At 38.7% G+C, this 144,179-nt stretch overlaps 1 protein-coding gene, 3 long non-coding RNA genes and 1 pseudogene across 7 annotated transcripts; 2 read left to right on the top strand and 3 right to left on the bottom strand.

The window, feature by feature from the left end:
* Nucleotides 1–3,516: 3,516 nt before the first annotated feature.
* Nucleotides 3,517–7,704, bottom strand: LOC124221332 (uncharacterized). The gene is made up of 4 exons (XR_006883794.2): nucleotides 7,550–7,704; nucleotides 6,939–7,385; nucleotides 6,710–6,841; nucleotides 3,517–3,886 (listed from the first exon to the last, which is right to left on the bottom strand). It is a non-coding gene; the product is annotated as an uncharacterized lncRNA (long non-coding RNA).
* Nucleotides 7,705–19,420: 11,716 nt separating this feature from the next.
* LOC138191192 (uncharacterized) lies at nucleotides 19,421–21,631 on the bottom strand. Its single transcript, XR_011177523.1, has 3 exons — nucleotides 21,490–21,631; nucleotides 21,036–21,234; nucleotides 19,421–19,512 (listed from the first exon to the last, which is right to left on the bottom strand). It is a non-coding gene; the product is annotated as an uncharacterized lncRNA (long non-coding RNA).
* A 28,971-nt stretch (nucleotides 21,632–50,602) lies between these two features.
* LOC124221350 (mitochondrial genome maintenance exonuclease 1) lies at nucleotides 50,603–103,099 on the top strand. Of its 3 annotated transcripts, none has more exons than XM_046631273.1 (5): nucleotides 50,603–50,735; nucleotides 50,901–51,636; nucleotides 55,441–55,648; nucleotides 77,724–77,856; nucleotides 77,946–78,473. In XM_046631273.1, the coding sequence occupies exons 2-5, from the start codon at nucleotides 50,922–50,924 to the stop codon at nucleotides 78,120–78,122; spliced, it is 1,233 nt and encodes a 410-aa protein (XP_046487229.1). In that variant the 5' UTR covers nucleotides 50,603–50,735; nucleotides 50,901–50,921; the 3' UTR covers nucleotides 78,123–78,473. The 3 variants fall into 3 exon arrangements, with proteins under 3 accessions (XP_046487229.1, XP_046487230.1, XP_068993072.1); XM_046631274.2 differs by having other exon boundaries at nucleotides 50,642–50,825; XM_069136971.1 differs by lacking the exons at nucleotides 50,603–50,735; nucleotides 50,901–51,636; nucleotides 77,724–77,856; nucleotides 77,946–78,473 and adding exons at nucleotides 51,661–53,867; nucleotides 101,255–103,099.
* On the top strand, nucleotides 58,022–63,046 carry LOC138191085 (uncharacterized). Of its 2 annotated transcripts, none has more exons than XR_011177373.1 (3): nucleotides 58,022–58,214; nucleotides 58,297–58,631; nucleotides 58,862–63,046. It is a non-coding gene; the product is annotated as an uncharacterized lncRNA (long non-coding RNA). The 2 variants fall into 2 exon arrangements; XR_011177374.1 differs by having other exon boundaries at nucleotides 58,294–58,631.
* Nucleotides 67,860–68,823, bottom strand: LOC138191122 (uncharacterized; annotated as a pseudogene).
* Nucleotides 103,100–144,179: the final 41,080 nt, after the last annotated feature.

Below are 144,179 nucleotides of genomic sequence, written 5' to 3'. Positions count from 1 at the left end.
AATAACCGTTCATTTCTACAAGTCATGCGTGATTATATTGTAATGTTTGGCGAACGTCACAAAATAAATAGGGTTCGTGAACTTACTTAGAGAATCAATTAAAGGCGAAAATAAAATGTTGAGAAAATGCTTTAATGGCAGAGTTGGTGTTTTCGGTTTAAAGTCTAAGACAGGACTGTTTTTACAATAATGGTAAGATATAAGACGTTTACAAACTTCTTTTATCTATGATGACTACTAGATCATTAAAAAGGGGGTAAGACGGGTGATTTCACCCTTTATAACAACATGTTTCCATGAATACAAAAACTTGTTGCAATCAGTACAAACAAAAGTCGGGAAGTATTAAATAAAATCATATTATAATCCTATTGAATTGTTGAGTTTCCTCCCGTAATTCATTTGATCGGCGTATACCGGGAGTCCCAGACCACCCGTCCATCCCTTCTAAAATCTGGAGAACTGATTTTTTCGAAAATTTGCAAACCCAGTATGGTATGGCGTCGAGAATGACGTATTACGAAAAAATGTTTCAAACAAAAGATGCATATTTTTTGACGTAGAATCCGAATCTGTCATCAAAATGTGCATGTCGTATTTAAAAAAATGGACTTTCAGTTTAAAAAACGCATATCCGGACTGCACCGGAGGTCGTCAATATCATCATTCAATAGAGCAGGCCCGATATAGCCATACTGGGTTTGCAAATTTTCGAAAAAATCGGTTCTCCAGATTTTACAAGGAGAACGCCAAGGTTGGGAAATGAAGTTTGGGGTGGCACGGTGCGTGGTTGCAGTACTACCCCATAGTGTTACAATACTCAAGCCATAGGGCTAGATGGCCAGCCATTTAAGAAAAAAACGCTCCAAAAGTTTCGGTTTTACCGTATGTACCCAAAAGTATTCAATGTTGACCAAGCGGCCCGGTGCCCGAGGTGGTAGCTGGCAAGCGTGGCACGCCGAAGGTTCCGTTTGGCTCCTGATTTTTTTTTTTATACTTTCTCTTTCTTCAAATTATTATTTATTTGACTTATCAATAAGTTAATTTATTATAATCATAATTATATTGTAAATATTTTTAAAAAAATTCTTGCTTCGTGCTTTCAACGTATCCATTTGCTACAGAACAATTGCGTGTGTCACAAAATATGTTTCCGAACTGCAGAGACGTTTTTTTGAGGGAAGAAGCGGGGTTTTTTGCTACGACAAATCTAATAGGCACTCTACTCTGCACTCGTGCCTAAAAATAACAAGGAACACATATGTGTACAACGTTTCGCGTAGCTTGAGTGATGCGCCGATCAGTCCTGATCATTTGTAAAATTTCTATTCTCAAACTATTATTTAATCACGACTTTTCTCTTCAAGGTATTTTCGTCATACACAGCTGCCACACGGCCCTGCTTATTCTTGACAGTGAAACTGAATACCAAATTGCAACGTTACTTACTGGGGTGATCTTACACGATACAAATCTTAAGCCTAGATATATTGTACAATTTAAATGAACTCGGGGATATCAAATGATTATATTTAAATCGAAATTTAAAGTAAAAAGAATCATACATCCACTTTCATACCTTACTTAAAATACGCCTCTTGATAACGGTTATTCGATTATTATAGTAAGCTTCCTGCTTATCAGGACTCCGAGTTGAACAACTGACTCGAAATTATCATAACTAAATTACACCAAAGGTTAAATTTATGCAATAAAGATATAACAAAAGTACGACCTGGCTCATGATAACAGTTCTTTGATTACACTGATTAAAAACGGTCTTGTCGATCTAGATATTTGAGTGGTCTTGGCTAGATTTGATGTCAACAACCCTGGAAGTAGGGTTGACGAAAGAATATCGATGTATCGATATTTTTTGTTCACTTTGTTATATATCGATATAAAATATCAAGTATCGAAAACGTATCAGAAACAATATTTTTTCTAATACCGGCTCCGTTGTTGCCACTGACTAATCTGTATTTCATTACAATTGAAAACTAACTCTATGACTGATATATAGGAACAGAATATTTTTTCCCTTTCGGAAATAGCATCAGAATATTTGTTTCCTCCTGCGTCCGCAGTTTCATTGGTGAGAGTGCCATTTGCGGTAAATCTTACAGTTCCTAACAACAGAAGCTAACTTAGCGCGGAGCATATAAAACTAAGATTTTTCTCTAGCTTTTATGTCTATCGGAAAAATATAGGTTTGACTGGATTAATGTAATTATTTAATTTATCCAATAAAAACTAATGTTTTCCTGACGATGTTGTTTTTATACAATTTGAAATAAATATTTTTAAAAAAACATTAGTGATATATTGATATATTTTTTTCGATATTGATATTTTTTTTAAATATCGATACAATATATATCGATACTTTGTGGCACTTCCAACATCCCTACCTAGGATTAAACGTAGTGTTTTGAAATTGGCTCTAGTTATTTATTTTATCGAAATTTTCATACATGACTCAAAAAAGCAACATTTAGATGAAACACGCGATGTTTTTTTTTAATATCTGAAGTTTATCAAAAAAATACTATGCAGCTACAGGCAAAAATTTTTTTTTCTCTTGCCCTGATTTTTTCCTTGAATTTTTGGTGTTAGAGAACGTAGAATTCATGGATAAAATGATGATTATATTAGAAACCATCCCTCCTTACAATACAATACTAACATAAACACATTTCATTTAGAGTCCGGCTAGTCTGCAATCTTACTTTAATACACAGCAAAGCAAAAATAAATAAAAAAATTTTTTTCGTTATTCTGACTTTTTTCGTGAATATTCGTGTTTGAGAACGTAGAATTTACGAATAAAATCATGATTATATTAGAAACCATGCCCCCTTACGATACAATAATAAAATAAAGTTAGAGCCAATACAATATAATCATGATTTTATTCACAAATTTTACGTTCTGAAACACCAAAATTCACAAAAAGATCAGAGTAAGGAAAAATTTTTTATTTTTTTTTTGATGAGCTGTAAATTAAAGTAGGCTTGCAGACTAGCTGGACTCTAAATGAAACAAGTGACTCGGAACCATTAAATCTAGTTTGCAGCAAAGCTTAAATTTACACAATAAAGGTATAACATAATACGAGTATGTAAAATGTAATCACAATGACGATTGAACGAATAGTGGCAGAATACACCTATAATTCGTTTATTAAAGTGTCTTATTCCGTGTCTTCCTGTAGTGTGAGAGGAAATTATTACATTTATTCTTCCGGAAAGGTGATATTGATGATTGCGACACCTGAGTTTAAGCGTTTACGTACGTTATATTTATGAAGCGCTTTAAAACGTATAGTATTTGCTCAAAGCACGTAACGTTAAATCACTTTTTCTTCACTTTGCATAATATCGTTACAAAATGGAGCTGCAATTTTGGGGATATCTTTTTTTCGTTAACTGTAGCATAGGTATCTATGATTTCCACACGTACTTGTAAAATATTAATTTTGCATTTAAGGAAACACATAAGTGTGATTAGTACAGATGCATATTATGTTCATCTTATTGTTAGTTTTGTATTATTGGATTATCAATTATGTTTCTTATTCCAGAAAACGATAAGACTGCTTAGTTTTCAGCATTGAAATAGGTAGGTCACATATAACAGAAGTTGATCCATTAATTGAGACAAGTTAATTGCTCGTCCTTTCATTAGGCGGGACTAACAAGATTTTTTCGTTTCTTTGTTTCGCCACAGTGTTGGTCCATCAGCGGTTGGAGGGTTGCCGGCATCTGGATTTCCCGTTCGTTAGAATGACATGAGAGGCGTCCTAACCCCTCGGTTTCTTGTCGTAATCAAGCGCGTGCGCCCATAAAAATGCTGTAAAGCGCGGCAGTAACGTGAAAGAATCGGACTGAAACCGAACAAAACGGACAAGTTACTACGCATAAAAAGGAATAGGATGGGAGGGAGAGAGAGAGAGAGAGAGAAAGAGAGAGAAACAAGAGCCAAGCGCGTGGAAATTAAAACCGAAAAAATTATCAAACAAAGACGAGCGAGCGAGTGAAATTAAAATTCCTAGTATTCATCGCCCTCAGAAGTACGTTGAACTGGTAAAAAACTTAATACGCTTTGCTTTACCGCTGCGCCGTTGTGTCCAATAATGCCAGAAATATAAACCTTCGTACACGTAGGTTCAATATTCCAAAGGGTTACGCTCGCATCGGGAAAGGCGAGTAATGGGTTCGCCGCATAGCCGACTCTTGTTCTAACACTTCCTGGCCACTTGACCTCTAATCTCTTTGGGTCTACAGCTGCAGTTACCTTCAGAGTATTATAGGATTCTATTTTCAAAATTTATCACAAACTCCTTCCAGGCGCGGTTCAGCAGAACGCAAGAAGTCATGCTCCAATTATCGAACTTGTATTATCGTTCTTTTTTGCTTTCTGACATTTCAGGGTGGTGTATCCAGCTTCATATTAGAAAAATTAATGCAGTAAGCTTATACACAGATGCTTCAAATATAAATACTGCCACTTGATTACCAGTTCGGGAGGGATACAAGTGACCCGTGTTTACTGTATTTTCATACCTCATAAAGGAGGTAGGTATAGACTAAACAACGTCTCGTTGAAATTTATGCAAGATGAAACAAAAATGGTACTCGTAATCGTTGTATATGCTGCAAAGACGAATTTTGAACATATTTTACAATACTTGTCTCGTAAAAAAAAATAACGAAAAGTAATAAGCTACATCCAAGCACTTAATGTTACGGATTACAAAAAATGTGGAATTTACTGTTAATAAATAATACTTTACACATCTTAATTCTGATACTATCGGGAAGTTTAAGAGTGCATATTTAAAGCTCGTTTGCGTGTGAGTGAAATAGCGATGACCATGTCCGTACGGATTCGCCGATAATTGTATGGCGACCACCTTCGATCGATTTGTAACTTTATCATGTCAATCTTCATGCGATTTCATGAGACACGTATCACCTGTGTTTCACCATTTTTAAATTTTCATGAAAATTATCTTTTTCGGAGAATAAAAAATCCACGTTTTCTTCAAAGTGCCACCATTTTGTTCCCAATCATCCAAATGCAACTGTTTTTTTTTGTTTTTTTTTTGTGAAAATATGTTGAATTGCATGAGCTTTAAACTTATTTCTAGTGAACTGTGATTCAGTGAAAATTGTATGACATAGAGGGGGGAAAACTGAAAAACGTTCATTTCGGGAGACATTAATTCCCCCAAAAACGCCATGTTTGACAATCGCGAAAATTTCATATGTTCTTCAGCACTCAAAAAGCCATCTTTCTGCTAAGTGGTAATGTGCCATCTTCCTTGGGATGTGAGTTACAGCATTGCGATGAAAAAAGAATTTTTTTTTACGTTTTAGCGTTATATAAAGATTCATTTTTGATATGCGAATGATCAGTATGGGAATAAGATGCGCGAAAAAATGTAGTTTCAAATTTAATTTCTTCATAAACAACATGTGATATTATTTTAAGGAATAGTGTAGCGAAGAAACAAATAGAAACGACGAAAAACACAACAAATTAGATAAATTACGGGCTTAGCATATCTGGGGATGATCGGGAAAAATAATTTATGAATAAACAAATAAACTCAAGTCCGACAAATTAACAGGTCAATTAGTCGAATATTTTCAATCGAATTTACAAGTTTCGAGTCAGTCAAAGAATTAACAATAATTTACCAGGTTTTATTTTACAAGTCAATAACAATTAAGAAATCGAACGGTAATAGTTTGTGATATTTTCAGGAGAATAACGTAAAACGATGGCTTTTAACAAAATATGAAAGTTGCAGAGAAAATTAGATGTTAGTCGGTATAAGCGATATAATATAAAAATATAATTAAAGCTACACGTCACGCGGCGATGTGATTTTACCCAATTTCTCAAAAACAATGCTACGGTAGTTATTAGTTTGTTAATTTGCAATAAAAGAGTAGAAACCTTATTAGAAATCGATAGTTATAGAGATTAATGATAGCTCAGAAGAGTAGTGACAGCAGAATAAGACAGAGTTTGAGGTAGATGATAGTGATTTGCATGAAAGATTGACGTTACTTAGCAATTCAGAAAAATCAGTAGCTTAAACGAGAGAATATTGGATAAGATAAATTGCTGGCAGTGACTTACGGGAACTATCGATAGGTAATCGAAATGATAATTATAGGATACTTAAAAATTCGAGGGATTCGCAAAGAAATTCTTATATATAATTTACGAGAGATTGGAAAACTGTGTGAGATCGTGAGAGATTTAGAGGCTTGTACGAGATAAAAGAATACACTAAATACACTGTATTACGATAAAATCAAAGATAGTAAACAGGACTTAAATTAACAAAGAAATACGATATTACAAAGAGATACGAAAATATAGCAGGTATTGGTCAATACAAAATTGTCAACCAGGAAATAGTGAAAGATACGGTAGTATTTAGCGGCTTAATCTGCGCTCAGTTGTACTTCAAGGAACTCGATTTACGTTACAAGTTCATGCACAATATCAAATAAAATATCATAAGTGGTACGGCAGATAGAATATAGTGAGCACTACAGTGAGCACACGGCGGCTTACAGTAACTGAAAGTCGTGGACCATGATTCACAATGATGTTGGCATTACACGATGCAATGAAAAAAATAATTGTAAGTAGAGGAGCAAGGGAGATTTTGCATAGAAACACCTACCTTACCAGCAAAGCCTTTCTCAGGCGCAAGCCTTTGAAGGTTACCCCCACCCTCGTCGAATAAAATATGCTCTACATTAGCACCGTTACCATCGTTTTCATCGTCTAATTATTGATCGTCGGTAAGAAAATCCTGCAAATTACCATGGTTTGACTCCCCGTCAGATAAATTGCGCTTTTCGTCGGTAAGAAAATCCACGAAATTACCTATCTGTTACCGTAGTTCTTACCCATACTAGGAAGTTGCGCTTTGTCCTACCATGCTCATCGAGCGGGATCGAGAAACTGCAATACCAAGAGCAGCCGCGAACCCTCAAGCTGCCGTCCCATGGTCCGGAATTTGTTCCGTCTCCACGAACCCGGAATCCAGTGACTTTTCAAGCCCCAATCAGAGGCGTTCCCGCTCCACTGATTTACGGGATGCATTTTTCGTACTGTCTCATGATACGGAAATGACACGCACGAAACGATCGCCGGCAAATTGCGATCGGTCCTTTTAGCGCTGAATTTGAAATGCGCTACTGTGATTGGGTGTCGGCACTTCCGGGCCTGTGCATTCCGTGTCAGGGACACCCGACGCTGACAAAGACGGAATCGTATTACTCACACAAGCATATGTGTTGTAGGATGTTTGGACAACCTTGTATTAGTCAGCCACAGTATCCATATTTCACAGGCTGCAAATAAAAGGTGATGATGTGAATATTCTCGAATTATAGGTTAGAAATTGGATGATATTAGGTCAAACGTGACGAAAGTTTTAATTATTTCCACTTCATTAAACAACTACAACAAACAATTAAATAAATGAATTTCGTATTCTGAAGAATTTTATACTTACAGGACCTGACGAATTCATTTTTGTCTTTTGTTACGCAACCGCACACACACAGATACAGAGATTTGTTTGACAGTTCGCAAATACTGGTAGTGCGCACGGAACGGAATGTCCGGAACGCCTCTGATTGGGGATTGAAAAGTCACTGGATTACGGGTTCGTGGAGACGGAACAAATTCCGGACCATGGGACGGCAGCCTTAGACGTTGCAAAGGATTTCGGTGCGACGTTGAATTCTGGAAGGTTCGGGAGCCGTGAGAAAGATCCGCTTCGACCTTGGACGAATTTAGGCTGACAAACAATTCTCTGAATCGTCCGACGAGTTTTGATTTGACGTTGATTGGCCTGTGGGAAATGGACTTCGGTGCGATGTTGAAATCCGGAAGTGCTTGAAATTAACTCTTAACTGGCAGTAAAGAGGGACTGAATTAATGGTTGATATTGATGTAAAATATTTTTATTCATTGAAAAAAACTTAGGATTACAGTTTTACATGAAATTCATAATGATGGTATGTGTAAGAACATATTTCTAACTCAACGGTATCGTAACCATGCTTTAGGCAATGAGAATGAAGAACAGTTCGAGTAGACACCGATCGGCCTTCGTATTTCAACAAAAAATTTAGCAGTAACAATACGTACGTTTTGAGCTGCACAGTTTGGACGCAATATAGCATGATGCGCACAGTTTGAATTAGTATCTGACATTTCGTTCAATTTTTGCAATGATAGACAACCCAAATCCATCAAATCAACGACTTCAACTTTTTCACCTAGATTTTCGGCAGCCAAATTTTCTTCTCCGATCCTTTTATGTAGACTGCTGAAGCATCACGCGACGACATGCATTCGATGGTGTAATCAAGCTGCTCAAAAGGTAAATCACCACCTTCCCAGGATAGTCCGTGATAATTCCGTGACAGCCATAAATTTTCGCTTTTAAATGGAGCGAGTAAAGAATTCCAATCATACGGAGGTTCGAAAAGAAAAATTGACGGTTTGGTATCTTCATCGAGTGATACGACTGCCAACTCTTTTGGTGGAAAACCGGGATCTGATCTCCTGAATCCTTGCACGTCGACTATGAATTCCATAGAGAAAAATACTGAATCGACTATTGCAACTTTCAACGTTTTTATATCAATTTCCTCACCCTACCACTCAGCGGTTTATATTTAATTATACGATCATGTAAAATCAAGCAGTAGGCAGATGTAGCAGTAGGAAAGTTATTTTTAGCCTCAAATTCGATACGAATATCTACTGGTCCAGATTTCAGAGCCTTGTTTTGTTTCGAACAGTCGATGAATATTAAAGGTTCGTACTGCAAAAATTCGCTCTTCGTCAACAAAGGCTCGGGTCTTTTACCGTAATAGGTGGCTTGAAAGTTTGCGTACATCGCGTGCAGCAATGCGACGCGATCGTGACTCATTTTCAAGTTCAGGTTATCGTATGAATAACACTCGGAATTCAAAAACAGCTTGACGTCAGTAATGTTACTGCAGTAATCAAGATGATTTGCGTTTTTGCCGGCTGTTTTCGATTCGTTTGCAAACCGAGCATGACAAATCGCGGTTTCTCCAAATGTGTTTCGTGTTTGCCTGTAGCAAAGGATATTCGCATAATTCCCAATTGCGGAAACTCATGGAGACAGGCGTATTTCTCTCGATGAAATTCAACAGTGCGATTTTTCGTTGATCCGAGATCTTCACATACGGTACTAACCATTTCACTCGATCGATTACGATTCTTAGTCTTTGTCTTGATTTTGAACGATGACGTTTAAATTAGTTTTTGATCTTGTAAGAATCAGCTCGTTTCGCGTTAACGATGATCCTACGATAGTCTTCAGTGAAGCCCAATATCATGCTCAAGGGAATACATCGAAGTTGCCATCGGCATCAGTTAATTTTTTCGTTTCCTGAACATCGAGACATTCAACATTTTCCATAAGCCAACTCTGACCAGGGTGCGGTGAAGCAAAGCCCTTCAGCAGGCTGGTCAGACCAACGTTTTTGCATTTATCAATCTCTACAGCATTTAGTTCGTACCGCCCATCTTCGAACAAACGGCAGATGGCGTTATTGACTAAGGTACGAGGGAAAGTTTTTATAAATGATGCATTTATAGAAAATCCAGCCAGTCACGTTCGAGATGAGGTTCGAGACACAATTGATCAAGCTGCCCGTGGTGGACTGTGACAAATTTACGCAGCAATATACAAGACGGAAAAAAACGCCATGGTGAACTGTTACCGAGTAGTGTACGTGCGGTAATCTGCGGACCATTTAACTGTGGTAAAACCAACGCATCCAAACGGTTTGAGGTTTGAAAACTTGTACGTTCACTCAAAATCTCTCAATCAACCGAAATACAAGTTTTTGAATCAAGTGCTCGAAAGTGTCGACGATGTTGCGTACTTCCCCTTTAACGAGCATGAGCACGTCATTGCATCGAACGAGACGCAACCTAGCTTGATCATGATATTCGATGACGAACGTGCAAGAAGCAGGACAACATACGCGCATGTACTTTTGTTTGGGTAAACATCATAACGTAGACTGTTTCTATCGTTGTCAGACGTACGCTCGAATCTCAAAGCATCTCGTGTGCGACAACACCAACTTGCTGGCCTTATTCAAACAAGGCGAAATGAACCTAAGGCACGTGTGCAACGATCATATAAACACCGATATGTCGTATCTCTGTAAAAAATATCCGACACAAATCTCGCTGTCGGATTATGTGCGACGTTTGTGGCTGAATTCTATTCCCCTTTTGTGTACAACCCGTGTCGTACTGGTGTTTTTTTTTTTATCCTTCGGCTTCTGGCGGTCTCTGTTCGGAAGTCTCCGGAATATGTCAGGAATTTATTTCGCCCAGGATTGTGTCGGATTCTGTTCGTGAAAGTCACGCATCCGGAACGTGTACCGCGATTCCTGTCGGACCGTATACGGAATATGTCAGGAATTTATTTCGTGCGGGATTGTGTCGGATTCTGTTCGTGAAAGTCACGCATCCGGATCGTGTGCCAGTGATTCTTGTCGGATCGTGTACGGGATACGGCGGTATACCTACGTGGTCGTATCCTACCCGGTTCTACCGAGTACGTTACCGCCCCGCATTCGGATTGTATCCGGTGCGAATCTGGAAATGGGGTGGGATATGGTATACAAGTAGGTTATAATATTGCGCACGATATACATGATTGGCGTAACAGGTATACAAAATATTTATTAAAATTACACATTCCCCGATGTCGATACAGCTGCACAATAATCTTTGCACATATCAGTCTTAATGACAACAGTACTACATCAGTCTAATTACTGCAAACACCGAAGGTCTATAACATTTCGACTCAAAATTGCTTAATACAATATTATATATGAAGTCACGCATATATCTAACAAAACAACATAAAACTTTCTCCGAATCGTTACAAAGAAATGTGAAACATTCATCTTTCAACACTTAGGTAAAAATATTAGTATATAAAACTTCATATAAGGTTAATTTGTACGGATATTAATACTGAACGTAATTATAAAGATCTGATTAGAAGTACAATAACATAATATATTTCTCCAATATCATTATCAGCTGTCTTTCGATTACCATATGATTTGCAACATTTCACATTAAACTAAAATAAGCCTTTGCAACGGCCGGCGTGCTGCCAGCATGACAAATACACCGTAAATAACCCGCCCGCGCCGGTTTACAGAACGATTGATCAAGTTTTTCTACAAACACTCGCAATTTTCTGCAAAATCACCACTGTATGTAACCGGCCACTACCGCCGACGCACGACGCTAAGTATGTCTAGACGCAGCCGCTTGTGTTTCGATCACCGCGCCTCAAACGGGCTACTTGCGTACCGTGACCAGAGAGCCTGCAGCTCGTATGTACCACTCCCGGTAAAGGCACAAAATGACGGTTGAGCGGTACGTCGGCGCGTCCATACAGCGCAAACAAAGCGAAGTGAAAGTAAAAATTCGTGCGGACGGTTACAATTGATTCGAAGGAGGCAGCTGCTGACAAAGGCATTCGCACAGACGATTCCAGCGTGTATACGTTTACGTTTGGTATTGGCGACAGGAGTGTGTGCGGTGTCGTTATATATTGACTGTTGTTTATTGTTTCTTAAAACATTATAATATACCACTTGGTTCTTGTGCATAGAAATATGTAGGTTTAATGAATGACACCGATACTTATTGTAACAAGCCTAGTATAACGATAATAAACGTATGATCTGATTCGTTTAATAATGATGTGTGTTAATAAACGACCGATTCCCTCAATCCACGTTACACCCACTGATACGTTGCGACAGACTCGATAATTCGGACTTGGAAAAATGTAGTCGTCGAGACGCGGAAACAGAAACCGGACACGTTCCGACAGACTCGATAATTCGGACATGAAAAAATTTAGTTGTCGAGACGCGGAAACAGAAACTGGACACGTTCCGACGGACTCGACGATCTGGACTAAAAACTTGAAAATAATCGAGACGCGGGAATGGAAACCAGACACGTTCCGACAAACTCGACGATCTGGACTAAAAGCTTGAAAATATTCGGGACGCGGGAATGGAAACCGGACACGTTCCGACAGACTCGATAATTTGGACTTTGACAAATTTCGGTCATCGAGCTGCGTACCGACTTCGTTCACGACAGTCCCGACTAGGATCCGTACCACTGATATATATATACACTGGATTGGATATTACCGTATACTCTACGTGTAAGCTCGTGCGTCCAATTGAACAATTGAATTTCCGCCATCTTGTACAGAAAGTTGTCACAGAATGCGCGCTAGATTTGAACTGCGTAATATATGCTATTTAAATCTAACGATATATTCGTCACACAAAAAAGTTTTTGACGAGTAAAATAATGTTTGATACATTAAATGGAAAACAAATCATTTTTTCGAAAGTATATTATTATTTACAATTATATGATGTAAAAGATCATTAAATAATATGACGAAAAACTTGTATTTAAGCGTGATTTTTCTTTATGTTCAAAAGAAGTCCTCAATTCTGAAAAGTATCCGTCCATTGTCCTTTATCCTACGGTGGGCTGAATTCCATACGGATTATTCAAAAATTTGTATAACACTAATTCAACCGTTAGGGAATCCATTTACCATCCATTGGCATCAAAGTGGAGCTTAAGACATGTAAAAAAAGTTTTGAATTAAATTATATCGAATTGGGTGAGTAAAAACTTTATTCAAAAATATGGAGAATAAAACATTCCTTGCAAATGTTAAGGGATTTTTATAGAGTTGCGTGCGATAAACCACAACCGTAATATAATTAGTAGTATCAATCTACAATCCATTCACATGAAGAAAAAGTTACAAGCACAATCAAAAGAAAATAAAAAAGATGTACATATCTGAGCATGCAAATCAGGTACAAATGTGTAGGTGACATATTGGATCTCGTCAGGGGATATAAATGGTTATTGATTGGCCCATACGAGTTGCCGATTTGTGTAATGCCGTATATTCAATCCTGTTTGTCGCAAAGTAGCAATCTTGGTTAAAGCAAACATTCGTAATTCGATATACTCTTTGATGACAGATTTTGTGAGTTGATATACGTGATTAGAAAGCTCATCTGGCGCATCGTCGAAAATGTGAGCATCTAGCTCACTAAATATTACATTTTCCAACGGATTCTGTAAAAGACTTTTTAAAATCTGCAAACACAAAATACCTGGAAACTGAGGCTCTACTGGAGGGAGACCTTGATTGCAATTTACAGCATGCCTGAACATTTTTTCAGCAACAGAGGCAATGTTGATCACTGATTCGCTCGGTACGGCAAGGCCTCCCCTATTCTTAATGATCAGAAGTTTTAAGCTTGTGGACACAGTTTGATTGGTATCTCCGGTTATATCATATAGGAGAGCCAATCGACAATCATTACACTTTAGGCGCTTCAGTATTTTCCTAACCACATAACCGCAAGTATATGAAATTGCATTTGCCGAGAAGTCGCTCAAGTTTTCCGGCAGCATATGCTGAGAATATAAAAAATTATCGTCAATGTTCTCATCAGTCCCTAAACTATCATGTAAGTCGTACTTTTTGCATATCCTTATGACATCCATCTCATCGTATAATCGTGAATCGTACCGGTCGACAATTTTTTTTTTTTTTTATGACCCGAAGAAACTGTTAGAATTCCAGTATTATCCATAGATGCGGAATTACCATTTGAAGCCTCGATCTCGTGGCGGGTCAATAAGCGTTTATATGCCGATACAAACTGCGAGCAGGTTGGATTTGGGCACCAACGACCACATGCCCTAATTGCGCAGAAGAAAAGTTCCAAATGGTCCTGACTAAGCTTGTAAGTGAGGAGGTAGTTTATCTGTGCATCTTTGGGAGATACATATGTATCAAAGATATTAATAACAGAATGAGCTGCTGTATACATTCCTACAAACCCTGTTTTCCTCCGACTATCCTGCATCAGTTTACCCTCTGGATCTCTCACCTTTGAAATGTAATAAAGAATTTCCAGAATTCGTGGACGCCATAAATGTTCATTGCTTCTATTAAGTGGAGCTTTATAGCCTTTGGCAAAAGGATGTCTAGAGTTCAAAAAGTCGAACAGTATGTCCACACACCGTATAAACTGTATAGTAGCCTCACAATCTTCAAATTCGGGTAACCCGAGATGTAAACAAAATTCCAAAGAATCAGCTACACTTTGACTTAACGTTTGAGCAGCTAATCTTACTTTCATTTTCATTTTAGAGTACTGTATATGACTGAGTCGCAATTTGTTACCTGCTCTCAAGCCCTCAATCTCTTGTAAATGCGCAAGCTCTGCGATAAATCTCCACTCGATTTTATTCCCAGCTTCATCGTATAGAATTTTAAAGTCACCCAAGCAATTTCTGATCAACTTAAGCATATGACAAGCGTCAAAAATTACGTGTATCCGATGTTCAGTTATGGGGTGTGGAAAGGAAGGCTGCGGATCAGACATTTTGAAATTAGCACCTAACAATCGCACCAAGGCAAAGTGTTCACTAGGCCCATCAAAAGTTAGGGATACAACGTGAACGTTAATTTCATGCAATTTTATCAATGCATCAGTGACCAAAGTGTACAATGCTTCAGATCCGATACCATTCAGGAGAAAATATCCAATTGGTAATTTCCAACGATTATTAATAGCAACTACCAACAAAACAAGGACATTTTTGGCTTCTTTTATCAGATTAACATTGGACTCCAAAGTAGTACCAAAATTAACATGACCTCTAATAGTCCCATCTCTGTTTCGCTGAATTCCTTTTTTTATTCCCATTTCATCGAGTATCAGACCACAGAATACGTCTTTGTTATTAGTTCTTTCACTCTCTACTCTTGTTTTTAAAGTAGCAAAACTTTCTGCCGTAAAGCCAGGTTCACAGTCAATGCTTTGATACCAGTATCGTAACACACGAGGATCAGGCAGAGCTAAATTAAATTTATTTCTCACAAAATTATAAGCTTTTGCCGAATAGAAATGGAGTGTCAAAGCAAAAGAACGAAGTGCAGGCGGATACTTTTTTCTTGTAATACGTGCTTTACCATTTTTAGCAGCACGTTCAATTAGTTCCGAAACACCTTCGTCCGGTATTGATTCCAAGGAACTCAATGCATTTTCAGATACCAACCTTTCATTTCGAAGTTCGGTAATGATATCTTGCAAAGATGTTACTCGTCTTTTTAAGCGACCTATGTATTCTCTTTGTGCTTTTATAAGTTTTTTTTTCACATGCAGAATGGCCCTGGTTTGAAACAGTTTCTTTATAGTGGTCCTCGGACTATGTGTGTAGCGATGATCATGTGAGACTGCCTTCGAACTTCTCGGCGTACCAATGCATACGCTTGTTGGTGTCAACTTAGTACTCAGGTTATCCCTAGAGTCATCTAAAAATAATTTTTGAATTGAATTAAGATTCGTATTTCCTCCATAGTTCTGTAACAAGTGGTATACTAAGTAATATTTTCACATACTATTACTTGAGCTGAGGAGGTTAGTACTCAAACTGAGACGATCACTATCAGTTTCTATGGCGTTGGCGTTTTGCTCTGTTACATCTACGGAGACAATGGCATTGGCATTCTGGTCTGTTACATCTACGGAGACAATAAAATCTTGGATTCAATTTTACTGAACAGAAGACAAAAGACATCGGTAAACCTAACAACATTTCAGAATAATACAATTACCTGAAATCAATAGCTTATTAACATCATGTACTTCGGTTGTATTTACTGTGGTAGACAATGGCTCATCAAGATCATGTAATTTGGTTACATTCACTGTGGTGGGCCGATCGGATTCATTCTGAAATTCGGTCTGCTGCAAGTTTTCACCTACAGATAAGTTACTAATAAATAACGACAATGGAAATACACAGAAATGTGTCACACACGATTTTTTTGTAACAGAGCACTTTATAATCTGTAGGTAATTAACCGCTTCGACGGCATTGACGCAATAGTGCATCACATCAACGTGTCTTTATGCACACTGAGTTTTCTCTGACCTAAAAGGGATTAATAGTTTCAGATCTTACCAAATAACGTTGGGATACTGCCTTTTCGTAAAGTTATACAATTTTTGCTTTTCTTCTGAAAGCAAGAGGGTTCAAAGTGGTCGGAACACAGAAAGCTATCACTTGATGGAGACCACGGTCCAATGTTTATATTTGCGATCCACTGCTTCATAATATCAGGTTCGTCCAATGGGAACCTACATAACAAGCAAAGTTTAAATTCATTAATTCACACGTTATGTTGCATTTAGTAACGGTACTTACTTGAAGAATGAATAGCCACGTCCATATTCCCTTAATCGGTGACAAGATGAACACTCTGATTTTGGGTTGTCAAATATAGCTGGTACACTGTTCTTTTTCAATGTAATTAGGAATCCTGTCCTATCAAAGCAGTCATTTGTAAAATGAGCTGAACACAATGTGCTATTTCGGTTTGGCTTCCAGTCCTTCCTCTTCATTTCTTTTAACCACTGCTGAAGGCGGAACACATCTTTCACGGGAAATCTACACATCGAATTATAATTTAATCCCTGAGTCAATAATACCCGAGTTTTCAATTTCAATTATAATAAGATCGGTTCATAATTCAAATATTGTGAATTTTTACTGACACGATTCGTACGTTATAATACTCGTTAAATATAATTAGTAAATACTTCGTATGCTGACATAACCTCTGCAAGTTATCATTTGCAGAACGCTTCAGCGTTGTATACTCACTTGTGAAATGATCGCCCACAATATTTTGATTGCTTTGTTTTGCAAAAAACGCAGGTACTCATTGTTAACTCAATAATTGTTACTGTAATTTTCCATCACAATCGATTAAACACACATACATATATCACGTATATATTTATATATATCTGAAGTGACAAAAATCTGTACAAAATGGCTACCGTTTAATTGGCGTGACGGCACCACGCTTAATCCAATCCAGTGTATATATATATCAGTGATCCGTACACGATCTTCTATCCTTGTCTAGCGCTGTCCGGATCACTTCGGAAATTGTGTCTGATCTGTGTCGAATCCGATACAAATCCGACAATTTCTGTCGGATTTTTTTAGCAGGGATACACAGTTTTAAAGACTTGTGTACGGCATGCTGGCACGGTGGCAAATATAGGTTCGTAGTGATCGATAAGGATAGAGCTCAATCATGGTCGGTATATGAAGGGATTTGACAATTTCATAAACATGACAAAGGAATAAAATAGACGATCATCGAAGGAAACGAATCAGTAGCGTTGCAGAGCTAATTATGGCAAAAATGAAGTCTTGCGTCATATTGCTCAAGCGAGTAATGAAATTCGTCGTAAGCATAGAATCCTCATGTTACAAGCGATATTATGCTTTGTATAATGTATGCATGTATGTGTGTGAGTGTGTTATAGAGGTGTAAGAATGAGCTGAGGAATTAGGTCAGTCGTGATATGAGTGTCGTCAGTTACTCTTGTACCACAACAACTCTGTATATAGTTCGATTTCTATGGCACCTTGAATAAACCCAAATCAAATTCATTTTGTGTATTCATTTTCTACTCCTTCACCCTTGGTCGTAGCTGCATTAGTTGCAACACCTTAAGACGGGAAAAGAGTCGCTGCAGGAAACAGTGAAGGATGTCTTTAACCTTTATGTGCGCACCCGGGTACTCACCTCGTCACATCCTTGCTTGTAAATTTGAAAATTTTTTTTTTCGATCTGAGCCTCCGGATCTATGAAATTTAACTCTTTACGAAGAGATTCCCATAGCTATATTTCAAGAAAAAAATTTTTTGCAATAAAAAAATTAACTTGAAGTACGGTTAGTCCTAGGGGGCACCCAGGGTACCCGAGTACCCACTAGAGAAAAATTTTATATGTGATTTGATATATTCATCTGTAAATCAATGTTAATGTTAATTGGAATATCTGCTGCTCGATAAAGCCAATAGTTGACTGTGGAGCACTCGAGATTCCCTCCTTCAATCTCTCTTTGTGGCAACTACACGCTACTTTTAAATGTAAATATAGCTTAATTACTTTTTGATTATGTTTACTCAATTAAGTAAATCGATTTATAATGATTCTGCTCACATCTGAACTTAAACAGTAATTGAAACTGGAGGTGGGTACCCGGGTACCCCGGGTGCGCACATAAGGGTTAAACCTGTGGTAATCCCGCTGCAGGAATTAGTCAATGTTTCTCGAGGCTCGAAACCTATCAAGGAAGAGACAAAGGAAGAAATCAAAACTGAAACGAAGGATGAGCCGAAGAATGAAATGGAATCCGAGCGCGAGAGGATTCTTTTGCAACTGCAGAGGAAGAGGATCAAACTATTAGAGTCGTCGGTGAGATGAGAAAATGAATATCTTGAGATGCTCAACGATAAACAAAGACAGCACGAGTTGGATACCGTGTACAGGGTACGGAGCCTTTCTACTGCCGGGCTGATGGTTGGTGACTCACAGATAAGCTTCGAGCGCGGTTTCATTCGCATCTAGGCCGTACGTTCTATCTGAAAACTCAGGGACTACTGGAGTTGCTGTTTAAAAAAATCCCAACAGCGCTCACGTTACCCGCAACGACATATCCTTCTCGCAACAAATGCTCACAGAAAATACTATAGCCAGCGAGCCTATCCGAAACGCTCAGAACGCCAAATTCAAGCATCTAATTGCAGAGCTGCTCAATATTCCTACATCAGGCAAAGGCGTCAGGTTTCAAATAACAGCGGACGGGCATTACGATATACAGAACAAAAGACTGTGCAATTTCGCAGATCCCGTAGAGCCAAACAATGTAACTTTAAAAATCTTAAGACGAAATTCAACTTGCTGCAGAAACAAATCGACAACCTCGATCAAATGATTAAAGCTTTCGATACTTTCTACGAAGATTTCAGAGCAGGCAAAGTCCTTTCGATTCGAAACGCAGAAATCATTTCCAAATTGGACGCCAGACTAAAAGCATTGGAATATGAACTAGGAAAAGCTAGCGCTGGTGACGGAATTGCATAAGCCTGCACGCTGGAATTACCCGCGTCGACGTGTAGACGTGCGCGGTAACGACGAGACCTGGCAGGCAGATCTTGCTGATATGATGCCGTACATTGAGAAAAAATTTTTATTCCGGTTATCGCTCAATCCTTAAGGGATATTACCACAGTAACAGGTATAAAATCATGTGCATATTGAACAATTTTTTTTCTATATAAAAGAAAAGTTTATTCATAAAAGTAATCAAAGGTATATCAAATGCATGTCTTCAAGTATCAAAAAAAATCTTTTTTAATCCTTTCAAAAAGATGGCCGTCCACAGCTCGTTTCCGGTGGCACGTTTTTTTTTATACTCCGCTGCATGCAAAATCACATCCGTACTTTTGGACCTTAAACAAAATAAAAAAAATTTCGTTATTTTACATCTAAATATCTAGAGAAGGACGTAGGATTTTTTGAAAATATTGATTTTTAAAAAAATGGTGCGCATTTGAAGTTGAGACCTTAATTTTTTTCGGAAAATTTCGTATAAAATTGCTTAGAAAATGAAAAGTTTTCAACTAATCAAAAAACCCTTAGGCACTTCTGTGTGAAATGCAATTACAAAGATTGTGTCAAGATTTGAAGTCGATCGGATAAAAATTGTGGCCGTGATTTTGCATGCATTTTAAAAAATGCTGTTTTGAGATAAACGCGTTTGAAGTTTTAAGTAACATGAGAACGAGGAAACGATTGTTTGTCGACTAGCGTTCTTCTCAAATGCTTGGCTGTGCCTAACTGACTGAAACAGTCGTTTGACAAATTTAAACTTGTCTAGACTAGTCAGAAAACGAATGATTTCAATAACATCTGCCGTATACCTGCTCTAGTCCCCTAAAATATCTTCTCTCTACCTCGCTGCAGACCAGGCGGCCTTGTACTAAAATTCGAAAACCGAGTACTTAAAGATTTTTCCGGATATAATCTTTTGGGACAGCATTTTTGAGGTCCTAAGGGACCATGAAAAAAATATCGATCTTTCAAAAATTCTATAGTGGCCTAACCCCTTAAATATTTTCATTTTTAACCACAACCGAAAAATATAGTTCTAGGTACAGAATGACAATTAGTTTTGTAGCTGTTACCAGAAAGTCTAGTAGCTGTTACTATTCTTTCTCATTATGATACTGTTACTATATTTTCTTGTAACTGTTGCGAAAATTTAATGCTTGTGCAATAGTAAATTGATGCTAAAGCCTTATTTAACTAAAAAAGTACAGTAAACCGAAAAAAACTGAATTTGCGTTGCAATTACCAAAAAAGCATCAACAAAAGCGCAAAATGGTTACGTGTACCTCGTTTTTCGTAATTCCAACAATATTCAAACAGCTTTTTTAACGATACCTGTTTTACTGAATTTTATTAGTTACTATAACAAATGAAATTTTTTTCAGTGTACGCTGGACAAAACAAACGCAACAAGTATATGCTCATAGTCATTGATATTTTTTCAAAGTATGTGTGGGCTGTACCGATTAAGAGCAAGTCCGGGGATGATGTCACAAAAGCGATGGAATCTGAGCTAGGTCAAGGACGTGTATCGAAAAAATTATACGTGGGCAGAGGAACGGTATTTTACATCTCAAAATCTGAATCTCTTATGACACGCTATGCTCAAGCTTTACTCCACGTACAGTAATTTGAGGGCTTCGATCTGTGAACGCTTTAATCGTACGCTGAAACGTAAAATGTGGAAACGATTCAGTACGCTAGGAAGCTTCAAGTGGCTCGATATTTTATCTGATTTGGCATCGGCTTATAACAACACCAAAAACCGAACCATACGAATGAAACCGTTGTATGTCACTGTTGCAGACGAAAATGCAAATATTATATTACGTCAAGCGTACGGAGAACTTCGAGCGATACTTACCAAACCGGTGAAGTTCAAAACTGGTGACAAAGTTCGAATCAGCAAATTCGAGAACGTCTTCGAGAAAGTTTACACTCTATTCACGATAAGCTAAGTAGATAATACCCATCCTATGATGTATAAGCTCAGACTATCGAAATCAACTCGTCGCTGGCGGTTTCTACGAACAGGAGCTCCTTAATGTTGAACATCCGGACATCTATCTTGTGGAGAAGGTTATCAAAAAGCGTTGCAAAGAATTATACGTAAAATGGTTAGGTTTTGACATTACAAACAACAGTTGGATAAATGAATCTGACGTGTAACATTATAAATTGAATAAATGATATTATTTTTTTGTAATAAGTATATTTTTATTTTACACCCTATATGTATTAAATACGCGTCCTTGTTACCGCTCTATATACAATATACATACATATTATATACATCACTGTACAATTTCAAATCATACCCTGTACGCTACGATGCAGTAATTACAACGCTAAAGCATATCTCATAACTTGAGCTCCAGTTTAATTACATGGCCTATAGCGGCCTGTAGCCCCACGGAAGCGTGTCGGTCGTGTCGTCGAATACGATCCGCTTGTCGTCATTCCAGCTCAGTGCTAGCTTCTACTGTTCCACAGTATAAACTTTATGCTTTTGACTCAATAGTAAATATAGATTTATTATTACATTTTTATGATATGAAGCACATTTCATATAATCGTTAAAAGTTATTGTTTTCGTGCTGATCCTTTTACATCCTTGGCCCGTTTTTGATCTTTCTTATCTCCGAACACTCGAGATGAATATAATTTAGCTCTTAATCCAGCAAATTCAAACATTATCTTTCCATTATTGTTGTCTTTCATTAAGCCGAGGACTTTTTTATTTGCTGAAGGCGTTCTATAGACGTTATCGTGTGGGTAATCAGACGTGTCGAATTTGTGCAGGTCCTCTTTTATACACTCGTACATGTCAGGGACAGTAAATTGATAAATTAAACTATCTGTATCAGTGTACATTAATTTTGAATGGTTTCCAAATTTCGTTTCAACATAATTATAGTGAAAATCCTAAATGTAGGTTTTCGAAAGATCTAGAATGGAGAAACCTGCATACAATTGCTTATTTAATTTGACTGTCGTTTTACTTGATTCAACTATTATCATATCTTTATCAAAAATCGTGCAGCTATGGAAATTTGGTTTTGCAATAGCAGCTCTAGCCCCGTATCTTCCATCTCATTTTGTAATCAAGCTAACATCTCTGAATTTCCTAATATTTTCCATTGTTTTACCGAAACCTGCGTTATTCATTAGATTATAGAAGTTTTTTTCGAATTCGTAGTTCGATTTTTTCCGTAAATTGGCATTTAAATCTATGTAATTTTTTAGCCACGGTGTTTGCCGGAATTTAAGAACCATGTGAATTTTAACTAACTTTAAACCTAATCCCAAATACTGTTTTAAACGCAGTAACGATTAACGTAGTTTTATTTGGAAAGTAGCGTGGTCGTCAATTTCGGTTGCTTACGCTTTGAGATCGGAGGTACGTAATCCTCCGGACTCGGTGGTAAATCCGTATGCAATTCGTGCAATTCCTCAGAATATTCTAAATCTACTTCTAATATGTAACCGAACTCTGCTTCGTTCGAGATGGTAAGAACGTCGCATTGTCTGAAATCTGATATCCATTCAAAGGAACTGCATGGCACAGCAAAGCTCATAACAGCACCGTATAAATTGTTCACATCGAAGTACATGAGGTAAGTTTCTTAAATTTCTGGATCGAATACCTCTCCCATGTGTCTGTTGTTAGCCTTTACATATCGGTTAGAGCATTGGGACACACCGCCACGAATACCGTTTTCGATTAACATGAACATGTCTATATCGGTGAAAAGCTCGCATTCGATGCCGGTACATTTTAACATTGCGTCAAACGAGAGACCAAGCGCTGTGTAATAATGTGACGGGTCCAGTGTATACGTCGTTTAACAATTCTGTCGAAATTTAGAAAAACGTCAGCTAGTAAAAAAACGTGTCCAGTCAAATTACGGCTGAAAATGGGTTGAATAAACATAAAATACCCTAGTTTGGGGATTATGAAGGATCGATAGGGGGGTGTATTCTGAGCATAAATTCCAATTTGAGGGGTTCTCCGAAGGTCAGCTCAAGGTTATTTCGATGAAAACGCGTTTAATTCGATATCTCGAGAACGGTTAGTGTTAGGCAAAAAATTGTAGAAACCTTTTCTCTTCTAAATTAAATTTACTAACTTTCATGAATAAATGTGTGAAACAGTTTCAATTATTTATTTACTTCTTTTTCTAATCCTTATTCACATTATTATCCCATTGAATGGAATAAAAAATATCCAAATTGAAGAAGTACAATATTTAAATGATATTTGAATGATTACAATATTTAATATTTAAATGAAGTACAATTTTTAAATAGTTTAATCGATTCACCTTTTGATACCGGTAAGTTGGCTAATAAATGATCATGAAATACTTTAATATTTCTTTCAGGTACTGAATACCCACTGATGTCGATGATATTGCGACATTGGCGCGGATTTCGCTCGGTAAAGTAGGGTATAACTCCGAAGATATTGGTATTAAAAAAAAAAATTATACGAAAAAGTTGTTCATAATTAAAGGATCTACAACTTTGATAATTAGTAAAATTTCATAAAATGCAACGGTTGGGGAGAAAATGGCGAAAAATGAAGAATAGGGAGAAAAAAAAGTAAAATTTTTGCCTTTCGGAAGTAATAAATTGAAAAGTGTTGATGATAAAAAAAAAAGTTTTAGATAAAAAAGTTTGTAAATTTAATTTAAAAGAGAAAAGGTCTTTACAATTTTTTGCCTAACACTAACCGTTCTCGAGATATCGAATTAAACGCGTTTTCATCGAAATGACCTTGAGCTGACCTTCGGAGAACCCCTCAAATTGGAATTTATGTTCAGAATACACTCCCCTATCGATCCTTCATAATCCCCAAACTAGGGTATTTTATGTTTATTTATTTCGTAATTTGACTGGACTGTTCTTTGGTTGGTAGTCGTCTGTCCTCGAGCTTCTCCCAAGTATCCGTGTACTCGTGAGGGAAAACTATTTTTATGGTTAATAATTGCAATTCATTCAAGGTACTGCAAAATTTGCGTATAATTGTTTTTGGATTATCACCCAAATACGATGTTAATTTCTCAAGGCTGCTGGGCATACAACGGAACTAATTAATGAATCTAAATTTTACATCCGGTCCCTCAACATATTTGGTAAACGAAATGTATTTCTCTTTAGTAACGGATAAAAGCTGAATCGTACCCTCGAAAGATGTCGGCAATGCTTTAATCAGAAAATGCGAATCGTAACCTGATACATTGTTGAATATCACTGGGATAACTTGTAAATTTTGGTAATTTAGATTACAGCCTGGATGAGCAGCACCACGATACTTTCCTGTGAAATGACAGTGATCACGATGTTTTACGTTTACGAGCGTGAAAGATTTTTCAAAACCATGACATATTTTAACAGATTGAAATTTATAAATTTGATCACGCGTCAGAGGTTCCATAGGTACAACTGATTTTAAATATAATTCTAACGAATGTTCCAATTCTACTAACTCACTCATAAACCATTGAATGCAAGTCTCTCCACGATTAATTTTGAATTTCGAAATTGAGCCGTTAAACGCACAATGCAGTTGTGTAATAAGTTACAGTATACGGAACATGCTTTTGATCAATAGTTCGTTTTTCCCCGATACTTTTCAGAGTAGGTTGCAGAAAACATTTGAGATCCACATAAATGCAGAACGGAACGGTTTCTTTATATTTAAAATTTTTGAATCTCAGAATCTTGTCCTCTTCTATTGGTAAAATAACTTTTGTTTCGTTCAAACTCATGCAATCAACTCTGTGCTCTGACAAACATCTTTTATATTTAAAGTGAGTTAGACATCTATTATCAAATAACCAAGTACAATGTGCATATTTTGAAACTTGAGAACTTATTAATCGCGATAAATTTCAAATCCATGCAAAATGATGTGTTACATACTTTTCGTAATTTTCCATATCATCGTCATCATCATCATCAAGAATTTCACTCTTTAATGCTAAAAGATGAATTACAGGTTCCACAGAATTGTTTGGGCTTAAAGAAACGGGTACAATTTCACTGCGCTTTTGTATTTCGGTACTATCTATACCGTAAACGTTAATGAAAGTTCATTAAGTTTTTCCAATTTTGGAATTTGATCTAAAGACATTGGAAAATTCAGACCATCATACCGTAGCACTGAGCTGAAATGCAGATACGAAATGATTACGCTGGGATTGTTGTTGGCTGGAAAGAGGGCTCCGGCGATCGACCAAACAAAGCAATAGAAGTCGCTATTATGGATGTTGAGAACAGCCTTCTTATCTTGAATATCCTTGGGTAGTGGTGTATACGTGAACATACTGCTTCGTAGTGCCACGTACTTGTTAATAGTTAGTTAGTTAGTTTATTGTATTATTCTTTTCGAAATTTTACAATATATCTATACAACAGAGTTTCAATTTATTTTTTATACTAAAATTCGCTTATTGGCTATAGTACACTGAATAATGAGCAAGCGCAAAACATATAAGAGCATAAAACTTTCTCAATATTTTACCATCTATTGGGAGAGAGAAAATCATATGTATATCAAGCGGTCCGTTTTCTAAGAGAGGTAGTTTTAGTCCAATTCTTTTATAGTATAGCTCTCTACATAAAACAGTCAGGTGACCTAAATCTATAATTTCGCTACAATAGTTACAGTATCTTCCTTTAGATATTTTGTAATGCCTAGAGCCGACTACTAATCTTGTGTAGAAGGAGTTCGCTAGCCTGTATTGACAGATGACTTTTAATATTTTCAAAGGTATTGACATATTCTTGAGCCTTATTCTCAGCCTGTAACCAATTTTACAAGATAAGCGACGAGGATTGTGCTACTTTTTCACCATCCATATCGCTCAAGTATTCCTTATATTTCTTTAATAGTTCAGGTTCTTGCAGCGTTATTTCGCCTGGCGACGTTTCATTCCACAGGTCTAGCCTGTCAATTGGTTCAAAGAACATTTTCTTCACTAATACCACCCAATTATATTTCACATTATCCTGGGCACCTTTGTACTGACTTAATTGTAGTTGTCTAAGAAAACAAATTTTCGGGTATGGATCATCTTCCATTCTCAAAATTTTATTAATCCATCTTATGACTTGCTTAAAGACTAAGAACGAAAACTGACCAAGTCCCAATTCTCTTCTTACCGCATAACTTGGTGTGCACTGAGGTAAATTCATGAGTTTTTTGAAAAAACCTAATTGTATCTTTTCCACACTATCTAGATGCCTCAATGAATACACTCTGTACCGTATAATAATATTGATTGTACAAGCGCCCCAAATAAATCGTCGTAAACTTTCCGAGTATTCGCATGTAATCTGTGTATTAACGATAATGTAGAAGAGCATGCTGCTCTGGCTTTGGAAACTATTTTTTTTGTATAAGATTCATATGACCCCGTTTGAGAAAAGGTCACCCCCAGATAAACGTATTCTTTGACCAATTCAACAGAGCTATCCTCGAACATGAATTTTTTTTCTTCATGTTTATGTCTGAGACCGCCTTTTCGAAAAATAATTACTTTCGTTTTTTTGGTATTTACAGATAACTTATTTAATACACAGTACTCATATAAGGCTTCAATTATTCTCTTCGTATGAATATAGCTTTCGACCAAAATGACAATGTCGTCGGCATATGCTAGTAACAAAATTTCTACTAAATGAGTTATTGATACTCCTCTAATATACTGTTTTTTTAACAGAAAATCTTCTAAATCAGCAATAAAAATTGAAAAGAGGATTGGGGAAAGTATCTCACCCTGCAATACACCTTTTGTAATATAAATAGGGTCTGAAATCCCGTCTGAATTTCCAATTCTCATATTTGCCGACGAGTACAAGCTTTGAAGAATTTTTATAACTTTTGAGCTAAGCCCATTTCTTTACAGTTTACCCCAGAGCATGGTGTGATCTACAGACGGGAATGCGCTTTTAAGGTCAACAAAAACCGCATATAATTTGCCTCTTGTCTTCTGTACATGCAATTGAATTATTGAATTGAGTGAGAATATATTATCTAAGCAACTTCTTTTTTTCCGGAAGCCCGCCTGCCATTCAGGGAGAATATTATTGATGTCGCACCAGGCATCAACCCTTTTATTCAGAATAAACGTAAAGCATTTGACAATTGTATTTACAAGCGCAATTAGCCTGTAATTATGTGGATCCCTAATTGCTCCTTTTTTTTTTTACAGCATTTTAGTTAGTATACAGAACCAGTTGTTTGGAGTCTTTTCTGTATCCATAATCCTATTGAACATTACATTCATATATAAAACCCAATTCAAAGAAAGATTTTTCAGAAATTCGTTTGTAATCAAGTTGATACCAGGGGCCTTGTTTAATTTACAATGAGCAATACTTCTGTAAATTTCATCTAAACTTAGTGGAGAGTAGTATAGGAAGGCCGGTTCTGAGTACAAACACCTTCTTAACCGACCGAGCCGCTCCGCGCAGCCCAGACTCAAACCCTTTTCCGCTCCGCATAGCCCAGACTCAAACCCTTTTTCGCGATAACGTCACAGTCTGCCGCACCGAAGGTCAAAACCGTGCAACCTTACCGACAGTTGTATCGATCGAGGGTCAAAATCGTGCTGTTTTACCGACAATCTTACCGACCGAAGGTCTGTAGTGCTCGCTTGCCAACGGTAGAGGGCGCAGCGGGGAGGGGGGGGGGGGGGCGAGAACTTTTTTACCGTCCCGCATTCTTCTCCCACGATAAAACTGCTGATGTGTAACATGAACCACTGCGAATTCCTTTCCCGGGGTAGGACTGCTGATGTGTGACGTCAGCCACCTCACATTTCTTCCCACGTTATCATCCACGTGACATTCCAAAATTAATAGTTCCGAGAATCGTGTTTCACTTATTCGGATGTCGGTTTGATATCAACCACGTGACATTTTTTGTCTTGTGACTGCCGTGTGAACTCAACGATGAATTTTGAACGGGTTCAGACAAGACCAGCGTGCAAGGTCGACCGATAGCCGCGGTACATTCAAAGCCAAGGATCTGCGGTGTTGGGTTACTATCGCTCAGGGAATGCTAAAAGGTGCGCGCGCATCCGTACAGCTGCCCTATAAAAAGGACGCTCATCATAGCAAACGATCATTACGTCACAACTTGTCAAGTATACGTGAGGAAAAAGCTCAAGATGGAATCCGCGAAGTGTTTGAGATTGATCGATATTATGGAATCGGCGTTCAAGATTTTGGACAAATCATCATCAACAGCAGAGATTCGGAAATGGTTAAAATTTGGAAGTCAAAATATTCGGCTTCTGAACAAAATTTTGCGAAAGGCTTCATCGATTGGAGAAAAGATGAGAATTATCACAACGATCGGACTCTTGAAAGCGCTCACGGAAAAATTCAAACGTCTTCAGAAAACGGGTGGAGGTACGCGGAAAGTAAGAAGAAGCGATCGAGTTCACTGGGAAGATTTGGAATCAGCTTTCGAGGAGAGAATTCGAACTGGATCCATCGTCAATTTAAAGCATAAAGATATGGAGAGATTTCTAGAAGACGCAAAGGTACTAGCTGTGACGAGACTAAAAAACGCTCTGAAGAAAGACAGGAGCTTGAAAGCCAACGTTATCCTGGCTTGTAAATTTGAAGTTAGAAAAGATGATCGCACGGTGGAACAGATCAAATTTTTTAATACGAGAAATGAAATCATCCTCCAGACAACGGATATCAACGAATGGTTCATCGAAAACGCGACGAAGCGTTTGTTGAAAAAGGTGGAAGATTTCCAGGAAAAGGATTCAGGCTGGTCGCTGACTGAAATAATCCATTTGACTGTGAATATCAACAAGTACGTGCCACTGCGAGGCGGTGTCTTCACATACACACCACTACCCAAAGATATTCAAGATAAGAAGGCTGTCGTCAACATCCGTAACAGCGACTCGTATTGCTTCCTCTGGTCGGTCACCGCAGCTCTGTTCCCAACCGACAACAACAATCCCAGTAAAATTACTTCGTATCCACATTTCAGCTCAGTGCTACAATACGACGGTTTGCATTTTCCAATGTCTTTAGACCAGATTCCAAAATTTGAGAAACTTAACAAACTTGCAATTAACGTTTATGGTATAGATAGTGCGGAAAAACAAAAGCGCAGTGAAATCGTACCCATTTATTTGAGTCGAAACAAGTCTGACAAACCTGTGATTCATCTTTTGGTGATAGAAACTGAAATCACTGACGATGACGATGATAGTATGGAAAATATTGAAAAGAATGTAACACATCATTTTGCATGGATTCGAAATCTGTCTCGATTAACGAGTTCTCAAATTTCCAAACGCTCACATCAGACGTGGTTGTGCGATAGGTGTCTGTCTCATTTTAATTTCGAAAGATGTTTGTCGAAGCACCGAGTTGATTGCATGAATTTCAACAAAACCAAAGTTATTCTACCTACAGATGAGGAAAAAATACTCAAATTCAAAAATTTCAAGCACAAAGAAACCGTTCCATTCTGCATTTACGCGGATCTCGAATGTTGACTACAACCCACACATGAAAGTTTTGGGGAAAATAGAACAATTTATCAGAAGCATCTTCCGTATAGTATAGCTTACTATCTGCATTGCGCGTTTGACGATTCGCTTTCAAAATTCAAAATTAATCGCGGAGAGACTTGCGTTCAATGGTTTGTGAACGAGTTAGCGGAATTGGCACATTCGTTGGAAGTTTATTTCAAAACTGTTGTACCGATGGAACCGCTCAATTTCAATCAAATCAACGAATTTCACTCAACAACAGTGTGTCACATTTGTGAAAAACCGTTTACACTCACAGACGTGAAACATCGTGATCACTGCCATTTCACGGGAAAGTACCGTGGTGCTGCTCACCGAGGTTGCAATCTAAATTACCAAAATTCGCACACTATCCCAGTGATATTCCACAATCTGTCGGGTTACGATTCACATTTTCTGATCAAAGCACTGGCTGCATCGTTCGAGGGCAGAATTGAGCTTCTCCCAACTGTCTATATATTCGTACGGGAACACTCCTTTTCTGGTCAATAACTGAAATTTATCTGAGCTACGATAAAATTTTCGTGTGATTGATTTCTGATCATCACCGAGATACGTTGCTAATTTCTCAAGACTACTGGGCATGAAACGATACGAATCTACGAATCTAAACTTTATATCCGTTCCCTTAACGAATTTTGTAAATGAAATGTCCTTTTCTTTGTTTACGGGTAGAAGCTCAATTCTGCCCTCGAACGATGCAGCCAGTGCTTTGATCAGAAAATGTGAATCGTAACCCGACAGATTGTGGAATATCACTGGGATAGTGTTGTTGATGGTGTGTTGAGTTGACTCAAATAAATAGGTACGATTTTACTGCGCTTTTGTTTTTCCGCACTATCTATACCATAAACGTTAATTGCAAGTTTGTTAAGTTTCTCAAATTTTGGAATCTGGTCTAAAGACATTGGAAAATGCAAACCGTCGTATTGTAGCACTGAGCTGAAATGTGGATACGAAGTAATTTTACTGGGATTGTTGTTGTCGGTTGGGAACAGAGCTGCGGTGACCGACCAGAGGAAGCAATACGAGTCGCTGTTACGGATGTTGACGACAGCCTTCTTATCTTGAATATCTTTGGGTAGTGGTGTGTATGTGAAGACACCGCCTCGCAGTGGCACGTACTTGTTGATATTCACAGTCAAATGGATTATTTCAGTCAGCGACCAGCCTGAATCCTTTTCCTGGAAATCTTCCACCTTTTTCAACAAACGCTTCGTCGCGTTTTCGATGAACCATTCGTTGATATCCGTTGTCTGGAGGATGATTTCATTTCTCGTATTAAAAAATTTGATCTGTTCCACCGTGCGATCATCTTTTCTAACTTCAAATTTACAAGCCAGGATAACGTTGGCTTTCAAGCTCCTGTCTTTCTTCAGAGCGTTTTTTAGTCTCGTCACAGCTAGTACCTTTGCGTCTTCTAGAAATCTCTCCATATCTTTATGCTTTAAATTGACGATGGATCCAGTTCGAATTCTCTCCTCGAAAGCTGATTCCAAATCTTCCCAGTGAACTCGATCGCTTCTTCTTACTTTCCGCGTACCTCCACCCGTTTTCTGAAGACGTTTGAATTTTTCCGTGAGCGCTTTCAAGAGTCCGATCGTTGTGATAATTCTCATCTTTTCTCCAATCGATGAAGCCTTTCGCAAAATTTTGTTCAGAAGCCGAATATTTTGACTTCCAAATTTTAACCATTTCCGAATCTCTGCTGTTGATGATGATTTGTCCAAAATCTTGAACGCCGATTCCATAATATCGATCAATCTCAAACACTTCGCGGATTCCATCTTGAGCTTTTTCCTCACGTATACTTGACAAGTTGTGACGTAATGATCGTTTGCTATGATGAGCGTCCTTTTTATAGGGCAGCTGTACGGATGCGCGCGCACCTTTTAGCATTCCCTGAGCGATAGTAACCCAACACCGCAGATCCTTGGCTTTGAATGTACCGCGGCTATCGGTCGACCTTGCACGCTGGTCTTGTCTGAACCCGTTCAAAATTCATCGTTGAGTTCACACGGCAGTCACAAGACAAAAAATGTCACGTGGTTGATATCAAACCGACATCCGAATAAGTGAAACACGATTCTCGGAACTATTAATTTTGGAATGTCACGTGGATGATAACGTGGGAAGAAATGTGAGGTGGCTGACGTCACACATCAGCAGTCCTACCCCGGGAAAGGAATTCGCAGTGGTTCATGTTACACATCAGCAGTTTTATCGTGGGAGAAGAATGCGGGACGGTAAAAAAGTTCTCGCCCCCCCCCCCCCCTCCCCGCTGCGCCCTCTACCGTTGGCAAGCGAGCACTACAGACCTTCGGTCGGTAAGATTGTCGGTAAAACAGCACGATTTTGACCCTCGATCGATACAACTGTCGGTAAGGTTGCACGGTTTTGACCTTCGGTGCGGCAGACTGTGACGTTATCGCGAAAAAGGGTTTGAGTCTGGGCTATGCGGAGCGGAAAAGGGTTTGAGTCTGGGCTGCGCGGAGCGGCTCGGTCGGTTAAGAAGGTGTTTGTACTCAGAACCGGCCTTCCTATACTACTGTGGAGAATCCAACATCTCATCCCCATTGGTGAGCTCAGTAGCCGGAGCTGTTACCGGGTTGTTAACCTCGTAGAAGTCTCGAAAAAAACTACACCATTCATTCAAACTAATACTCTCAGGCTCCTTCATCGGCTTTTTTCTGTACCTATTCACCGAGTTCCAGAATTCTCGTGGATTTTTCGCGTCCACTACTCCGTTAATAATTTTTTCCTTATATTCTTTTTCACCGCGCTTGCATACCTCCTTGTATTGCTTTTTAAGAACTAGATAGTCGTCAACCTGTGACTTTGCAAATTTTGATTTTTTACAAATCTTTAGAGATTTTCTGAGCAGGCTCTTTATCGTAGTGCATTCTTTATTTTTTCGGCACTTTTCTAACGAGATTCCCCCCTGCTGTGAGATCATTTCCAGTTCCCTGGCCGCTGTGATTATATTTCTAGAAAGAAGGCTGTCCACATCGGCCAAGTATATGTTAAGGTTGCGAGGAACTTCGAATTCGTGCATTTTAGACTGAAACTCTTTACAGAACTGCGGCTTCCATCTAATTAACTCCTCTTTTATTTGCTCCGGGTATAGCTGACTTAGCGTTAAAACTAAAGGAAAATGATCTGATAAAGATGGTAAAAGCAAGACTTCAAGGTCAAGAATGTACTCTAGAGCAATAATATTTCTTCAGATCAAATCATTTACCGACCGACCGACTTCACTGGCAAATGTGAATCTTCCCGGGTTATCACTTGCTGTTCTACCGTTTATTACGAAAAAACTAAATTCCTCCATGAAATCCAGTAAAAGCCTCCCTCTTTTATTTAATTCCTTATCTAGAGAGAGTCTTGTTCTTGATAGTGTTGAATTGACCAAGACTTCGTCAAACATGGGGTTCTCTGATCCAATTCTGGCATTGAAATTCCCTGCAATTATAAGCGCCTCTGTAGGAAATTCGCGGAGTAAATAATTAATCTTATCATACAAATCACTCAGAACTACACCAATATCCGCATTGAGGCTAATATATACATTTGTAAAAATAAAACTAAAGTTGTTTTTCATTATCCTTAATATTATATAATACTTAGATTTGAATAGGACTAATTTCTTCGTAGTTGTTGAATCTGTAAACACGGCCAGTCCTCCTGCTGCTCTTCCCCTCTCCGCTGTACGTACTGCTGGGCTATAGGTGAGCTCTTGTTTATAATGGATTGTTTTGAAAATTCTTACTTGCGGCTCTTCGGTACACCAGGTTTCACAAACAGGTAATACGTCGCCCGATTTAACAACACTCAAGTTCGTTTACGTTCGATATACCCGTGCTATTCCAACTAATAGCAATATAATTGTACTATTTAATAATAAGCGCTGTGAGCGGAGCCGAAAAATTCTGGTCTAGCTCTTCGAACGAAGCTGTTTAGCTGAGAGAGCTGAACAACGTACAGCTATGACAGCTGACTAACAGTCAGTTATACGAACCATGCAGTGCTCTTCCAATAACAGAACGTTTAGTTCGACGAACTGTTTACAAGTAACTATCTAATATTTAGTTCCACGAGCTGAATTTTTTTTCCGTGTACTCATTATACAGTGTTTACTAAACCGAGTTTCTGAAGAATCAATCACGACACGTCCGATCAGCTCGGCGTTTCAGACGGAACTCCGTACTTGTTAATATTCACAGCTAAATTAATTATTTCAATCAACGACTCATCAGAGTCTTTTTCTTGGAAATCCTCCACTTTGGCCAACACTTTTTGCTTTACGTTCTCTTCGAACCACCTGTGTATCCGTTGGTTGGAGGATGACTTGAATTTTAGTATTGAAAAATTTCGCTTCCATAATTTTAGCGTTTTTGGTTACACTGAAATTACAGGACAGGACGCAATTTGCTTTTAAACTTTCCATCTTTCTTAGCGTATTCTTCAGTCTTGCAACGACGAGATGTTTTTGCATCTTCCAAAAACCTGCTCAAATCCTTATGCCGCAGATTGATAATGTTCTAATTCGGCTCTCAAAAGCTCTCCCAAATTTTCCGACCATACTCGATCGTTTCTTCGCTGGTTTTCTAATTCATGACCCACTTTTCGAAACTGTTGATATAATTAAGTTTCTGAAATATATATAATTTACGATTTTGACATCTGGGAGTGATTAAATTGATTTGATTCGATTCACTACGATATCTATGAAAATTCATATAACACGGATTGACGATATTACTTTCATATTAATACCCTTTCTTATGTAGAATATTTAAAACTGCCCAAATACATATGTATTTGACTTCCTGCTGTGTACAGTCCATGATATTTTGATAGCCTTTCATCGGGTTTCAACATAGCATTGTTAAAATCAGCAGAATTACATTTTTAATGAAGTCGTACCTAATATTTTTCAAAATTTCTTTTCTGACAAATCACAAATACAATCTGAACAAACGTATTTCTGTGAATTATAAGAATGCGTTTCGAAAACCCGATGAACCTATCCACATGCCGTGGACTGAAATCAAGAGCATTAAAATATAAATAAAAATGAAGCTGGAGCTCGGACACCATTCTGGCAGATATCTTGCACTGTTTAAGAGTTAGGCCTGCTAGCTTTAGTGACATAATAATTAAATGAAGTTCGATAAGCCTACATGATTTGATTTTACATGCATAATGTAATTCCTAATCTTGAATCAAGATTTCAGTGTAGGTGAATCACCAACGTGAATGATTGAATGTACAGGGTGTTTCATTTTAATCTCCCCAGGTGAATATCCTGAAAACGGAAACAGATACAAAAACAATCTCTCAACATAACTTATAGGATATTAAGGGGGAAAGAAGATAGTCAAAGCGGTTTTGTCCCAAGTGGCACGGCGGAGGTCGGCCGAAGGTCAATTCGTATTTTTTATCGAATCATGTATTTATTTTTACATAATCTTAAAGAACGTTGAATTATGTATAAAAAACACTCAGACATTTAAAGCCGAAGACTGTACGATCACGAGATACGAGGCGTTTTCTGGTACATCTCAAAGGTACCCCCGTTCATTGCGATACAAGGTTGTAGTCTTCGCTGAAACACTTCTGTTGTTTTTCGAAGCACTTCAAGAGTGATGTTTTGCCTTTGATGTATTTCTTATCTTGTTCATCTTATTGTTAATCTTGAATTACTTCCCCCTCGAATTCTATACGACGTAAGTTATCATAACAACGCCTCGTATCTCGTGATCGTACAGTCTTGACCTTAAGGTGCCGCTGATCTGGCATGTCCTATATATATTTCGTGACGTCAGAAGCGGGGAAAACGCCCGCACAAATCCCGATAAAACGGGGGTATGAATCTGACTGGGAAAATTTTTAAAAGATAGCTTGAATAAAATTGTACGTCTGTATCTCAGTCACTACTATCGCAGATCATTGATAACGTCTAATAAAAATAATGATGAACTCAATAAAATCACGTCCCGTCAAACATGGCCGATCGGGCTAGTGACTTGTTGAATATTCACCGTTTGTACGATATCAGAATTTCTTTCACTTTTGCCAGGGAGATACCGACGTACAAAAACACACACGTAATCCGGGAAAACCTATAGCACCAGTCAGTTTTCTGTAAATATGGCACGATTTGTGCGGGTGATTTTCAGGTGACAGGCGCCCGTTCTGATGCACGAGAAGTCTGTAATTTAGTTCAACGTTGAACCTCCAGAAGCGCTGTAGTCGACCGAAGCGGTACCAGATGGTAAAACGACATGGTAATACGCACACGTCCTATGTTTCTGCTAAAGCAACAATCTGCAGTGCCGACGAGAGCATAGGCTTTTAGGTGGATACGAAAAAATGTACAACTCACTCAGAATAACCGCTAGATTTTGAAATTCGTGCATATCATAAGGCATCGTTTGGAAATTGTAACATCAGTTCACAATCGCGGTAACTATTCGTAATCGCACGTAGCCCGACTATATGTGAACGGGGCATTCCATGCGAAACCGACCAACCCGTGACCCCGACCAATTTCGATTTTATTGAAAATTTTACACTTTCTTGTACCTGCCAAAAGCAGTCTTTCTGAAATATTCTAGATGTTTGTCTCAACCCATCCAAACACCATAAATTTATCAAAATATCGCACGATTTTTTTTTAAATGCTCATGGCTTTTCCAAAACTTGATATTAAAATAACATACTGTTTCTTTTCTCGTTTCGAGTCGTAGTTCGGCAAAGAAAATTATTCTTTTTTATTTTATTGAAGGGTTTTGGGGCATTCTACATCGAGTACGCACCACTTAAATCTGCCTATCCATTAATTCCTGTCCGTCGAAAAGGCAGATATACATGGCGAATAATTGACATAGAATGCCCCATATACGCTTCGGATATCCTCATCTAATATTAGCATCGATGTCCGCAAAATTGTCATACTTACAGATTATTGACCGAAAGATTAGATGCGGCAGTAAAATAAATACCGAAATTGCAGAAAACACGCAAGTATAGGCGTGAGGGTTTAGGGTTGAGATAAAAAATTGTGCTCTTGAACAGACCATTATTTATTTATTTACAGCAAATTTGGGGGGGGGGGAGGGGGTGGGCCGGTTGATAATCGTCCGAGCCTGTTTTAAAGATTACTCTAATACATACGCGAAATTGTTTCTGAACCGGATGTGTTTAACAATACTAGAAATACATCCCGCAAAAAATCTATGTTATTGTACATACATACAATTACTGCATACAACGGTTCAAGATTCGTGGCACATATTTTACAGGGCCGATCCTTGTAAAAATTCTGGTGAAGATTTGCTTGCCAATTTTTTCTGTTTTTAATTCTCAACAATTAAGAATTTCATACTTTATTTGCTTCGTTTCATTTGTCAATTACGCCTAGTTCTGAATGATGCTACCAAAATTTTTTTTTACATCAGACAAACTACCTGAAAGTTACTCATTAGGGGGAAATCGTTATAAAACTACATACCGTGACTTCTCGTAGATGGTATACGCTACGGATAAGCTAGCGAGTTTTGGGTTGGTTTCTGCATTGTATACGACCTACGAAAAGTCAGGGTATGTGTTACTGCTGTACATCAAAGTCCGGCACAATCCTATAATATTTCACAGAAATTTGGAACTCTCAAAGGAATCAACTTCTTCGGATTCCAAGTACTATCCCTCACGCGCTACTGTCCCCACTATCCGCGCGGCCGTCACTTCTGCGTTTCCTCGCGTACCGTCCACATCCACTTTTCGCGGCGAACGAAGCAAACGCGAGTGTTTTGGTAATTTGCCGTGTCACAAGTTCTAATCACGTGCAAATTTTCACGCGGCCAGTGTGTATACATATATTTGTTACAAACAACAATAATCTTGTGAGTGCAACAATGGATAAGTTACGTCGCACGGCTGAACCGAAAAAAAGTTAAATTTGACGCGCCGACGAACGAATCGTTTGTTGCAATGGTAAGTGTTTTATACTGCAAATTTCTGTTATGCAATTATAGATATCATTTACAAGAATCCTGTCAAATCTGCACTTGCTATGCAGGGTGATTCGTAATTCACAGCAAATACTTGACAGGGCGAATCTTTGTCAAAATTGGAGTCGAAAGTTCCTAAGAAATTTTTCGGGAAAACGCCTGTTTTCATTCAAAGAAATGGAAATTCAATTTTTTCGGATTTCTGTTTCGATCAACCTTTTAATTTCTTGGGTCATCGTCAGAATTGATATCGAAATTCCCCGGTTAATTTGTAAATAATTTTGTACGAAAATTTTTTTCTCACAGCTGTCTCGCAGGGGTCACTGGGAGTGTAAATTCAAAATGGCGACCAAATAATGCTTATGCGTATATTCGAAAAATGGTTTTTTAGGTTAAAATGGTTTTTCTTGAATAACTCGGCCGGTTTTGATTTTACAGAAAAACCGTAGGAGCAAAAGTTGTATAAATTTTGATTCTCTACAAGTTTAGTTCCTACAGTTTTTCTTCTAGGATCAAGATTTTTGGAATTAAACCTGAAAAAAGCGACAAATTCGAAATATTTCCATTATCTCGTTTATTTTCAACTGAATGGCATAAATTAATAGCAACAAACTTGTTGAGAATTAAATTCTGAACAACTTCGGATCCTACCTTTTTTTCCAAAAATCGATATTTTCGGAATTTAACCCGAAAAGGAAGGATTCTCCGTCAGTCGGCCACTTTTTTTTCGACCATCTCAGATCTGCCCCATAATTGGTTACATCAAAGTAGTACTAAAAGGTACTCTGCGTGAATTTTTTCAGATTTTTCAATTCATTATTTGAGAAATTGCCGTTTTTTTTCAAATGAATATACACTACCGTTCATAAGTATGGAAAAACTCGCCCCAGAGTGTTCTCACTGTACCCATGATGCTCATTGTATTTCTACGAAAATGTATACCGTTGAGGAGTGGGGAGGGACTTCCAGCATTTTCATAGTATAGAAAAAAAATGTTGGAAACAAATCGTCTTTTTACGTTTGCTTCGAAAGAGTGGCGTTCGAAAGGTCGTCGTTTTGTTGACATTTGTTTCGATCGTCGTTCTGTTCTACATTTTTCAAAATATTGAGTAACCAAATTGTATACGTGTTTCAAATTTTCTTTTCTCTGTTCTCTTCATATATAATCATTTTGATTTTTCGTTAGGAGTGTGCAGAACATAAGAATTGCTGAATGCTTCGTTGCGAATACCACAATTTTATCGGAGCCTAGATTCGAATGCTCGGAGAGATCAATTGTTATAATCGTACGGTAATTTTCTTTTCCGATAATTGGAGAAATTTCCACGTGTTAACATATACCCTAAGTACGATGCAAATATGCGAGAAATTTCAAATCTTAAGGAAAATGAATATTAAGACTGTTATTATTTCATCATATAAACCGTAAAAAGTCAGTTGGGACGAAATTTAGGTTCTTGAGTCAAAAATATCATTCTGACAAAATGTGACCGCGTATTTTCCAAAACAATGAAAGCTTTTTCGAAGTGATATGTGAGCATAAAAAGTCAAAACCTATTTCTACGATTTTTTTTTTTCGGAAGCGCCGAGTCATTCAATTTTGTTGCAAAATGAGCGCGCAGCAAACTTGAAGAATCAATATCTCATCTCCGGTTCTACTTGACGTAGAAAAATTATTCACAGCACATTCGCGAGCAGAGAGGATAAGCTTTCGTAGAAAACTTTGGTTTATCCGGAAACATTGAACATTGTAATTGTTATTAACGAACGAATTGTTTAATGGTACCATTTTTGGGCGAGGCTTCGACCATTTTATACATTCTGTAAAAAATCTTTCCGATTACAAATAATCCGTCGGGTTTGACGAGGAATTTCCCATTCATATTCATTCCGAATGACCATACATTAGATATCTGCTATCGGTAGTAAAATATTGAACGCGGTGAAATTTAGAGTGATTCGTAAAAAATGAATATCTTTATTTCAAAAGAATTATCTCAACTTTTCGGATTATTCAGGATGACCAAAATTTTTAATCACACTATTCCATTTCATCAGATTCGACCATTCACTTTTAACATTTTTGGGTATAGTGAGATGTCGCCGACACATGGTTGTAAGAGAACAGAAGAGGACCCATGTATTTTTATGTGTCTTTATATGATAAGGAGGGGAGGGCACGAATTCTCTGCCAAAGTATATTTTTATCGCCAAGTACTAATCATGTTATGGATTCTGCATTGGAAAAGCGAAACAACCAAACCGTTGGACGGACGCAATGTCACATGCCGCAAGGATATCTTCATGGAGTGGTGAACTATGTTCAAATTACATTACTTCGCAAAGGATGTTAGAAACTCCCATCAACCGGGAGAAGGAACTGTTTCGCACAACCCGCAGCTTCATTGTTACCTCGAATCTCAGATACTATTTCCTTGCATTTAATATTTTAGATGGTATAAAAATAATCCTCAACGTCGATGTCAACAATTGTTTCATATATCCATAGTAACATGAACAAAGTGTTCCAATATTATATACCTATAATCATTTTTTGAAACCCTTTTCACTAGTAAAATAGCTTCGAACATAAAATTATTTCATTATTGTCAGTAGAGTTGTGTGTAACAAGCGATGTACAATTTCAGAATGATTCCGATACAGTAATACCCCGAAGTTACGCTATGGGTCGTTCCGGCATTGACGGCGTAAGTCGAAAAAAACGCAAGTCGGGGTGCACGTTTTATACAACTGTATAATGTATATTAGACTGGGCCAAAAAAATTAACTATTTTTTTTTTTGAAAAATATATTGAGAATATCATTCAGTATGGCAAAAAAAAAATTTCATGAAATTTTAAGCCCTTAATATTAACTTTAAGAGGTCTATCATCGCTATTTTTGATTTTTAGTAATAATTTGATGTTTTACGTCAGAACTGTCGAAATATTGAAGTGAAAAAATTTATGTTCACTTATCCCTTTATAAAATTAAATTCCCTACAAAAAAGGTCTGATTATAGATTTTTGTCAGACAAGCCGTTTCCGAGTAATTAAGCTTAATAAATTGATATAATTTCTCGAGAATTAATCGAGAATTAATCGAGAATTAATCGAGAAATTATATCAATTATATCAAGCTTAATAAATTGATATAATTTCTCGAGAATTAATCGAGAATTAATCGAGAATTAATCGAGAAATTATATTAATTTATTAAGTTTAATTACTCGGAAACGGCTTGTCTGACAAAAATCTATAATCAGACCTTTTTTGTAGGGAATTTAATTTTATAAAGGGATAAGTGAACATAAATTTTTTCACTTCAATATTTTGACAGTTCTGACGTAAAACATCAAATTATTACTAAAAATCCAAAATAGCGATGATAGACCTCTTAAAGTTAATATTAAGGGCTTAAAATTTCATGAAATTTTTTTTTTGCCATACTGAATGATATTCTCAATATATTTTTCCAAAAAAAAAATAGTCAATTTTTTTGGCCCAGTCTAATGTATATATATATATACGTATAAATACTCACCAGAGATAATCATGTATGTACCTCATGGAAAACATCTGAAGAAGAATGAGAAATACTCTTTATTTTCGAACTACAAAATGTTCGAGCACAGTCGTTTGACGACACAAAGATTTTTTTTTCTCACGCACAGTCACTATCCGTAGACTGAGCGAATAATCGAATACAATGTTATGCACGGACGGAAAATAAACATGACCATTCAAGTTTGCGACAAGGAGAAGCGGAGTTGGGGGGGGGGGGGGGGGGGGGGTGGCGACCGGTGGCGTAACTTCATAAAACGAGACCACAACGTTCGTACCCGTTTTGTTTCAATCATATTTTTCGAACATATTTCCAAATATCTACAAATGGTGAATGGTGATATTTATGAAATCATTTTGAAAATACTTCGTGCTGTGTAAAACTAATATTGCGCGATATGTTTTAATGTATATGGGACATTCTTTTACAACCGAACACCTTTGTGACCGACATATTTTTGATTCAGCTGAAATTTTTTTTGACGGGTTCTATACCGAAAAAATAGGGATACGTATTCGAGGATTTTTTATTTCACATATTTCGTAAAATAGAGGGGATCGAAAATTTGATAATTTGGTGTTTTTTGGCTTCGAAGACTCATTTTAAAAAATTCATAACGCTGGTTCTATTTGAGCTGGAAAGTTCGTTTTTTTCATCTCAAAGCTAATAAAATGAATTTTATTACAACAATTCTTTCATTAACGATTATTCCGAAATTTATACTGTTATAAACAATTAATATGTTTTAATCGATCTTTAACAATTGCCCCAACCTCGTAGCGAGTTCTTAGCACAACCATCGTATTCTACGTCAAATTTTTTATCCATAACATATTTTGAATTGATGGAGAAATTATTATTACTGGAGGAGAAGAATTAATTTATCTAGCGCGGCACGTCACATCGGCGCGCGAGTTCCATTTCACGCCTCATCATCTTGCCTCGTATCGTTTTCCTCTGTAATATAAATGATTACTCTATATTTTTAATTGAATAACATTATTTATTAGCACATAAGACTTTATAAAAAATTTAACAAAAAATTAGTAAAATAAAAAATATTATTGTGGCAAATAAAAAATTAATTTACCAAGATTTTAATACATTATTATTATTTAATAAACACCTCGTTCTGCATTACATCTCACAATATTTACATTCACTTTTAATATGCGTAGTATTTTTCGTTTAAAAATTTGTACAACCGTTTTTTTGTTGACACAATGAGAATTGCTTTGTTTCCAATTCTTCAAGAGAGGTTGGAATCACACAAATTTTCAAGAATAGATGTAAATATTGTACGACGTACTGCAGGACGAGGTACTTATTAACTAAAAATAATGTATCGAAATCTTAATAAATTGATTTTTTCTTTGACACAAAAATATTTTGTATTTGATTATTTTTTTGTTACATTTTTTATAAAGTCTTACTTGCTATTGAATATTATTATTCAATTGAGAATATACGGTAATCATTTATATTACAGAAGAAAACGATACGAGGCAAGATGATGAGGCGTGCAATGGAACCTCATCTCAGTAATGCAGATGTCCAATGTGGAGCCATGCAGAACCCCATCTGGAGAACACATTAGGAAACTTAACGACGAAGCGATTGAATGTAAATCAACTCACGGAATGATTCTGTAAGGCGACACAACCAAACAGAATTACAATAAATGTATCAATACACTATCAATCAACCCTTCTAAGTGAACAAAGCTTATAACAGTTTTGAGGTAAAACGTAAGAAAACACGTTCCTAGCTCCTTACAGGTATTGTACAACACCAAGGAATAAACTCAAAGATGGGTACGTGGCAACGCCCAGTAACAGGCAACCAAAACACATAAGAACAACTCTCCAATACCTTCCAAGCCGATCATACTATTATAAGAATTAACAATTACAAAAGAGAATTATACGAAGGCACATATGTAAACCTGCCCCAAAAATACGAATTATCAAATTGTTAAATACCCTTAATCCGTTAAGATTGTTATAACACAAACACCTAAGAATATTCGCAGCAGCGCAATCCTGATAATATTAAGTAAATAGCAACTATGTCTCATAAAGAATCACTACTGTACTCCAGGTGAATAACGATAGTAATCAATTATAATACATATGTAATTCTACATATTTGAACGCTATAAGACTAACCAAACAACAAGTAACCGATATGGTAATCTTAATATACATATACTCTGTAACAAACAGGATAGTAAGAACATTTAAGAAGTAAATTACGACTAGAACTCAGCGCATCGTGACCCCGAAAATGTACACGGCACTAACGTCCACGATATATGACACTACAAAACATGGGTCACCTCTAGCGCACGTGCACCATGATCACCATATTAGGAAACAGCAGCTAAAATCGGCCCAGCTCCTAACGCCTACGAAAAGGGGGAAAGAAGCACCGTAGCCAAGGGGGCTTGCTAACCCAACACCAAAGCCCACGCAGATAGGAAGCTGACGGCGCAACGACCGTACGCCCACACCACCGCACCAATACAGCGTTATACCATGTAAAAAAAGTTTGCAATATAGTAATCGCTAAAGTGCTAAGAGCACGGGTGAACATGCGGCGAAGATGTAGTGCCCTAATTTTAATTCCTAGAAAAGGGGGGAAGGTGCGCAGAAGTTGACAAAGAGTTAAAGAAGGGGATCGTTCTGCGCAGCGATCGATACCCATAAAAACGGCGACCGTTCATTGGATCATCCTCTTGGTTTCTACCACTAGATTCGTCATCTTGTCCCGGTAGAGTCTTGCGGTATCGTATACTATTTTTCCTATCAAGTTGCGCAAAGTTCGACCACTACAATTATTTTGAATAATTGAAACGTATAGAACGATGGCGTTGGGGCGCAGGGACGGGGAGGTTTAGGGGGTCAAGCCCCCCCGCCCAAAAAACAACAAACTATAGAACTATTATAAATTTATTAAATTAAGAAAAATCTGATTTATTTATTATTTTCAACTATTATTAATATTTATCGTAACGTGACAATTTACAAAATGAAACGGTATATTTTTTCCTTCGCTGCATCGAGCATTTCAGCTGGCACATCAATTAGACACATCCTCACCCTCGCTATCCGTATCACTTTGTACATTATTCATAGTTATTCACTCTCACTTTACTTGTTCTTTCTAAAGAGCGGATGTGAAGCGACTGATACTTTGACGTTCATTGACCGTATTAAGAAAACGGCAGAATACAAAACACAGAACGCACGTTTTGACAGGTCCATTCCAGACGACAAAGATGTAAATAAAACCGGCGCGCTGAGCGGTCTGTTTACATCTTTAAAACGTGCGTTCTGTGTTTTGTATTCTGCCGTTTTCTCAATTAATACGGGCAACGAACGTCAAAGTATCGCTCGCACGTGTTAATGCGAAGAGAGTGCCGTAGAGATGGCGCGCGCGTATATACCTTGGAATCGCTCGTATACTCTTATACATTCCCGCACGCTCACCACATTCCCGCACGCTCAGCTACATCCCCGTTCGCTCAGTTGCATTCCCGCACGCTCTTGTCAACGTGTGGGAAAGTGGTACTTTGCGAACGCAAATGCATGCGCAAAATCGAACTTTGCGCACGATAATAGGAAAAAATCCTTTTGCCTTTTGCAATCAAATTTTTTGTACGAAGTTACTCTGTCTAAAACTCCAGCGAGCTTCCAGTTCCATTTTGGCATATAATTCCAAGATCTAACAACTAAGTAACCCCGTTGTTTGTATATACTGAACTTACAAAATAAATCCAATTTAATCAAAGTATCCAAATATATTAAAATCAGTCATTTTGCCAAATCCTCTCACCAATCTACGCTGTAATTCATCATATCCAGATTATTCTCGAAAGGTAAGCCAATTAATTGAATCTTTCATGCAACAATTACTCCTTCCTCGGTTCGTTCAATTAGAGCGATAGAATGACCGTTGTCGGGTGTATTTCAATGCTTTATCGGTAACTGGTGACCCAAACTACTGATGTGAGTCTAGCTGTAGCTGTGTGAATGTTTCCGGTGTCTAACATCTGGAAATTTCCACCAGGTATCGTACCGACGTCACACTACTGTGACGTCGGAACGGTACCTGGTGGAAATTTCCAGATATTAGACTCTGGAATCGTTCACAGAGCTACAGTTAGACTCACATCAGTAGTTTGGGTCACCAATTACCGATTAAGTATTAAAATACACCGGACAACGGGTATTCTGTCGCTCTAATCGAACGAATCGAAGAAGGAGTGATTGTTGGATAAGAGATTTAATTAATTGGCTCACCTCTTGAGAATACTCTGGATGTGATGACTTGCAGCGTAGATTGGTGAGAGGATTTAACGGAATAACTGATTCTAATATATTTGAATACTTTGATTAACTTCGATTTATTTTATAAGTTCAATATTTCAAGTCATAAAACGGAGTTACACAGTGTAAGATCTTAGATTAATATGACACAATGGAGCTGAAAGCTCGCTGGACTTTTGGGCAGAGTAACGTTGTATGAAAAGTTTAAATGCAAAAGGCAAAAGGATTTTACCGTGAGACTGTACCGGAACAAGATGACGAATCTGGTGGTAGAAACCAAGACGACGATCGGGTGATCGGTCGCCGTTTTTATAGGGGTCTATCGTTGCGCAGAACGATCCCCCTCTTTAGATTTTTGTTACCTTTTGCGCACCTCCCCTTTTTTCCAGGAATTCTAATTAGGACACGACATCTTCGCCGCATGCACGCCTGTGATCTTAATTCATTAGCTATTACTATATTGTAAGTTTTTACATATGGTATAACGCTGCACTGGTGCGGTGGTGTAGGTGCGGGGTCTTTGTTCTGTAATTTTCCATTCTGCGTGAGCTTTGTTGTCGAGGCGCAAGCCCCCCTTGGCCCTCAGCTACTGAGCTTCTTCCCCCGTCTTGTGCTTTCGGCAGCTATTTCCTAATATGTGGTAATCGCAGTGCGTATGCGCTAGTGGTGACTCATGTGTTATGTTAGTGCCGTGTGCATTTTTAGGGTCACGATGCGCTTAATTCTAGTTCCTGTTTACTTCTTAATATTTTTACTATCTTGCTCGTTACAAAGTCCATATGTCATATTGGTTACCCGTCGTTTGTTAGTTTTATAGCGTGTATCTATATAAAATTACATATGTATTATAATCGATTACTGTCGTTATTCACCTGGAGTACAATAGCGATTGTTTATGAAACATAGTTGCTATTTGCTTAACATTATTAGAATCGCGCTGCTGCGAATATTCTTAGGTGTTTGTGTTATGACTATCTTAACAGATTTAGGGTATTTAATAATTTGATAATTCATAGCTTTAGAGCAGGTTTACATGTGTGCTTTTGTATATAATTCTCTTCTGTAATTGTTAATTCTAATATTGATATAAATCGGCTTGGAAGCTTCTAGAACGTTTTCTTTATACTTGTTGGTTGCCTGTCATTGGGCGTTGCCACGTATGCATCTTTGAGTTTAGTGCGAGTTGATTTACCTTTGATCGTTTCGTCGGTAAGTTTCCTAATGTATTCTCTAGGTGAAGCTCTGTATGGCTCCACATTGGAGATCTGCATTGCCTTCAAAACGTTGCGCGTGTTGCCTACAATACGGCGTTACGGAGGAAGGTATAGTTCATGCTGGATAATTAGTATTCACGGTTTTGACGGTTTTGCAGTCTCTGGTTTTATGGGTTATTGCAGCAGTGCTATCTTTACATTATATTGGTTATACATTTATCTATGGTTTTACAGTCTTCGATACTCCAGGCTATATGGTAATGCGTAAGTTGCTTATAGTATAGCTCTCAGCTCCGAATGCACAAATGGCATTGTCGAGTGCTATATAATAATTGAATATAATCGTGTTAGTTAATTATGGTGTTAATATGATAGTGACATATAGTAACGTATAATAATATTATAGCTCTCTGTAGTGCGAAGATCTCGTAACATGGTTTTTATGCCTTGGTTGGTGAATTTCATAGTTATTTCCATCTAGGGATGTTCCAAATAGTTAGACAGTTGTTTTAATTGCTTATGGGTATGTTCCGATATACACTGCGAGCACTGTGAGGTGTGTCGTCAATTTAGTATACTGCGAAGCCGTTCCTTTATAGTTAGCTATACTGGTTACTGCTTAAAACGGAACGCAGTACAGTATACTGTGATCGACATTTTTTGGCGTTACTTTCATTTCATACATAATATTTGTTTCACATTGCAATAAACACAATTTATTCAAATTTTCCATTTTTGTTTTTAACGGCCGGTATTTTTAAATGACAATATTCAATAATAATAATTATCAGTAGTGGAAGCTGTTGAATTTCTGAACGCTGTTGATCACGTGATCAAAGCACTGAGAGCACCTTACCTCGAAAGCACCAGTGTTCACAGTAGAAAAATGGCGACGATTTATGACGTCATATATTTCCCTAGGATACTGCGACTGTATACTGTCCGTCTATAACGGAACGAATTTCTCCCCAGTAAGAGCACTGAACAGTGCTCGCAGTGTATATCGGAACATACCCAGTGTATATCGGAACATACCCTATGGTTACAAGATTCTCGTACTCCGAGTTTGGTTAGTTGATAAAGTAACATGCAGTAATAATAGTCGATAAAACATACGGACGTTCCGGTCGGATGTTACAACAGTGTGACGTAATGTAAAAATTTCCACTGTAAGCGGCCAATCCTGGCAAAGGAATAGACCAAAAACGTTTACAGTGTAACATCCGACCGGAACGTCCGTATGTTTTATCGACTATTATTACTGCATGTTACTTTTATCAACTAACCAAACTCGAAGTACGAGAATCTTGTAACCATAAGAAATTAAAACAACTGTCTAACTATTTGGAATATCCCTAGATGGAAATAACTATGAAATTCACTAGCCAAGGCTTAAAAACCATGTTACGAGATCTTCGTACCACAGAGAACTATAATACTATTATGCGTTATTATATATCACTATCATATTAACACTATAATTAACTAACACAATTATACCCAATTATTATATAGCACTCAACAATGCCATTTGTGCATTCGGAGCTGAGAGCTATACTATAAGCAACATACGCTTTACTATATAGCCTGGAGTATAGAAGACTGTAAAACCATAGATAAATGCATAACCAATATAATGTAAAGATAGCACTGCTGCAATAACCCATAAAACCAGAGACTGCAAAACCATCAAACCGTGAATGCTAATTACCCAGCATGAACTATACCTTCTTCCGCAACGCTGTATTGTAGGCAACACGCGCAACGTTTTGAAGGCAATGCAGATCTCCAATGTGGAGCCATACAGAGCCTTACCTAGAGAATACATTAGGAAACTTACCGACGAAACGAAAACGTTCTAGAAGCTTCCAAGCCGATTTATATCAATATAAGAATTAACAATTACAGAAGGGAATCATATACAAAAGGCACACATGTAAACCTGCTCTAAAGCTATGAATCATCAAATTACTAAATACTCTAAATCTGTTAAGATAATTATAACACAAACAACTACGGATATTCGCAGCAGCGCGATTCTAATAATGTTAAACAAATAACAAACTATGTTCATAAACAATTGCTATTGTACTCCAGGTTAACAACGACAGTAGTCGACTATAATACATAAACAATTCTGTATAGATATAACTATAAAACTAACAAACGACAGGTAACCAAAATGAAATATGGGCTTTGTAACGAGCAAGATAACAAAAACACTAAGAGGTAGACAGGAAAAAGTTAAGTGGCTGAGGGGCGCCAGAAAGGGGGCTGGCGCCACAGCGAGAAGCTCACGCAGTTCGGAGAACTACGGAAAAATCCACTCACCTACACCACCGCACCAAGCAGCGATATACCATACGAAAAAACCTACAATATAGTAATAGCTAAAGAACTAAGATCACAGGCGTGCATGCGGCGAAGATGTCGTGCCCTAATTAGAATTCCTAGAAAAGAGGGGAGGTGCGCAAAGGTGACCAAAAAACTAGAGAGGGGGATCGTTCTGCGCAACGATCGACCCCTATAAAAAGGGCGACCGATCACTTGATCGCTCTCTTGTTTTCTACCTCCGGATTCGTCATCTAGTTCCGGTACAGTCTCGTGGTAAAATCCTTTAGCCTTTTGCATTTAAACTTTAATACAACGTTACTCTGCCCAAAAGTCCAGCGAGCTTAAAATCCATTTTGTCATACTAAGTTTAAGATCTTACACTGTGTAACTTTGCGTTTGTGACTTTTAAATATCGAAACTTATAAAATAAACCAAACTTAGTCAAAATATCCAAATATATTAAAGTCAGTTATTCCGCTAAAACCTCTCACCAATCTACAAGTCATCGCATCCAGAATACTCTCAAAAAGGTAAGCCAAATTAAATCTTTTATCCAACAATTTCTCCCTCTTCGGTTCGTTCGACTAGAGCGACAGAATGCCCGTTGTCCGGTGTATTTCAATACTTAATCGGTAATTGGTGACCCAAACTACTGATGTGAGTCTAGCTGTAGCTGCGTGTGAATGTTTCCGGTGTCTAACATCTGGAGATTTCCACTAGGTACCGTTCCGACGTCACAACACCGTGCCATATTGTGCTCTAAACGGAAAGCATCCATTGTCATACGAAACTTTTGGCGCATTCTCACTCATTTTTTGCCCACGCGTGTTTTGACCTCCCTAATCTAGGGACCTTGAGTTATCTCTCTCTCAGGAGTCCCCACCACTACAATGATCGTTCTAGGGATGGAAACATGAGCTGAAGAATCGATTCTCGATTCCGATTCTTTTTTCCGAGATTTCGATTCTCAGAATCGATTAATCAATTTCAAGAAACGATTCTTCTAAAGAATCGATTCTGAGTAAGATTTGTCTTTTTTTTAATTAAAATTTTATAATTTTTTTTTTTTTTAAATAAAACTTGTAAAATAAGGTTAAAGGTACAATAAAATGTAAATTTATAAAATATTATATTTTATTAAAAAAGTAACATTTGAAAACATTAATAAGACTAGTATTTTTTCATTCAATATTGATGCTATAGTGTCATTACTCCGGTTTTAAAATAAATTATAGAATCGATCGCTAAGAATCGATTCTAGATCGATTCTGATAACTGGGAATCGAATCTAAAGAATCGAGTTTTTTGACCACAGAATCGATTCTCGGGTAGAATCGGAATCGATTTTACCATCCCTAGATCGTTCCAGTGGTTCCAGTATTATTATTTTTCAGGAGTCCGACCTCTTGCTCACCACTTTACATGGTAAATTGAATAGAATCGCCACTCAGTGACGTAATCAACAATTGTAAACAGTCACACATCATTTCAAAATATAAGAAGACACGAGAACACGTCAACCAATTCAGGTTGCTGATTATTTTTTGTTACAATACCATTATTCATCCCGTATTCAATATATTTCGCAGCAATAACAGTTCAGTCATAATTAATGAAACGTACGCACTGATTGTCTTGCTTTTTAAGCATTTTCTTCGACGCGTATTACCTAACCATTAACTCATGTATTGCAGAAAGTTACGAAACCTGCGAAAATGAAGGTTATGGTTGTGTTTGCCGTCCCATGCCTGACTTGTTTACGTAAGGTATTCCAATCGGTACTTCGTTCGAAGACAACACGAGCTCAATCAATGATGCGGTTTCAATCCGAGAATAAGCAGCTATACGGGAAGGTTCTTGAAACCAAGAAGCAAAAAATTGCTAGAGCGAAACACATAGATGAAGAAGTCCTGAACGAAGCGGAGTCCCAAATAGACTCCGAGGCTTTCTGGCTTTCGAAAGTGGATAACGAAGTGGTACGAAGAGTAAAAATTAATCGTAAATCAATACCAAGCCGAAGGATAAAGATTGAAGAAACATCAAAAAATGCACGAAAGAAACAGGAAGCCATATATCGTACTTCGCTAGTGGATGCAGAAGTTGAACAATCTAGGATGGAAAATGTGCCCGGAAAAGTTGAACATCTTACTCATATTGTCCATAAAAACAAACGACTTGGCTTTCCTTCAGAGATATTAATAAAAAATATCACTAACTTTTCTTATTTAGATAAAAGTAAGGATGTCGGAGTGTGTACACACGAAGTAGTTTCTATACCGGTGTATCATGATTCTACAACAGCATTTATTCCAAGTGTTTCAAAAATTTTAAATCAAACTATGTCAGAGGAGTCAAAATTGAATTTAGAATTATGGAAGAAAAGAATGATAGCTTTGATGGGTGAAAAAGGCTTCGAAGAACATCAACAAGGTAGTATGACACTTTCAGGATTATTAGAGTCATTTTTCTACGCGATAATCGAGTCATTTCTTGCATTGCAACCATACAGCGGTGTCTTAAATTTTTCTCAACCTTTAGATCGCCGGGATTTTAAGAGCATTATTGCTCTTAGACAGTCTCAAAATGTTGTGTCTGTACCTTATATATAATTAATGTGACAGCCAGAAACTATATTTAGACTTTCCAGCAGTCTACAGGTTAAGTTGCGCATGCTGCAATATTTTTCATTTCAGGGAAAGCTAAAGTGCTGATGAAGTGAGCAAATCATATTATATATTTTTCTCTATTCCAGAGCAACGTAATCATGTCAATCTGTGAGAAATGATAGTATTAACAATTGTGGTGTGTTGGCTTAAGGGGTCTGGCCGCCCAGAAATTTTCAACTTTTTCATTTTTTTTTTTTAATTTCAACTAACCTTCGAGTGTTGCTAACAATTTGAGCCGTACCTTGTATTGAAATTCGAAAAATTGCTTAAGTTAAATATATTTTTCAGTAGGAAAATCGAGCCACTGTGAGCAGTCAATCGGTTATTTCGAATTTTGAAAGCGTCAGTCAGTATCTGGCAAGCAACATACAAGCATGTATCATTATTTATAAACTAATTTTGCGTACAAAATAGAAATAAAGGAACAAACAACCCAAGCTCACCTGGGTGAAAAAGGGAGCAAGTCTTGAATGAGTTGATCAACAAGTATAAAAAGAACAAAATTGCCCTGCTGCATCGATTCGAAATGGAGCAGGATAAGGTGAGTATTAGTCTTTCAGCAGAGAAATTGAAGGCTGGCCACAACATCGATATACTGGCTGCTGTGAATTTTGGGTATCGGATTAGAATCTTTAGAAAGTTCATAACTGTTTTTTCAGCAATTAGTAGTGTTGTGAAGTGCAAAAAATGGATGAGTGTTGTAAACTTCGTGAAATCGTACATTCGTCGACTCAGTTTCAAATTTAGTGAGTTCGTGTAACTCTTGTGAAACAACCAGTGCCTATTTTAATCCTGTCATCAATAACAAAGTATACAAGATAAACAGACAAATTATATTCACATTCCGAATCTTGGGAATTAGTCTGAGAGGAATAGAGAAATTTTACGGCATCATGGATTTACCAAAAGTGACGTACCACCCTTTCAACGATACTTCATCAATCAAAATGAGACAAGGTCTAGCTCTAACTGTTTCTTATAACAAAACTTGGTGCAAATCAGGATATCCTGCATTACGGCATATCGACAATTATTGGATATTACTCAGGCAAAGTTATAAGTTTAGTAATCAAATCTTACTGCAAAACTTGTGATTATTGTAGTAAGAATCTTGTGAAGTTGATTACAAGTCATGGAAAAAACATCACGAAGAAAAATGTTATGCCAATCACGAAGGATCTGCTCGAAAAATCGAAGTCAATAGTATAGTAGATATATTTTGAAGAAAAATAGAAAAGTATAATTTCCATTAAACATAAGCATAAACCACATTGAAGATGGTGATTCTAACACTTATAAAGGAATTTCTGATGTGAATCCACACAAACAAAAATTGATAAAAAAAAAGAAAGTATAGGTAACATGTGGAAAAGAAAGGACATACGACTTCGTAACATTAAAAAGGAGCTAACTGTATATGATGGCCCCACTCTTCGAAGGTTTTCTCATGCCAAAGACAAAATGAGGAAAAATATTTGAGCAATATTTAACCACAAGAGCTCGGCTGGCGAAAAGCCACAACATCGGAATTGTCCCCCACAAGAAGACTTGTTGTGCTTTTGCCTAATATCAAAATTAATCGCCAGTTTAGATGTGTATACACACAAGAATGCTCTACCTCAAACTGTTCAAGATGCCATTAACCTATTCATGAGGACCTGAGTTTAGATAAATTGTTAGGGCAGTGTGAAGGACGCTTCACGCAAAACAGTAACAAAAGCAGTATGGATATCATTAAAATTATTACTTATATTGCTGCCAGCACTTTTAGCGATGGCTATAACAGCATCTTGTTGATGAATACCTATGAATCGGAGATCGCTGCTACAGTTTGTGCATGGAACTCGAACAGGAGCGTTGCGCTACCGCAGACGTCTGACCTCAAAAAAACTACAAAAGAGGCTCGCCAAGCACGTAGAGTTTTTCACAAAAAAGCCTAGGATGCTGAATTGCCAAGGAAGGGGTCATGTATGGGCCAGGAATTGCTGATTAAAAGTAAGACACAAAGACCATACCATCACTCTGATAATGGTGCACATTTACTTTTTGCGATTATCTTGAATCTACATTTATACAATGCAATCCTGTCTTATGCGTTTCTTAGTGCAGGTTCTCGGTACGCTAAGTACCCATTTCTGTGACGGTAGAGTGAGTCTTTGAATGCGCATGCCCAGTCACAAACATAGCTGACATTACGGGATCCTAACCTTAATTTCGTGCTTGGTGCAAAGTGCAAACCACACTTGTTGTATAATGAATCATGTGCAGCAAAGAGGCAACGGTCCTTTCGCCTTGTCTGTTTGCAATATTCGTCTTGCTCGTAACTAAAATCGAGTATGCATGCTACAACTCATATTGAAAACTTTCGTTTGGCCCCAAAAAACTTAGATTGCCTCCTTGTTATACAATATACTATAATATTTTCGACCTGGTTGCAAGTAGATCTCGAAAACTCTCAATCTGACTGACTTGAAATTTGTATATTCTTAGATATATTATCTACATTGCAGCGTACGATTTTTGCGATTACTTGATTAGTGGTTTTTTTGTTAAATTCATGTCATTTTTCGTTAAATTTTGGTGTAAAATATGGATTTTTTGTCATGAGCTCACCATACTTTTCCTGATGGTGAAAAAAAAAAAACTGCACACCAGATTTAAGCAAAACTTCACGAGTAAGCTAATTTTTTTTCCAGATGCAACATAACGGTGATACATCTGCAGCCAGCTACGTACGTGTCGTGTAGAAGGTCTCTACAAAAATTGATGCAACACCGCTATTTTTAAATATTTTTATGTATTTGTTTCAGGCATTCCTAGAGCCGTATTGTACTACATGTATAAAGACAAAAATATTTCATTTCATACTTTCGAGTTAATGAATTTTTTTAAGATACACCTATTCTCTGAGCAGACTAGGTGTCCGGACCTCTTGAAGAAGTTGTAAAAATTTACCAAAACATTGAATATAATGACAACACATTTTCACTCACTTATGTGAAACCTACGTTTTTCGTACTTCTATACGATTTCCTGAACTTTTATGTACCAACACACAAACACTAAAATTTCAATGTTCAGAATATTTTTGAAGGAGTTGAATTTGTTAAATATGAGCGTGGTTTGTTTTACTATGGTTCACTGAAATTCAGATAATCCTGATGTTGCAAAATAACCTAGGGTTTGTTCTGATAATGCACTGTCATAATAACATTGTGAACTTCAACTTTGTTTTCATTTCCCTAGAAATAAAAGAAAAGTGTAAAATACGATTTGCTCACTTCATCAGCACACCAAGATCTCTTTATCAATGAGTTTATCATCTTACTGTTGCATATGACTTACAAGATTTCATTTACTTCCAGATTTTAATACTCGATATTTGCAGGAACTTCATTCCGCTATTGCATGCATTTCGAATTCCTAATGAGATTAATAGGATTGTTGTCCAGCCCAGAAATTTGATTACCTGTTACTGTAAAGTTTATTCAATTAATTGTAATAAACTTACAGAACACTGTACCTTGCCAATCAGTTTGTAACCTCAGAATGTTTTATTTTATTTCAGAGACACTTTGTTATGGGAGGCAATTTCATTCTATCATTCACAATTTTCTCACCCAAAAGCCAATTAATGTTCCTGACGCATTGGAGAAATCTTGGCAGAGTGTGCAGCAGGTTTTGAAAGAAGTGCATGGAGTCGCAGCACTGGAAAGCCACACCATACATTCTAAATTGCATTACAGAGGAGTCGTTGATTGTGTTGCTCTGTATAGGTGAGAATTATTAATAAATATTGGTAAGAAATGATTAGTATGACACTATACAATCAAAACTGAAATTATGTACCGGGACCATCTCTTGAAACTTAGAAATCAACTGTGCATGTGCTAAATAATTCAATTTCATTAGTCTGCGAGATCGTCCCACAATGATATTTTCGACTGTGAAGTAAGGGGCTAACTCGCACGATATGGGAGAAGAGCTGTGAAATTCTCCGGAAAGAATAGCGCATTGAGGTTAGGACGTTACCACGGTCTTACATACAGGTCTTGCAAGCAACTGAAAGGGTTTAGCCGAATAAGCATGTCAAAAATACCCCCGAAGATTTTCAGCTGGGAATAGGGGCAAAAGATATGTCATACAAAGGAACACATTTCGGCCAAATTTGAACCTTCTAATTTTCCTATTTATTGCAGACTGTCAAGTATTGCATTTTGGCGTTTTTCCTTTTTTTCTGCGATCACATTGGAGCTATCGTACTACAAAAAATCACAAACGCGGAACTGGTCAGAATACGTAAAAAAACGTATTTTTTAACCCATTTTGGCGTCAATTTCGAGAAGAAAAAAAATGAAGAAGTTTTCTTTTCCTGTTTTCACTATGATAAAATAAACTTGCACCTATCATTATTTTTTAGAAAGAGTATGTGTTCAAAGTACAAAACTTCTAATTTTTTCAGATTTTTCGCATTGGTGCGTCACTGTCAAAAAAAAAATAAAAACCGCATTTTTTACTAGTTTTTCGGGGTTGTTCAGTACCTGGGTATTCTATGGTTGATTTATTTCACTTCCAGGCACGCTCCTACAAATACACAACAGACAAAAAAAAAAAAAGAATTGCTTCAAAAATATATCGATTGGCCGATACTACTCATGGAGATTCCCGATGTAAATTTAGAATCTCAATTCTGTCATCATTTTTTGTAATCATGCGAATGCGCCAATGGATTACGCACTGTTGGAAGCTGCTCACACGTGGCCGCCATCATATATTATCTCTCCCACGCTAGGTATCTTTCGAAAATTATAAGACCCCCACAGATTTTATCGCGTCTTTTTAATATCGAAAAAGTTAATCTGGTAATTAATGATGACAGTGACGAAGATTGAAACTATTTGGTATGCATTTTATAAATAAGTGAAATTTTCAAATACATATAGGACTATTTATTTCCAACCTACCACGTAAAATTAATACTAAAACGTGAATTTGAGTGACCTCCAGTGTAAACGTGAAATATAAATATAAATACTAAAAAAAATCATTTACCGTTCCTGCTGATTTGATATTGGGTCATATTAGCTAGCTAGCTCAGGGTGAAATCTCGAGTTTCGTTTTGGAACAATGTGTCTGTACGTGTATTTGTAGAAGCGAGCTCGGAAGTGAAATAAATCGACCATCAAATATCCAGATACTGAACAACCCCGGAAAACTGGTAAAAAATGCTGTTTTTATTTTTGTTGACAATGGTGCACCAATGCGAAAAATCTGAAAAAATTAGAAGTCTTGTACTTTGAACACATACTTTTTCTAAAAAATAATGATGGATGCAAGTCTATTTTATCATAGTGAAAACAGGAAAAGAAAACTTCTTAATTTTTTTTCTCCTCGAAATTGACGCCAAGATGGGTAAAAAAAGACGTGTTTTTACGTATTCTGACCAGTTTCGTATTCGTGATTTTTTTTAGTACGATAGCTTCAATGAGGTCGAAGAAAAAAAGAAAAAACGTCAAAACGCTATATTTGACAGTCCGCAATAAATAGGAACATTAGAGGGTTCAATTTTGGTCGAAATGTGTTCCTTTGTAAGACAAATTTTTTTCCCCTATTCCGCGCTGAAAATCTTCGGGAGCATTTTTGACATGTTTCTGCGGCTAGATCCTTTGAGTGGTGGGGGTAGCCGCATTATTCTCCAAATTTTTTTTGCCACTACTGGCCACTACGCGGCGCTGTAAGTTATTCATAGACATACCGGGACAATCTCTTGAAACTATACATACAATGCGCATGCGCCAAATAATTCAATTTCATTGGTCGGTGAAATCGCCCCGCGGCGATGTTTTCGTCTGCTGAGCAGGGGGCCAACGTACACAAAATGAGACAAGACTCAAGAGCTGTAAATCTCTCGTGCATAATATCGTGGATTGAGGTTATGTTGTTGTTTATTTTTACGTAGCGTGAATTGTCTAAGAATACAGCAATACCGTGGTCGATATCGGAAAATATTCAACCGACGCAAATATCAAATGATACAGAAATTGGATGTTATTTATTGAAAGAAAAAATCTGAAATTCAATGTGAAATGTCATTAAAAAGTGGGAGTTTGGACAAGCAGAGGTAGGTGAGTAAAAACAATGTTTATTGTGAACAGATTCTTTATTTACATAAAATTAAAAATGCGTCATTAATGATTTACGTTTTGTGCATTTTATTGGATATTAGTTGTATCCAAAAATACCAAAAGATCCAGTCTGATAATAGTAGCTTCTAATATTTTCAGGTACAAAATAATTCATTGTCAAAGCGGGACTAAGTTTGTCAGGCATGGAAGCATGCAGGTAAATTTCTAATTACGTGATCTTTGACAATTACAATATTTCAACATGGATTCAATGATAAAATTCGTTTTTTGTTCAGCAGGCTCGAAGTTTAAACTTTGATTAACGCGAGGAAAATTATGCCTTACCTGATGGTCAAAACGTTTAGGTGGCAAGGATCCTGGTTTCTCAAGCGGTGCAATCATTATAACCATCGAACCTGGTTGTTCCGTCAGACATCAGGTGCCATAGTGAATTTCATCAGGCCATAGCCACCTTCTTAACATCAGTTGAGGCAAAATTGAAGAGCGGGATATACTACAGATGATAATGGCTGAATATCCCATCATTTTACTTTGATCGAGCCAATAGCGATAAGTTTGTTACTTAACCGTTGCCGCCAATTCGTTCTACCGAGGAATCATTCTGTGCACCATTGTAATTCAAGTATTATTATTGACCTGCATTGTTTTTCAAACTTTATGACATTTAATTTGGTATCTTATTTTGAAGCTTACTTTTACTCTCTTTGGCATTAAATTCAAATAAATAGTTTTTCAAGTCCTCAATTAGATTGTGAGGTTGAATTTTGCTAGGCAAACTGAATCAATCTAAATCTAGAATTGTTAAATAACTTCAGTTAAAAATGTCTTTAAATTTAATTTTAGTTGACGGTGTCATCTGGCTAGCTAGTTGCATTAAACTAAATCAAATGATTCGAGTGATTATATCAGGAATCAAAACGAAAAAAAAGGAGAAAGTAAAGGAGAAGCACAGAATGAAACGCTGGAAGAACTGAAAGGTCAGTTACAAACAACTGAATGCAATAACTGATGATGCAGATGTTGAACTTGAGATTACGAAAAGAGAAAATACATTACTGAAGCAATTGAACCAACAACTTAGAGAGTAAAATGAAATATAAAGGAACCAGAAAAAAGCAACAATGGGAACAAGTGAATTAGCAAACCTTTGCTGAAATAACTAATATTAATAAATATCAGCTGAAAAGATTATAGTAAAGAGATAGAAGAAATTATAGTAAAGAAGATCAATGATGATAAACCAACGGGCATCAACGAGAAAGTCGATCATTACTTGATAAAAGATAGATCTATACAAGCTAAAGAAATTTATACGAAGATTGAGAATGAAATTATTATAAGCTGTATGAATGAAAATAATGTCAATGCTACTGAAAAGTTATTAGAATCCAGTCGGTCAGCTAGTGCATGTAAAATACAAATTGATCAATTGATGGGAATGGATATTACTTTTATAACACAACACAGGTCAACTTTTATGTGTGCGTATAGCAAGCGCCATTAGAGAGCGAAGAATGAAACGCTGCCGTTTATTGCCAACCTCAAAATGATGAATCTACTTACAACAATCATTGCCAACATCTTACATACGATTAGTTTTATTCTCACTTCAATTAATGAAGCTACAGATTAAACTCATTGAATTTCAGTAATTTGAATAACACGTATCATGTACGCCACATGTACAGAAACCAAATAAATGGATTAGGCAGTTCAATCTTAGAGGTGACAATTGAAATATGTAAACATATAAAATAAAAGAAAAACAAAGATTTTGTGGTATATCAAAACTGCAAGATGTATGACGTGATTAATGACAGATCATGCAATAATTGTGGTAAATTTGGTCATAATGATCATAGGTGCAAAAATAATAGTGTTTGCCTCAGATGCTCAAGTCAGTCGAACAAATTCATGTCATAGTGTGGAGTTCAAATGCTTGCATTTATAGTGACACCAAGTACAAAACCAGTCAGGATGTAAACCATCCAGCTACTGCTATGAGTGTGTGTCAAATTATAAAATCCAAGGTTAAAAAGCTGATTGATACGATTGTTTATGTAATAAAACCTATATTATCGACATGGAGTAAGAAAGGGAAACAAGATCGTGCTAATGTAATTTAAAGAAGAACGGCAACTTCAATGAAGCTATCAACATCGATGGAATAAGAAAAGGAATGATACATGACGAAATATTGCTCTCTGATCTTGGAATCCTTAATAAAAATATAGATGATAAACACATTTTGATACTATGTATCAATATTAGAAGCCTACATGCTAATCATAATAACCTTGAAAATCTTGTTGAGACACTGCAGATCAAACCTTATACTGTTACGTGTGCGGTTTTTTTGAGGCATGTACCTATGAGAAAACCCCGTTATTGTGTAGTTCTTTTGCCTTAACCCCTGAAATAAAGGTAAATATGGATAATATAAAGGACTTCCTCTGATGGGCAAAAAGAAGGATCGGTCTTTCCGACCCAAAAACACCTTGAATCAATTAGTTGTATGGACTTAGGCGATTCCAAAGCCGTCTTGGTTCATAAACAAGCACCTCCCTCTTACGCTCACTCACGTAAGACAAGAGCTCACTGATATATGTATATACTAACCAAGAGCTGTTTCGCTCTTGCAACCGATTTCCTCGCAGGCTGGTCACACCATCTTTAATTTTAAACTGTGAAAGGCTATAAAATGATTGCATCGGCGACGACGACGAATATGTTTTGACAGGAAATGCCCCATAAATAAAATGAAAACATCATTGTTGTCGTCATCGATGCAATCATTTTATGGCCTTTCGCAGTTTCAAATTAAAGATAGTATGGCCAGCCTGCGAGAAATAGACGAAGAACTTGCGTGGTATCGAGTCAGCAGTGACCGAATGCGAACTTTGAAGATATTTTCTCATGTGTGTGAAGTTGGCCCAGCACTTTTGGAAAATAATGATTATAAAAATTGTGCTGAATTGTGCTAAGGGTGTGCTAACTTGTGCCGTCAATCCGCCTTTCCTAACTTCAAAGGATTCCCAAAAAATCACAAAAATCTGATAAGCCCAGCACTTTTGAGATAAAAAAAAAAAAATTGTGCCGGGTTGTGCTACATTTGTGCTAACTTGTGCCGTAGTTCATTTTTTCGAAAAGTCCATTATTCACACGGAAAGAAAAAAAAAAATTAGGTTGAGAGAAATGGTGCTGGGTTGTACCGCATTTGTGCCAACTTGTGCCGTGCTCTAGTTGCCAAACATTCAAGAAAAGTTGAGAAAGTCCAGAAAAATCATCGAGAAAATTGAAAAATTTACACACGGCTCGGATCTGTCGAGATTTTTGAATTTTTTCGATCGTGCTAGATTGTGCCATGTTTGTGCCAACTAGTGCCGTGCTCTATTTTCCCAAACATTCGAGAAAAGTTGAAAAAATCCAGAAAAATCATCGAGCAAATTGAAAAATTGACACACGGCTCGAATCTTTCGAGATTTTTGAATTTTTTTGACCGTGCTGGATTGTGCCATGCTTGTGCCAACTTGTGCCGTACTCTATTTTCCCAAACATTCGAGAAAAGTTGAGAAAATCCAGAAAAATCATCGAGCAAATTGCAAAATTTACACACGGCTCGGATCTTTCGAGATTTTTGAATTTTTTCGATTGTGTTAGATTGTGCCGTGTTTGTACCAACTTGTGCCGCCCTTTTTTAATGAGATTTAGTTTGATTCAATCAAAGATCAATTGATATGATCTGTTCCATTTGTATTTCATGAAAGGAAAGAATTTTGTTTAACGTGTTTTTCCAAACTCAGTTCTTTTAAAACTCTCATGTCATATACACGTAGTTGTCGAATAATTAAATTCATTTACAAACGTTATAGAGATATCGAATGGAGTTTTTTATTGCTGTAATTGACTCAAATCTACAGTGAGCACATTAAAAATTCAGAAACCATTAGAGAATTGATTCCAATTTCAAACAAATTATTCAAAAGTATTTATCGCATCAGAACTCAGAAACAATTCGAAATTGATTGGGCGCCAGATAATTCAAAATTAAAATAAATCCTCAATTCACCTATCATCCAGAAGAAACTAACCATGAGTCGAATGAAATTCTTTCCGGATAAAACCACGAAAAAGATCTGTGGTAACGTCTTTCAACAATTTCACAATAATTAGTGAACGCTACCCAGGAAATTTTAATTAATAGTCACGAAACTACCAAATATTTTCAACGGAATTCAAAATAAAGTAAAAGGAGGAAGCATGTTGAGAGTGAATATAAAAGGGATTTATTAGAAAAATAGTATCACTTGAAATTAAACGGGAGACGGAAGATTTGCATCTCGTTCAAAATTTACAACAATAACAAGTTTTGAACGATTCTGAGATTCAGGCCTGTAGAAGTTTGTATCCCTTTTGAATAAAATGTATACGGAATAAACTCCATTGGGGTCAGCATAAAGAACGTCACAATATCAGAAAATCTACCTTCGCACGTATGCAAAATATCGAACGCGCTCAACGACTAAATGAGAGAAGAAAACAAACAGTTAAATTTGGATTTTCGATACAGGGCACATTCGTAGAAGAATCACCTCTGAATAACTTATATCTACATTTGGCTTAATGAAAACGAATAAAAAATTAAGTTCATCAAGCTTTATTTCCAACCTTGTTTCATAACTTGAGCCCTCTGTAAACGTTATGCTTTTCGGAGTGTTGGTAATATTATAATTCATGATTGAGAGTTAGCAACATTGGTGTATGCGCAGGCGCAAAATATATATTACTGGAACATTCCGGAACGTGCGTCACTTCCTTTAGAGAGGTTAAAAATGTCTGTGTAACACCACATGCTGCTGAGAGCAAAAAGAAATCAAAAATAATAGAAAGCTTAAAACTAAAAATATATCCAAAGATATCTTGCGCATCCTTGCTCAGTGCGAAGCGTTATTTCATTAATCTATATTGTTATCCACTACTTATATCAGTGTACATGTATAAATACACTATTCTCAGTTGTTTTCTATATATTTCGTGTCCACTTATTCTCTACACAGCCCTCTCCGAATCCAACACGGAGGTTAGATTTTTAATGCATCAAAATTTTCAGGATCGTTAAAAATTATTTTACTCCATTCGTCATACTGATTCAAAGTTATCGTGTCTTAATATCACATATCTTGTCTGGATAACGCGGCTTACGCGTTGATCATACTTTCCTACCCGCTATATATGTGCCCCGAGGCGCTCGCCATCTAGCGCAGCGCTACTTCGTAGGCGAGATTTCGATTGACGCCACTAGGCGGCGTCTTTTTCCGCGGTTAAAGCTGTATGAGAAAGTGATTAGGTGTCGACGCGACTCGAAGTTTGTAGATACCGGTGTTGTATGTTGTTGGTTGGTAAAGTTCTTGGTTGGCAAGGTTGTAAGAAAAAAAAAGGTCGTTAAAAAAAAAAAAACGGTCGTCACACTTCATCTGATAAACCTCGTGATTTCAACAAATTCGTAGAATATTTTTTATTTCAGTCTATGGCTTGCCGATGAATATAGATTTCAATTCGTATTAGACTTAGCGAGAATGGCTCCTGTAAAGGAATTGTTCAAACAGCTCCTGAGTCCTGAATATAGACACGTCCTCAATGATGACGGAAGACCCGTTCCCCCTAAAGCTTATGTGTATACGGAAATCCGTAAATTATTAGGAGAAGCAATGTCACCGAAGTACATATACACTGTGATACTTCTGAACAGATACGGCATTCATGACGCACTACTTCAGTATCATAATTTACAACGGCCAATAAATATAACATCATCATCTATCGAAGATGATGAATCTTTCAATCGAACGACAAAAGAGACAGACATTAATTTTGTCATTGAAATACCGCTCAAAGTGTGGCACGATCTAGACTCTGAAAGAATCATATACAAGTCGATCGCTAAGGTCCAACGTAAGTATTCCATTTTGCGTCGTGGTAGATGGACAAACGCGGTATTTGAACTGGTGTTTAAAGAAACTAAACTACCTCTTCCCTTCATGTTTAAGCGGTGCACGGTTTCCGAAACGGGAATCTACGTTATGGTGTACGCTTACTGCCTACATTGTAAATGTACTTTGATAGGCATTATTGCTAATAAGCCTCCAAAAAATGCTGATGTTCAGATGGAATGCTGTGTATCAGGGTTCAATCCATCGATCGAACATGTTAAAAAACGCCCTCTGAACGGTGAAAAAGGAATCGAAGTGACAGAATCATTGGCGACTGGGTCGGCTACGATTTGGCGCAGAAATTATGCTAGGGATAACATGGATATATGTATGACGGCGAACCTCCGAACTTCTATCGGCCAGCGACGTTGCGAAAAGGAAGGCAGGAGATACGGGATAAATTTTTAAAAGTAAAAGGCGCGTGGGCAATCACATGTTTGACTAACATGAAATACATTGACTATGTGGGGCTATACATGCTATAGGTTACGATCCATTCTTTGTCCACTATTGGACCCCCACACAAATGGCGGTGTATATAGATAACCATGATGTTGTGTACATCGATGCCACCGGTTCATTGGTGAAGAAATTACTATTACCAAGTGGAGAACAAAGTCCACACATTTATCTTTACCAGGCACTGGTCGATACTAGGACGTATAAGGTGCCAGCCTTTCAAATGTTGAGCGCCGCCCAAAATGTAAATGTCATTCAGTATTGGCTTTTTGAATTTTTGAGAATTGGTGAAAAATAGAAATCCGGATTCCCTCTTTCATCAACAGTAGTATGCGACTTCGATACAGCTTTGCTCAATGCCATTGCAAAGGCATTTGGTCAAAGCTCAAGTCTCAAGACTTACTTGTCGACGTGCTATGCTTTACTTTCAAATAAATCTGGAATGAAGGTCCCTAAATGTTTCATACGGTTGGATATATGCCATTACATACATTTCTTGTCGCGGTGGAAATTTTTTTCAACACTGAAAAACCCGAAAGTTAAAAAGTTTTATCCTTTTGCCCTAGCATTGCTCACCAAACAAACAATCTTCGCTCGATTCGTGGAATTGGCGACAAGTATTGTCATTCTGTACCTTAGCGAAGACGTAGGAAAAGATAGCCTACGACAGGAGGTGCCAGCTGAATGTGCCCGCTGTATGATTACCGGGAAGATCAAAGGTCTCGATGATTCAGAAATCCCCAAAGAACTTCCCGACAACGACGATTGTATTGACGAGTGTGAAACAACATTAGACGATTGTAACGTTGTGACCTGGGCTCATGGTTTAATATATGAATGTCGCAATACGGTAGCATTGTCAAGCACAGGAGATCAGCTAAACCCATATTACGTCCCAGAAATATGCAAAAAATTAAAGACTCTACTATACTACTTCCCATTGTATACAGGCGTAATGATAGGAGTTTTTGGATACGGTAAAATAAATCTGAGCTCAGCACCTGTGGAATCCGAAATGAACGATGTGAAGCACATTATGTTGCGTAACGAATCTCGACCGATGAGGTGGACAAGTATGTCGCTACGCATTTGTTGTTGTTCGACGGTCGAGCAAAGCTAGCTGTTGCATTTCAGGATTGGGCAATTCAAGATGACTGCCCGAAGAAGGATGCATCTAGCTCCATCCAGAGTATAAGAGAATCTGCGACGAGTTCAACTCCAATTCGGTCTTCTCATAAATTTTAGAAATGGTTAAATGTTTTTTTTTCCATAGTATATCATTAGTAAATGCCATTGATAATATTTTTACGTTAAAATAATTATTATTATATTAAATAATAATACATTAAAAATCACTCAAGTTTAAATTTTATCACGTGATGTCAAAACGCCACGCCATTGGTTTGAGGTCACGATGTTGTTGCCGACTTCGCGGGCTCATATTCACCAAGTCTTTACACGTTCGAGGTGTCAATCAGAACACAATTTATTATTTTCTTGGCTCATAATCGTAGAAAATGGCAAATCGTCTCGAATCTGGTTTCGTGAAAGCCGATTCTTAGAATTTACCGAAAGTTGATATGTTTATGGTGTGTGAATATATCAGGAACGGTGATCAATTCAATGCTGCCGAAATTCGCCACGCAAAGGCTGCAATGTAAGTAACCATTATTCATGCAAAGCTTCATAATTTTAGTTGTATCTCATAGGAAAAAACTCTGTTGAACGAAAAAACTTAATATTCAACGATTCTATTCGGTCAAGCCGAGAAAAGTATGGCGATCAAGCTATAGGTTATGTCTGTCCCCAAAGGGATCGACATATTTGTAAAGTAAAATGCAGAGTGTGTACTGAGCACCGAGTGAGAAACCAAGGGTATTCTGTTACGCTAACTGTGAACGAAGAGGAAGAAAAAATTATGAATATGGAATGTCACGATTGCGCAGCAGCCAGTGGTAAGTAAGATAATGTATCTAAATACAAATAATCAGAAGTTCCTGATATATGTGCAAAAATCCATTAATGGAAAAAAATAACCCACAAGTGCGCAGCGAATGAAATGTTATCAATATTAAGATTTATGATTATTTTGTTGCTTCAAAGCACTGTAACAATCAACTTCTTGATGAAAAGTGCTATCGCTGCGTCAATATCATAAACCTCAATATTGATAGTTAATTGTGCAGTAAACCAAATGGTACGATCATATTCAGATTCACGATTTATTTATATATATTTGTTGATAATATGTATATTAATTGTATCGTATTTTTTTACAGGTGGTTGCAAACATGCTACTGCATTTTTGATGTGGATTTATCGTCGTTCAGAACACCCATCAGTCACAGAAATTGAATGCTACTGGCGTCGATCCGCTTTAGCATCCGTAGGCACGGCGAAAAAATTCATCGCGTGTTCCGAAATGACAGAAACTTCATCTGTTTTTAGACCAATGCCAGAGAATACGACGTTTTTCCAAGCTCTCGTTAAAGAGGCGGAAGAGAAACAGGTGGACAGTCAGCTTACAAGGCATAACTTCGAACTAAAAAATTGCAAAATTGTGTCACTGTCGATTCATCAACTTCTTATGAAATTTATCTAGAACGATGGAGAGTTGGTTGATGATTTTATTGCATTCCCAACAACAGAGATGTCACATGATTTGTGTGACGTCGCCGAAAAATTTACTCGTGCTCAGAGTGATACACTTCTTTGGCATGAACTTCGGTACGGGAGAGTTACAGCATCAAAGATATACGAAGCGACTGGTTGCAGAATAGAAGATGGTTCATTTATCCAACAAGTGACTGGAGCAGCAAAATTATTCGATACAGAACAAATGCAGCGAGGAAGACTATTAGAATCAGCGGTGTTACAAGAACCTTCCGAAAAAACAGGATTATTTTTCGAAATTGCTGTCTGCAGTTGGTGCCATCATTCCCAATGTTAGGCGCTTCACCTGATGCCATATGTGACGACTTCATTGTGGAAGTGAAATGCCCATCAACAGTAAAAACGTTTGACAAGTTTTTACCCCAAGGCAAAATGAATGACAAATGCAAAGCCCAAATGCATTTACAAATGTTTGCGACCGGTAAACATAAAGGCATTTTTTGTGTGGCAGATCCAAGTTTTGAAAATATGAAGAACATTACTCTTCTTTGGGAAACGTTCGATGAAGAATATATTAATGAGATAATCGATAAGGCAACAAAATTTTGGAAAGATTATATTTTCTCAAAAATGTTCAAAAACTTATGTAATTAAGAAAGTTATTATATTTCACTTTTCTTATAATATTCCGTCTACATCGATTTGTTCACAATATGTTCCGATTAAACAATAAATATTATCAACTACATGAAAGACTTTTTTACGCATTTGAATTCTATTCACGTTTTTATTATTGGCGGCTGTATATTTATGAGTGCTGCAGCGATTATTATGACATAATCGATTACAGACGTATAACTGTGCGGAAGACAAGCATGGGGTATGAGCATTTTATATTCCCTCAATCGCCGAATAACTCGTTCAATATGTATACGCAAGCTTGCAATACGTTTCGTTTCCAATACTTCTGTTTTTGTCAGCTTCACATTAGACGATACACTTGGGGGACGAATAAGTGTACACTTTTTTTTGTTCAGAAGAACTTGAATCTGTTTGAATCCACGATCAGCCATTACCCCACATTTTTCTGGTAATACTTCTAAAAAACCACATATTTCTGTGATAAGTGTATCGCTTATTCTTCCGCCATATCCTGCGGATATATAGTTGATAAATCCATCAGGTGTGGATGATATTAAATATTTCAATGTGTTGCATTTCTTATATTCCGACCAGGTTAATGCTTGATGAACGCTATTTGATGGTTATCCGATTTGTATTTCGAAACAGTCGATTATGGATTGGACGTGGCAGTAATTAGCGCGAAAAAGAATCGGTAGAGCTTTTTTAATACTATTTTTCGAAAGAAAATATATCAAAGGTTTCAGCATGTGAGCTAATTTTGGGACACAACTATTAAATACTTTACTTGCTTGACTTGTTGACATCCCAAATTGTTCGCCCAATCTTTTAAACGTGTCGTCCAACTTAATCTTCATTAAAGTTAATTTTATATCATCAGCGCGAATTTTTGTGTGAATATGCAGAAGATCTATAATCCAATTCCATTCTCTTGAAACACCAATGTAATTTTTTGGATCAGTACTTATGAAATAATTTGTGAGTAATGAAGCTGTAGCTTTCAATTCTTGTCGTTGATTTGAATCGATCTCTTTCTCTTCTGCGGAAAGTGGCTCCCAATCGCTTGATGTCCCGCGAGCGAATGAAGATACCATAGTCGAAACGGTATCTCCGTAGATATTTTGATTTGACCAGAAGCTTTTATCGGTGAATTCTTAGCATCTCGTGTGTTAATCTTCTGTGGTGAACATATTGCATCCGTAGTACTGGCTTTTATATTGCATGACATGTATTTACTGCGAAAATTGTATGAACGTGGCATATTAACTTGCACCCCTTTATTTTGAAAGGTTTTCTCAGCAGGTTTGCTCTTAATTTTAGCCTCTGATACCAGAGGTTGTATAAGAAGTTCCGGAGCGATACGAGCATCATCGATATCTAAGTGGAAAGGTTCCTGAATGTATGAAAAAAGTATACATTTCAATAGTATAGTTACTGCAATGCCAACATTGAAAGTATTAGTTACGGATTTACCTCCGTTGCTGTCTTGATATTGAGGGAAACATTTTCTTTACTGGCAGCTTCAGCGAACGACGAAGAACTTGGCGTGGCAAGAAGATCGGTTACATCTGCTTTACGTCTCCTTTTCTCAGATGTCGGGCGAGGATGAAAACATCTTTTACGACCTGACTGGCAATCGAAAATATGTGGCACAGCATTTTTTTTCATTTTTATAGGGCCACCCATTGAAGCAAAGCAAACATAATTTTCCATGTCCTCTTTTAACTGAAAAACAATTTATAGGTTAGGTGTATCGAAACTGCTCGCGAGAATGAGATTTGAAAAATTAAATTGAAATTTGAAAAATTACATTGAAATGATCTTGACAGCAAAAATAATTTGAATTTGTTGGTTTATCAGGACGACGTGCCATCGCGAACCATACCTCTCGCCTTTTTTCGTCTCATGGAACTACGACGAATATTTTACTTGGTGCACTTTTTGTAGTATTTTTACACAAGGGCACATAACACCATCGGTAACTCGTAGTACACGCCATATCAGTTTATTTGCGTTAAAATATTACGACAAACAGTTTTCACGTATAATTTCCGTGCTTTATGGCTATTCAGCACGTTCGGGAACAACATCGTGACGTCACTATTAGGCTCGGGAAAGATCGGCCTTTTCCGGCGCATTTGAATAATAGTTCATGCGTGCGAATTTTACAATAGCTATAATTTTGCAAAAAATCAATATTTTTTTTTGCAAAAAAAATTCAACTGAGAATCTTATATGTTCTCTATCCACTGGTCACACTCACAAAAAATGTGAGAAGACCGAATTTCCCTTGATGACTACAAAGAGCTGGTGAATAAGGTGTCGGCGGAGACTACAGCAGATACGAATGACAACTGCACATCATACACCAGCACAACTCTTGACATGAACGCGGCCACAATCGGACAAAAAATAAGCCATGACTCTTCTCTCCTCGTTGATGAAAACCATGAATTGAATATCGAACACAACTGGAAGGATAAAAATCAATCACGTGGGGTAAAGCGAAAAACGTACCTAGATGCATGTCCAGAATTCGAACTAACCAGCTTTTCAAAGAGAAGTCGTCTTGGCCTGGCTAATCTGGAAAACGGCAATATCTGCTCGTCGATAAAGCAGAAAGAAAATAGACTTATTGTCAAAAATACTTGCTGCTTTGACAGCATAAAATCTATACTGGCTGGAGCATGCGTAAACGAAACGTTTCACACAGAAATATCAAAATCCAAATCCGAGTTCATGCGTTTTTTACGAAATTTTCTGAAAGATGGTTCCAGTGCCAAAATTTACCAAGAAAGAGCTCTGCAACTGAGTAAAGTGCAACAATTTGAAGATACGCTTAAAGAAAACGTGTTAACTGTTGATTGTTATTCAAGCATTGGTAACGTAGCGCAGTACATGTTAGTAGATGATCCCAGCTACACGGAAATAAAAATATGCCACATTTGTTCTAACAAAACAATAAGGAAATCTATTATTGTGCCTTTAAATGTGGATATAATCTGAATCATGGTTTGTGCAGGCTGGGCGATGCGATGGTAAACGGTATGCCGAATCACAAATCAGTGTGCTGTAACGAGGAGAAAGAAATAATTTTGACGTACGGATCGCAAATTGTAGTGGAATGTGATCCCACCGAGCTTGGTCTAAAAAAGAAATGCAACCTTGCTGACTTTCAAAAATGTATACAACTGAAGGGGAAGTCATTTCTGCTAGCCGGAGTGGTTGTACGTTATGGAGGACAGGGTAGAAGATCCGGGCATTACGTAGGATATTCATTTCAGGGAACGAAATGGCTTGAATTTGACGATACAAAACGTAAAATTGCGTCAAAATCTGAGTCATTTCCAGTTGACCCATTCCTAATTGTTTACACTTCAGCCTAATGCAACTCGTGCTCATACATTTCTTTGGCGGCCTTTAAAGATTTTACAGACAGTACTTCAGCGTAGTTGCGTAGCAGCGTAGATGGTCATGTTCGAAAATAAGAACGATAACTGATCGGTCAGTTGAGCATTGTAAAGAGTTGAGGAGTGCACATGAAATGTGATCTCTGACCGATGGAAAAAATGAGTAGGAAGTGTCAATAAATTTTCATGCAAGTGGAAATTAAATCTAAAACTTTTCATATTTCCTTTTATATGGCCATGGTTGTAGTATACGGCAGGCGATACGTGACCAATATTTTTCTATTCATATTTCGATTTTTAGTTTTTATATCTCATTCTGTTGACAAGTAATCTCCGCTACGAATAATTACCGGTATTACACTTGGATTTTTTTTCAATAATAAATACGTAAAATGAAGCAACCGAAATTCCGAATAAATAATTATTATTATTACTGGTAGGTACTATTTTACTACTTACATTAGGTTATTCGTGTCAAAGCGATATAGTGATATTTAAAATATTTTTAACAAACAAGTTGTGCAATCCTAAATAAGCAACAAGTATTAAATATTCGTATACACTAATGGTTGTATAAAAAAGCCTCGGGATTTTATAATGTGGCAGATTGTCTCATGTGTATAATATCATGTATCGGCATATCATTAGACAGCATCTCCAGAGATAACATGAGACAAATTGAAATACAACGGGTCAGTAAAAACTTTGTCGAAATGAAAAAAAAAAAAATACAAAAAAAAAAATTCCCAAAAATCCCCAAAAATAATTAACAAAAAAAAAAACGAAAAAAAAATAAAAAAAAATACAAAAAAAAAACAAGACGGAAAAGACAGCGCTTTTTTGTGGTACTTTTGAACACCGCATAGCCGTTTTGAATTATGCTATAAATTCGAAGTTAATACACAAAAAAAATGAACTGAATTTTTTTGCTATCCTATAATTGAGAAACCTACCTAATGTTACTGTTTTGGACTCGCCGGAAAAAAATCTTTTCTTTGGAAGAAGAAAAAAGTGTTAATTGTGTCAAAAAAATTGAAAGATGATTTTTTTCCGCTAGAAGAGAACGTTCAAATTAAAAGACAACGAATTGCGATGATAAATATAGCACCCATGGTTTCCACGGTGAAGCAAGCCATGTAATGGAGATATTCTGCCACTTCAGCCAGCCATTCGCAAAATGCCTTCGTCCTCAAATTTTCGGAGAATCGGATCGCATACATACAGCAATCTACCCGAGTTTGACAAACCGAGTTGATTCAACATTTCCAGGAGAGGACAAATCACAATTTCTTTTTTCTTATACCTACTTTTCATCACGCAGGCGATAGAAAAGTATTGGTTTCATGTCGAAAACTACTTTCTCCAGTTCATGAATTTTCGATTTTTGGACCCTTTAGCTGACATCACACATGATTCTGAACATAGTTACATACGTTGGTCTGTCTGTCTGTCTATGTCTTTGTCTGTCGGTTTGTCATAAATACAATTAGGCTTAGTGTTTTGGAGAACAGCTGGACGGAAAAATTTTAAATTATAAAGGATTATAGCTTGTGTTTTGACAGCGAAAAATTATTTTCAATCAAAATCGACTAACTGGTTGGGCGGTAAAGAAAATGAATAGTAATGAAAAATCTAGGAAAACCTGGTTGACTAAATTTTCGTTTTAGAAATTAAATCAAAATTTTTTGTCAGGGGCATCAAGCGGATCCCCGCCGTTCAAAGGTTCTAGCAATTTCCAGTATATCATTGCAAAATCCATTCTGTACAACAACGAACATCTTCGAATTTTTTTAGAATTCTTTGAAAAATGGAGCACGGCACAAGTTAGCTCAAACATTAGCACAATCTAGCACAATCGAAAAAATTCAAAAATCTCGAAAGATCCGAGCCGTGTGTCAATTTTTCAATTTTCTCGATGATTTTTCTGGATTTTCTCAACTTTTCTCGAATGTTTGGGAAAATAGAGCACGGCACGAGTTGACACAAACATGGCACAATCTAGCACGATCGAAAAAATTCAAAAATCTCGACAGATCCGAGCCGTGTGTAAATTTTTCAATTTTCTCGATGATTTTTCTGGACTTTCTCAACTTTTCTTGAATGTTTGGCAACTAGAGCACGGCACAAGTTGGCACAAATGCGGTACAACCCAGCACCATTTCTCTCAACCTAATTTTTTTTTTTCTTTCCGTGTGAATAATGGACTTTTCGAAAAAATGAACTACGGCACAAGTTAGCACAAATGTAGCACAACCCGGCACAATTTTTTTTTTTTTATCTCAAAAGTGCTGGGCTTATCAGATTTTTGTGATTTTTTGGGAATCCTTTGAAGTTAGGAAAAGCGGATTGACGGCACAAGTTAGCACACCTTTAGCACAAGTCAGCACAATTTTTATAATCATTATTTTCCAAAAGTGCTGGGCCAACTCCACACGCATTATTTTTTCGGTATATAACGCATTATACGGCACAGTGGTGTAGTGTAATTTACAAAAGAAATAACTATTCATACATACTTAAATAAAGCTCTAGAGGTTTCTTATAGTGCGAAAACTAGTGTTGTAAGGCTGAAACCAATTTTCATTCTCGTTGCATAATGATGATATAGTGTCAATTATAGAGTAACATTTGCTGTTCAAGTTATGTAGAAATAATAATTATTGTGCCGTACAGTTTTTCTTGCAGCAAAAAACAAAACCTAGATAGCAATTCGGGATAGTCAATTGTTACATTGTTAATAATTTTATAAGTAAAAATTAGAAATAAATTAATTCTATGCATTGCTAAACAAACTGAGGGTATCAAATGAATTGAAGAAATATTGAAGTAAATAGTCAATTGTTACATTGTTAATAATTTTTTAAGTCAAAATTAGAAATAGATCAATTCTATGCATTGCTAAACAAACTGAAGGTATTAGAAGAATTGAAGAAATATTGAAGCAATCGTGATCAGTAAAATGCCTTGGATTGCTGGTCTTAAAAGTTATAAAATGCAAAAAAAAGTGAGTTAAATTTTCTAGTTTGTAAATATTTGTATATGTATGAGGTTTCCAAACAGTAGAACAGTAAGTCAACATTCTTTACATAAATGAATAACAATGTGTTATAAAAGTTTGTACATCACTAAAACCTTTGGAAAAACGTTTAATACAGTTCATTTGTTTTGTAATTTTTGAAACAATATAATCAATATGTTTGTCAAAATTTAAATTACAAGATTAAGGAAAGAATTACCCAATTTGTATCAACTAAACTCAGATTGTAGAATACGACTAACAAAAGTGATACCAAAACATTTGTTCATATTTTGCTTATTAAATTATTTTCATTAAACCAACTGTGGCATTTGAATTTTTTTGGAATAATATTTTATCATTGATATTCAATATTGTAAACATTTTCGCATCGGCAGTAAAAATTAAGTACCAAACAAAGGGCCTAGCCGGGGTTGCACATGAAATATTCCCCTGAACCGATGTGGATTCACTATACGCCACATTTTAGAGCCACCTCAAAAACCTGGTTCGCGCAAGTTTAAAACCTTTATCTATATTAGTACGCTGGAAACTCAGAATAACGTGGATTTCCGTTTTTTCGCGATTACTACGCCATTTTTACTGCAAAAAATATGAAAAAAATTGGAGATCTGGCGGATATCGATGTACATACTTGAGAATTATTTCGAATATTTTCGGACCAAATTCGAGCTGTGAAAAATCTTTTGAGGTTTAAATTTTCGAGCTCTTATTAAGTTTGAAGAGTGACTAGCTTCTTTTTTTTACAGTATGTTCATTGCGTTATTTTTGATTTTATGTAATTTTTTCAGATTTTTCTGAAAGGTGCGCCATTGTTAAAAAAATCAAAAACCAATTTTTCAATGGTTTTTTGGGAGAAAAGCAACTCAATGTCAACTCAATCATCTGGGGGACACATTTCCGTGATCTAATAATTCTTTGACATAGTTAAAAATATTCCCTTATTTACTAAATGAACGAACAAATTTATTTTTGGTTTTATAATGTTTTAGCTTTAATAATTTTTCATCTGTTTGAGAAGTATATTAAACAGATTTGAAATTACATAATGTAAAAAATGTGTACAATATAATGTATTCAGTCTTCATCACTATCATCATTGATAGCAGGATTGACTTGCTCGGTTTCGAAAATTCTACTTAATACCTCTGCAGGCCTTATAATTTTCCAAAGAATCATTAGATCACGGGAATGTGTCCCCCCCGATGATTGAGTTGACATTGAGTTGCTTTTCTCCCAAAAAACCATTGAAAAATTGGTTTTTGATTTTTTTAACAATGGCGCACCTTTCAGAAAAATCTGAAAAAATTACATAAAATCAAAAATAACGCAATGAACATACTGTAAAAAAAAGAAGCTAGTCACTCTTCAAACTTAATAAGAGCTCGAAAATTTAAACCTCAAAAGATTTTTCACAGCTCGAATTTGGTCCGAAAATATTCGAAATAATTCTCAAGTATGTACATCGATATCCGCCAGATCTCCAATTTTTTTCATATTTTTTACAGTAAAAATAGCATAGTAATCGTGAAAAAACGGAAATCCACGTTATTCCGAGTTTCCAGCGTACTAATATAGATAAAGGTTTTAAACTTGCGCGAACCAGGTTTTTGAGGTAGCTCTAAAATGTGGCGTATAGTAAATCCACATCGGTTCAGGGGCATATTTCCTATGTAACCCCGGCTAGGCCCTTTAATCTAATTCATTTTTTTAGTACTTCCCGCTCGGTAATTACTGGTGCTGGTAACAATCGATTTTCGAAAGGCCGAATATTTAATCAATTTCCGAATATCGGTTTGAAAGTCAAAAATCGCTAAATCGAAATTGGTTTTTTTATCGAAAACCGAATAGTTCGATTTTCGGTTTTCGATACTGATTAATTTATGTGTTATGTACATTATTTTAAGCATGTCTGCTTATCCAGTTGCTCTGTCAGGCAACCTTCATCACCTTGGTAACAAAGAAAGTATCACCCAAAAGGTAGATTTCCAGCAGAACATCGGTTTTTCAATATCGGTTTTCAACGAATCAGGTAATTTCGCCAACGGATAGACGGAATCATTCAAAATTTAGTAGTCTCTTTCTGTTGTTACATTAAATAAAAACTATCCTTATCCAGTTTAATCAGAATTTTTGCTATTGACAATTTCAACTATCGGCCTATATTTCGAAATATAATCAAAGCACGGCTTGATTTAAAAAAATACTTGTTCTTGTAACTTCTTGCACGTAGAGAAGTTCCTCTAATCTCGGATTTCACTCGTATCTCTTCACCACGCGTACACCCATTTTATAGAATACTCCATAAAACCAAATCAGTCACGATCCTCGAGTCCGACTCAGAAACGGAAGGTACTGACGATGAGTTGAGGCCTTCATGCCGAGTCTGATTGTTAGGAGTAGACTTGGAGGACGTTTCAAATTCATTTCAGAATGACTAAACAATTAAACGCTAAAATAGTAATTTATTAAAGAACTTCTCTTACGGCAGTAAAGCATCGAGGCATGTATACAAGGTACTATACAAGGTGTTTCAGAATTTACGACGAATTCTATACGGGGATGAATCGTAGTTGAAATTAGGATCAAAAGTTCCTTAGCCATTTTTTTGACTTATTTGTTTCAGATTTTGAATTTTCTTAAATTATTGGTCAATTTCACCAAGAAATATTCCTTTGTAAAGTTACTCGAAACTAGATAAATTGTTTGGTAAGAGGTTCTTATTAAGAAGAAATAAATTAAAACTAACACTAAAGAATATGGCTGAAGAACTTTTAAGCCCAATTTTGATAAGGATTGAGTGTGTAAAATATTTGTCACGAATTCTGAAACATCGTGTATTATAAGAAGAATGTGAAATTGAAGTAAGTTTAATCACCATTGCAGGAATAATGTGTGATTAAATGGCTAATTTAATTAAAAATAATTTGTCACTATATACTCTGCTCCTATTTACACTCCGCTTACCTTCGCTTCAATATAAGACCGTGAACGTTTTCAAAATGCAGTCACATGAAGATGTGGAACTTTTATATTTCATATGTTTATTACATAATAAACAGACTACTTCTATCCCATCATCAGTTTTTTCGAACTATTCCCTCACGATACTCGGCATATTCGCTAATCGATACGTAGACTAAACGACTGACAGTAAACTCGGAGCGAAACTGATACTGGAAACTGGAATTTCCAAAAATGGAAAATTCGAAAATCCGGAAATCGAACTATTTGACTTTTCTGTCAAAATTGATTTTGACTCAGCGGTTTTCAACCTTTAAACCGATACTCGAAAATCGATTCTAGTCGAAATTTCGGTTGTGGAAAAACGTCGATTTAGAATGCCAGCCCTAATAATTAAGATTTTCTCATACCTGTACAAATTTTTTGATTCGACCTTTTAAACCAATCAAAATATAAAAAAGAAAATCTACGACAGTGTCACTGCCAAATATTAGAAACATATTACACCATCACGAACAATTTTCACATAACTGTATCGTCGAGTTATTGAAGATTATACATTTCTGAAAATTCTTAAATGTTGATTTCAGAGGTAATTTGTGCGTTATAGAGTGGAAAAAGTCGGACAGATTGAAGAATACGATACGTAGCACTTTCGATGCACCAATTCAAGCAGCTTCGTATATCGGAGCACTAAACTCTGACGAAAACTATAAATTTCAGGTGAATAGTTACGCAACCAATAGTAGGCTATTTAAATACGGACAAAACTTTTTGAATCCCGCTTGGGAAATAATTGTGAATTTTTACAGGTCCAGAATGGTCTAATTGTTATAGGGTACACAAGTGGTGAACCAGCTTCAGTATATGAGATGAATTCTCAGATATTGAATATGTATTGGAAACAGTGGCTAAGACGACTACAGCAGTACTACGTAGTAGAAGATTTAAAAGCCAAACAGCACTTACTTGTGCCTGAAGACCAGTGAAAACTATAAGATGACGGAAAACTCGTGTACAATTACACAATTTTCTTTCTTTAGCATGAAGTGTTACTATTTTTTTCTTGGATATTTTTTTTATTAACAGAAATAATATGTCTGCATATAAATTCCATTTCTCTACTTTTCCAGTTATTTCCAAGAAGTCTCTCTCTTTTGTTTTAAACTACTGATATCAATTGTCACCGACTGTTTAACCTTTCAACATTAGTATCCGAAAATAATGACAACTTCCCGTCAGGTTCTTTGAAGTATTCTTGCAATAACACTGATGGAAATGTCATTGACGAAACTACAGGAAATGGTTGGGATTTCGGAAATAAATGTAAAGTTATCGAGTGAGAATGTTTTATTTGTTTCTGAATAGGTAGCTGCCATTGTTTTCTATGTACTGTAACGTAGCATTTCGAATGTGCGTTACAAGTAGGTTGTTGAGCCTTAGACAGAACCAAAAATTATTATTTTCATGAAATTGAGTACGATAAATTACGGTGTTACGTCCAGCATATCACTTCTCTCTATTTTTCCTACTCGCTAACTCTACCACAGTTCTTACATTAATCTCATGGTCTCTGTCCTGTCCTCTTATCTCTACGTAGTCTCACGCTATTCACTATCGCGCTTACTCATCAAATTCCATTCCCTACTCCTAGCATTGTCACACCTTTTCTGCACCCGTACGTTTCACGTCTCGAGGAACACTCCTATTCTAACTCTCAACAACGTCACATCTAGACTTCTTACACAGCTTCATACAGCACACTTCGTTTTTACCGCCATCTGAGCTTCCTCGAAATAAATATATAAGTAATATCTCAAACAAACCCTACGTTATTCAATCCTCATCCTGATTTCCGGTTGTTCTGGAACTTAAAAGCGAAGCCAACCAGTTTACTCTTACCGCTCAGGAGTAACTGTACTCACGGACGTAACAACGGAAAGAGATCCAAAACGGGAGTCACGCATCCGAAATTCCGTGAAGGGATAATTTACGCGATATCGAATAAGATTTATTTAAGGTTTTTTGTTTCTTAATGTTCTTCGAGTTTCGAGGGCATCAAAGGAGGAGTTGGTGATCATTTCGAAGAAATTACAGAGTAGCGAAATGGCGCTAATTTGGAAAAAACGATGCCGAGGCTGCGAAGGGGGAGCCAGCACAAATTCCCGCAGCGAGGGAGTCCAAGGCGGATAGTCTAGTCGATAAGCTTAAAATGGTCTAAAATAGAGATACTGCTCTTAAAATTATGTGCGATAGCTCATTGGATTCGGAATGACGCCTAGACAAATGTGCTAAAAAAGTTTATCAGCACATAAAAAATTGCGAAAGTTATAAACAATTAAAGATGAAAAAAAAGGCATTTCGTTTTTCGCCGTTATCTCATAGACCATTCATATTTCTGAAATTTTAAAAAAAGATTTTTAAAGAGAAGGAAAACAGCATAAATTCATTGAAAAATGACATTATTTATAAATAAACAACTGCAACGTTAATATATTTTATTATTCAACAGAATTGCCTTGAAGGTCTATAACCGTATCTGCATTATTTGAAAAGTGAGAAATCATAAAAGTTCCAAAAACATCGAAAAAAACATCAGTTTTTATAAACAAATGCGCATAACAACAGATTAACAAAAACTACAAATTTTTTTGATAACTTACTTAAAAGATATTTAATTCTTTATATATATTATAATAAGATATATAATTCTTTATAAAATCGACCGAGATGTTCATTTTCGTATCTGTGATAGTTTAAAAGTTATATTAGTTTTTCAGTAGACAAATGAAGCAGCCGCTGCAACTTTTATAGCACTTGTTTTTCACAATTACAATAAAAAATTGAACAAAATTTTTTTCTATACTTTGTTATATATGTGTTACGCCCCGACGTACCGCCTTGGCGTACCTTTTTCAAAATTCCATTTCATTTCATTTCTTTAATTTCTTCAATGCACAGATATTATTTCATCAAAATCTCATATTCTAATAACGGCGAGTTCCACCCCTCTTGGCAAAAGTCACGTAGAGACCAACAATGATCCCTAGTATAAGGTTCAAAATTGTTTCTTATATCTGGTACCAAGAGCTGAGATAGGAGACTGCTGAAATAGCATCAGTAGCGCTCAGCCTGGAAATATCCCTCTTTTTAAGTTAAAACTATAACCAATAACTAGGATAAACCACTACCTTTGGAACCACCAAATTAAAATAGATTACTTATTAGGATGTATGAATGAACGTGTGAACATTGTATGTAAATATCTCTTGTTCATATTTTCAATGTGTTACCGACGAGATTGAGAATCGTCGGAACACCGTCGAAGAGCGTGAAGTAACGGTGACCATGTGGATTTGGGCACCAGGAGGTCGCCCTCGAAACTCATTGGCTAATTACCGTTGTAACTAATTACAACTGCAGCTCCTTGGACCCTCAGGCCCAAGAAGCCGCGTCTTTCGTCTGTCAAGTCGCGATGTGCGTGGACGTCAACCCGTATTAGCCCTTCTTGAGCTGTAGTAGTGTGCGGAAAATCTTAGTTGTGACCGGCCTAAAGTCTCGCGCTAATTCGTCAAATTCGAGCATTCAGTTATTCTGTTAGCTGCAAAAGACTCACTTTCTTCTACGTTTTCATCTTTTCTGTGCTTTATTAAATCTCATCATTTCGAGAATAGACATTTTTATGCCATTCCATTTTCCGTAATTAAATTGAGTTCGGCCCTGATTCAACCAAATCAGGTAATTTTAAGTGCTTATAATAATAACTATATTATCATTTTTAATAAGTAATCTTTGGAATCATTTTTAACATATATCAAAATCAACAATTGACGCTTCGAACCATAGCTTTCGGTAGTAAAGTCTCATTCTAAAACCACAAAGACTAAGTGCCTGACGTTCAACATCGTTCGATTCATCAACTCTTCCGAACTTGAGGTGAGGCCCTGGTCCAGAATTCTACTGACGCGGACCGACACGATCCGACGGCTCTCAATCTCGTCGACTGATTCACCTAAAGATAAGTCAATTCGAGTGTTAATCTTCGACATTGAGCGAATTCTTGCTTCACCTTTATGATCAAAATTTACTTCTGTAATATTCATTTAAAAGCAAGTCTAGAATTAGTGGCTAGCTTCACTACCCCCAATTAAATCATACTTATTGTTTCCAAGATTTAACAAACAAGAACTAACAACAGGAAATATAATTTATTTAAGATTATCTAAAAAGAGAGATACAATACAATAATCACGACCAGCTAGTTATAACCATCGTTCAGAGTAGATGTTCCTGGTACCAAATAATAATATCCTTTAAAACAGAATAACACATAATTTGCCAAAACCCGCAAACGGTCAAATTTAGTGATTCTGCAGCTTCTCTGCATTTGAATATAAATTCGTCCGTCAGCGTGGATCATTATATAAACTTAAACACTTTATAAATAGTTACTTTCGCTTTTACGTCATTATCACAATTCAGTGTTATCAGACATTTCAATCACCAAATCGTACAGAATATACTTTATCTTATACCAGTCAAATCATATTAAACCATTTATTTTGAACGACCTTTTTCCCATTTTCATTATTATAAAATTGCCTCAACAATTTAAACAAACCTCACAGACCTGTACAGGACTATAGCAACACGATCCTAAAAATTACCGGCTTATCGAAAGGTAGGTCTTTTCTTAGTTTTAATTTTTCTTCATTGTCGTTACGTGGGAGCTTGATTATTCAATTAATCATTAACTACCACCGCTCAGTATACACTCTCACCCCCACGTAACATATGGTTGTTTTTTTAATTTTTAGAAGTTTGAGAAAAAAAATATAACAAAGTTAAAAATTTGTTTGTATCAAATTTAAAAGTTAATAAACAATGGAATTGTTGATAAAAAAATTTTTTTTTTTGTTACTTTATAGAAGACTGTCAATTATGATTTTTAGATGAAAAATAATTTCCCAACTAATTATTTAAACAATAGAAATATAAATAAAACGATTATAAACAAATAAAAATTGTTGTTAGGGGAAAATTTTTTTTTCAAAAATCATAACATTTATAATATAATAAAGTTGTGAAAAAAAATTTTGTAAAAATATTCAAATAATCAATCTGTTTGTAAAAAATTTATGAACAAATGACGGAAAAAATTTTTTTGCAAATCAATTAATATCTTGTATTGATAAAAAAAAATGATAATATTATGATTAGAAGAAAAAAAATTTTTTTCAACAGCATTACTTGGATTTTTCAGTTTTTGTTCGAGTACAAAAATTATTAAACACAAAGTATGAATATTTCTTCAACTTTTATGGCGTGATATTGTTGAGTATGTATATAAAAAAGGTTCCACGAAGCGAAATAAACTTCTCGCAAAAATTAAGGGAACAACAAAATTTTCGCAATTTTTTGGTGATTTTCAACAGGCTGTATTTCAGTGAAAAATGGTCGTGCAAGAAATAAAAAAACAAAGCTTTTGAAGCTTGAAGACTCTAGTTTTTGAATTTTTTGGTTAAAAATTTTTCGAAGCACTATTAGCCATGCAATCTTTGGATAAAGCACGAAGAAAAAATTTTCAAAATTTTTCACATTTTTTCTTTCGCTCTACGGGCATGGAAAAATTTTTCCGAGCTAAACCAATGCATAGGTCGCATAGCCTGTTTATTCAGCTTCAAGATGCTTTTTTTTAAACCTCGATACGACCATTTGTCTTCGAGATATCGAATTTTGAATGCCAAAGGATCCTTTTTCACTCAACTGCCGATATCTCTGGAACTACTGGTCGCACAGCGAGCCGAAGGGCAGTTTCTTTTTCTGCAGAAAATTTCCTACAAAAATCTGTCAAGGTTGATGTCAGAAAAAATTTTTTTCCATCTGTAGCGTTAACGTGAAAAAAGAGCAAAAAAATGCCATTTTGCCTTTTTTTGGATAATTGACTGTATCTTCGTCAGTATTGGGGGGAAAGCTTAGGTTAGAAGAAAATTTTACAGCCTAATGTACCCCAAAGGTCCCCCTGAATCGGTAGATCGATCGGTTCAGCGGTTTTCCTGGACCGATTGATTGAAATTTTTAAAAAATCAAGGGAACAAGGTTTTTGTTTCTTATGGAACCTTGTTCTCTTAATTTTGTCAAAATTTCAATCAATCGGTCCAGGAAAACCGCTGAACCGATCGATCTACCGATTTAGGGGGACCTTTGGGGTACATTAGGCTGTAAAATTTTCTTCTAACCTAAGCTTTCCCCCTAATATTGACGAAGATACAGTCGATTATCCGAAAACTCTTCAAGAAACAAAAACCTTGTTCCCTTAATTTTTTCAAAATTTTAATCAATCGGTCCAGGAAAACCGCTGAACCGATCGATCTACCGATTCAGGGGGACCTTTGGGGTACATTAGGCTGTAAAATTTTCTTCTAACCTAAGCTTTCCCCCCAATACTGACGAAGATACAGTCAATTATCCAAAAAAAGGCAAAATGGCATTTTTTTGCTCTTTTTTCACGTTAACGCTACAGATGGAAAAAAATTTTTTTTGACATCAACCTTGACAGATTTTTGTAGGAAATTTTCTGCAGAAAAAGAAACTGCCCTTCGGCTCGCTGTGCGACCAGTAGTTCCAGAGATATCGGCAGTTGAGTGAAAAAGGATCCTTTGGCATTCAAAATTCGATATCTCGAAGACAAATGGTCGTATCGAGGTTCAAAAAAAAGCATCTTGAAGCTGAATAAACAGGCTATGCGACCTATGCATTGGTTTAGCTCGGAAAAATTTTTCCATGCCCGTAGAGCGAAAGAAAAAATGTGAAAAATTTTGAAAATTTTTTCTTCGTGCTTTATCCAAAGATTGCATGGCTAATAGTGCTTCGAAAAATTTTTAACCAAAAAATTCAAAAACTAGAGTCTTCAAGCTTCAAAAGCTTTGTTTTTTTATTTCTTGCACGACCATTTTTCACTGAAATACAGCCTGTTGAAGATCACCAAAAAATTGCGAAAATTTTGTTGTTCCCTTAATTTTTGCGAGAAGTATATTTTTACGACAATTATTCAAACATTTTTTTTCATTTACGATGACGACGGAAGTTCGAGAAAATTTTGTTACTTAACAATCGTTTAACTTGTTGAAAAATGAACTTCAAGTAAAATTTCCAACGGGGATAAATTTTTTGAAGTGTTCAAAATACACCACAATTTTTTCAAATTTTTAAAAAATATTCAATAACTTAAAAAAACTAATCAATGTGTCGTACTCTCTTTTGACGCTGCGCGCGCGACCTAAAAACGAAGCGCGGAGACCCATTTTCAGCGTTAAATTAAAATTATAAATGCTGGAGATAGAGTTCCGGGAGCCAGGAGTTTTTTATTGAAAATTTCCTCCTCTATAAGAACCTTTTTTTAAAATTTCAGAAATATGAATAGTTTATGAGGTATTGGCGAAAAATGAAATGCCTTTTTTTCAATTGTTTATAACTTTTGCAATTTCTTATGTGCTGATAAACTTTTTTAGCACATTTGTCTAGGTGTCATTCCGAATCCAATGAGCTATGGCACATAATTTTAAGAGCAGTATCTCTATTTTAGACCATTTTGAGCTTATCGACTAGACTAGGAAGAAAATCGGCGGGCCGCAGCCTCTTCCGCCTTCACCTTGCACGCTGCTCGTCGCAAAATTCCGTGGTTTAACTAACGAAGAGGAAGCACTTCATCCTGCTGAGCACCGGATCGCCAAGGACTTGCGAAAATGACGAAATTAAGATCTGTCAGTAGTATATATACGACAGTTCTGGACCACACAATGGCGGCGTTCCCCCCAGCTCCCCCCTAGCTCCCCCCTCGCTCGCCATTCGTCCTACGCCGCTCCCGCCCCCTCGCTTACCTCACGACCCGTGGCGCTCCCCCCTAGCTCTCTCCTAGCTCCCCCTCGCTCCCCCCTAAACCCATGGCGCTACGCCCTCGCTCCCCCCTCCCCCGTTGATCATTCCGCGGTTTTCCGCATGATTACTATTTTCATAGGATTCGACACACACACACGCGCACTCGCAAAATTAATGAATTCGAAAATAAATAAATTAATTAATTAATACAAAATAAAAATAAAACAATAACATCGATATATAATAATATAATGTAACGTACTTTGACGTTACGGAAAATAAATATGGATCCGCGAGTTTAATTATCAAGTCAAAAGAAATCAAGAGCGTGAATAAAATGTTGTGAAAATGCTTTAATGCAAGATATGTGTTTCTCGTTTAAAGTCTGAAACAAGACTGTTTTTGCAATAATGTTGGTTGACGCAGCAACCTTATTCTTTTGAAAGACATAAGAGGTTTATAAACGTCTTTTATCTATGCTGACTACTAGATCATTAAAGAGGGGGCAAAACGGGTGATTTCACCCTTTGTAACACTACTCCCCCCCGAGGAAAAGAGTCGTCACGACTCGGAAAAGATAAAACAATTATAAAAGTGATCTAGCAGTCAGTGCTCAAAGGTGAGTTGGAGCTGTGGCTCTAAAAATTTAAGAACTCCCTTTTTTACTATCTGGCATTTGCCCACAGTCTCAAGGTAAACCACAGAAAACCTTGAGCAGATAGTTGAGCGTTAAATAATTTCAAAAATTTGTGTGCCTTGTTTTTACAAAGGTAAGTGTTATCTAGTGTTGTGTATCTTCATGAATTTGAAGACATCAAAATCATCCGGATCGTCGTCGAAAAGAAAATTCATTCCTCTTCAGGGAAAATAGTCCGGTGAATCAAACACAGATGAGTTCGACGAGGCGGGAAACCATACATGGAAGAATTCTGGGTCCTACGCAACGTAAAGGCTGATTCCCTCTGAGAACCGGCACAGGAAACAGGAAAAAGGAATGGGTAACTGAATCCAAGGCTTCTTCAGAAACAGCATACCCTAGAGTTTGGAGGACAAATGTGAGTGGTGGTATAACAATTCAAATTCACTACGTGAATTTGGGAGAATACACGAATACAATAAATTAAATATGTATTCAAAAGAAAAGAAACGATCTTATCTGAATCATTTCTGCGTCCTTCTTCAAAATAAGACCACCAGTCATCTTCAGGAATCGGGAAAAGATTGGATGGGAAAAGGCTGTGTCAAGTAACCTGAAAAGTACTCACAAAAACTGACACTTAAGGTTAATAAAATGTGAAAATCAAGCAATCGCTCATCGACCTCGAAAAATAATCGTGGCTTTTTTCACATTAATAAACCAAAGCCTATCCGATACATAACTCGATTCCGAAGAAGAAATTTCTAGAAGGAAACAAAACTTTTAGGAAAACAAAAGATCATTTTAAAACAAACAACTTCTTATATTGAAAACATCAGATCGTTGTTGTTCTCCGGCCGGCACGGACGCCGGCCGGGGCGTTTTCCCATATTTTCCTAAATAAATTCCCAAGACTCCCCCAAACTTCACCGTTGCTTGGCACTTTGTCGACAAAGTGCCAGACAATTCTTCCGACCAGCACGCCTCGTGCGAAGAGCGGCAGCCAACCGCGAGCCCGAAGAAGGGCTTGACCAGGACTCGACACTGATCGACACGGCAACGGTCCTTGGAGCCGCGCTGAAATCTGACTCCTTCTCAACGATAATAAATGTAAACTCTTTGAAAAATTTATTAATCAAAAGAAATAATTTAATTCTAATTTGAAAGATCCAAATGAAAAGAGCAAACCCATCTTAAAATCACTCTCTCTTATTTATAGAGCAACGCTTGAAGCAACATTAGGTTCGACGTAGTAAAATCGAGCCGACCAAAACCCAATTTCGTCTAAGTGTCATCACGCCTCGAACCTACAAAATGGAGACCAGCTACGCAAAATATCGATTGCAAGAAAATGAATTTTTTAAAACATAACCTTTCACAATCTTTATGTTTTCTCAATAAAGAAAATCTATTTTATCATTTTTTATGTCTTTTACTTAATTAAGTGTATCCCTTAATAAAGCAAGTATAAGTTAACTATATACTATCCGCATGTTAAGGAAGTACAAAAATCTTTAAAAACTTGATCGGCCGTAGCTTCTGCATTGATAACTAAAACAGGAGCCGATAAAGAAGAAAAGGTTTGTTTTACTAGCCAATCTTCATGAACCTCACGAATAGTTCTGAGTAGCTCTAAAGAAATACTCGATTCTTCCTCACGAGAACGGGAACTAACTCGAGCAAAAGAAGTTTCTGGGGAAACTCGCAAATAAACAATCAAATCTTCTCTGAGCTCAGACGAGCGAATGAGAAGATCAAAATTTTTCATCAATAAATGAGATTCGAAGTCGCGAAAATTACCTAACCTTCGACGAGCTTCTACAAAACAATTGCTACTGAATATCGATCTTTCCATCACCTTTACAGGCAATGAAGTCGTCTGCAGATGTCTGTCTAACATGACCATTTGAGCGAAATGCTGAAAATAATAGCAATAACGATCTGGGTCCTGAAACATCAAATCTAGAAGATTAATTCCAGCTACATCTCGATATTCCTCAAGAGGTTCTAAAAGTGTACAGACCTGGCGATCTGCTAAAAACCTCTTGGTGAAAGTTGTTTTTCCGCATCCGATATTTCCTTCAATGATGATCGTAAGCGGTCGAGTTTTACTCAAATGAATTCCGAAAGGTAAATTCTTCTCCCAATCGATAACCGACTGTAAAGAAGGCCAAATCGATCACAGTCGTCAAAGGTGTTCGTTTGAAGATCTAACCTCGAAGGACGTTCCTGGTCTTGGAGAGACTGTTCCAGGTTGATCTTCAAATGGAGCAAGGCGATCCAAGTGAACCACTTTCTGACGCGAATGAGGAGATCTTCGGATTCTATAAACAACATCATTTATCCGGTTAACCACTAAGTAAGGGCCTTCCCAATTTCATTGTAGCTTTGGACATCGTCCTTTCTGTCTTCGAGGTTGAAAGAGCCAAACAGAATCTCCAGGATTAAATTTTAAATCTCTGGCTCAAATATCATAACGAGTTTTTAATTTATCTGAAGCGATAGAAATTCTATTCCTAGCAAAGTGATGAATTTCTTCTAAACGTTGTTGTAATAAAAAGGCATCATCTGTTTGATGCTGTCTTTGCACAGGAACAGGGCCTTTCTCTAAATCTGACGGAAGTCGAAGATTTCTTCCAGTAAGCATGAGGGCTGGCGTCTGCTTCGTCGTCTCATGAATCGCAGATCTGTAAGATAAGAGGAAGAAAGGGATCCAGGAGTCCCAGTCTCTCTGATTCTGCTCTACAAAGGACGACAAATACTGTAGCAAGGTTCGATTCAGCCGCTCTATCATGCCGTCAGATTGCGGATGCAAAGGAGTTGTCCGAGTTTTTCTAACCCCTAAAATCTGAGTAACCTCTTTCATTAAGGTTGACTCAAAATTTCGGCCTTGATCAGTATGAAGTTCTAGAGGAACTCTGTGTCTACAAATAAACTCTTTAACGAATGCCTGTGCTACAGTGGAGGCTTCTTGATCAGCGAGAGGAACCACTTCAGGCCACTTAGTAAAATAATCAGCAATAACCAGAGCATATTTATTAACAGAATGGGTTATCGGGAGAGGTCCGAGAATGTCCATCGCTATCCTTTCAAATGGAGCTCCCACGTTGTAAATTTGAAGAGAGCTTTGTCCCTTCGCGCGAGGTCCTTTCTTTGCCGTGCAGATTCGACATCTTCGACACCAATCTTCAACGTCCATCCGGCAACGGGGCCAAAAGTAGAAGTTGCGAATTCTGCCCAAAGTTTTATTTGAAGCGAAGTGTCCGCCTGCAGGAGAATCATGATAAAGAGCAAGAATCTCTGGAACTCGTGACCTGGGAACCAAAAGTTGCCACTTGATTTCTTTCAAGTCTGCAGATTCCCATGTTCGGTATAAAATTCCATCAATGAAAAGGATAGAGTCCCATTGAGCCCAATAAATTTTTAAATCTGACTCGGCTAAGGATATATCCTGCCAGTCCGGGCGAGTTTCTGCTTCTTTCCAAGACTTCACTTGATTCAAAGTGTCGTCCTCTTGTTGCGATTTTCTCCATTCCTCCTGGTTATTTTCGAAAGAAATCTTCCGTATTATAAGAGAGGGGTCACGATTTTTCTCTAATCGTGCACACTGTTTACACTCTGGCATTTCCTCGCAGGGTCTTCGAGAGAGAGCATCGGCGTTTCCATGATGAATTCCTGCTCGATGACGAATGTCAAAATCGTACTGACCGAGCCTTTCTAACCATCTAGCTACCTGACCTTCGGGTGATTTGAACGAAAGTAGCCACCTGAGAGAAGCATGATCTGTACGTATCAAAAATCTCCTGCCGTACAAATAATGGTGAAAATGTACTACGGTCTTAACAACAGCTAAAAGCTCTCTACGAGTGACACAATAATTCCTCTCGGTTTTACTCAAAACTCTGCTGAAATAGCTTATCACTCTCTCTTGACCTCCCTGAATTTGTGACAGAACCCCGCCTATTCCTGAAAGAGAGGCATCCGTATCTAAAATAAAAGGAATTTCGACCTCTGGATAAGCTAAAATCGGCGAAGAAATAAGATTTTCTTTTAATTTCTTGAAAGCCTCTTCGCATTCCGGGGTCCAGTCAAAAGGAATCTTGATTCCGGTCAAGTGATGGAGAGGTTTAGCTATACTAGCGAAACCTTTTACAAATCTTCTGTAATACGCACAAAGGCCTAAAAAGCTTTGAATTTGTTCTTTATTCTTAGGTGTCGGCCAAGAAGAAACCTTCTCTATTTTGGATGGGTCGGTCTTCACACCTTGTGCTGAAACGATATGTCCGAGGAAGCCTACTTCTTTCTGGAACAGATGGCATTTTTTCGGGCTCATTTTCAGACCTGCTTGCTTCAGCCTAGCGAAAACTTGTCTGAGATTTTGAACTTCTTCTTCAAAGTTCTTGCCAAAAACGATTATATCGTCTAAATAAACGAGGCATATTTTGCCAGTGAGCCCATGGAGAACAGCCTCCATCATTCGTTCAAAGGTAGCCGGGGCATTACTCAAACCAAACGGCATAACCGATGTTACGCCCCGACGTACTGCCTTGGCGTACCTTTTTAAAATTCTATTTCATTTCATTTCTTTGATTACTTCAATGCACGTATATCATTTCATTCAAATCTCATATTCTAATAACAGCGAGTTCCACCCCTCCTGGCAAAAGTCACGTAGAGACCAACAACGATCCCTAGCATAAGGTTCCACTTTCGTTTATTTAGCTGGTACCAAGAACTGAGATGAGAGACTGCTGAGTTAGTATCAGTAGTGCTCAGCCTGAAAATATCCCTCTTTTTAAATTAAAATTATAATCAATAACTAGGATAAAACACTACCTTCAGAACTATCAAATTAAAATAGATTACTCATTGGAATGTATGAATGAATGTGTAAACATTGCATGCAAATATCTTTTGTCCATATTTTCAATATGTTACCGACGAGATTGAGAATCGTCGGAACACCGTTGGAGAGCGTGAAGTGACGCTGACCATGTGGATTTGGGCGCCAGGAGGTCGCCTCGCTCCCCATTGGCTAATTACCGTTGTAACTTATTACAACTGCAGCTCCTTGGACCCTCGGGCCCAAGAAGCCGCGTCTTTCGTCTGTCAAGTCGCGAAGTGCGTGGACGTAAACCCGGATTAGCCCTCTCGAGCAAGAGTAGCGTTTGGAAAATCTTAATTGTGACCGGCCTAAAGTCTCGCGCTAATTCGTTAAATTCGAGCATTCAGTTAATCTATTAATTGCAAAAGACTCACTATCTTCTACATTTCCATCTTTTCTGTTCTTTACTAAATCTCGTCATTTCGCGAATAGACATTTTTATGATATTCCATTTTCCTTAGTTAAAATTGAGTTCGGCCCTGATTCAAGCGAATCAGGTAATCTTAAGTGAAAATAATAATAATTACACTATCATTTTTAATAAATAATCGTTCCAATCAATTTTAACCTATCATCAAAATCACAAACAGACACTTTCAAACTTTCGATAACAAGATATTATTCTAAATTCACAAAGACTAAGTGACCAGCGTTCAACATCATTCGATTCATCAACTCTTCCAAATTTGAGGTGAGGCCCCTGGTCCAGCATTCTACCGACGCAGACCGACACGATCCGACGGCTCTCAATCTCGTCGACCGATTCACCCAAAAGCTAAGTCAATCCGAGTGTTAACCCTCAAAAAATTAGACGAATTCTTGTTCACCTTGATAATCAAAACTACTTCAGTAAATTCACAAAAACCAAGCATAGAATTGGTGGCTAGCTTCACTACCCCCAATTAAATTCCACTTATTGTTTCCAAGAATTAACAAATAAGACTAAACGATTAAATATATATATTAAATATATATATATATTATATTAAACGATTTAAGATAATCTAAAAAGAGAGATACAATACAATTATCACGACCAGCTAGTTATAACCATCGTTCAGAGTAGATGTTCCTGGTACCAAATAATATTATCTTCTAGAATAGTATAACACACGATTTTTATAAACTTGAAAACTTTATAAATTGTTATTTTTGGCTCATATATATATTTATCACCATCGATTGTTACCAGATATTTCAATAACTAAATTGAACCAGAATATACTTCATCTTTTACCAGTTAAATCTTTTTAAACATTTATTTTGAGCGACCTTCTTCCCATTTTCTTTATTATAAAATAGCCTCAACTATTTAAACAAACCTCACAGACCTGTACAGGTCTATAGCGACACGATCCTACAAATTACCGGCTTACCGAAAGGTAAGTCTTTTCTTAGTTTTAATTATTATTCATTGTCGTTACGTGGGAGCTAGATTAGTCAATTAATCATAAACTACCACCGCTCAGTACACCCTCACCCCCACGTAACACAAGAATTGGTGGCAGCGGTGGGATATTGTTGCTAAAAGTGAGATTTGTTTGAATAAAAAAAAAAAAAAAAAAAAAGAAAAAAAAAAAAAATTTTAGTTTTTGTGTTAAAATTGAAAAACTGGTCAAACGCATGAAAAAACAAAGTATCTTTCTTTCTAGATAATTATTATATAATTAATGACAAATTGTGCATGAAACTCTGCAAATTATTACTTGTGTATTTGTATGTATATGTCATAATATCCTGATATCGTATATTGCCGAATTTTCCACTGGTCATTTGTGTATTAGCTGTGTTCCCAATATTTGCCTAAAAATTGGCCTGAATTATTTTGTGTGCATAAACAACCTTTTTCGATTTTGAAATGCCTTACGAAACGGGAAACCAGAGCGCGGACCGAACCAATGTATCCGCTCTAGACGCGAGTAATGCGATGATGGCGTCGATGGCGGAATGCTTCGCGCTACAACACAGTACATTAAATATTCCATATTTTGACGGGAAAAACATTCGTTTGAAAGATTTCTTACAAGACGTGCAAAACGGTTCAGTGTATATTCCGCCGAATTCGGAAGGCGCATATGTAAAGTGCGTTCTAGGAAAATTGCAAGGAGCAGCTCGCGATAGTACATATGGCGAGACTTTCAATACGGTCAATGAATTAATAAAACATCTGAAATGTCGATTTGCAGCTGAAAAGACTTATCCGTATTATCAACAAGAGATCGCGAATATACGGATGAAACGTGATGAAAACGTGAGCGATTTCTGCGATCGATTAAAAATCTTGGTCAGTGCAGCTCGCGTAGCTTTAGAAGACGAGTACGGAAAAACCGAAGTCGACGCGGTAATGAAAGTACTGCAAGTGAACGCGTTGGATGCTTATATTCGAGGACTACCTGAAGCTATCGAAAGATATGTTGAAGGACGTGTAAAGACATTGGAAGAAGCGTTTAAGTTAGCGCGAAAAACAGAAAATCGTATGCGTCAGGGAATAATATCTTCCGGAGAAACGCAGAGAGTACAAATTTCGCGACCGAACTCTCCAATGATTTATAACCAAAATAACGCGCCGCAATTGTATTCGAATTATGGCATCTCAGACGGAGCGGAGACACGCGCGAGAAGCCCGTCACCGAACGCGGCGATGTACAAACACCCGACGGCAAACGTCGCCGATCGACGATCACCCGAGCCGAGGGGTTATTACCCATACCGCATGCCCGCTCACTTACAGCTTCAGTACCAGCAACCGCGTGGTTATCAATATCCGCCTTATTTTCCACAACACCCGTATTATTATCCGCCGATGACATATCCGTATTTACCACCTTATGGATATCGGCCCACAATAAATCCTACATCGATTCCACAGAGATCGGGATCGCCGGGAGCAAATTTAAATACGAGCAGACCGAATTCGCCAAATTTAAACACCCGTTCATACGACCCGAATCAGCAGTCCGGTTTTAATCAAGCGAGGTTTGATAATTCGAACGTCAGAACACGGTCACCATCTCCGCGTAGAACGTCCGAAACAGCTGAATCTTTAAACTTGAACGCGACTCGTCGTCCGGACGCAACGGCGAGGTACGCGACGCCCGAGCGTCAACCGACGGTCCGTTTCGCGGAACCGCCGGCCGGTGCATTGATACGCGCGGACCAGATCGAGAATCGCCACTGATCAGGATGACAGCTCCTGAATTAAAAGAACATTCAGCTATTTTTCTAATCGACACCGGCGCAGATATCAGTCTAATTAAAGCTAATGTTTTACATCCTGACGTTTTAATCAGTGTAGACGAAATTTCTACGATTACGGGAATAACAACCGATAAAGTAAAAACTTTGGGAATAACAAATTTGACTTTACAAAACGAACCAAGTAAATTTCACGTCGTACGATCAACCTTTTTGCTAAATTGCGACGGTATATTAGGTAAAGATTATTTGCGCGAACGTAAGGCTGAGATCTCTTTCACACATAACACCTTGGTAACGAAAACTGACCCGATTAGACCGATACGATTTATCGGATACGAAGAACATTCCGATACCGAAACAAAACCGCAAAAACGATTCTTTAAAATTCGTGCGCGCACAAAGCAAGCCATTGGCATCGACGTAATCAGTTGTGGCACAAAAGAAGCATATTTGTCACGCGTAGAAGCCATGGACGGAGTATACATTCGTGAGGCTGCAGTCTCGGTACAAGATGGCGTATGCCATGTTCTTGCAATTAATACCTTGGATAGAGATATTGAGATAGAGATTCCACCACAGGAAGTGATACCTTTTGAATATCACAACTTTCCGGAGGAGCATGAATATCACGATTCAAGTTCAGAAGACTTAAATTTAGAACCTGTAGTGACTGATCGGTTTACAGAAATTCAATCAAAATTGCATTTAGATCATTTGAATTTAGAGGAACGCGACCACGTATTAGATATCATTGAGGAATATCCAGAATTATTTCATTTACCTGGAGATAAATTAAAATCTACACCCGGAATTCAGCATCGTATACCAACAGAGGATGATATACCGATTAATACGCGACAATACCGGTTCCCCCCAATCCACAAAACCGAGATTGAAAACCAAATCAAAATTAAAATTGACAACGGAATAATAGTTCCTTCAAATTCACCGTATAATTCACCCGTGTGGATTGTACCCAAAAAACCCGATTCTGCGGGTAGAAAACGATGGCGTATGGTAATAGATTTTCGGAAATTGAATGAAAAGACAATTGGGGACGCGTATCCATTACCTAATATTACAGACATTCTTGATCATCTCGGTGAAGCGCGATATTTTTCAACTTTCGATCTTGCCAGCGGTTTCCAACAAATTGAAATGGACCCCCAAGATAGAGCAAAAACCGCATTCACAACACCAAACGGTCATTACGAATATCTCAGAATGCCTGAAGGGCTTAAAAACGCGCCCGCTACATTTCAAAAGATTAATGGATCAAACATTACGCGGACTACAAGGTGTCGAAGTTTTCGTTTATTTAGACGACATCGTAGTTTATGCAAAGAATTTAGAAGAACACGGGAAGAAAATCCGCCGGTTATTTAACAAATTAAAGGACGCTAGATTAACGTTACAACCAGATAAATGTGAATTTCTAAAAACAGAAGTGGCTTATTTAGGCCATATTATTGGCAGATCAGGAGTTAGACCGGACCCGAAGAAAATTACCGCGGTTCGACATTTTCCACAACCTAAAAATCCTAAGAACATTAGACAATTTCTGGGACTCGCCGGTTACTACAGGCGTTTTATTAAAGATTTTGCGGGAAAGGCTAGGCCTCTTACAGACCTATTAAAGAAGGAATCACCATTTATTTGGGGTAAAGATCAAAAGAAAAGTTTCAAAATTTTAAGGAAGTGTCTATGCCAATATCCTATCTTGCAGTACCCAAATTTTAAGAAGCAATTCACGTTAACTACCGACGCATCCGACTATGCAATCGGAGCCGTTTTGAGCCAGGAAGTGGACGGTTATGATATGCCCGTCGCCTACCTGTCTCGTGCTCTGAGCAAAGCGGAACAAAATTATTTTACAACCGAGAAAGAGTGTTTAGCAGCTCTATATGCAGTACTACATTTTCGACCTTACCTTTATGGCCGAAAATTCACACTGGTTAGTGATCATGAGCCATTGCGCTGGATCGACTCGATTAAAGATCCCGGGCAGCGACTAATACGATGGAGGCTCAAGTTACGAGATTACGAGTATGAATTCAAACACAAGGCTGGACGACTTAACAGTAACGCAGATGCATTGTCGCGCAACCCAGTCCCTGTTACCGACGGCATTAACCAATCGTCGGAGTCATCTGATAGCGGAAACGATAGTGACAACCCAATAATTAAATCTGTAGATTCATTTCCAAAGTATTCAGACTATTTGAAAATAATTAGAACAGCTGATATTGAAAATCCAAACATTATTGAAGTACATGAAAGCGTTTTCGATAGACTTGACAATTATGCGCATACCGTTTCTGTAGATCTTGAAATGAGTTCCGGTATAGCAAGCGATTTCAGGAAAAAATATGGGGTACCGGAACACCTTCGCAGTCAAGCTGATATGCATTCGGTAGCTAAATTAGAACTGCCAGATCAGAAAATTTATTACATTATGACAAAATTAAACTTTTGGGACAAACCAGAATATGAAGACATGTACCTCAGTCTGATCAATTTTCGGAAAATTTTAGAGGATGACTCTGTTAAAACAGTTAGAATACCTAGAATGGGATGCGGTCTAGATAAACTAGCATGGAACAAGGTAAGAACCATGTTACGATTCATTTTTGGAGGAACGGGAATCAAAATTTTCGCTTGTACAAATTTAAAATTAATAGAAAATCAAAAACTCCAAACGATATTTGCTATTATGAACCCTTGGTCAAACTTGAAGGTCAGGAGTAAACCGAACCAATGGAAGATATTACCCATCGATTCGAAAATTTCAAAATTACCTGCTCCAAAAATAAAGCGACCATTAGCTAAATCAGACTCAGTCCCAAGGAAAAAATCAGCTGACGAAACATTCTGTCCAAAAACAAAGACTACCATAGAGCCTGATGAGAACGCGATCTCAACAAGAACTCGATCGAGAGCTAGGACAACAGCAGGAAGTAGGCAAGCTGTTTCTGAAGACTCATCCGACGATGAATCTTCCGAACCGCCGGCCTACCGGAGGCAAAGAAGTGTATTACCGAATCTAGGTCTTGAACAACCTACTACATCCCAGGGAACACGACAACCTGAACAAACAGACATTCAGACTGACGCACGAACTGACGACGACGTTGAATCTGATTCTGAGCCTGAAAATATAACAGTAAAATTAAAATCACCGCGTGATAGAGATAGCGATTCGGATGATGATGTATTTTTGCAAACAGAAGCGAGTCGTAAAGCTAAATTATCTATAGATCCTAAAGAATTAAGGAAATCATTTGACCTCTTTAATAAATCTTTGCGCGAAAGAAGTAATCTGAATCCGAAGGAGTTGCAAGATTCATTTGAACTCTTTGACAAGACCTTGCACGAGAGGAGTCTTCTAGACAACTCCAGTAACTCGGATGCAGATGAAGTAGAATTACCAGGACATATATCAGAGGGTGAAGAATTAGACGAAACCATACGTGAGGTACTCGACGAAAAAGACGAGACGGATGACGACGAACTGAATAAAAAAATTGAGAGATTTTTAGAAAAAGTTAAGAGAAATCAAGGAGACAATAGCGAGGCTGGACAGACTAATACCAATCAAAATAATTTGAATGAAACAGTAGTTAGTCGACCTTTGCAGAAATCGGCATTACCAACACCTATAGTCGCACCCAGACCAATAGCACTCTCAACCCCGTATCCTTTGAATATGATACCTGAGTTGAATGAGACAGGGGACATTTCAGTGAAAAGCAAGGTCAGCAAAACGCCAAGGCGTTTACAGCCGCAACTAGAATTCCGAGATTTACCAACGCAAATTGAAATTACGGAAAGTATACCACCAGATTTAGAAACAGTATCGCCATTAAAATTTCTCAAAACAGGTTACCATTCAGGGAATAGAATCTCATTCAGTCGTGAAAATTTGACATACAGAAAAGACAATTATGTACATTTCATATCAATAGATTCAGAATTTTCTACACCAGTCAGCAGACTATTAAACGATTTGGAATTAATAAATGCAGACGATCATCGTGATGCAAAACCAAAATTAGGCCAAGTTATCATTACAAAAACGGGAAAATATAGCATATTTAGCCTCGTAGTTAAAAGAAAACATTTTGACAAAATTGAATTACGTAACGTTAAGGTAGCTTTGGGAAATTTGAAAACGACTTTATTAAATTTGAAAATAAAGACATTTAGAATTTCAAAATTAGGGGATATGACTGACGAACTATCAATAGACATCTCAAATTTATTAATATATATTTTTGAGGACGAAGACATAGACATTACCATCTGTTCAGGTATAACCGAGATACCACCATCAGAAATACGACTGGGCATAATTTCGGAAATGCATAGTGGACTAATGGGAGGACACAAAGGCGTGACCAAAACATACTGAAGAATCCGCGAAAGATTTTATTGGCCACGAATGAGAGAGGATATCAGTAATTTCATTCGGAGATGCGAAAGCTGTCAAGAACAAAAGCTAGTTCGCGTAAAGACTAGAGAGCCAATGCTAATAACGGACACTCCATCTGAGCCGTTTGAAAAAATTTCGCTAGACACAGTAGGTCCACTTCCGCAGACCCCTAGTGGCAATAAGCATATCTTAACTATGCAGGATAATTTGACAAAATTTTGTATCGCCGTGCCTATTCCCGATATAAGAGCTGAGACAGTGGCTCATGCAATGGTAAAACATCTGATTTTGCAATTTGGATCGCCTAAAACCATTCTAACAGATCGAGGAACAAGTTTTGTAAATAAACTATTACAAGAATTAGCTAAACTTTTCAAAATTAAACACATTACTACTTCCAGTTATCGACCGCAATCAAATGGCGCATTAGAACGTAGTCACATTGTTTTAACAGAGTACATTAAACATTATATTAATGAGTTTGACGATTGGGATGAACTAGTTCAATTTGCCATGTTTTCATACAATACGGCAGTTCATGAAGCCACAAACTTCACACCGTATGAGCTAGTTTTCGGAAGAATAGCGCGCTGTCCAACTTCGTTTGATACTGAGGAAAACCGTTTAATGTACAACTCGTATCTTGAAGACCTAATAATCAGATTAAACGAAATGCAGGCCTTGGCTGCGAACAACTTAGCGCAGGCGAAGGAAAGGTCGAAAATGTATTACGATCGGACAGTACATCCGTTCAAGGGCAAAGCGGGAGACATGGTACGCGTACAGATAGAAGCTAGGAAAGGAAAATTTAGCAAGCGATACCAGGGTCCATATAGAATTGTTAAAGTCTTGGAAAACAATAACGTAGTATTAGAAGGTAACGACGGTGAAAGATTCGTTAAACACGTAGACAAACTCGAATTGGCTTACTGACAGAACGGGACGTGGACTGACCGACAAGATTACAAATGTAAAGGGGAGTAATGAACGTTGATTTTTGAGGGAATAGACAAGAAGAATACCATGGAGACGTGGTGGAAAATTATCGTGTTAATTATCGGATTCTGGACATTGAGGGAAACGAACTCGCAGGACTACGTGGTCACGTCACTGACCAACAATCCCGGGATATATTACGAAAAACTACATAACATCAGACTGAAAGAAGCAGAATGGAAACTACTACTTTCCATTGACGTGGACTATCTCAGGGATTTGATAGGGAGAGTACCTAATTTGGGCATGCTAAACTATCCGGGGATTAGGACGAATTCATCAGTAATCATGAAAGAATACAAAAACATTGTGGACCAATCATTAATAGGGAGAAAATACGATGAGTTATGGGCATTACGGGACAGTTTAGGCGAACTGACGGAGGAAATCACAACGACAGATTCGAACCAGCTACCTCGCTCTATAAAGCGACGGGAAACACCGCCATTGGGAATAATTGGGTCCGCCAGTCGTTATTTATTCGGGACGCTAACTACAAAAGATCTAGAATACTTTAATTCGGAAATCAATAAATTACATCGTAACCAGAACAAACTGACCGGACTCTTGAAGAACCAGACGCATATTGTAGCTAGCCAATTACATGAACTCTACGCCGACTCAGAAAGACATCTAGATAGGATAAATATAAATACTGGTAAAATAAACGAAATGATTACATCAGTGAAAAATCTAGGAAAAATTGTAGACAATGCAACAAACACTTTAGAACTATGGGAATATGTATTACGGGTGGACGCTTCCCTTACCAGCTGCATCAAAAATGTAGAATTAGCAATAACCGCGATTGAAATGGCGAAAGAGGGAAAATTACATAAATCCATGCTTAATTCAGAACAGCTGAAAGGTATATCTATAGAAATAGCTACTGTAGATGGGAAGTACGAACTCCCGATACCACATCATCAACTATCGCCTCGACAGTTGAGTAGAATAGCAATCACGGAGATTGATTACCATCAAGGAAGGGCAATAATTGTAGTAAGAATACCCCTGGTAAGCAAAGAACCTTACCACCTCTATCAAATGCTACCATGGCCCGCGCCACAGATATTTGAGAATACAAGTATGTCTGCCCAGATAACACCACGCGCTAAATACATTGGATTAAGCTATAACCACGGAACGTACTTCCTTACAGAAGAGACGTACATACGCGAATGCAGTAAAACACCTTATTGCTATTTATGCTCCTCCCAACTACCATTGATAGAAGCTACTACGTCTGAAAGGTGCGAAATTACATTGCTTCTAAATCCTAACGAGAAAAACCTACGTAGCTGTAACATATATTTAAACCGAAATTTCGAACCCTTCTGGGTACGATTAAATTCAATAGGAGCCTGGCTATATTCATTAGCAGAGCCCCAAATTCTCCAAATTATTTGTAGAAGCACTGTAGACAATTTGATTACTATATCAGGAACTGGAATACTATGGTTAAGGGGAGGATGCACAGCTAAAGCAGATAGTATAACACTGCCGGGTATAGACACATATTTATCAAAACAACAATATTTGTACCAACCGAATCTCTCTCTGTCTATAAGAAATATATCCCCTATAATAGATAGCAGCACTAAATTACTTAAGTACTTAGACAAAGAACCGATTTTCAATAGCAAGTCAGAACAAGGAAAACCACTATTCGAAATTGAAAGAGATCTAGAAACGATGGAACATCAAGAACAAAGATCAAATCATCATGACAACTTAGTTTACGGCTCATACATAGCGCAAACGGGAATGGTACTAACCATCATAGGAATTTTCTATAGGAAGCAGGTGTTGAGTCTAGCTAGATCATGTTTAAGGCTGACAACCAAGCAAAACTCAGAAAACCGACGGAACGTAGCACGAAAGCCCATTCGCGAAAACACCATGTTAACTGAGACTTGCTCTCCCTCTATGATTGAGACACATCGCGACCTACCTCAGCAGGAAGCACAAGTCAACTAGACCCAAATTATACTCCCCCACTATCCCGCATAATAACTAAACACAACGACCACTGGAAACGGCAACTCTTTTTCGTTAAGAACTATGTGATTGCTATTTGCAAAATTATCGACAGGAACCATGGCCAGCACCAGCCAACCAGACCAAGCCCCATCGAGAAGGTTATATATAATCGGGCTGGCTACCTATACTAAAAGGCAGGACCTGGCGAGGATATTCGGAAAATACAAACCACGATCGATAGTTATACGGAAGGGGAGAGGCTACCAAAACACAGCGTTTGTAGACTTCAGAACACCAGAGGAGGCGGCAGAGGCGATGAAAGGAGTAGGAACGGTTAAACTAAAGAAAAGAAAACTCACCATCAAGTTCGCGGATGCGTGGGAGGAATTGCGAACGCTACCTTCATGCAAAAAGCGCAGGCCACTCAGAATAGAAGAGGACCCTCTACCTGGATACGTGCCGAAGGAGGCAAAACAACTGCCAATCGAAAGTATCTGCGAAATTGCACGTTATCTACCATACAAGGAACGTGCACGAATGGAACAAGTGTGCAAACGATGGAGAATTGGAAGCAGAAGCTCCCATACTTACACCAGAACCATAACCCCAACCAGCTGGGAATGGAAGAGCGGATGGCACCAAATATTCAACTCAGATGGCTTAGTATGGATTATCAAGAGGGGCGGAGATTATATAAGATCCTTAGACCTAGAGGGGGTTGCGGAGATAAAATCCACCGCGATCACCATGGCGGCGAAGGAGTGTCATAGATTGGAGGTTTTAAAGTTGACAACCGTTAACATCAGGGGAGGAGCATTAAGATCCGTAAGTGATCATCTGTTCGGCCTCAGAGAGCTGGAAATCGGACAATGTACGGGACCAATTGACTGGGAAATAGAAAAAATAATTGTCAAAAATTTAAACCTACAAAAACTGATCCTCCAAAACAATGAAATAACAGGAAAGGGACTGGGACACAAGACATCAATCAGGGAATTCCAGATAAAGAACTGTGATATGGCAAAGGCGGAAGGAATCGGCAAATACATCCAACTGCAAGAACACTTGGAAACTCTGGTGATTGTAAACTGCCTACAGCTAAGGCGTGCGGAATTGCTAACGGCACTGGTTGGAAACAGCCATACTCAACATACGCTAAGGTCACTTAAAATCCACGGCGATGGACCCAGCGATGCGCCTCAAGAAGACCCACAGCTGGCGGAGGGAGAAGAAAGAGGGGACTTCGTCGAACTAGACCTTCTAGTAGCAGAACCGCACTTGGCGTCAGCACTCCGGTCACTAAGGGAACTATCAGTGACAGCATGTGGTTGGGTGGATGCTGACTTCATCCAAGACATAGGCCAAACATTGACCATTCTGAGTACTCTGGATATCAGCATGTGCACAAATATACGCGGGCAATTTTCGTTAGAACCTCTCGCACGACTAAAACATCTGAGGGTCCTAAGAATGAACAACATGCATCCGACCGTGGGAGGAAGCTGCCTACGAGAACTGGAACTACTCAAGAGCTTAGAGACCAGAGAGAACCCAGGGATCCACGATGAGGATATTTGCGGGTTGCTACGGACCAACCACGATGTCGAACACCTCGACATTGAAGGTTGTTGGAACGTAACACAACAGACCATCATCGTTGCACGGGAGGTTGTACGATTGGGACATCGACGGCAGCCACTCCACCTATATGCCGGGGGTACACAAGCAACACCGTCCCGGAGGGACAGAAGAAACACCTACTTACGTATAAGCTTTCAACGACATGCGACGCCACTGCTCCAGCGCCCGGGGTTGATCCCGTAGACCCAAAAACACCCCGGTCGGCTGACCAGTTTTACTGATCACAGAGAGTTATTCTCCTGCCAACCGTGGCCCCAGAACAACATCTATATTTCAGGGCCACACGAGGTGAAATCTCGCGCGCTGGTGCAGCTGCAATCGTTATAAGCGGACAGTTGTGCATAAAATCTATCTAATAATTGTAATTATCAGTTCTTCTTCTTGGGAAACTGTATGAGTTCTGTCATGTTATACACATTGATATGTAAACTAGTTCATGTAGGTAACATTTAAATTCGATTTCACATAATTTCTGACACCAATAATCGCCATCTTAATACTTTAATAACGATAACGCCCGCTAGTCCGATATAGTGTCTCATGAGAATATTCATGTTGGATATTGATCCTCTTGGATGTGAGGCGCGGCTGACCAGTTTACTGATCACAGAGAGTTATTCTCCCGCCGATCTCACATCTGAGGTTACTGTAGGAACAATTGCTACCTTCGAACGTCCCGAATGCGATCACTCACCCCAGACGTAACTCCTCGTGCTAAACTATGCTACAGCTGTCACAAATGCAAGGCCGGCTGACCAGTTTACTGATCACAGAGAGTTATTCTCCCGCCGACCTTGCATCCTAGATTGCAGTAGCAATGATTGCTTATGTAAAAAAAAAAAAAAAAAAAAGGTTTCCAGTGAATAGACTCAAAACATGCCTGCTGTCTAACCGGGAGTTTAGCCATTCGACTCAATAGTCCAGGGACAATTTCCGCTACGCCACTTGTAAAGTAGTGTGGTAGTAATTCTTCGCCAATTCTTTCAGGTTTCGGTAGCTGTATTATAAAATAGTCCACCTTTAACTATGTTATTACTCCCTTACGTTAACCAGAGTTATAGTAATCTTAATGTAGGGCCGGCTGACCAGTTGGCTGATCACAGAGAGTTATTCTCCCGCCGACCTTACATCCTAGATTGCGATACAGACGATGGTCACCATATTATAAAATATACCACCTTTAGTAACGTTATGACTTCCTTATGTTAACTTCATATATAGTGGCTCTTGATGTGAAGGCCGGCTGACCAGTTTACTGATCACAGAGAGCTAATCTCCCGCCGACCTGAAATTTGTTTTTATAAACTATATAATACCTTAATACTTCATCATCGTTGTGACACTGTCACATTTACACATACATTATCTTTTGATTACTCTCAATTTCTGTATATCTACTAGCCTTTAATTATTCATCAACGGGGACGTTGATGGTTTCTAAGTGGGGAGGGATGTTACGCCCCGACGTACTGCCTTGGCGTACCTTTTTAAAATTCTATTTCATTTCATTTCTTTGATTACTTCAATGCACGTATATCATTTCATTCAAATCTCATATTCTAATAACAGCGAGTTCCACCCCTCCTGGCAAAAGTCACGTAGAGACCAACAACGATCCCTAGCATAAGGTTCCACTTTCGTTTATTTAGCTGGTACCAAGAACTGAGATGAGAGACTGCTGAGTTAGTATCAGTAGTGCTCAGCCTGAAAATATCCCTCTTTTTAAATTAAAATTATAATCAATAACTAGGATAAAACACTACCTTCAGAACTATCAAATTAAAATAGATTACTCATTGGAATGTATGAATGAATGTGTAAACATTGCATGCAAATATCTTTTGTCCATATTTTCAATATGTTACCGACGAGATTGAGAATCGTCGGAACACCGTTGGAGAGCGTGAAGTGACGCTGACCATGTGGATTTGGGCGCCAGGAGGTCGCCTCGCTCCCCATTGGCTAATTACCGTTGTAACTTATTACAACTGCAGCTCCTTGGACCCTCGGGCCCAAGAAGCCGCGTCTTTCGTCTGTCAAGTCGCGAAGTGCGTGGACGTAAACCCGGATTAGCCCTCTCGAGCAAGAGTAGCGTTTGGAAAATCTTAATTGTGACCGGCCTAAAGTCTCGCGCTAATTCGTTAAATTCGAGCATTCAGTTAATCTATTAATTGCAAAAGACTCACTATCTTCTACATTTCCATCTTTTCTGTTCTTTACTAAATCTCGTCATTTCGCGAATAGACATTTTTATGATATTCCATTTTCCTTAGTTAAAATTGAGTTCGGCCCTGATTCAAGCGAATCAGGTAATCTTAAGTGAAAATAATAATAATTACACTATCATTTTTAATAAATAATCGTTCCAATCAATTTTAACCTATCATCAAAATCACAAACAGACACTTTCAAACTTTCGATAACAAGATATTATTCTAAATTCACAAAGACTAAGTGACCAGCGTTCAACATCATTCGATTCATCAACTCTTCCAAATTTGAGGTGAGGCCCCTGGTCCAGCATTCTACCGACGCAGACCGACACGATCCGACGGCTCTCAATCTCGTCGACCGATTCACCCAAAAGCTAAGTCAATCCGAGTGTTAACCCTCAAAAAATTAGACGAATTCTTGTTCACCTTGATAATCAAAACTACTTCAGTAAATTCACAAAAACCAAGCATAGAATTGGTGGCTAGCTTCACTACCCCCAATTAAATTCCACTTATTGTTTCCAAGAATTAACAAATAAGACTAAACGATTAAATATATATATTAAATATATATATATATTATATTAAACGATTTAAGATAATCTAAAAAGAGAGATACAATACAATTATCACGACCAGCTAGTTATAACCATCGTTCAGAGTAGATGTTCCTGGTACCAAATAATATTATCTTCTAGAATAGTATAACACACGATTTTTATAAACTTGAAAACTTTATAAATTGTTATTTTTGGCTCATATATATATTTATCACCATCGATTGTTACCAGATATTTCAATAACTAAATTGAACCAGAATATACTTCATCTTTTACCAGTTAAATCTTTTTAAACATTTATTTTGAGCGACCTTCTTCCCATTTTCTTTATTATAAAATAGCCTCAACTATTTAAACAAACCTCACAGACCTGTACAGGTCTATAGCGACACGATCCTACAAATTACCGGCTTACCGAAAGGTAAGTCTTTTCTTAGTTTTAATTATTATTCATTGTCGTTACGTGGGAGCTAGATTAGTCAATTAATCATAAACTACCACCGCTCAGTACACCCTCACCCCCACGTAACACCTTGAACTGCCATAATCCTCCTAAACCCGTAACAAAAGCTGTTTTTTCTTTATCTAGAGAATCCATTTCAACCTGCCAGTATCCGCTCTGAAGATCTATGGTGCTGAACCAAGTTGCACCAGCTATCAGGTCGAGTGTCTTGTCGATTCTGGGTAGAGTGTAAGAATCTTTCTTCGTTATATCGTTCAGCTTCCTGTAATCGATACAAAATCGTTTGGATCCGTCCTTTTTGTTAAGAAGGACGATTGGTGAGGCCCAGGGACTAGACGATGGTTCAATCACATCGTTCTTTAGCATGTCTTCCACAAGCTTCTTCACCTCTTCTCGGGCGTTGAGAGCGAGTCTTCGAGGAGCTTGTTTTATTGGCGAACTCTCTCCGACGTCGATCTTGTGCTTGACAGAAGTACATCGGCCCTTATCACCACTATCTTTGGCGAAAGAATCTATAAATTCTAGCAAAAGAGATTCAAACGATTCTATCTGAGCTGAATTCAACGAAATCGAAGATTTCTCAACAAGGCTCTGTAAATGTGAAGGGAAACGTTGTTGCAAATCATCCTCTGAAAGTTCTATTTCCCGAATTCTAGGAGGAGTCCAATAAATTCCATTTCTATTTGTACAAAGAGTTATTTCGCGATTGTTTGAAGCTAGTGAATTTCTCTTAGTCGAGATAACACAGTTAGGAGCTGTAAGAAAGTCTATTCCCAAAATACCTTGATCCTCTATATCTGCTATAAAAACCTTATGCGGAGAGTCGATACACCCAAAAAGGTTAATTTGGACAGTAACCTGTCTCAAAACCGGGGTCGTCTTTCCAGTCGCCGTTCGCAGAGAAAAAGAGGGAACAATCTGGTCATCGGATTTAAAGAGATACGATCGAACTACGGTTACTTCTGCGCCCGTGTCTATTACCAATAGACAATCGACGCCATTCACAGTACCGCGCGCGTAAAGACCAGACTGTCGTAGACTTCTAATTAAAAACTGTTCTTTAAGAGGGCTTTCACTCCTAACAATCTGCGATGATTTTCGCCCCGACAAATCATCTGGAATTAGTTTTTTGGGTGAGTTCCTGTTGAAGAACTCGACTGAGGATTTGCTTCCCCTATTTCAATATTTTTCTTACGCCAGTTATAAGAGTTTGGATTCGAGCCTTGCATAGGTTCTCTACTAATTTTTTTAATTAGAAAACAATGATTGGCGTCATGGCCTGTTTTTTTACAAAATATACAAGTCAAGCCGGTTTGACTTGTCATAACCGCGTTCTTAATTACACGCTTGTTTTTCTGGTTTTGAAAAGAACCTCGATTTCTTGGTTTAAAATTACTTTTGTTATTTTTATTTTTATAATTTTTGAGGTTTTGATTCCTCCGAGTGTTCAAAACTTCGTCTTTCTGAGGTGTTTTCGGACACCTCAATCCGACGAAGCTTGTTCAGCCCAAAATATTGTTTCCTCATTGCCTCCACCTCGAGGGCTTTGGCCGTTGCCTCCCTCAGAGAAGTGAGGCCCGATGTTCCAACGGCCATTTTAATTTCTGGATCATTGATTGCGTTTAAGAAAGCTTGTGTCGCTAATAAATTACGAGACGGCTCGTGATCTGGCAAAGCTATACGAGAAAGCCGTTCAATATCTTGACTAAGAGACGCGAGGTCTTCGTCTCGTCCTTGTCTTCTAGTCTGTAATTGAGCCGTGTACAGTTTCGTCAAGTGGTCCTTTCCGTATCTTAATTTAAGTGCAGAGCTAAGTTTCTCATAGTCGGATATTTCTTCCTCAGACAATGCCGTTAAAACATTCAAAGCCGGCGTTCGAAGACAAGAGGCAAGACTGTGGGCCCTCATGGCGGAGTCCCACTGGTTATGTTTTGCAATCGTATTAAACTGGCGTTCATAATCTGCCCATGGAATCTTTCCATCAAAAATTGGCGGTTTTAAAGGATAAAAAGGTTTCTCGTTAATTTGAGAAGCAACCCCAGGAAATCTTGTATTATTTAATTGGCTTAAATGGGAATAACGAGGTTGAACCTGAGGCAAAGGCTCGGAAAAGCCATCCTCATTATTAACTATTACTTTACCAATTGGGGATTCATCTATTCCCCTAATAAAAGGCACAGACCTTAAGTCTCGTACATCTTGGAACTGTCCTGGATGTTGGACCTGTCGGACAGCGGGAACGGGACCAGGAGAGGGAACAGGAGAGGGAAGCGGAGTAACGACTGTGGAACCTCGTGGGGTGACAGCCGGTTCTCCTGAGCCATTCACCTGATGAACAGCCTGAAGAGCTGCCACAGTCGTCTGGAATAGTTCATGCAAACTGCTCTCGGATCGTTCTTGAGCTTCTCTATCAAGCCTGCGCTGCTCCAACTGAGAGGCAATTCCCCTTTCTCGTTGTTCTTGTTCTCTTCTTCGCTGCTCCAACTGAGAGGCAAGTTCTCTTTCTCGTTGTTCTTGTTCTCTTTTTCGCTGCTCTTGTTGATCAAGAAGCAGCTGAAGAAGTTGCTGTTGTTGGCGCTCAGCAGCCTCTTGCTGTTGAGACATGATCTTCAGCAGATCAATTTGAGAGATTGTCGAAGGAATTGGATGAGGGTCCACTGAAGGTGATGGAATCGTTTCAGGGACCCGCGGATTCTCCATAACGAAAGGTTCTTCTTTGCCACTTTCCCTTCGACGTGAGCGCGTCAAACGACTGTTGCTCATAGTTTATTTCACGCACTGAATCGACTTAATTGAAAAGAAACTCAAGATCCCGCTTCCGACACCAATGTAACGTACTTTGACGTTACGGAAAATAAATATGGATCCGCGAGTTTAATTATCAAGTCAAAAGAAATCAAGAGCGTGAATAAAATGTTGTGAAAATGCTGCAATGCAAGATATGTGTTTCTCGTTTAAAGTCTGAAACAAGACTGTTTTTGCAATAATGTTGGTTGACGCAGCAACCTTATTCTTTTGAAAGACATAAGAGGTTTATAAACGTCTTTTATCTATGCTGACTACTAGATCATTAAAGAGGGGGCAAAACAGGTGATTTCACCCTTTGTAACAATAATAATAGTTATATAACAGTAGTAAAAATGATAAAGATAAACGAATAAATGAGTTAGAAAATAATTGAAATAAATAAATAAATAGATAGAGAGAGAAAGAGAGAGAGAGCAAGAGAGAGAAGCGTTTATTTATTCGCCCTGGGACAAGCCCCGTCAGGCAGCATATGGATAAGCAAGAACGAAAACACAAAAATTAATAAATAAGAAAATAAGTAAATCAATTGATTAATACAGAATAAAAATCGAAGGGTCGATGATGAGCTTGAGATTTATCGATTCCTTCCGTTTCATGGCCAGCAGTCTTGACAAACTCTCGTCATATTTGGCCGATGCCGATAAACATATAACGCGTAAATTCTACAATAATCCGACTCAGTTCAGTTTGACAATGAATTATTTGCTTAGTCAGATGAGCAGCTATTTTGATTTTTTGCTTAGTTAGATGAGTAGCCAATTTGATTTTACTTAACTTTTAGACGACCCTGAAATGGCGTTATTTATCGTAAGGAGCAGTCGAGGCTGCGTAGCACAATGTTCTAATCGACACGCTCGGGCCAGTAACAGGTTTATGGGCAAAGATTTTGATCCTGGGAACGTGGGATCGTATCTCATGTATTTTGACGTAAACAATCTATACGGTTCGTTCGAGTGGAGGCATAATCCTGTCGATATATCAACTCACCCGGACGACCCACCGATCGGTTACAGCCTGAACCGGTGGATATCCGAATATCCTATAGAGCTTCACAAGGATCATGAAGATTTTACCTCTTTTGTCTCGAGCATTTCACACCTTGGGGTCTGATGAAGGATGGGAACAATGGAAAAATTATGACCGAATTCATCGGGGATACAAGTAAAACTGGGCACATTTACCGTGAAAGTGAGCAAACGTGCCAAGGATGCCGAAAGTGCAACGTTGAACACCATCACGTTTAACGATTATAAGCACCGCCTGGGAAGGCTTATAAAGAGTTGGTCCATACCACAATACCTAATACGTAGCAAAAAATAAGAAAACAAAAGGCAAAGTTAGCTCCATTGTACGTAAAAAATTGACGCTGAGCTGTTAAGACGATAATATGCAACTGACCTGCACCTGGACAAACAGGCACCAGACCTTGAGGGGTGTGCTGCAACTCCGCAATGAACTAGCCGTAAGATAGAACTGAGGATATAGAAATATATATGCATACACAATCGTGTGAACTCTAAATCCGGGGGTAATTACTACCCGAGCAAGGACAGCTCCTGCGACGACCTTGGAAGGGCGAGGATCGCGGTCCTCTTCGACTCCGGTAGTGATGGGCTGCAGGCGGCCCCGTCGTCGATGGCGTTGGACCCTGGTAACAAGGGGCACCTCCACCATCGCCTGCCGTGTCCGAAGGCCTTCAAATAACAACAACAACAACAATAACAACAACTGCAGTAGCAGCAGCAGCAGCAGCAGCGGCAGCGGCAACAACAACAGCAACAGCAACAGCAACAACAACAACAATAGTAATGATAATCTACAATTTTTTCATACGATTAATGTTCACTCTATTTTTTGGAAAGCATTTTTTCATTTTCAGAAAACTTTTTCTCGTTTTCTGAAAACTGTTTTGCATTTTCTGAAAACTTTTTTTACGTGTTTGTTACGGGGTAGAATGCGTAGGCTCCGATGAGCGGTAATCGGAGCTTACTCCACGCCCAGCCAAGGTGTTATTTGGCTATTATAGGGTCCGTTCACGTCGACTATGCGTAGGCGTGCTATCACTCCCAATGCAGGAAGTGAATGGAATAGAACGGGATCGGTATTAAGGGAAGGTAAACGATCTGAAGTATATGATTGTTTATTTGTAGTCAATGCAACGGAGTCGGTCGAGGGAAAAAGGTATGGTTTTGGTGTAGAGGGATAGGTGTCTTGCTTGAGCGCTAGGATGGATCTGCCGAGTTTAGCGGGATTTAGAAGGCAAGCTAGCCGCCAGTTACAAAAGAATCTGCTGACACGCGGACGATAAGAGTAGACTACAGAGCGTAAGGTAACTAAGAATGTGGGAAAGGAATATGAAGTCTGGAGGACGTAACACAACCCCCCCCCCCCCCCCCCCCCCCCCCCCCCCTTGGGGAAGAACATTCGGTGAGGGTACGGAATAAGATGTTCGGAAGGAAGTGGAATGCTATGAAACGTACTGACTCACTTACAGAATATTACAAAGAAGAGTCTTGAAATATACCGCCTAGATGTTAGTGCGCGTTTAAGTGGGTTAGTAGACATTTGCATAAAAAAAATTTGTAACGACATCTTTGTAATACTATTTTCAAAATTAAAAATTAGGCTAAATCAATATTAAAAATCTTTTATAAAGTTCGAATAGTAGAGTGAAATTTTAATTCATTTGTAAGTATATCAAACATGAGCCGTCATTAGGTTTAAAATTCATTCATTCATCCATTCCACAATTCATTCATTCCATGTGTATATTGTTTCAAATAGTGTATATTGTTAAAATTGGTGGATATTATTGAAATTATAAATAATTGTCAATAACTGTCTTTCGTCGAGGCACTATATTTTCTGATTTCACTTTTAATGTTCTTCGTTTTATATTGTCTCTCTTTAAAATTTGGCTTGGCTTTTCGAGTATTTAATTATTAATTTGAAAGATTTGTCCTCGTAGTTTAGATTTACTTTTTTATTCTCAGTTAGTCGACTTTCGATCAGTTACGATTTCGTTTCAGAGAGGGGAACCTCCGCACCTCCTTCCTCCTGGAGAGACCTCGACCAAGCAACTTTCCTTCTCAAATTTGTGACTAGGTGCCCCAATTCCTGGGTCTAACCTAATCCGCTCGTGCCGTGTTCATTGCGCGGTTATATTTGAATCATTACAATCTTATAAATGTGGTGGTATATATGATAGCTATTGTGTATATTATAAACGAAATTTATGCAACATGCTGATGATTACATTATGGCTTGTGACGTGGTATTTCGTACCCCGTCACATGGTTTAACCATCGCACTTCCCTACGTACAGAATATTGCTAAAAATACCGAAAGCACGTCTGAGGCCAATACTCTAAAAAGAACGACTAGTTATCTTTAAGTGAAATTGTCTTTATTAAGCTAATTTTATTATAGTTTTTAATTTTGTAACGCTCTACGAGAACCGACTCCGAGACCTCCGCTTCAAGATACCAGGACACTTCCTGACAGGAGTCACGTACTAGCTCAACACCGACCACCACCGACAACAGACGAACGAATACCGCTGAAACCACTCCCGATGGATGCCTATCTAAGTTGTGAATAGGGGCGTGCGTGATGCACAAACAGTACCTCCAACTATTTAAGACTTATCGGCCAGGAGCCGAACCACGAATCATCGCTTCTACCGCTCGGATGCATCGCCAGACGGCGTACAAGGCTGTGCGTCAAAAACACAATAAAGCCTCCTGTCGACGATACTTATCAGCCTGGAGCTGAACCGACCATGACATCTACTAACTCGTTGTCTATCAAAAAAGGGACGGTTGTCTCTTCATGAACCGTCCTATCGAACGGCTGTGGCGTGGAATACGCTAGACTATGCCGACCACGTGGATCTGGTGGATATAGTGTGGGGATCCGGGTCGAGGGCCATCACCACCAGATCGTCCCGGCATAAGGGCTCCCATAAGCGAGTGCTGGAATGCAACGCCAACGAAATAGCCACAACGGGGAGTACCAGTAAAGCAGGGAGTGAAGTCCAATCGGTCGCAAGTCCAAGAGATCGGTAACGCAATATTATCGCACACTTCAATATCGCAACACATGAGTAGTACGACTTTCCATCTCACCAACGATACCGCACAGCTGAGGGAAAACATTTCCGACCACCTTCCGATGTCCCGATGCCTCGATATCTGTCAGCGAAGAAGAAGAAAACAAGCGGCGAGGGATTATCGCCCCCTACCTGTAGACCAGACCTACGCGACCTGATGGCCCAATTAGAATAACGCAAATTTGAGGAAGAATCACGTGACAGCAGCACAACGAAAATCAGGATCATCGCTCGTCTCGACACTCTACGTTCAGTTTTCGATTAATAAAGACGTGCTCTCGAAGTATTTAGTATTATTATCGCTATCTATAAAGTCAATTTCTCGCTTTATTACTGCATCTTCGGTGCCTGTTCTATCTTCTTTTCACGTAAGTGAGGTTCTTTTTCTATTTTGTGGAGCCACGAAATTACTTGCAATATATCGTATCTTTATCTCCCTCTCTCTCACCCACCAATATGGGTGTTCCACAGGGATCGGTTCTTGGTCCTCTTCTTTTTTCAATCTTCATCCGTGATATTGGCATTGGTCTGAACTATACCCAATACCTCACTTATGCGGATGATACACAGATTTATCTCACCTGCTACCCCAGTGACCTGGCTCGTGCTCTATCCGATCTGACTCTCGACGTGAATTATATCTTCGATTATGCTGTGGTGAATGGACTCAAGTTAAACCTTGCGAAGTCAAAGGTTATGATTTTGGGCAGTGGTGCTTACATTAATCAAATTGATTTTTCGATTCTCCCTCGCATTCGAGTCAGGGAAAATGAGCTTCCCTATGTCTCGCACGCACGCAACCTGGGCATCATTATGCAATCTAATCTTTCGTGGCACAAGCACATTATGCACATTTCGTCCAAGGTGAACTTCACTCTCTTTCGCCTAAAATATAATAAGAACCTTCTATCGAAGAAATTGCGCATCATGCTTATAACTGCACTTGTTTTTCCTCTTATTGATTATTGTTGCCTCGCCTATATCGATTTAACCGGTGAACAGAACCTGATATTGGAACGATTAATCAATAACTGTATTCGCTTCATTTTCAACATACATCGGGACATCCATATCTCCCCATATCGCAATAGCTTATCTTGGCTTACGGTTTCTAATCGCAGAAATTACTTTATGGGCATCCTTATTTTCAAGCTCCTTAAATTAGATGTCCCTTCCTACATCCACGACCTCTTTTCTCTTGCTCTCACATCAACTCGTCCAACTCGTCTCCACTTTACACCAACATTTTCCATCCCCCTACATCGTACCTCCACATTACGCAATTCTTTCGTTCTCTCTGCATCCTATTTCTGGCATTCCCTTCCTCCTAGCATCACAACTCTGCAGTGTCTCTCCGCCTTCAAGAGAGATCTGTGGACGCATTTGCTGGCTTCCCAACTTTAATATATTTGGTTGCTCTCATTGCGTGCGGTTAATCGGCTTGCTTGCCACTCTCCTTTTCTTTTCTTTTCTTTCCTTTTATTTTTTCTTTTTCTTTTTCTTTGCACTATTTCTATGCTTTATTTGTGCTATATTTATGCTTTATTTGTGTTTATATGCGCTCGCGGTCTCTCCGCGTCTTGACTCTGTACTCTGTATGCTTCTTCTTAGTTTTCTTAGTTTTCTTAGTTCTAAGCTCTTAGGTTAAGTTTTATTACATTATATTTTATTACATTATATATATTTAATCTTTTTTCATGTACGCATTGCCCACGGAGTTTTTTCTCCAGGGCATAATAAAACTTATTCATTCATTCATTCATTCTCTTTTGCAGTTGGTCTGCGTGAGCCACCTGGGCTCGTACCTTATTCCCTACTATTTCTTATCTTATCACTTCCTATTTCTTATTGCAACTAACTTCGCAACTGGTTGACTCTTACTTACGCATTGTTAGTGACTATTGCTTTATTTTATTATCTCTGTCTTCTAGAATACCTAAATATCTAATATCGCTGTATAGCAGCGTGTTCTGTTAAATTATCAATTCTTCGTAAATTAATTATCTTAATTGTATCTAAATCTTTTCACTTGTTTGCTTGTTATTAAAATTTATCGCTTCTTGGTCAATATATTTGATACTATTCCTGCTTCACCTGTTTCTTATTTTATCTATTGGATTTAACCCCTCCCCTCTACCATTATCTTGTCTATACTGAGCAAGCTGTGCAAAACCGTCGTAGAACCTGATCTTGTCTTTATCTATATCTTTTCATCTAATTATCTATTTTCTGACGCACGTGCGTCTGGCGCCCAACAATCATATCTTTTTCTCATATTATCTCTCAATATCTAATTATTCAGGTTAGTAACTGCGCCGTAGAGTAGTGTATATATGACAGTTCTGGACCACACAATGGCGCGCTCCCCCCTAGTTCCCCCCTAGCTCCCCCCCAACCCTAGCCCCCCCCCCATGTTGACCATTTTTGCGGTTTGCCGCAAGATGGCTATTTCCATAGGATTTGACACGCACGCACGCACTCACGCACGCACGCACGCACGCACACACGCACACACACACATACTCACACAAAATAATTCCTGTCGAGACTTGTTTGGCACCGGAAAGCCGCACATAAATCGGATAGGGTAAAAACCCGCTAGATCTATTGAAAAAATTCCAGGAAATGACCCCTGAAGAAAGATTCAAAATGGCGTTTTGAATGCTTTTAACAATTTTTTTATTCAACATCAATTACATTTAGTTTTCTTATTCGATTCTAAATTATCTTATTCTAAATTTCAACGAGTAAAATTATACATATTATTTTCAATATCCGTATTAATTAAACATATTATTATTCCAAAATTGACTTATACCAATTTTTTTATAGTACCACTAATCGGATTATATTCATCAAAGCGGTTATGCAAGATCATGCAGTAAGCAGAAGTGTGTGGTGGGAACGTGATGCTAGAGTCAAATTCCAATCGAATGTCCACAGGTCCAGTTTTCAATGTTTCGTTCTGCTTGGAGCAATCGATGACGATAAGCGGAGCTTGGTTTAAACATTCACGCTTCGATAGCAAAGGCTCAGCTTCTTTTTTATAGTAGGTCATTTGGAACCGAACATACATATCAGAGAGAATGGCGTATTGATTATTGTATATATCAAGATTCATATTTCCGTAGGGATAGCACTATGAGTTGAGGAAGAGTTTTACATCTCTGATCCGACAATGATCAAATACGCTGGCATTTCTCAGCGGCTCGTTTCTCCTTGCAGTTTGAAATCCTAGAACGACATATCTCGGCTTCTCAAGCTGCGTCGACGTCTTGACTGACCATATATGCCGCGTTGTTGATGGGAGCATCGGATACACGTACGTTTCCCAATAACGAAAACTCATGGATATGGCCGGATCCTTGGCGATGTAGTTGAGTAGCCGGATTTTCGGTTTATCTGCCAGTTTGATGTAGGGAAACAACCACTTGATTTTGTTTAGGGTGATTTTAAAGTTTTCCGTAATCGAGGCCTGGATCACGGCATTCAAATCAGTGTTGGAACGTGTGAGAATTAACTCATGTTTAGTATTGACGATGACTCGACGATAATCTTCGGCGAAGCCTAGCACATAATTTAACGGTAAAACAACATCGAAATTTCCAGCGGCATCGGTTAGTTCCTTATCCTCACCCAACCACCCGGTATTCTCCAGACTATATTGCTGGCCTGAAGTCAAGGATACGTAACCCTTCATAGTGCTGGTGATGCCAACATTTTTATTCCGATCAATCTCTACACCGTTCAACTCGTAGCGTGATTTTTTCATGAATGTGTAGAGAGCTTTTACTGGGCAGTAGACACAAGTCTTGATGTTGAGCAACAATATGGATTTCATCGTTGTTCTGGAAGGTGGATGATGCAAACGGTTGATGAGCAATGATCTTATTATTTCTTCCGTGGTAACGCACACAGGATGCAGCGAACACGAATTCTTATTTTCCAAAATTTCCACGTAATCGAAGACCCAGGCTCTGGAGAAACCGAACGTTCAGATGTGTCAGTCTCGCAGGCGGTGTAAACGTTGTCAGAGGTGTCGGGCGACTGATGATTTTTGACCATGACGTTTGACTTTTATAACTTTTGCCCAACTTTCTCGTCTCAAACACGATTCCCATTATTTGAGTGATTTCACGTGTAAACGTACAGTAATCGTTTCGCCGCGAAAATTAATCAGCTCGTCGTCTTGATCGACTATTCTCAGCTGTAAATGATGTATCGACTGTACGGCGATTGGCAGGTAAATGACGTTGGTAGGCACTTCGACAATCTTATATCCCGATGGAACGGTTGGGAAAAATTCGTGAATCGTGTGAGCTCGATGCTCGTTCATGTACGCCCCTGTGGTTATGCTACACTCAACGCGTAAAGTATTAACCTTCAGTATGGCTACGGGTAATTCAGATTTATGAGTAACGTTTCGTGACAGCTCAACCGCCTTAAATCCCAATAATCGGCCGACCGAATCTTTGGGCTTAAAGTCTACCACATGATTGCACGTGACTTCACTGTTCAGCTCGTTGTTGTTAGCTGTCAGACTAAGGGTGATGTCGGAGGGTAGCTCCTTACGCAGAAAATTTTCAATATCCTCAATTTCATAGCTTCCCGTGGGTATCGCGATGCTCTCTCTGCTGTTGTCCGCTCGTTTCAGGTAAAATTTATTACACGTCTCATGAATATTGGGTATTGAATTGAATGTTAGGAACTCGACGAGTCCGAGAACATAGTTCTTCTCTGGTGATAACTCGATTGGGGGGGAATATTGAGCCTCCAGCACGGCGGATGTGCCTGACAGTGTTAACGTCAACGATTCCGGCATGACTAATGCTTGCTCATGTAACACTTGTCTTTTTATAGTTGTTCGCTGAGAAATTTGAGGCACAAGTGGCCGCAAATCACAGTATCGTATTCCTGATACCTCTTATGATTGTATTCAACGCTACCAACACCGAGATACCTCATCAAGTCTTTAGGCGGTTTCAAGTCACCAGAACTATCGAAATACACAATATGGTCACCATTTTTCTTGTACGCAACCCAATGTGTCCCTGGACCGTTTTTATCGTCAAGATTAATAATTGCGGATTCCAGCATTTTTGGTCCTAATTTCGGCAGACCATTCCGCATGAAATCACCACGAAAATGTGAAATTTTCATATTTTTAGCATAGTTGTGTTACGTTCCGAGAGGAACGTTTCGAGTCGATTCTGATTCGCCGCGTGATTTAAATTGTTCTCCTGACTTACGTAGTTGGTGTATGTAAATCTCGGGAATCCGCTGATCAGCTCCTCAGATCTTCTCGTTCAACTCGCCTACAATTCTGAGAGTTTGTTAGGTGGGGCTCGTGCCAACCATCACTATGCGTGATTGAAATAATTATTTATGACAACACTTGGGTTGATTACACATTTGTTAACGGTCTCCTTCTGGTTCTCGATGGTAGGTTTACAATCGTGGTACAGATTGGTGTTAATCACTATCGCAGTGACAAACTGTTAACAAGTCTCGAAGGTTCTGAATGACTTATAATGATTTAATTCTAGGATTTCGGTAGAAATCTGATCTGTTCTCTATGATGTCTGAAGTTCTTCTGATAATTCTATTTTCTCGAAAGGTTGAATTAGAGGAAAAGTAGGAGGAGTTCAAAAGGAGTCGCGGTTTCTCGCGGGTCTCGGATGATTGGTCAAGGATGATGAAATAATTGAGGGTAAGATTTCTGATTCGTGCATGAGATCTCGGTGGTGGATCAGCGCGAGGTAGTTGGTTTAGAGAAGCAAGCGGCGGGGCGTTAATTGGTCTTATCGTTATTAAAATGAAGGCGCTATCCTAAATTCTGAGAATAAGGGTTTCTTTATCTATGAACTATCCGTGATTTCTCTTCTCATGTTTCCGGTGTTTAGTCTACTTGATTATCTTAATTACTGCAGGTGTTTATTACTTTAGGTTATTACGGTTGAGGTCGTAAATCAAAGGTTTTATGTGAAAGCTAATGTTGAAAGGTATAACGGTTAAATGAAAAAAAATATACGTACCATGTATGTTATGAATATGACTGATAAAATAACGGTTAATCTAGCGTGTGAGAACTATCAATATAAGAATTTGGACGTTATGATGGTAACTATGTGTGTTAGTATTAATCTACGACTATCGGTAAGAGCACGTAAGGCTCTCTTATGGTAACTGCACGCTGGTCAGGTAGGGCGCAGAGAGGGCGCCGCCGTGGATACCGGCTGGCACGTAACAGTTGCGTAAATCGATGTTGGTGAGAGCTCGGTGTGGTAGCTTTATTAGTTTTTTGCCGGACGTAAGTACAGGCCCGTTCCGCTGCGGTAGGGTCACAAGTATAATCCCTTGCCCAAAGCAACCGCCTCCATTGTTGTATTGTGCCGTTTGGTTTCGTTCAACCGATGTTTGTTGACACTAGCTTCGTTGACAGCTTTAGCTATACCCGCAGCACCACCCGCGAGAGCCCCAGTAGCGCTTAGGCCGGCCAGAATTGCAATGAGAAACGGCAGGATGCCGCCAATCTTATCAGGCACAGGTATGACGCGAGGCGTACGAACATTCTTGCCAGTCCCACGCGCGGCCGCACGTGCACCCGCCAACGCCGACTCGACGGCTTTATAACCCGGTCGCATGGCGACCTTTGCTGCTGTGATGATGGATTTAAGATTCACAGTTCTCTTCCGTTGTTTACTGTTCCCGCCAGTTCTAGATTTCTTCTTCGCAGCCGCTCCAAGTTTCGACCGCTTCGCAGCCAAGCCCATTCCGAGTTTAGATTTAGCTTCCATGGTGTTGGTGACTCCTCAGGGTACAGCCTTTTCACCCACACTAGCGTCCTTGGCCAAGACGCGATTCCACGCCTTCTTAGCGAGCGCTTTGTCGGCAAGATTTCTCGCTGCAATATCGCGATTCTTTGCGTATGCAATGTCGTGGTCTTTACACGCGGTATCCAGCGGATTGATCCCCAAATCTCCACGCACCAACCTTTCGGCCAATTTCGTTCCAGGTCCGCAGTACTGATACCCTGGCACATGCAATTCAACTGGGAGATGATTGATGATTTTATTCAACAAACCACCACCGCGTTTCTTCCGTGTGCACGTCCTCATAGTCGGGCAACAACTGACGTAACTTCTATAAAAGAAGGAATTTATATACCGTCATCTTAGTTTTCGTTGTCATGCTAACGAAGCATCATGAGATTTCGAGATCAGCCCGATAAACTACCTATCGCGAATTTTGATAAAATGGTTCGACGTGGTAAGAGGAAGATAGGAAAACGATATGGAAAATTGCTGCCAAATACCGCGAGAGCAATTTTTTGCGGGCCATCCAATTGCGGTAAAACTAACGCTCTTCTCGCACTCATCACCCACAGCAATGGATTGCGATTCGAAAATGTCTACGTCTATTTGAAATCTCTCATCCAGCCGAAGTATCAATTTTTTCAAAAGTTACTAGAACCCGTGCAGGAAGTGGGTTATTTCCGGTTTCGCGAGAATGATGAGGTTGTAAAACCGGAAGATGCTCGCCCCAACTCTGTTATGATTTTCGACGATGTGGCCTGTGAAAAGCAGGATAATATCAGAGCATACTTCAGCATGGGCAGGCATCGCGATATCGATAGCTTTTATTTAAGTAAAACGTATGCGCGCATTCCAAAACACCTAGTGCGTGACAATGCAAACTTAATGGTGCTGTTGCGGCAGGATGATATGAATCTGAAACATATCTACAACGATCATGCGAACGCGGACATGACGTATCAGCAATTTAAAGACTTGTGCTCGTCATGCTGGAATGATGACAATTACAGTTTTACCGTAATTGACAAGGATAGCGAAATCAATGGGGGCCGATATAGGAAGGGGTTTGACTGCTTTATAAGCATAAACTAACATAAACATGCACAGTTTCGTTGCAACAATCGAGCCGGCAACATGGAGAGTGCCAAGATTCGTAAGCATAGCGATACATTGAGTGAAATATCGAAAGCATCCGATGTCATACGGCGGAAGCATAAGATGTTCAAGTTGGACAAGGTCACGGCCGAACAGCTTTGCAAGAATTGGCTGATACCTCAAGACAGCAGCATATTGAACATGAAATTAAAACGGAACTACCGGATGTGACAATGAAGAAAGAAGAAGAAAAAGATGAAGAGAGTACCGGGGATGATGATGATGATGATGATGACGAGGATGAGGATATGGATGAGGGGAATTTCATGGATGCAAATGATAAAACACTGAAGTTTGGTAAAATTTCTACTACAAGTACGCCGGTGAAGAAAACAGCGTATTCCACGGCGCAATATTTGAAAATGTTCAGCTCAAGTAAAAAGAGGGATTTGGATACCACATACGGTGTTCGAAAGTTGACAAACGGTATGATGATTGGTGATACGCCGATCAATTTCACTGATAATCTGGTCAATGTGGGGGATAAAAGTTATGAGAGAACACCTGGGTTACTCGAATTACTGTTTAAAAAATCACCCGATGCATCGATTATAAATGATATGGATAAGAATAATTATATAAAAATTGTAACGACGACAAATGCGCATCGAAAACGTTACCAAGTCGATGGAAGCCTTCGAGATGATTTAAAAAGCGCAAAGTATACAAATTTCATTGCACAACACGTTGGCTCGCCGAAAAAATCAGGTAAAGGCTTACCCGACTATAAGATTACGCGAAAGGAGGGGCAAGATGTTGATTACGTCTACTGGGATGATCCAAATGAAATTATAGATCGCCTCCGGCTGCTTATGGCGTCACAGGCTACAGGCAATACCAACCATTCCAACGAAATAGTCTGTATTATTGAAGAGTTGCGCGAGGCCGGAATCGTTTATTAGCGGCGTGTAAACATAAAATCATCATTTGTTCAGTGACCGTCCAGTGATGAGCATAGACATATTCGGACGACAATCGGAGCGTGGTGGTGGTAAAAAATTTATTCGAGGGCCTCCGGGTGTCGGATTCAAAACCACCAACGACAATCAGTACGATATAGACAGCAAACGATTGTGTAATATCGCTGATTCGCAGATGGAAAACGATGCCGTTTCCCTAAAAGTTCTCTATACCGCTTTACGATCTATGGCTGTGGATATTGTGGATACTTTTGAATCAAATTTTGAGAGTTTTGCGCATAATCACAACGAGGAGTTGAAACAGCTACGCATAAATAACAAAATAATAGAAAACACGTTGAGTCGCATCAAACATATTGGGGAGCAAGCAACACCGACGCCGGGACAGACCAGCAGGGAATTGGTATCGATTGAGGAACCAGAGTGGTTGGACGACAATTCGAAAAATTGTAAGGTGAAAAGTTGGGAACAATGAAGCCTGCAATAGCTGCCGAACTTCACAGACAGGCTCGACGCAACTATCCGCGCCGATTCGTAGATGTACGCGGACTGGATGAGACCTGGCAAGCTGATCTCGTCGATATGACCGTATACAACTTGTGCAACAAGGGATACAAATACCTATTAACAATCATCGATATATTTTCCAAGTACGCGTGGGCGGTGCCGATAAAGTCCAAGAGTGGGAAAGATGTTACTGCTGCCATGAAATCTGTACTGATCCAGAGCCGTATATCTGCACATCTACACGTTGATCAAGGCAAAGAATTTTACAACAGCGAATTCAAAGCCCTCGTGAAGCATCAAAATATCAACATGTCATTGACATTTAGCAACTTAAAGGCGTCGATATGCGAACGTTTTAATCGAACATTGAAAAATAAAATGTGGAAGCGGTTTACTCTCCAAGGATCGTACGAGTGGATTAATATTTTGGATGATTTAATAAAGTCCTACAACAACACCAAACATCGCACGATTCGGATGAAACCGGTGGATGTTAGCACGGAGAATGGAAAACAGCCGTATCGTAGAGTGTACAAGCCTCGGCAAATCAAACGAAGTGATCGACCGCGGAAATTCAGTGTAGGCGATCGAGTTCGAATCAGCTAGTACAAAAATGTATTCGAAAAAGGCTATACACCCAATTGGACGACAGAAATATTCACCGTAAGTGAGGTGAAACATACCAATCCATCCACCTACAAACTTACCGATTATCAAGATCATCCCATCGAGGGGGGCTTCTGCGAGGAAGAGCTCAACAAAGTGAAATATCTCGATGGCTACCTTGTGGAGAAAGTATCACATAAACGGGGGAATCTGTTCTATGTGAAGAGGTTGGGTTTTGATAGTTCGCACAATAGTTGGATAAATAAAATAGACATTTAAGATAATTTGTATGTATTTTCCGAATTACAATAAAAGATTTTGAATAAACAAATATTTCCACATTTTATCTCCTTTGTACGCACATGTGCCATGCTCTGTACTATGAAAATATTAATAAAAATAATAATGATAATATGCAATTTTTCCATACGATTATTACACATTTTATTTTTTAGAAAACTTTTTTTCGTTTTCAGAAATCTTTTTTTCATTTTTTAGAAAACTTTTTTTACGCGGGAAAAAAGTTTTCTGAAAATTTTTTTTCGTTTTCTAAAAACTTTTTTCATTTTCTGAAAACTTTTTTTCGTTTTCTGAAAAATTTTATTCATTTTCTGAAAACTTTTCTTGTGGTAAACGAATAAATATGAATAATTGTTTGATATATTAATAATAAAGAAATAAATAATTGTTGAGTATATGAGTTCGCATTTTGAAACTTCAAATCCATCAAATATCGTATTGATCGTGAAACGTTTCCGCCCGATGGTGGATCGTTCGACGCGTCAAACATCAAATATTTACATCAATTCTAGGTCTACAGTTTTATCCTATAGCTATTCGGGGGATGGGACAAACCCCCAAGGTACGGTGTCGGTCTGTCCAGGTATCAATTGAGCCTATGGGTCAAATAACGACTCAAGTCGACTTAAGTCACTTTTTCAAAGAAGCTGATCTCGGTGTTCTGTATAATCTTCGCTATAAACCCTGTGAATCTTGGATGTTTTCGTCAACTTTTAATGCTGTAGTAACCATAACAAGCGGTGCGCGCACCGCCATTGAGTTAGCCGGCAGTAGCAGCGAAGCGAAGTAGGCTAATCCACGCGCCTCCGCTAAACAGACGCACGTGTTTATCTGCCTGTCTGTTAGATTTCGTGTAAAGCTGCAATATTTTCTGCGCGAAATAATGAACGAATCTACAACAACTACAACAGCATCGACTAGCCCTACTGCTACAGTTACGGGGAAAAAGAGAAAAATTCGACAAGATAGATGGGAACAAAATAGAAAGAAGCTTAAGCGTAACAGTGGTAAAAGTTACGCTTCTCAAAGTGGGAATAAAATACCTCGAAAAAAATTCAGGCACACTACCGACTGCTGCAAGAAAAACTGTTCGTCTTCTTTCGATTATAAACGTCAGCGTGAAATTTTCAAGACTTTCTGGGCAATGGCTGAGAAACCGAGTCAGGACACTTTTTTAATCAGTTGTATACAACGTGAAGAAATCAAATACGTCAAAACCGTAACAAAACGGAAGAACAGATCTTGGTCTTGGAAATATTCTTTCAAAGTAGATGGCCAGGATAAAACTGTCTGTAAAGGATTTTTTCTGTCTCTTCTCCAAATAACTGAATCCAGAATGAAAACGGTGCTCCGATTTTGTAAATCAGGTAAATGTTTATATTATTTTCTTTCTAAATAAATCAATATTTACGAATGCTTGACTCGTTTATTGGCGTCTTATAACAAAACAAGTCAGGTCTGGATTAAAATATGAAAATACTGATTGTTTCAGGTACGACAGTTGCTACAGAAAAAAGGGGTAAGCAACCCAACCCTGCCAAAATTTCGAACGTGGTATGGAGTTTAGTGAAGGAGCATTGGTCGACTTTACCGAACAAAAAATCGCATTATGGAAGCTCCAAAACTGAAAGAAAGTACTTCGAGAATCCAGACTTAAACGTAAAAAAAATGTTTCACGCATTCCAAGAATATTACTTTGATAAAACAGGGAAGCAGCTCTCACTAAAGTACCCAACGTACCATAGATATTTTCGGGAAAATAGTGATTACTCGTTTAGGCAACGTAAAACAGACGTCTGTGATTTTTGCACCGAATGTAAAATCAAACTATCGGCAAATTCATCAGATCCGTGTAAGGAATCGTTCCGTCTACATGAAGTAAAAGTTGCGGAATACAAGGTTTTGCGGCAACAGTGCACAAAGAATATTAACGATGATACTCTAACTGTTGAGTTCGACTACGCACAAAATCTTCCGCTTCCAAAACTGAACGTTAGCGCACAATTTTACAAGCGATTATTGTGGCTGTATGTTTTCAACACACACTGTTTTAATGACGGTGACAGCAAATTTTTTTGCTTCTTAGAATGTGATGGTGGCAAGAACGGTAACTCTGTGTGTAGTTTTTTGAACGATTTTCTGGTAAAAAAATTGACTGAAAATCCAGAATTAAAAAAAGTAGTTCTTTTGTCTGACTCCTGTGGGGGGCAAAATAAAAACAAGACTCTCGTACGATATTGTGCTTGGTTGTCGGTCAAAATGGGAGTTGAAATAAATCACATCTTTCCGGTGCGAGGTCATTCATACTGCCAATGCGATAGAAATTTCGGTGTTTACGGAACTGTTTTAAAAAAAGTAGAGACCGTCGAAAATCCTATCGAGTATCTCGAAATAATGAGGACCGTAAGGCACAAACCAAAAGCTTTCGAAGCAGAGATGAGTGCCCACTTATTAAAAGAATGGGATAAAACTTTGGATTCATTTTTTCTAAAGGTTCCAAAAGCTAAGGGAAAGAAATTCACGATCCAAAAGTATGTGAAGTTATCATACAAGCCAACAGGCACCATGTCCGTTTACGCGGACTATAATGGCGCTCCGCAAAATTTCAACCTGTTCAAATTAAACGCTTTTGTAAGTAAAGATACCGAACTAGCATTAGCAAACCCGGCTCCTGTTGGAATTAAGACAGCTAAAAAAAATGACGTGCTATCTTTAATGCCTTTTGTAAAACCGGTTAATAGGGAATGGTATAAAAATGTGCTGCGGGGTACCTGCAACGACAATGATTCGCCTGAAACAGACGAAATGGACTCTGATTGAACCTGATACATGCCGTTTTTTAAATGTCAATTCCTAGTTTAGCTTTTTTTATATGTGTTCACCGCGACCATGAAACACCCATTACAGTAGAAACTGGTTTGACTATTATCGTCATCATATTATTTTAATCCAAAAACGTGTTTGTACAGATTAAAAGTCGTTCTACAAAAAAACGACTTAAGTCTTACTCCGAATTTCCGTGATAGCACTGTATTGGACAATATTTAATAATTGTTATTACGTTTGTATATCATTTTTGGGTACCCCACCTATGTAAAAAAATAAAAGTTCCTTGTAAAATGCCTTGTCAAAATTGAAATATCGACTGTTGAATCTTTACTTGCCTTTTTTATGCCAAAACTTAAGTCGACTTAAGCCGTTATTTGACCCATAGGCTCAATTGCCGCTTGTCATCCTGCCAACTCAGAGTCAATTTTTTTTGTACAATCGTGCTTACTTCGTGTTTTTTGCTGTGTATTAAACACTGTGGAAGAGTCAACTCTTGGTAAGCCGTCAGACAGCGCTTATAATCATCAAACGTGATGCTATTTATCGATGAATTTTTTACACCTTTGGCGCGCTTACTCACTTTTACGCCACTGTCACATTTTTCCCCATCCTCACCCATCGTAGTATATGTGTACAGCTTTGCTCGCAGTCCCACAAACTCTGTCATAATTTTACCACTATTTTCATCCTTCATTAGCCCTAGTTGTTTTTTGTTTTTAAGGGGAATACCATACACATTGTCGGGCGGATAGTCAGAGGTATCAAACATTGTATCTACATCACGTTTGATGATATTGTAGATATGAGGCACATTGAATTGATAAATAAGGCTATCTGTGTCGGTATACATCAATTGAGCTTGTTTATTCGAAAAGTTGTTTTTAATATAATTATAGTGGAAATCGCAGAGACAGATTTTTGACAGATCTAGAATTGATGCGCCGACGTAAATAGGTTTGGCGAAGTGAACTTTGACACGATTCAATTGAATGATAACCATATCATTGCCAAATACGGTGCAGCTGTGAGAGTTTGCTTGGGCAATAAGCGTTCTCGCACCACCTCTTTCCTCCCATTTTGTGACCAATTTAACATCTTTATGATTTCGCACATTCTCCATAGTCTTGCTGAACACAGCGTTATTCGTGAGTTTGTAAAAGTTTTTCTCAAATTCATTCCTAGACCGCTTACGCATCTCTGTATCGAGCGTGATATAAGGCTCGAGCCACGGAGATTTTGCAAACTTTAAAACTCTGTGCACTTTCGTTACTTTTAATCCTGAACTCAAACACTGTTTCAAATTTCTATAGTGCAATATATACTTTGTTTTGGGGTGAAGGGTGGTCGCGAGTTTGGCATTTTTACTACCTGGGGGAGTAAAATGTTCGGGACAAAGAGGTGAGTCTTTGTGATCCTCGTGGAGTTCTACAGGGTAGTCCAATTCTACCTCCAGAAAGTAACCGATCGGCGAATCGTCCGGATGGCTTGTTATATCAATGTGCTGATACTCCCACTGGAACGAGCCGATTGGTAAATGCACGCTCATAGCTGCACCGTACATGTTATTCACGTCAAAATACGTAAGATACGATTCCGCTTTGTTTGGATCAAAATCTTTTCCCATGAATCTATTATTGGCCCGAGCGTGTCGATTAGAACATTGTGCTACGCCGCCTCGAATGGCTCGTTCAATGAATAACACCATTTCAGGGTTTCTAAAAGTTGCAAATTTACATTAGTATGCTCGAGCATCGCGTCAAAAGCAAGTCCCGGTGCAGTGTAGTAGTGCAACGGATCTAAATCGTATGTTTTGAAGCAGCTAGCGCGGAAATTTTCAAAAATATCGGCAAGCAAAAAAACATCGGTCTTCAAATGTAAATCTGAACAGCCCCCCAATGACTCTAAATGGAATTCCCCCCAAACAGTTTTCGCGTGCTCGTAATCGGCGTCCCTAATATTTGAATTGGTGAGATGAGAGTAGAAATGCGTCTTTGCAGGTAATCGCGTTTCATCGAGTTTCCTCCAACAACCGACGTATTCATAGGGAAAAACGCCTTTGCGGGTCATCAAACTGAACTGAGTGGGGTTATTATAAAATTGACGTGTTCTGCGTTTATCGTTATCGGTCAAATATGTGGAAAGTTTATCGATGCTGCTAGTCATGAATCGAAACGAATCGATGAATCTCAAGTGCATCATTGTTCCATCGACGCGTTTCGTGAAGGATATATATGTTTCCTCATTTATGGGTAGCAGTGTAATTTTACCGGGGAAAGTTGACGCGAGGGATTTTATTAAAAAGTGAGAATCGTAATCGGACAAATTGTGGAAAACTATTGGAATTGTGTGCGACTCTCTGAAATTCAAATTACACCGATTATGAGCAGTACCACGATATTTACCCGTGAAGTGACAGTGATCGTAACACTTTTTCTCTTCAGGGGTAAACGGTTATTTGCAAATATAACAATTCTTTGCGCGCATGTGACGATCGCGTTGCACTTGGGTAAGAGACTTCATCGGAATTATGTTTTTGATGCGTGACTCTACTTAAATTGATAAACCTTTAAGCTGTTGCGCAAACCAATCTATGCAATCGACACCGCGTTTACCGTGGAACTCCGATAAAGTCTCATCGTACGCGCAACGTACATAATATGCTACACTGTGCGGGACATGCTTTTGAATTTCACAAGCCTCACGAGTTGTAAATTCATCTACGGGTTCGGGGATTATTATACATTCGAGATCAGCGTATATGACAAACGGAACGGTGCCTTTGTTTTGAAAATTCGAAAATGTTTAATCATTACACTTGGGAAACTCCATGCGCACTTTATTCAACATAATGCAATCTTATCGATGATTGTCGTAGGTGTGTTTTACGGTAAAGTGGCACAAGCAACTGTCACATAAAAACGTTTTGTGTTCATGAACGGACAATCGTTTGCTCATCAATCGGGAAAGATCTTCAATCCAAGCAAAGTGGAATCTCGGTGCAAACTCACCAGTCATATCGTCTTCCGGATTACTCTCAACCATTAGAAGATGAATCTTGTCAATGTTTACGCTATGCAAATTTTTACTCAAATAAATTGGCACCACGACGCTTTTATTCGATTTTGCATGATGCGAAAAAGTTTGAGATTCTATACCATATACATTGATGCGCAAATCATTCAATCTCTCAAGCTTTTTCACATCGTGTAGAGTAGCAGGGAATTTGATACCTGTACAGTCCAACTCGTAAATATAGCGACGATAGTTGTGAGTCCTATCGGTGTGGGTGTTGACCGGGTGGTGGGCTGCTGTGACGGACCAGAGAAGGCATCTTTCGTCCTCGTTCCTCACGTTGATCACAGCCTTCTTATGTCGAATGTCTTGGGGCAGCTCGATGAATGTTGAAGCTCCCGCGGCGAGAGGCTGTTAGCGGTTGATATTCACAGCGATGTTGAGGATCTCAATCATGCTCCAACCGGAATCGCGTTGTTCGAAATCTTCCACCTTCGATAGCAGATCACCCCGTGCACGTATAAACCAGCCATTTATATCGCTCGATGGGAGAAGAATCGCCGCGTTGGATGTGTTGAAGCTCTTAACATGGGTGGAGATCTCTTCGTGTTTGACATTTTCGAATTTGCACGATAATATGAGGTTAACCTTCACATTTCCCTCCTCGCGCAGTACCAGCTCCAACTTCTCGGTGACGACGCGCTGCACATCGTCCAGAAAGGCGTCCAAATTTTCATGACGGAGATTTGTGACAACCCCCGTTCTGATTCGGCTGGCAAAAGTATTATCCACGTCGTCCTACTGTACACCCGCAGGAGTACCGATATTTCCACCCGTCACCACCGTGCGCTGCTGCAACTGCCTGATCTTCGTCACCCAAGATTGTAGGAGTGTGATCGTATATTGGATCCGTATTTTCGCACCAACGGTTGTTCCTTGTTGCATGGAAATATCGCGCAGGAGTTGGATGTTCGCAATTCCAATATCAGTCCAATGATTGATGACAGCGTCATTCTCTTCTGCGGGAGGTTGCTCTCTCAGCAAATTGTACGTCCCCTCCATCTGCTCTGCAAGTCCGATATATGCTTCGACGGCCATGACTTTGACGTTGATATGAGCTGAACTTTGTATAACTTTTGAATTGCATGTATCGTGTAAGACTGATGAGTCTGCATCGGATGCGTTGAGCTTATATAGGAAAAATCGGTTAACGAAAAGTAGGTAGCGAACAGTGTTTGGCGTGAGACAAATCTTGTCTTGCCCGCTCTTGACCGGCTGGTATGTGTACACACAGTTTTGGATTTTACGACTCTTTATAGCGAACAAGTCCAAGTCTGCACATCCCCAACCATATTAGCGTGGGGTATGCAATGAAAAAAAAATTGGCAAACGAAAAGCTGGTAGTACGCAGTGTTTTGCTTGAGAAAAATCTTGTTTTGCCAATCCTTGACCGGATGGTATGTGCACATGCAGTTTTTGGGTTTTATGAGTGGTTAATCAGCGTGTGACATGTGGTGGGAAAAATCGGTCAACGAAAAGCAGGTAGCGAACAGTGTTTGGTGTAAGAAAAATCTTGTCTTGCCCGCTCTTGACCGGCTGGTATGTGTACACACAGTTTTGGGTTTTAAAACTCTTTATAGCGAACAAGTCCGAGCCTGCACATCCCCAACCATATAAGCGTGGGGTTTGCAACGAGAAAAAAATCGGCAAACGAAAAGCTGGTAAGCTCTTGAGAAAATTTTCTCCCAGCTTATACTGTCTCCCCCGCGTCACTCTTTTGTCTGTATGTCACGTGTTGCATGCTCTACGAATGATTGGCCGGCTGCTTTTTGCTCGGCGGAGGGTGGGTGCGACTCCTTTAGTATAAATTCGAACAGCGGTTTGAAACTTCTCTAGTAATTTTGAAAATCCTTCGTGTGAAAACAAGCGTTTTTGATAAAGTGAGTTGTGAGAAAAAAAAAAAAAACGGGATTCGTTTGAAAAATCTTGAGACTTCAACAAGTTTACATTTTTTGTGAGTACTTTATAGAATACACATATATATGTGTATGGTGCTACGCTAATCCTCTTACGATACTGTGAATGTTGAATTGTATTCCGTGATGATTATCGCATTTGATTAGTATGTTAACAAAGTTTTTCGATTTGTTTCAACTTTTCTGTATCCCCTATCATAATATCCATAAAAATTTTGGAAGAATTTTAGAATCATATCGAAAAAATATGAACGGATGGAAAATCATCAGACTCCCCACCCAATTCACCACCACGATCGCCGACATATAAGCGAGTGTGCAGAGGGGCGGCTTATGATGAGGAGGATGATGAGGATGAATTAACTGATAGTGATGCTGATACGCTAATTATCGACCCCGAGCGATGTATTGACGATAGTGTTGGCGATGATGATCGCGAGTTTGAACATAATTTGGCTGGCGAGCATCATCTAGAATCATCATCATCATCGAGAGATGCGGAGGATGAGAAGGATGAGGAGGAGGATGAGGGGGAGGCGGAGGTGGGGGGGTGTTTGGAATGGCGGTGATAGTGATGACGAGTGGGTGGAGGTGAATGTACGGGAAGTGGGCATTGAGTTTGATGATCATTTTGACGGTTGCGAAGACGTACGCATCAGATTCGGTTTGCTTCTGGATGAGATTGATCAAATCCATCAAATGCTGGGAGACATCGATAGAGCTGACAATGATGGTTATTATTCGGACGAGGATTGGTGTGTAGCACTACATTAAAATAAAATTCTAGTATCTTCCACACCTTCTCCGTATCACTCATTTTGAATAGGTGGAAACTTTTTTGAATTGGAGATTTATCATGCATATAAATGATGAGTGCAGCAGCATCAACTTTTCTATTTCGGCTTGCTCTTTTTACAGGTTTTTCATCGCGAATCAATTTTAGAAAGAAAAAAAATGCCATCTCATTCAAGTGATGATGACGATGAGTGGTCGATCGTTGATTGGGGCGAGGATGAGGATGCTGAGGAAGAGATAATTATAGGTTTTTCCGAAGCAACACGTGAGTTCTCGTTGAAGGAGCTTCGGGATCTCGTTGAGGATGCGCGAGCTGCTCGAGTGAGACCAAACAGCCAACATTATATAAATTACGGTGATATATGTATGGAAATAATTGTAGAAAAATGGGCGAATGAAACTATCGTAATAATTATAGATGTCGAAAATAGCGATGATGATGATGATGATGATAATGTTAGCGAACAGGATAACGATAATGATTTTATGGATTATTTTGAGGAATAAACCACGCTAAATTCATAATTATTGATTATATATAGTAATTTCTTTTAATTCTATGTATAAGCTATGATATAATTGAGCTCAATTCTATTGGATATTCTACATATAAACCCGAATATAATTGTATATATTGTAATAAATTCTATTGTTATTTTGGTAAATATTGTCCATATTATCTATACACACGATTGGACCCTAGTCGGTCTTTAATTAGAGGATTCGGTCCATCCACGATATCGCCATCGGGTCCTGGTGTGTAATGTACGCTACATCTGCGGAAACTTGCTATGACGTGGTCCATTTTCATATTCTCTGGTAGTTTATCCCACGCATCATTGATGGAGTTTGATGCGAACGTGCGGATGAATTCTTTCGGTAAAAAAGCTATATCCTTGGACATCATTCCCCTTAAACCGTCCAATTCTTTGTACAGACGGAAGGATTTCTCGAGGGAGCTGGTACACTCCTTCGAATACCAACTCCTTAGTCGCTGCACATTTTCAAAGGCGCAATTGTATGCCGGGATGTATTCAGAGTTGTCATCATACCAAATTGAGCCTGGCGCTGCTGCTTGCTGGAGGTTATTCGCTGGAGAGTATCCATGGTTCACGTCGTGCCACGGTGCCGCTTCCATATACCTCAATTTTTCCATTGCAGGGGGTATGATATGCAAATCTTCCATATTAATAACCCTCGTTGTACCATCGACGATCTCCGTCAGCCATGCTTTCTTCTCCGCCCCTTTGACGTATATGTAACACGCATTTCCAACCATTTTTCTCACAATCTTCGTTACATCCTCGTGAGATTTGTTGCCCGCATTCCATGATATTCCGTGGTGATTGTGTGTCAACCATACATTGGTAGCTCTACATTCAAGTGGTAAGCTTGCCAAATCATAGGGTGGCTTGAAAATGATGTAATCCAGACCCGACCCGTTTACATTCATGACTGCGACTTCCTTGGGTACAAACTTCATGTTATGACCGATAAAACATTGCACGTCTAGGATCATCACCATGTTGAGGAGTGGGAATGTTGCGCTCGATTATATACTGACGGATGGTATGTGGAAGACTGACTATTCCATCTCCAGCACACCCGCTTTTTTTCCCTCGTGGATGAATTTTTGTGGAAGTAGAGGGGGATCGCATGGTTCATTCATGGTACATAACTGCATGAAAATTCAAACTTGTTGAATTCTCCACCAAGGTATTTCATTTGCAGACGATTTTCCCTGGCCATGCTACACATTTCAGTCAGCTGACTGGAATCTTCTTGTAGAACTCTTACGATTCTCGGTGGTGAGAAGACGTTGTATTCTCCATCGATCGTCGCCAGAACACGTACCCCGAATTTTGTTTTGACCAGTCGTAACCCGATGACGTCATACACTCCCCCAATGTTCCGACATCTTCTTGGTTGGCAGATTCTCCAGGCGGCTGACGTGGTTAACTTTTGCTAGATCCATCGCGTTTCGAGGTTATTTCACAAGCGAGAACAGTTCACAATGAGAATACGATGAGAACAGAGTGACGATCACGATAGACGTACGCTTTATATACCACCCCCCCCCCCCCCCCCCCCACTACAATTTTCCACTGGTCAAGTCTCGACACGCATATTGTGCGAGGAATTTTTATGGGACCACTCCCGCTGCCCCAGATTGATTTGAGTGCATCACCACCAGCAAAGTTCATTGTCGGCACCATCTCAAAGAGCAATTTCCTGGAATTTTTTTAAAAGATCTAGCTGGTTTTCACCCTATCCGATTTATGTGCGGCTTTCCGGCGCCAAACAAGTCTTGACAGGAATTATTGTGCGTGCGTGCGTGCGTGTGTGTGCGTGCGTGTGCGTGTGCGTGTGCGTGTGCGTGTGCGTGTGCGTTCGCGCGTTCATGTGCGTGTGCGTGTGTGTGTGTCAAATCCTATGAAAATAGCCATCTTGCGGCAAACCGCGAAAATGGTCAACGTCGGGGCGGGGTACGGGGGAGCTAAGGGGGAGCGCGCCATTGTGTGGTCCAGAACTGACATATATACACTACTCCGTAGGGTGACAAATCTACATTAACCGTCACTTTCACAAAGTTTGGTTACAGGCTGCAGGTTATTACGGGCGGAATAAGGTAATAAAAGAATATGATTGCTAATAGCGGAGGGCTTAGCGCCAGATTTCAAGTGGTTCGGAGCTATCATTCAAGCTTCGCTCGGCGGGCAATTTACGCAGCTTAGATATGCCTAGTTCCGTCATTTCAATCTCCGATTGGGTACGGAGCAGCGACGAAGAGCGAGGAGGCAGGTCACCAGGAAATGGTATTATTTCTAGGTGCGGGTGGTGGATGGTATGGCGCGTAGGAATTTGGGGTTTTGTACGACGCGGGTGAGGGATATGTTCAAGGCTGGAAATAATTGGTTTTGGTGATAGAATTTTAGGGTGGACGATACCTTTTTGGGCGAAGCGGATAACGTCTACTAAGCTGGACAGGTCAAGTTCATATTCGTTCAAGCGTCGGTCCAGGTCAATTAGTCGGTTAAGTGTGCCAATTTCAATTTATTGAATTTAACGATTTTAGTTTTTCGGGGGGTAATCCAAATTTCAGCGTTAATATTGTCAATTATACGTTTAATCGTATACAGTTCTTTATAGTGGTCGTCGAATTTGGATCGGCTTTCATTTAGTATATAGAACTTTTGACCTGCTTCGAAATTTTGGCTGTTGACATTACGGTCGTAATACGTCTTGAAACGATGCTTCGCTTGTTGTAGGTTGAACGCGGCGTGTTTTCGTATGCTGGATAGATTACCGATTAAATCTAGAAGCAAGGAATCGTAGGAACGGGTATACGCGCTGGCAGGGTTCGCGTCTATTGGGAGTCTGGCTTGAGAGCCAAAAATTAGTTGATGGGGGGTCAAAGTTACTACCTTCGTGCTTCGCGGTGTTATAAAAAAAATTGCAAAGCGGATGTAATCGTCCCAGTCTTTACCAGCATCCGTGTAGTATTTGATGTGCTCAGTGAGAACAAGGTGACTGCGTTCTAGCGATCCGTTAGACCGTGGGCGGTAAAGTTGTGGTTCGTATTTGCTTAATTTTAAAAAGTTTACGAAGTTGTTTGATGACTGTGCTCATAAGATTCTGTCCTTGGTCTGTAAGTATCGCTTGAGGAGTACCGTAACGTGTAATGTATTCTTTTGCGAATGCTGCGCTTATAGTTTTGGCGGTGGTATCAGGTAAAGGAATGGCGTCCAGGAATTTTGTCAAATTGCATTGTATCGTCAAGAGATATTTGTTGTTCGATTTACTAAGGGTTAGAGGTCCAACAATATCTAATGCCACTTTGTCGAATGCATCGGAAGGCATGGCCGTTATCATCATTGGCAATTTCGTTTTTACTACGGGGCCAAAAATACTTTTGTCCAATGCGGTTGTAGATTTTAGTGACACCTTGATGACCGCCGACTAACGATTCGTGGCATTCTCTGATTATTTCTAGTCGTAAACATTCGTCTGGGATTACAGTCGTGTTTCGACAAAGCATGATTTGAATTTCTAAGTTTGCGAAAATATAGGATAGAAGTTTTCGGATAACGCGAGGATCGAGAGCGTCTAAATTATCATCGGTTATCGGGAGGGCAAGAGACTTGAGAGTTGTTTCGGCTAAAGCCGTTTTTAGTTTGGACAATAGCTTGAAGATATCGTATAGGTTGCTTTCATCTGAGCCTTTTGTTTTCAATACTAGGGTGAAAATACGTCGACTATTGTGATTAGATTCAATGATATCGAATATTCGCGGACGAGGCCTCATTACCATTTTCCGATCAACGATATTCTCGTCGGCAAGTTGGGCCGGTATACCCTTGATCCAAGCACAGTCTGTCGATATGAAGTGCGCATAGTTGGTTTTGAGCATCAAAAGTTCGTCATTTGTATCTTTGACATCGTCTGATATAGGTATGTCATCCAAGTTGTCAATAAAGTATGCGAAACCGTGAGGGTCATTAATTTGATCATCGTTAGTGTTGAAAGCACTGTCATGGTCATGGTCAGTAATTTCCGTATGCGAGTCGAATTGCTGAGTGCACGTATAGTATTCAGTGGCTGTTAGAAAGTTGGAACTGTCGTCGTTATCAGAGATGGGCGGAAGAGGCGAGGGGGGAGGGGAACAAGAGTGTCAGGAAGGGTTCGTCGGCCTGGAAGTAGCGGGGGGGTATCTCCTAGCGTCATGCGGCGGCCCGACATGGCGGGGGGGGGGGGGGGGGGGGCAATATTGACGTCGGTGGATGGGGGCGGAGATAGAATCGGACGAGGTGGTAACTAGGTTACGAATTTTTCGGTAACGTCAGTCACAGTCGGGTCGAATTCTCCTAGTTGTTTGCGGATTATGAATTTACGTTCTGTCAGTTCTGAAGCGATTCCTTTTAACATTTGGCAGTCAGCCGATATGCAATGAGCCAAGTTATCCTTTTGCTGTAAAAGGTCAGCTTTTATTTCTTTGATACGTCTATTACGCATGAGAGGTGAAGTTTCGCTTTCTATGAGGAAATCGCTATAAGAAGGGCCCGGTAAATCGGTGCTCGGACCAAAGTCGTCAGTTCCTGATTTAGTTTCTGGGGTCTGTCAGTCATCCGAGCTAAGGAAAGAATCTGAAAAATAGCTCAGGTATGATCTTTTATGAGGCCCAGGATTTGTTGAAGAATTTGTTTCGCGGTGGCGTTTAGGTTGGCAATGTACTATGATCGGTGCCGGGGTGGAGCGGGAGGGTTTAAGGAGCAATGGGTTTTTTTTATCGCTGAACTCATCGTCGGAGATATCAGAGGAATCAGAGGAATCAGAGGAGTATATCATCTTACAGGGTTGTGAGATCTCAGGGTTTTTCAGCGGAGCTGGGTTTGTGGACTCGTCTGTGGTCTGTCAAGGGCGTCTGAGGTACTGATGAGTCTTTTAAGTGCGTTTTTTTGATCTATCGCCAGAGGCTTCAGTCGTTTGACAGGGGCGTTTTGCATCTATAGGAAGAATTTGAGCGGTGTCGGGCGGTGCGTTCCTAGACAGAGCATCAGCTTTGGTATTAGATTTTCCGGACTTGTATTTTGAATCAAAGTCGTACACTGCCAGTTCTAAACTCAACCGTAATAAACGGAAATTAGGCTTCTTGACGCTTTTTACCCATTTTGGTGGTTCGTGGTCTGTTATTAAAGTGAACTTCTGACCATAGAAGTAGTATGGCTATGAGAGTTCTGAGTACAAACACCTTCTTTACCGACCGAGCCGCTCCGCGCAGCCCACTGAGCCGCTCCGCGCAGCTCAGACGCAAACCCTTGAAGGTTACCCCCACTCTCCTCAGATAAAACCATGCAACCTTACCGGCAGTTGTATCGGTCGACGGTGTAAATCGCACTGCTTCACCGGCAATTCTTATCGATCGAGGGTCAAAATCGTGCTGTTTTACCGGCAATCTTACCGACCGAAGGTCTGTAGTGCTCGCCTGCCGACGGTAGAGGGCGCAGCAGGGGGGCGAGACCTTTTTCACCGTCCCGCATTCTTTTCCCACGATATGACTGCTGATGTGTAACATCAACCACCCCCACATTCCTTTCCCACCTTATCAACCACGTGACATTCCAAAATTAATAGTTCGAAGAATTGTTTTTTATCCACTCGGATATCGCTGACGTGTAACATCAACCACCTCACATTCCTTTCCCACGTTATCAACCACGTGACATTCCAAAATTAATGGTTCCGAGAATTGTTTTTCACTTACTCGGATGTCGGTTTGATATTCAAGGTCGACCGATAGTCGCGGTACATTCAAAGCCATGGATCTGCGGTATTGGGTTACCATCGCTGTTGGAATGCTTAAAGGTGCGCGCGCATACACAAACATACGTATTTGATATCAGCCCCGTGACATTCCTTACCCTCCACCAAATTTCAAATTATGTGGTGGGGGAACGTTATATAAGCGAAAACTGAAAACTTCATCGCCAGTCTGAAGCTGTTCTTCTTGCAAATGAGAAGTGCTCTGGAAGAACAACGTGAGTTGAAGAAACGACTAGAACTGCTCCTTAAGAATATTGGAGAAGTAAAACATCTGCTGAAAATCAGATCTGACCTCAATCAACTTGTTAGGTATGTATTGATATGCTATATTCGCAAGCATAGCGTTTATGAGAGTGGGAGCGAATTCGCACGTATGTGTGTGAACAAGTATGTGTGTACAGGAGCGTGCGCGCAGCGCGGCAACGCGAGCGCCGGCAGACTGAAAATGGCTATCGTGCTCGCCACTGCTTGTATCTAGAGTGTAAGTTACATCTGAATAAATCTAAGACATCTTTGAGATTCGCGAGTTATTATATATATCCTCCTCTCCTGCATCGGCCATATTTTGCACATACATAACACAACTCACAAGAGATTTCGAGCACATACAACTGGACAGTAACGATCATGGACTTTTCAAAATTGAACGAAGTCGCTCGCCTGGAGACATTTCTGCCCTTGAAAAAGCTTTCGGACCTCGAAGTATACTTCGAATACCGGGTCAGTGGCGTTCGTCGGGTTAAAACGAAATTTGGAGACAAAATCGTTCTGGACTTGGATGACTCTTTCATGATTTTTCTGCCCAACCGACTGACCAAGGCCCTCCACGAAAATGAAGATTTGTTCCAGAAGGTGACGACAGCCAGTAAGGAGATACGGTTGCATCTACGCTATCTTGGCGGACCGTACGGTCAACTTGAATTCGTATACGTATAATCTGAGTATCGCATTCGAATATCCAATGTTCTGTGTAAGTCTTACGTTCAATAAACAAAAAAAAAAGATTGAAATTATGAATATTTTTTCATTTATCCATCTTGTATACCTTTGATCCTACGTACGTTTTGTACCTTGTAATTGTATCTAGAATTAAGTCTCAAAATCTAAGAAAATGCTACTCCGAACACCACTAAGCAACGATGGAGGGTTTCGAGCTGCGTCATGTAATGTGAACTCTACGATGAATTTTGGACGGGTTCAGACAAGACCAGAGTGCAAGGTCGGCCGATAGCCGCGGTACATTCAGAGCCAAGGATCTGCGGTGTTGGGTTACTATCGCTCTAGGAATGCAAAACATAACTCGGTTTGAGTGAGCAAGGTCGAATCTTACATAAGCTTCGTATTGAAAAAAATTCTCACTTAAGAGCTAAGGTGAAGGTATAAAATTATTTCATGAATATTCTTTAAAAAAACAGTTTTATTGAGTAAAATTTTTAGAGTACGGTTGACAATTACTTCACAAAAATAGTACAATAATTCTATTCAACAGTATCATGACCAGGGTGATATATTCGCCAGGAATGCGGGACCGTTCTTGTAGACGCTTCTGCGCAGTAACACAAATCGTACAGCCTCGCCATCCGGACAGTACGATGATTTTGTAGCCAATTCTGAAGTATGCAAACGTTTCGTGCTGCACAGATTGCGTTGGGTATTGTGTGAAGGTCGCATCTCAAAGACACAGCTGAAGTTTTTTGCAGTGTTTCAAGCAACGGGCAGTCAAAGTCCAGCATATCGATGATTCGAACTTTCGGAACGATTTTGAGCAACCAATCTCGTTTTTCTTCTCCTTTTACGTACACGGTTTGAGCTTTGCACAGCCTGTCTTGAATGGTCCACTCAACTTCCTCAAAAGGTATGGTTCCACAGCTCCAACGTAAGCCGTGAAAATCGCGTTCTAACCAAGAATTTTGGCTTTTGTATTTGACGTCCAGTAAATTCCATTTGTAAGGTGGCTTGAAGAAAAACACTGATGGAGATGCTTCCGAGTAAATTGAAATTATAGCCAATTCTTTTAATGTGATGGTGTTGTTGAAAGGTCTACAAAAGCCTTGTATGTCAACGATAAGCTCCATCTTTGAACTGTGCGAGATGGTGGGAACGGGTCAGCTTTTATACCAGCTTTTTCACCCCACCACTGAGCGGGTTGTATTCGACAATACGATCCTGAACAATCAAGCAGTACGCCGATGTTTCAGCGGGAAAGTTGGCTTTAGCTTCAAATTCAAGACGGATGTCGACAGGTCCGTACTTCAAAGATTCGTTTTGTTTTGAACAGTCGATAACGAATAAGGGGACTTCTCGAAGAAATTCACTGTTTGTCAGCAACGGCTCGGGGTTCTTGTCGTAGTAGGTAGCTTAGAAGTTTGCGTACATCTCGTACAAGAGCGCGTACAGATTACGACTCATGTTGAGGTTCAGGTTACCGTACGGATAAGATTGAGAGTTTAAAAATAGCTTGACGTCCGTGATATTGCAATGATCGAAATGACTTGCGTTCTTGCCGGTCTTGTTCTTTCTACTTGTTTGGAAACTCAAAATGACGTACCGAGGTTTTTCAAGCTGAGTGGAAGTTTTCACAGTCCAAACGTGTTTCGATGTTGTGGGAAGTAAGGGATATTCGTACAATTCCCAACTGCGGAAGCTCATCGAAATAGGCGGATCTCTCTGAATGAAATTTAGTAGGTCAAATTTTTTCTGATCCGCGAGTTTCAAATACGGTATTAGCCATTCCACTGCATTGATCGTGATTTTGAATTCCTCCTCCTGAGTCTGCATGATTGCGTTGACGTCAGTTTTTGATCTCGTCAAAATTAACTCATGTTTAGCGTTGACAACGATCTTGCGGTAGTCTTCGGCGAAACCCAATATCATGCTGAGCGGTATCAGTACGTCAAAGTTACCATCGGCATCGGTTAATTTTTTCTTCTCTTCTACATCGAGCCATCCAGCGTTCTCCATCAGCCAAGTCTGACCAGGGTGCAGGGAAGCGTAACCCTTCATAAGACTTGTCAAGCCAACGTTCTTGCTTCTATCAACCTCAACTGCGTTAATTTCGTAGCGAATTTCTTCAAACAGATGACAGATGGCGTTGTTTACGAGCTGTGTGTTCACAGTAGCTGTACCATCAGGTTTGAGGAGTCGTCCGTGGATATGTACCGAACTTTTGCTGGGTCATATGCATAAATCCTGATGCTGAACGGGTATTCGAATTTCATTGCTGTTGTTGAAAGTTGACGAGGCGTAAGGTTTGTGAGCGTGAATCTCGTAATGCGCAACGGATTCGTCAAAGACGACTGGTGTTTGAATGCTCAAGATTTCCTCCTCCATGGTACGTAGCAGATGATAAAAAAAGCAAAATCGGATTTTTATTTGTCGGAAATTCCTCTTTCAAAAGGTGTCAGTTTCAGACCCAGAGCTATCAGGAACTCCACGTTTCGAGGTGTTAGCGGTTCGGGAATCGATCGACGACTGACTTGATCGGGGCATGTCGACTTACTGATATACCTACTCTTTGACAGTCTGTTATATACAATTCCCATCGTTTATTGCGATTTGATGTGTAGTCTCACAGTAATAACTTCTCCACGAAAATTAACCAGGTCTCCGTCTTGATCCACTAACCGGAGCTGAACGTGATCTATGGTCTTGACGGTGATCGGAAGGCAAATGACGTGCGACGGTACTTCCACGATCTTATATCCTGGTAGGACGGTCGGGAAAAACTCGTGAATAGTGTGTACTTTGTGTCCATTCACGTAGGCGCCCGTTGTAATGCTACACTCGACTCGCAACGCGTTGACTTTGAGTATAGCTACAGGCACGTCTGATTCGTGAGTTTTATCAATCTCCAATACACGTGGTGTAAATCCCAAAAGTTGAGCAATGGAATTATTCGGCTCAAAGTTAATCGTGTGGTTGCATGTGATTTCGCTGCGTAATGTATTATTGTTGGGTTTGATGGCGAGCCTGATATCTGTATTTCTTGTCATGTTTTGAAGATACTTTTCTATGTCCTCGATCTCGTAGCTGCCGGTAGGTATGGTGATCACTTTGTCAGCTACGTAAATTTTATTGTGACCGACATCAACGTTGGGAATCGAATTAAAGGTTAACAATTCTGCCAAGCCAAGAGCATAACTTTTATCACGAGCAAGTTCGATCGGTGGGAAATATTGTGCCTCGAGTATCGAAGAGGTTCCCGAAATCGTTAACGTTAACGAATCATCCATGACTGCGAGTGGTAGACTGACTTTGACGAATCACGCACCATGTTTATATAGCTCACCACTTAGAAATTTCAGACACAAGTGTCCGCATTCAAATGTATCATAATCCTGGTACCTCTCATGATTGTATTTGACGCTACCAACGCCAAGGTATTTTATGAGGTCTAAGGGTGGTTGAAGGTTGCCGAAACTGTCAAAGTAATCGATATTATTGTCGCGTTTCTTGCATGCAACCCAGTGTGTTCCCGGACCGTCTTTGTGGTCAAGGTTGATTATAGCTGACTCGTTTTTTCGTGGGCCGTTTTCGGGCATTTTGTTTCGCATGAAAACACCGCGGAAATGCGAAACCTTAAAGGTTTTTGCATATTTCAACAAGTCCCAATCAGTCAACGCTCGACGTGGTAGCATCGCATCTAGTTTTTTGAAAGATGGAGACCAAGACCTGTTTTGTACGGTTTCATATGAAGCCCTTTGCCCAACGCGATAGCTTCCATAGTTTTGTTGTGTCGTTTGCTTTCCTCCAATTCTCGTTTAGCCGCGCTCGCATCGTTCACAGCTTTTGCTATTACTGCCGCACCACCGGCTAACGCACCCGTAGCGCTGAGACCGGCAAAAATAGGAATCAGAAACGGTAGAAAACCACCGACTTTCGAAGGTACCGGTAGGACACGAGGTGTTCGCACTTTACATTTACCACCCGCTTTTTTAACGGCGTTCTCAGCTCCCTTCAGCGCAGATTCGATAGCTACTTTTGCATCGTTGCTTGGAACCATAGAACGTTTTGCAGCATTTATAATTTTTCTCAAGGTCACATTTTTTGATTTTCGAATTCCCATTCCGAGTTTTGATTTTACTTTCATTGTATTAGCTATTGCCCAAGCGGCTGCCTTCTCACCCAAATATGCGTCTTTTGCGAGAACCCGTTTCCAAGCTTTCTCAGCCAACACCCTATCAGCCTCGTTTCTAACCTCAAGGTTCTCACGATTTTTCGAATACGCTATATCGTGTTCCTTACACGCTGCATTGAGAGGATTGATACCAGAATCGCCTCTCGCGAGTCTTTTCGTCAACTTCGTACCAGGGCCGCAGTACTGGTAACCGGGAACATGCAACTCGATCGGAAGTTTGTTGATAATTTTATTCATCAGACCCTTGCCACGATGTTGCCGCCTGCTGCTGCTTCGTTTACCTCTGTACGCGATCATGTTCGTGCGTTGACTGAAGAAAAGTGCTTTAAAACGGGGTATTTATAGCAAATCCGATCAGTCATGTCCGAGATGCGGTTTGAGAAACAACCTACCAAGCTTCCCGTGATGAATTTTGACAAACTTTCGGAGCATAATGTCAAAAGGCACAAACGGCACGGTGAATTACTCCCGAACAGTGTACGTGTAATATTCTGTGGACCGTCGAATTGTGGTAAAACTAATGCGTTGCTCACACTTATAACCCATCCCAACGGACTCAGATTTGAAAATATCTGCATCTACTCGAAATCTCTCAACCAACCTAAATACCAATTGTTGAAGCAATTGCTGGACCATGTTGAGAATACGGAGTATTTTGCGTTTACCGAGCGTGAGCAAGTGATTCCACCGGAAGAAGCACGGCCCAACTCAATAATCATATTTGACGATGTAGCGTGCGAGAAGCAGGACAATATTAGAGCCTACTTTTGCATGGGTAGACATCACGACGTTGACTGTTACTATCTCTGTCAGACGTACGCGCGTATTCCCAAACATCTCGTGCGCGATAACGTAAACTTACTCGTGT

Source organism: Neodiprion pinetum, chromosome 6 (assembly GCF_021155775.2).
Source record: "Neodiprion pinetum isolate iyNeoPine1 chromosome 6, iyNeoPine1.2, whole genome shotgun sequence".
Classification (NCBI taxonomy): Eukaryota; Metazoa; Arthropoda; class Insecta; order Hymenoptera; family Diprionidae; genus Neodiprion; species Neodiprion pinetum.
Note: the sequence above shows the minus strand (reverse complement) of the source record. Positions and strands in the feature narration are given on the sequence as shown.

Excerpts from the sequence above, each read along its gene's own strand:
- LOC124221350 (XM_069136971.1), top strand. The coding sequence starts at position 55,567 with ATGGAGTCGCAGCACTGGAAAGCCACACCATACATTCTAAATTGCATT. Across the intron at positions 55,649-101,254 it reads GATTGTGTTGCTCTGTATAG|GAACCATGGCCAGCACCAGC; the intron begins GTGAGAATTATT and ends AATTATCGACAG.